The following is a 139,829-nucleotide window of genomic DNA, read 5'->3' as shown; positions in this document are numbered from 1 at the left end:
CGTCCCCAGAGTGGTACAACAAACAGTAGGAAAGTTGTAAACCATGATTTTCAATTTTCAGTTTAACTTGTTTTGTAGATAATATCCCAGCCAGAGACTCAGTACCTTGGAGCCCATACAAAGGACTTTTAAAACAAGAAAAAACATACAAAGTTTATAACTATTGAGAACATTGGTTTATTTTTCAATAGGAGGAATTCTATTAGACAATGGTGTTATGACTTCATAAGAGTATTCAAATTCTAACTTTGGACATGCTGATGCTGAATTTTTCAACTGATCTCCTGTTTTGGATCAAATAAAAACAACAGAGAGAATATCCTGAGGTTTGGGTTATTATTCAGTTTGGTATCTTAGACTTGATACCATTTCTGGTATTTGTACAGTAACGATCTGCACATCTCAGACAGCAAATACCTGGGAATTATCACTATAATCATAGAATTGTTATGGTTGGAAGAGACCTTTAAGATCATCAAGTCCCACTGTTAACCTAGCACTGCGAAGTTACTACTAAACCACGTCCCTAAGCACCATGTCTACAAGTCTTTTAAATACCTCCAGGGATGGTGATTCCACCACTTCCCTGGGCAGCCTGTTCCAATGTTTGATAACCCTTCTGGTGTAGAAATTTTCTGCAATATCCCATCTAAACCTTCCCTGGAGCAACTTGAAGCCATTTCCTTTTGTCCTATCACCTATTACTTGGGAAAAGAGACTAACTTCCACCTTGCTACACATCTCACAATAGTTGAATAAGTCAAATTGATTATTCCAGCATCTGTCAATATTCATGCTTTAAGGCTTTTACAGCAAGTAAATCTTGTGATGGAACTGCAATAATACCCATGTGAAACACTAAGGAAACATAGCCAGCACAGATTACACCAACTTCAGTAAGAAAAGCAAATGGAAAAGATTCAAATTATTGCTACTTGGTATCTGACTTTAAAGTGAAAAAGCTCATCAAGGAGCATGTATCCATCCACCTACACAGCTGCATGCAAGTGCCAAAAGCACAAATGGAAACAAAGACATTAAAGATGGAGCAGCATGAGCAATAATTTAACCACTTTCCATTCAGGCCCAGTCTACTGAACTTCACATCACACCCAGAAATCCAGAAATATGATTTAGTCATTATTTCTGTGTGAATCTTCAACCTCATCTTATTCAAAAAAAAAAAAAAGTCTCCCAACTTCCATAGTCGGGCATGGCAGAAGCTAAGGAAGTTAACCACTGAAAATTCTTGCTGTAGTCTTCTTTCATTACTGTTCATTACAGTACTTGGATGACATTACTTAACTGCTAGTATTTGAAAGTCAGTATGTTTTAAAAGATTATTGCATTCTCTGAAATATTTCTCATTGTAATTTTTCTGAGGTATGGAACTCTTCTCACAGTGTTGAAATCATTCCCACTTCCTCTGTAAGTCATAACAGACTTGAATCAGTAAGCCCAGTAATCAAAGGCTGGGGTGGGAAGTAGAAAAGGTGACTTATTCCAGAAGCATTAAAAATTTTATACCAGCAATAAGTGAAAATAACACAGTTTGAAAACAGAAAGGCAAAAATGCAGAAGTGAAAATTCATACAAGCCTCGAATAATTAATCTAATTTTAAGGCATGATGACAAGGGAAAAAATGTTGATATTTGGGCATGACTATGTTCCAAGATCTTTGTTTTAGGAAAGAGGAATGCTGAAGGCATAAGACTCCTCCCAAAGGCAGAGGGTAAAACTATTATACTACTCAAAGACAATTGCTCCTAGCAGCAGTTGGATTGACTGTCTCTCCAAAGACTTTCAAAAAATTCTCTTCAGCTAAAGCACAAGAGATGTGCATAAGTGTGAATAAAACATACACAGTTATTCTGGTATATAACAACCCAGTATCTGTATAATCATTCACACTACCATAAATAATACAAGCATCACTAAGGACAGAAAAATTGCAGTGTTTTGTTCAAAGAACTCCTGCTTTTCCCTTCGTACTGTCTTTCCTGCTTTATACTACCCTCATGGAACATATTCCAAGATTCCTGACCTTTTTTTGCTGTCTTGGTCCCTTTCTACTTTGACTGTCATTTGTTCCTCTTAAGGAACACAGATGACTTCTATTAATACTGTAGTGTATTTGATGCCTGTAAGACAATTGGTATAGCAGAAAAAAACAAATACATTGTACTCAGTTCAGAACACAATAGTTTAACTAACAGAATTCAAGATTTAACACTGCATGTGGTATATCTGTATCAAATTACTGGTACTAAGTTGAAGTCAGATTTTTTCAACATAATCAGCATTAAGAAACGGTAATGCCAAGACCACAGTTGTCCCAGGAAGTTGAAGGTGCTCGAATACCTCACAATTAGGCTGCTTGGGGTTTTTTTGTTTTGTATTTCTCTCTAAACAGCATGCTTAATTCTCTTCCTGCAGCAAGCAACTGTGACCTCATTTCCATGATAAGTACACATGGCAGCAATGCCAGCTTAATAAATTCTTATTTTCAACTCTTTCAGTAATAGGTTACTACAAGCTGTGACACAATGTAACCACCTTTAATCAACTATGCTTGTGACCAAGTATACCTAATACAAAAATAAACATTTATACAACTAAATCATAGTATTCTAGAAATCTTGTTCTCCTTTTGCAAGAAAAAAGTGGAAAGCATATGAAGAAAGTTCTGTTTAATCTTATTCAGTTTAGAACTGTTCTAACAGATGTTTTAGTATGTTCCCATATGAACCACCAAAACAAGAATGAGGGAAGTAATTCATAACTGAATTTCCAGGCAATGACAGAATAAATATTTTTCCAGTGGTACATTTCTGCAATACAATGATCCTTAAACCAAACAGAATCTGCATTAACATTTTCAGCCAGCATATTGTTTTATCTTAAAAAAAAAACAAAAACACAGCATATCCATTTTTAATGCAAGTATTATCACCAATAAGATTAACTGCTTACCATCCAGTAACTTAAACTAGAGACACAGTATTTGTTCACCCTATAAAGAAATCAGTCATGGGAAAGAACTTACCTAACCATTTCTTCTCTAGAAGGCATTATTGCATCGTTACTTTTCAGAGAAGCAGATCCTGACAACCTGCATAAGTGAAAAACAAAGCCCTTAGAAAGTTTACTAGTAAATTCCATTTACTAAACGGAATATAGCACCGTTCTTTTGCAGAATTTCAGACAATGAAATATACTCTTAAAAGCACTTTAGACATTAGGAACTATAAATTAAACTGACCTATGGTGTTTGAACATGAAGTCATCATCATTTTAATACTATTAAATTGATGTTTTAGCCTTGCTAAAACTTATCAGAAATTAATTATTAGTCAGAAGATAACTTCAGAGCAGTGGAAAAAGTTTTGTAGAACTTCACACGCAGCCAAATTCAAAAAGTAAAAAAAAAAAAAAAAAAAAACACCACCACAGTGTTACACACATCGTGAGCACAAAACTTGCAGGAGCCAAAAGTATAATGAAGTGGTTCAAAAAGAGAACTGGCTAATTTGTAAAGAATAGTTCCATCCAGAGCTTAATCAAAATGATAATCTAGATGCAACTTCTGATTACACCTCTTAAGTCCACACAACAATGCTCCCTTCCAAGAGAAGAATGATTATATTAATGCTTTGTTTCTTGTACTTCTCCTAAAAGTTTGTATAAAAGCATAAATAAAACACTAAAGAATTGCTATGGCAGTATTAATATGTTTTGTAAGGATACTGTACAGTAGGGAAATCACACAAGTTTCAGTTCATCTCCAAAACCAGAAATAATAACCTTTAATCACAAGTAGCGTTCAGAGTGTTTGTTTCCTTATGTTAAAAATGAAATAAAATACTCTGCATTCCATTCAATGGGATAATTAAGCCAATTACTTCCAAGCAGAAACTACTACCCCTTTGCTGGCCTATAATATATAAGTAGTATTGGAGAGGCTACCTTTCCCACATATGCAATAACAATGTGGTAACAAGACTCACTATTAATATTACAGTTTAAATAAATACATTCACCAATTAGACAAGTGTCCAAAACAAAACGCCAGATCAAAAAGCTTCTTCTACATAAGCCATCTATAGACCTGGTCAGACATTGCTACAAAAATACATTTACCGACCTGAAAGTATTCCATGAAGAGTACCAATTTTCACAAAACTATTCCTGGGACAGTTTTAGAACAAGAGAAAAGGGAAACAGGGACACAGGCAGAATATTGGGCAATAAACATGTGAAATAGAGGAGCCCAAATTTGTGTTTATCTTTTCCGAGCTGCAATTTTGAATTTAATATTCTTCTGTAAGAAAGTTGATTTTTTAATGCGTTCCTTATAAACCAGTTGCCACAAGATAGAGCTGTTATTCACCTACTCAGCACACCTCAATCAGTTCCACTTGCTTTCCCTCACTCAAAATATTGAGCTATTAGAAGGGAAAAGGGAGCAATGGGAAAAAAAAAGGGGGAAGAAAAGATACCCATTCAGGCTCTCAGGTACTGTCCAGTGACTAGCTAAAACCAGTCCAACAGATCACTACTGCCAAAAGGAGCAATTATGCTTTCCTCACCTCCCAAGTTCCTCCCCCGCCCCGCCACACACCGACCTTGTTCTTCAGTGAGCGAATTCATCACCAGCACCACACATACAAAAAAAAAAAGAAATTAAGAAAAAAGTCTGTCAGTTTAGCATGTTGAATCAAGTGATAAAGGAGTTTGACAACTATTAAAGCTGACCAAAGGAAGCAGTGGGGGAACCCAGATGGGAACAGGACTGCTTCCCCTTCAGTAATGGAAAGCTGTTAAGTTCAAACCAGCTCACCTCATGAAACTCTCGCTTATTAATTAATTACTTCTTCAGATAGCTGAAAGAAAATAACAAAAAGATAACCTACGGTTCATATCCCTGCTCCTTGTGGGAGTGAAAGATGAGGAGCTTCACAGGCTATTTATGTGAGAGCAAAGAGAACAAGAAGGGGAAGATGATAAAAAAATAATTGTAGCGACTAGTCTTTAGCAATCTAAATGAAGTTTAACTCACGTTCACAATTGTATTACATTATTTTTCTCATATTCAGTTCTTTATTGAGAACTTCAATAACAAGTAAAATACAAAACCTTACAGGTCACCAAGACAGTTCCTAAACAAGAAAGTCCATATTCAAAAAGCATAATTCCAATGTGCACATTGCTACATACTATCGTTATGTCAGCAATGAAAAAGGTCTTGTCAGAGAACAGCAAGGACCAGTAGCTCTGCAAGGGATAGGAAACCAGTAGTTAAACTTAATAAGAAGGCTGGCAAGGCACAGCCTCGCAAGCCTAAGTCCAAGCCAACAGTACCCAAGCAACACAGGACCAGGAACAATAGCTACCAGTCCAGGCCATCAGAAAAACCTACGGCAACACGACAGGTCCATAAGCAAGCCAGGATGTCAGCCCCAGACAAGGTCCATAGCTGCACTACAGCTTGCTCTGAAAACAGACACACCTACAACATATCTCAGACCATCACAGAGTAAAGGCCCAGGCCTGAGCTTAAATAGAACTCCTGGGCTCATGAGCAGAGGTGTGGCTGGAGGCCACAGGTGAGAGAGGGCAGTGTAATTAAGGCCTGTCAGCACATGCTGAGTCTTGACAGTTTTTAGGAACAAAAAGAAAGGAAACAAAAGGAAATAAAACCAAACCCACCAAAGTCTTTCTAACATAATTAACCACAGAGCTTCTCTTCCTAAAAGCAGATGGTTTCCCATGCTAACACAACTGGATTAATTGCTAATGCATTTATCTAATTCTGCTGTCTTTAAAGAAAATGGATTTCATATTTCATAAAAATACTTCAAATAAGGACAAAAGATTGTTTTCCTTACAGCATCAAACCCAAATATAAAAACTGATTATCAGGAGTCAAAGGCATACTGACTAGTGGACTAAGCAAAGCAAGTACTGAAAAAAATGACAACCTGAGTGCAGGTAATGCTATCTAGGGTAATACAGGTGTTTCATGTACAACTCATTCTTAATTACTTTAATTACCTTCTGATTCAGTACTTAGTCTTTGTGCTATCACTATATTAGAAATATTTGTCTGCAGATCAGACATCTCCTGGCAATAAAAATCATAAAATACATGACCTTATCTGAAATTTTCAAGTTAAAACTCAATGATATATAAAGTCCTGCTCTAAAACTGTCTAAATGAGAGTCTGACAAGAATACTCTTGTGAATGTGTGAAGAAGTGATATAGTTGTTCTGAACAAAGCAATATGATCTATCATAAAACTCAAAAAAAGGGGAAAAAAAAACCCAAACAAAAACAGAGGAAAGAAGAGAGAGAAAAAAGTATAATACATAACTGTGGCATGGAGGAAGGGAAGTCTAAAAAAAACTGCTAAAAATTTTCAAGACAAGTTCTGGTTGGGAAAACAGATCTGCTGAACAACTAGCTTCATACTCAAGTACTCAAAGTTTTGTTCCTGCTCAACCAGTTCTTCAAAGCAGGCATGGCAAGGATTCCTTTGGAGGAATTCCATGGGGAGAATCCTTGGATGGTTATGGATAGACTCCTGGAATGTAGGACTGTTTCCTATAAAGCACAGAGAGCATTCCTAGAAATTCTTTTTCTAGAAAGACCTTCTAGGAAGCATAGAAGGAATTCCTAGAAAGCACAGAGGGGATGTCTGGATGCACCTGAAAAATTTCTAGAAAGCATAGAGAACATTCTGGGTGATCAGGAAAATTCCTAGGATACACTCAGGAAATCCCTAGAAAGCAGAAGACAAAAGAGAACATTCCTAGAAAACATTGGCAGAAATCCCTATAAAGCAAGGAAGGAAAAATTCCAGAAAGTACCAGGAAAATTCCTATTAAGCCTAAGGACAATTCTTGAAAATTCTTTCAAAGCACAAGGGAAATTCCTAGAAATCACAGTGGGAACTCCTTGAAAGCATTTGGGAAAGTTCCTAGAAAGCACTGGGCAAATCCCTAGAAAGCTGCATGACAATTCTATATAAAGTATACACTAATACGTATAACTGATATGCGGGATTTTCTACGAAGGAATACAAAACATGGCCAGCAGGTCGAGGGAGGTCATCCTCCCCCTCTACTCTGCTGTGGTTAGGCCACATCTGGAGTACTGTGTCCAGTTCTGGGCTCCCCAGTTCAAGGAGGACAGGGAACTACTGGAGAGAGTCCAGCAAAGGGCTACAAAAATGATCAAAGGAATGACACACCTCTCTTATGAGGAAAGGCTGAGAGACCTGGGTCTGCTTAGCCTGGAGAAGAGAAGACTGAGAGGGGATCTCATCAATGCTTACCAGTATCTACAGGGCGGGTGTCAAGAGGATGGGGCCAGACTCTTCTCAGTGGTGCCTGGTGACAGGACAAGGGGCAACGGGCACAAACTGGAACACAGGAAATTCCATCTCAACATGAGGAGGAACTTCTTTACTTTGAGAGTGACAGAGCACTGGGACAGGCTGTCCAGAGAGGCTGTGGAGTCTCCGTCTCTGGAGATATTCAAAACCTGCCTGGGTTCCCGTCCAGCCTGCTCTAGGTGAGCCTGCTTTGGCAGGGGATTTGGACTAGATGCTCTCTGAAGGTCCCTTCCAACCCCTACCATTCTGTGATAAGCTTTCTGGCAGCAGGCAGAGATTTTCCACACTCTGAGAAATGCAAGGCCTAACCTCACACGCCTTGCCCATCCAAAATTAGTACTAACTGCAATGGGAACTCTTTCCATATAAATATACGAGACTAGATGTTCACTAGAAAATTAAGTAAACACATTGAGGGTGGCCCTCCCATAAAGACATGCAGACATACAAAAGCTCTTTCCACTCCTTTTCTAAGCACGTCTTTACAATTTATCCATGATGTTTCGTTATAGCGGAGTCTGGTGCTTGAAATGCTCAATATTTAGTATAAGTACAATATAGCATTTGTACTTAGTCACAGAATCTCCACAAATAGTAAAATCCTGCCCTAAAATATACACATGCCATCTACCCACTTTGAGCTATCTTTATTTGATTAATAGACTATTACAGCACATTTTCAAATCCATTTACAATTTAAAAAGATTATGTTAAAGATGCTGCTAATTTGGCATATTTAAATAAACATTTCAGCTCTGATACTAGGTGTAGTCAAACTTATCAAAAATATAATCAGCTTAGTATCTTCTTTACTTTGTATGCAGGGAATTATTGTAACAAGACACAGTTATTTTTATTTTGTGAGTTATAGTAATTGGGAATTTTGAATAATATTTCATTCTACCAAAAACTAATAGGCATATCGAAAAGAAATATTACTCTTTCTTTTTTAGAATATTATTAGAGTATTGTACATTCTCCTTAACAAGAAGTTAATCTGGCCCACTAAATATGAAAACAAAGAATAAAGGAATATTCCTCCCCAGAAATAAACAGCAACAAACCCAACATGAAAAAGCTGAACCAGTAATGAAGCTGAAAATTATCTGAACGCTCACTGTGCTGGTTTTTCAGTTTCATATTAGAAATGAAGTGAAGACAATGCTGGACAACATTTGATTTCTCCAAAAACTGATGACTCCTTCCTTCAAATTATCAGATTTGAAAAGAGAAATGCAGCCATTCTTGAAGATCAGCTGCCATCTAGTGAATGGTAAGAAAACTGTTTAAAACCTTATTTTGAATTTTTTGACAGTTTAAACTAGATTCTGGGGGGAATGCCTTTTTGCCATTTTGTCGTTGTTAATTTTGGGGTCTGTAAATTAATCAGGAGCATGGCTATTAAAAGCGATGCATCCCAAAGCACAACAAAGTTTTGTACTAAAATATATAAACAAGGTCTTGGTCCCACAGTTTGCTCCAAAAACCTGCGCACTTTCAAAAAGTCATTTTAGTGTTTTTTGGGCTCCACTTCATTATACCGAAAAGAACTGAACTATCAGTGTCTTAAAGTCAAATATTCAGTATCACAACAATATACTACAGTTAAAAATTGAAGAAGTTTAAATTAAAATTCACTGACTGAGATGTGCGCATTAAGCAACAATATCATAGTTTTTATATTGGACACTAAGCATGTTGTTAGATTTATTTATGTTTTACACTTAGTAGCAATTTATAGATAACTAGAATAAATCCAAAAATATTAGCAGTGTGCATCAATACTGTCAAATTAACCATTCTTATGTAAGACTACTGTGTTTCCTGAATTAGTACTTCATTTCTGTTTCATATTGTTGTGAAACAAAAAGTGTTCTGTTCATATTTCAGAAATTATTACTGATAAATACCTGCCAAGCAGGCTGGTGGCATTGTCTTGTATTTCCCCTAAACCATTGCCTGCAGTTCCACAATCAATGTGATGACACAAGCTGGAACTGCCAACAAAAGAGGTCACATCCCTCCCTCCTCTTCCGGCTACCCATTTCAAGCCATTCTTTGCACTGACACAGGCAATTGCATGGCCTTGCAATGCACAAAATCAAGATTTAGTGCCAGTTAACTAACTCACAAAAAAATATTTAAAAAAAGCACTACACCAAATAAGCTCATCATCTTTGCCATACTGATGCTTTTCTTATCAAAAGGAAGGACAGGAATTATATAATGAAGCTGATAAAGGGTGGAACCCTCTCTTTTACTGTCTAAACTAATCATGGAATCATGATAAACAAAAGGCAGGAAGGAAAAGAGACTGTTGCTGTGCTACTTATCCAATTACATTTACAAAAATCTGTCCAGGAGTAGACTAGCTTGCCACTGTCAATAATTTAAAAAATACTGAAATTGGAAATCAGCTTTACTAGTTGTCCTTCCCCGTGCTAAAAACAGTCACTTGCAACCAAATATCAGTAACACAGACATTTAATAAAACTTAACTTCAGCTGTGAAAATTTTAGGAAGTTATTTTCTTACAAAACAATGGGCCATAATAACAAATGTTATCAATAGATAATACCACACTTTCACTACAGACATGTTAAGAAGAGGCAAAAAAATGGCAAACATAGAGCTCTGCTCCTGAGTTTGCAAGTTCCCAGTAATGTTAACTTGTTTGGGTTTTTTTTAACTACATTTCAATGGTATTCAAAACAGTAACTCGGGCAGAATTCTTAAAAGAACATAATAAAAAATAAGAAAAAAAAATCTCTGTGTTTTCCTCTGTTATTCCATTGGGTTTTGTTGCCTAGCTGACCCGAACTTTGCCAATTCTGATTCTATTTCCTTCGTTCTCCCGACAAAAACCTATGTGAACATCTGTATTTTCGTCTGTCAGCTAAGACATTTCTAAGCAATAATCCAAGCCTTACACATAATATCTAACATTTTTTCTAGTTAGACACATACTTAGTGGCAAAGAAGTGTAATTCAAATGTACTATTTTCTTCAACTTATTTTGCACTCAATTACGCATAAAGAGATCAAGAACTTTTCCACCTGCTACAATTACACATATTGACAGTAACTGCATTCAGTAGGTCACTTGCTGCATAATTCAAGTCCATGACTTCAAAGAGACTTTAGATCAATACATACAACATTCAACAGTATTACAAAATTGTTTCACACTTTTCTGACATGTAAAAATACGGGTAATTTCCACTGTTGTACTATGACATCGGAAATACTGACAGAAAAGGTATACCTAACCAGATATTCTTGTTCTACTGAGTTGGGGGGAAATTTTATTTTCTTACCACTTAAAAATTACATGTGCATTTTTCTGTATCAAAGAAAATTTTAAATTGGAAAAATAGATGGGATTGCTGCAAAGCATGTCTTCCACGCATGTGGCATTAAAAAAATCAGCAAGAAGTCACTAAAGACAACAGAAGCCCAAATTAATAATTCTAACAACTATTATTTTGGAATTCTTTGTCACTCAAGATTAAATTTGCAGGTGTTTTCCTTCTCATAAGAAATCAGATTTTCCAGATTTTACAGTAAGTCTGTTACAAAGAACAACTATAGGAATATAAACCACAGAGCTCATTTAAAATGCACAATTTCCATACTTTTCTTCCCTAAGCACAACTTCTTAAAACCAAGCAGAATGTCTACCACTTACAGTTTGGAACTCTCTGAAACACAAATCTGCCATTTTAAACAGAGTATGTTTTTTGTTTAATCAAGTATGTACTGGAGGGCACTTGTGTTTATGAGAACCTTTGAGGGAAAGAAATAAAAAGAGAATGTGTTTATAAGATGTTGGCTTGTAAATACATTCTTCTTCTTGGAATGAAAGCTCCTTATAATCTTTTGTCTGTACATTCTCTGGACAGACATTAGTCTGTTCCACACTAAATACCTAATAAGTCTGTATATTCCATATAAGCATTTGCATACACATGCAGTACAAAAATGTGCTATGAAAAGAAACATTAAGTAGATATCCAGGAGAAAAGGAACAGAAAATAAACACTGAAAGGAGAAAATTTGATCATGAATTGAAAGGAAATAGAACATAGACCTTTTTGCACATAATTAGGCATAAAGAGAAGACTTGCTGTTTTTCACGCTGCTCAGCCCTACACCCTTCTTCTGAGTTCCCACTCACCACCTAAAATTAGCTGAAATGGCTCTGTTAACGCTGCCTGCTTTTGTTCGTATATGATGCTAAAATATTTTGCGTACAGCCCTTGGTTCAGTAGGGAATGTGATTAAGCAGGACACCAGCAAAAAGATTTCCTTATGCTTCCCCTCCAGAGGCCTTCAAAATACATGCTGGACAGGTCGTAGTTGTGCTGTAAGCCACCCTTTGTGTTTTCTGTGAACATAACTATGGCTGACTGGCGTTGTGTATTTGAGATCCCAATTCTTGCACATATGTGGTCTCAAATGAAGCCTGCATGTATTCAGTACATGTGTAACTTGGCTCGCATGAAGCCACCTGCAAGAATAAAATTATGTACATACTAAATTTCACAGATCATGATTTTATCTCGTAACCCACAATGCTGACAGATCTCCTGGAAGGTTTTTGTAAAAGGACTGCACAATTCATGGCATAACTTAAGGCGGCAGTGGATCAAAAGGTTATACAATTAATTTTCTTCAGTGCTGACTGAGCATGTCACAACAACATACTACTACAGGTTTACCAATTGTTGAAAAAAAATGTGTGTCCTAATTACTTGTATCAGCAGGTTGTCAACTCAATGCATGGCTCTCCACTTGCTTTTCTTAACCAGCACCTACACCTGACTCAACCCCAACCGCTGGTAAATAAGGTGCAACCCTGAGTCGAGGGAGGCACTGACAGGGGACACAGGAAAGCGCATGCCCAACTTTGAGGAAAATGTTTAAAAAGCGCCAACCTGACAAGCAGGAGGCAACATGAGGAAGGCCCACCAAAATCAGCTCTGTGGAAAAGGCGGCGAGTGATAATGACGAGGGGAATGTCAATACTTTCGTTTGTGGGAAGAGGTATAAGAAGCCAGGAGAGAGCTCACAACTGGGCAGCTTGACATTAGAAGGCAGCATTTACCTCACGCCCAGCGCTCCCTCACTGAGCTCCCCCATCCGCGCCTGAGGCGGCAGCGCGAGGGAAGGCGGGAACGCCCCCAGTGCGCGTGCTCCGCTGTGGCGCATGCGCGGGGCTGAGGCGCGGCGGCCCCTGTCAGCGCGGCCGCCTGCGGCGGGGGCTGGCGGGCCCCGGCGGAGCGGGGTGAGTAAAGAGCTGGACGGGTCCGCGCAGAGAAGGAGGGAACGCGATGGAGGCGGCAGCCTTGAAGGTGCTTCCCCTGGACCCGGGAGATGAAGGCACCCAGAGGTGCAGGGTGGGACCTGCCGCCCTCTCCCTCCTGGGAGCCAGGATCGGCGCCCCGCTGAGGGTCTCTCTGCCTAGCGGCTGCTGTCTCTGCACGGCCTGGCCCAGGCACGATTTGGCTGACGGGTACCTGCAGGTTGATCTGACCTGCAAAACGGCGGGTGTGACCGCAGGGGACCTGAGGGGCCTCACGCTGGGTGTCGGCCAGCTGAAACTTCTGGCGTGGCGCCAGTTAAAAAAGGCGGCTGTGAAAGTGGTCCTTAAGGGCTCCGCAGTGAAAAAGTCGACTCGCAGAGCAGTCTTGCAGGAGACGATCAGAGAACTGCTAAGAAATGTTTATGTTTCACTTCATTATGTTGTTACTGTTGCCCCAAATCTTGAAAATCCTGTGGTGTGCATTGAAATCCTGTCTGTGGACCCTGTGACAGATGAAGCCGGACTGATAACCCCCCAAACAAGCATAAAAATTAAGGAGGTGGTCACTTTTGAATGGTACAGGCATTTATCAGAAGACACTGCAAAAACTTCGATTGCGGGACTAGATGATGTGGCAAAGTCTTTGAAAGAAATGATTGATCTGCCTTTCCGCTTCCCAAAAACTTTCAAGAAGTTAGGGCTTTCTGTCCCTAATGGGGTGTTATTAATAGGGCCCCCGGGAGCAGGGAAAACTCTTATTGTAAAGGCAGTAGCCAAAGAAGTGGGTGCGTATCTGCTTTGCATCAGTGGCCCAGCTCTCTATGGTTCAAGACCAGGAGAAAGTGAAGAGAATTTGCGAAGAGTCTTTGAAAAGGGCAAAGAAATGTCATATGAAGGCCCAACCATTCTGTTTATTGATGAGGTTGACTCTTTATGCCCAAAGCGAGGAAGTTCGAACAATGCTCCTGAAGATCGTATTGTTGCTCAGTTGCTAACGCTACTGGATGGTGTAGATAGTGAGGGTAAGATGGTCATTATGGCAGCAACAAACAGGCCTGGTGCCTTAGACCCTGCACTGAGAAGACCTGGCAGATTTGACAGAGAGGTAAGCAAACCCTGTTATTCATATGTGCTTTTTTTTGCACGTTTGAGGTGCAGCAGGGGTCAGTTAATAAAGTAATTTACTTTTTTTATGTCTACCAGTCTTGTTTCATAGTGGGATTCTACAGGCTTGAGATGTCCTGTTTCTTTAGTTTGGGTAAGATAGGGAGCATGTTTCACTCAGGAAACTGAGAACTCCAAATACTTGAAAATGAACAAGGAGAGTATGCTTCTTTATGATAAAGACATGGACCTGTTCTAGAGGTTTTTTTTTTTTGCTTACAGGTGCTTAGCATTGCAGACATAGATTTTTTTTTTTTTTTCATTTAAACCCTAGACTGAACATTTATGCATTTCTCCTTAAAAGCTTATTGTGACAGAGAACTAGTAGCCTGTTGTGTCAAAAATTCTATTCAGATTCAGTAACAGGGGCTAGGTCTATTGTGGAAGACTTCTGCTAACCTAATGGTCAAAAGAAGAACAAACATATGCACTAATGCAGCACATAATGCTTTTGCTTACATTGTTTATTTTGCTGGCTAAATGTACTCCTGGGCCATCTCCAGGAGTGGGGGCATGCTTTCACAATTATAATTTTATTATTTTCCAGGACTTATAGATTGTTGAGATATATTCTATGGTGGTATTTTACGAGGGTTTTAATCATGTATGAATGTTTGTCTAATTGATTTTTTTTTTCTTTCGGATGAATCTAATTCAGTCCTTGTGATGCAAGGAAATTATTATTTTGATGTTATATCTTATGTTGAAATTACCTTAAAATAGGACTTGATGGACACTAGCTCACAGTGTCTTGTGAACAACTGTTTATACAATGTTCACTTGGAAAGTAAGTGTAAATGGAGGGTATTTTAAATAGTTGTCATTTGTATAGCTCTAGTAATGAGTTTCTTGTAAAATTCTTTAGTTGCAGTATAAGTACGTATAAATCTTCAGTAAGCAGTATAAAGTGGAGGCAAAGTTGCTTCCTAGGTGTATGAAATAAGAGGAATATAGCAAAATATCAATTTAAATTTTTTGTTTATTGTATTTGCTTTAGATTATTATTGGGACACCAACACTTACACAAAGAAGATCCATCCTGCAGTTGTTGACATCTAGTATGCCGATTTCTACAGATGTTGATTTGGTTAAACTGGCAGAAATGACAACTGGGTATGTTGGAGCTGACCTTACAGCACTCTGCAGAGAAGCTGCTATGCAGGCTGTGTTCCACAGCTCTTTGGTATGGTTGCAAATCAGTCAAGAAGAATGTTGTTAATATATGTACCAACCTTTCCCCATTAATACTCAGCTTACTTGAAAAGCTCAACAAATTGAATAACTCACAAATTAAAATACTGAAAAAATACCAAGTGTGTTATAAATGTAAATATACCGCTTCACTTGTCCTTTCAGTTCTCACCAAAAAAGGCTGTTCTCCCCTTTTTGGGTGAAAAGCTTTGCTGAAAGTTTTTATCCTCATCCCTAGCTTTTTAGGATTGCGCGAAGCAGAGATTTTAATCTTTTTTGGCAAACTAAACTAGAATGTCCACCAAAGCTCTCTCTTGAAGCTATCAGCAATTTAGAATTCTACTTCTTAATAATAACTGCAAATTAAAGTTTAGATTGACACATAAATATGTAACTGCTAGTGATAATAACTATTATCATTTGGGTTGTATGGCTAGATATAACATTGTTGTAGATTGTAGACACAAGGTAAACAACTTCCCAGTGTGCAGAAATTTAACGTCTTAGCAATTCTCTAATTCCATATCTATAATACCTGTTTCTTAATATTCTTTCTATCTAGTCTGACTTTTACAAGAATTGTAAAATACTGTTGCTATGGTTTTTTCATCTGGAATAACTGAGTGGAGATTTAAAGCCATATTTGCAAAATTTCCAGAGTCAGAGCATCTACAGAGAACAGTAGAACCCTCTGTCTTCACTCAGTGGTAGAAAGAAGAGAGCATCCTATTATTATACGTTCCATCTCCAGATACCTTACAAGTATTGAAAATAATAAGCAAAATAATTTGAGCCTGGTATCTCAGAAAGAAGTAGATGGACAAATGAAAATAATGAATAAGTAGATGACCTGTTTGCCTTGAGAACTGCATTCGCTTTGTAAAATACATCTTAGTTCTATTACTGCATCTGTAGTTTAATAGTGGCATTTTCTAGCCTATTTGAGATAATAAAGTGCCTTACTTTCTCCAGTATGTGGTGAAAATGTAAGTTGGAATATTTTTATTTGTATTTAAGAGATTCTAGGGTTTGATGTGTAGTAACCTTGAAACCAGCAACCATTTGATTCAGCAGATCACTGTGTAATGGAGCTATAATTTAGGGAAAAACATTATTTTTCTTTAAAACATTAATTTCTGTTAAAATTGGCTTTTCCTGTGTAAAAACTTGACATTAAAGAGAATATATTCTGCTTTGCATTGTATCTTTGTGTCTGCAGTGCTTAAGCTTGTTAGGGTGGGAATTTGCTTCTTTATTAGTTGTGTTTGGCCTTTTGTGAAGTGTTTTGCATACTAATGGGCCATTATAAGTTATTATGTAAAAGTATTGTTAATGTGCTTTATCTGTGTTTCTTCAGGATTCAACTGAAACAGCAATTGACATGGCAGATTTCCAAGAAGCTTTTAAAAAAATCCAACCATCCTCTTTTCGAAGTACAGTTGGACTAACAGAGTGTAAACCTGTCACTTGGGAGCAAATTGGTGGTCTTGAAGATGTGAAATTAAAGTTAAAACAGGTAACGTATAAAACAAATTTAGATAAGCAGCTAGTTTCTAATAACCATGTCCTCAGAGGTATTCTGTATGCTACATTATAGAAATGAATTCTCTTGCAAATTACCTGATTATAAATTGTATTTTAAACATTTTTTTTATATTACATTAAGTTATTACAATGTTTTTAAGTTAGAAATCTTCCAGTCACAAGGTATCACCACCAAGTGTAACATCATGGGAAAATAGGCATGTTTTTTAGTAGCTGAAAATCACTTAACTTGTAGCCAGATAATTTTTTTGATTCCTGAATTTGTAGCCAGAGATGGCTATTGTGTATCATCTTCCAAGGCTTGCCTTTTGTTCTGTTTGGGACAGAGAGGAAACTTTAAGAAGGGTGGCGTTATATGAAGGAAGACCAAATTAGTATTCTCTGATTTCAAATTAATGTTTGTACATTAATGTTGTAAATGTACAAATGTAAATTAATGTTTGTACAAGGAGAGTAATTAATGTGCACAGCAATTTTATTGATTACATATGAACTCTAGTTTCATTACTAAGAATTTCATCCCTTTTTTTTATGTATTGACAGTGTATTGAGTGGCCTATGAAATTTCCTCAGGCGTTTGCTAGGATGGGCCTGTCTCATCCAAAGGGAATTCTTCTCTACGGACCATCAGGGTGTGCCAAAACCACACTGGTGAAGGCTGTGGCCACAAGTTGTCACTGTTCCTTTCTCTCTGTAAGTGGCGCTGACCTTTTCTCACCTTATGTTGGAGATTCCGAGAAGATTTTATCTCAGGTACAGTCTGTAGCTTATTTTTGTAAGGTTGTTGTAAGGTCTATAGCTTATTTTTGCTTGGTTTTTGTAAAGCATTAGTTAGCCCTAAATTTTGTTAATGAAAAGATGATAGTTAAGGCTCTCATTTGATTATTAAATAGAAATGACTTACAGATTCACATTTATATCAACTGAGAATCTGGCCCTAAAATTATACCAGTTTTAAATTGTGAAAGTATTTATACCATTGTGTTTTCAGTTCATTTAAAAAAATTAAAAGAAGCAGAATTCACCTATAGTAAACATAAGCCAGAACAGCTCTTGTGAATCTGTATGAATGTATCTTTAAAGTTAAGTAAAATACAAAATACACGTAAATAAATGTTTTCACCTTACCTGATAGAATGTACATATTAATATTTTACTTTATTAATTAAAAAAAACCCCACAGGTTTTTCGCCAAGCAAGAGCAAATACTCCAGCAATAATATTCCTAGATGAGATTGATTCTATCTTGGGATCTCGGTCACACTGCAAAACTGGCCATGGTGTCTCAGAGCGGGTTCTTTCTGTTCTTCTCAATGAGCTGGATGGTATTGGGCTGAAAGTCACAGAAAGAAGAGGAAGCAAACTACAGCTTGAGGGTCGATGTCAAGAACAAAGTGATGAGGAAATAAAGGTATTTATGTTCCTTTTTCTATATAAAAATAATGATAAATGCTATCCAGTTGTTCAAAAAATTTTAGTTGATTGCATTCACAGTTTTTAAAATTAAAATCCTCAAGCTTAAAAATGTGAAAGATGCTGTTCTACTCTTTCACAATTTTTAGTTTTTAGAAAATACCATAGATAAGTTGCTAACTGTTCTTACATACACTGCTCCTCAATGAAACTTTGTTTGAACAAAAAACCCACGCAGGCTACTGAGCATTACTAGTTGGTGTTCATCTTCTGTCACAAAAATCTTCATGCATGACTTGACACTAAGGTAATTTTTTAGACTAATTATTCTGGTTTTACTATTATACAGGTTCCTTCCTCAACTTACTACTTATAAGCCTTTTCCCTACTTCATGTGCAGTGCTTTCTCATCCATGATTTATACAAAACCAGTACCATTATGATCAGTTACTTATCTAAACAAAAAGTTTGCAGCTGGACTTTTCAGTGAATTGTTCACAACACTTAATATCAAACTTTTCTGTATTTAAATTTCTGTCTTAATATTATGATACTTTCTGGGGGAACACTGAAGTAAACAGTTTCAGAATTGTAGGATACTGAATTTTTGCATATAAAAGGTCTTTGTTACAATCTGGCCAACAGAAAGTCCATATTTATCATCAAGGCAGATACAAACTGTATTTAGAATCACAGAATGGTTGGAGTTGGAAGGGACCTTAAAGATCACCTAGTTCCAACCCCCCCTGCCATGAGCAGGGACACCTCCCACTAGACCAGGCTGCTCAAGGCCTTATCCAGCCTGGCCTTGAACACCTCCAGGGGTGGGGCATCCACAGCTTCCCTAGGCAACCTGTGCCAGTGCCTCACTACTCTTACAGTAAAGAATTTCTTCCCGATGTCCAATCTAAATCTGCCCTCTTTCAGTTTAAAACTGTTACCCCGTGTCCTATCGCTACACTCTCTGATAAAGAGTCCCTCCTCATCTTTCCTGTAGGCCCCCTTTAGGTACTGGAAGGCTGCTATAAGGTCTCCCCAGAGCCTTCTCTTCTCCAGGCTGAACAACCCCAACTCTCTCAGCCTGTCCTCACAGCAGAGGTGCTCCAGCCTTCTGATCATTTCTTCCTTGTCATCTAACCTGGCCTGCAAGAAGGCATGTTTTGCCTCAAGAAAAATAAAATACTAATATTGAAAGGAAAATAACTACATGTAAAGATACGGCATCTTTTTGCCCTTCCCCTTTTCTCATTAGTAGTTAACTAATGTCTCTAGATAATATCTATCCTAACCGTGTTGCGCTATTTTTTTTTTTTATATCATCTGTTACTTAGCTAGAGTTTCAGGAAACTTTGAACAAAGATTTCATGGTAGTTGCTGCAACAAATAGACCGGATATGTTGGATGATGCCTTATTGCGTCCCGGAAGGATAGACAAGGTCATCTATATTCCACCTCCAGATCTGAAGGTGAGGTATTACAAATCCATACGAGGCTTTAAATGGCAAAATATTAATTGCCAGCATACTTTACTTTAAGAGCAAAGGGGGCATATTCCTATAATACATTTAACAATTCATGGGCGATTCACTGAAGATCAGTCACCAAACTCAGGGTACAATGGAGAAGTTTAAAAAGGAATAATTATATTTGTAATTTAAAGACCAGTAACATTTTAACTGGTGTATGTAGTTATAGTATTACATATAGAAAATAGACAATATCTGGAATAATTCTGTATTATTATTAAAATCAAGCTGCAGTTTAGGAAGTACCATGACAAGTTCACTGTCGTTGCTTCAAATCATTCTTGTACCCTGTTTCCAAGGGTAGTGTAGGTACTTGTCCTGAGCCTCCCCCCCAACAAATATTGAGCCAAGCAGGCCAAATATGGATTCTTTAGCCTAAAATACTGTGTTTTGATGAAGTAATGAGTAACTGTGAATAACAGACTTTAATAATGAGATAACTGTAAGAGTAAGTATAATCTCCATTAATAGCCTTTTATTCACTCTTCCACCAAAACTAACATAGTTTTGGTACTCTTTTGGATTTTCCTTAGTTCTAACTTCAGATTTTGTACTGCTTTGGAGAGGCATTAATTGTTGGTTGGTTTGGTTTTGTTTTCTTGTATAATATGCACCAACGTGCAGGGAAGGCTTTCCATTTTGAAAATCTGCACAGAAAAAATTCCATTAGATAGTGATGTGTCATTAGAAGATGTGGCAGTCCTAACAGACCTCTTCTCTGGAGCTGATATTGAAAATCTGTGCAAGGAGGTAAGAAATACTCATGGTTAGTCTGTGAACTGAACAGTAAATGAAACCTTTCAGTGAAAAAAGAGAGATAACTCACAGATGTTACTGAGCCATCTGTAGTACAGATTCTCTCACAGTTTGTAATGAAAATATAAAGAGAATGAGTAAAGTGGAAGAACTGAACAATGGTTGGTTCTTCAAATAAAAAAGCCAAATAAGAATAAAGGCTTTCTCTGATAATTTACTAGAAGTTAAGGAATTGTACTACCCTTTGTTTCACATGGCCCTTCCTAGTCCAAGCTCATATCTAGATGGGTTGCATTCCATGTACTGCAAGCAACTGCAGCATTTTTATCTGAAATTAGCATGTACTGTCAAGGCTAGAGAGGAAAAAAAATTGAGAAATCTGTAAGTATTTGACATAAGTTACACAAAAAGAGAGAAGACTAGGAAGGAAATACAAAAATATAAGTGATCAAGGGGATATTGTCTAATCCAGACAAAAAAGTGAATGAAAAACTTATAGTAATCTTATTTGATTACTGTATCTATTGCTAAATAACTATAAATTACACAATGCTGTTTTGAGATACTTTACCTAAAACTTGGTTTCATGTAAAATATTTTAGAATACTTACAATAACTTCTTTGCAACTTAAAACATAAGCACTTCAAGTTGTTTCTTTTCTTTCTTTTTCTTTTAAAGGCTGCTTTGTTGGCATTGCAAGAGAATGGACTTGAAGCAACTGTTGTAAAACACGAGCATTTTGTAAAATCATTGAGGACTGTAAAACCATCCTTAAACATAAAAGACTTGGAATTTTATGAAAAATTTAATAATCAAGAATTAGCCTCTTGAATCAAAAAGGAGTGATGTGGCATAGGTATTTTTAAATATATTACAAAGACTTTGCAATGGCTTACATCTTTTCCTGCTTTTTTTATACTGAACTTACTGTAGTTTTCAGTGTATATGAATACAGTAAAATTTCACTTATGAAAAATCTGTGACTTCAATAATGGAGAATAAATCAAAGTCCTGTTTGTTTTGGCTAGGCTTCCTCTGTCTGATGAAAGGAGTAATTGAGATACTTGGATAAAGCACTGTGGAACAGCTTAGCGTTACTGTAGATTTCCTAGTTTTCAGTACAAACACTAGCATAACAAGAATATTTAATTTAAATTGTGTTGTGAAGTCTCCAAAGGACAGTGAATATTTAAAAAAAAAAACAGAGAAGCTTTCAGAATGATAAATAGAAAGAAGCAAGTCCCATACTATGTAAAGTGTAAGGTGTTTTGTATGTGCGTATCTATAGGCTTGCTTTCTTACAAGCAGATTCCAAAATACAGTGGCAGTAAAAAGGTTGTCGGTGCTTAATACCTTGTTAAGTTTAGGAGTCTGGGTTTTTTGAAATAATTTTAGAGCAGTTACTACTTACTGTACAAACATTTGGATTGAGTAAGCAGATACTAAGCCTCTAATCAAACAATTCAAACTATAATAATTCCTTTAGAGATGGGAGTTTTGTTTTAACAGTTTCTGCAGAATTCTTTTCCCCACCCAACCATTCTTTGTCAATACATGTTTGTAAGTTGTCTTCTAAAATACACAGATATATCAAAGGAAATAATTAAGTGTGCATTTTAACTTACCAGGGTAGGACATTTTTAATTGTTTTCTCCTTTTCCCCATGAAAATGATTGCGAACTAAATACTCTACTGTTGAAGGTAGTTTCTTATTTCAGCTGAGGTTCTTAAGTTATAAACCCATTAACAAATTTATTTTTTTTTTCTCATAATGAGGACACTAGGGACTGTGTCACTGCAGCACAGTTTACCATGAGGTGGATCACAAAAGGAAGTTCTAAGGCAGTTAGCGACTGCGGAGGGCAAAGGGGAGTAGCAGAGGCTGCTTAGGAACCCTTAGGAAAGGGTTCAGGTGTAAATGACTGGCCTACAGCTTGGTGGCTCTGATCTCCATTTCCTAGGGAAGGACCATCCTGCTGCTTTATTGCTGGCAACAATTAGGCCAGTGCCACTGAATGTCCCAAACACCCAAATCTTTCTCAGCAGCAGTGCTGGAAGTACAAGTATGAAAACCTTCAAGGTAACTCTCCGTTTTGCTTTCCAGTGTTTGAGAGTACTGCTTTAGAATTCCCAGACCTGAAAGTCGTTAGAACAGCAAAATGCTGTCAGCTCCTTTCTTTCAAAGATGCTTCTACCTGACTTCTGTACTTGGTCCCTAGACGGACCAGCAGAGCTAATTGTGCCCTGTCCCCTCCTTGCTACAGTGAAGCCAGCAGAGGTGCAGCAAAGAAAACCTCTCCTTCCTCTTCCTGCTTTCTGGGGGGAGAAACAGATTTATGCTCCTCTAGCTGCCCCCATAGGAGTTTTTTTTGTAGACAGAGGTACTGGAAAGTGATAGGACCTGCATAACACAGTAGTACGGTGGGAACCCGGGCCAGGGTTAAACTTTTGGTGCAGTAAAAGGGGACAGAATGAAATCGGGCTCCTGTTCTGGTCACGGGGCACCTTGCTGGGCTCTGAGAAGAACCTGTGCCTTTGCCTAGACACGCTGCTCTTCAGGCACCTCCTGGAGAAAGGGACAAACAAGGAGACAAAGGAGAAAGGGAGAAGCAAGGTTTGCGTGAAGCAGTAACGGAGAGGGAAGGAGTGGCGGGAAGAGCACACGCCGCGTCCCTTGCGAGACCGGAGCTCCACCGAGCGCTCCTCCGCCTGCGCGCCGGGGGGCGCCCTTCCCCCGTCCCGTCCGGTGCCGCTGCCGTGAGCTGGGGCGCCGCCAGCGCTGGCGGGCGTTGCTGGGCGCATATAAGGCGGCGAGCACCCTCCGTCGGCGCTGGTGCCCTTCGGCAGCGCCGCCGGTCCGTCTCCGCTCGCCCAGGTAACGGAGCCGTCGCGCCCGCTTCCCCGGGATCGGCTCCCGCAGCCCGGGGTGGGGGGGTCCCCGCCCGGGGTACGGTAACAGCGAACCGTTTGTTCCAGGTCCGCAGCTGCAGCGAGGATGCGCACGAACTTCTTCCAGATACTAAAAGCAAAAAAAGAAGTAAGTTTGCCAGAGAGGTTGGTTCTGTGGTAAATAAGCCCCTTGGGCGAGGGGACGCCAGCTGGCTCAAGCAGGTGCCATTTAATTAACGAGCACCTTATAGAGGAAATCGTGGTAGCAAGGGGCGCGTGTAGCTTGAAATTTATGCATTGAAAGTGAGGTGGTGTGAGTACTAATATAGAGGTAATATGCCTTAATAGATAATCACACCTTAATGCCTTGTAACTCTTCCCCCTGTTCATGGCTCATAGCCGGAGCACCAGTTCTTCAACTCTTCTCCATTTTATGTCTTTCAGCTCATTCCCCTGGTTGGAGTACTGTCCTTTGCAGCAGTTGGGGCACTCTCTTTTTCCTTTTATTCCCTATTCAGCAAATCCGATGTCATGTAAGCAAAATACTTATTGCTTGGAGTTTACCCTAACCTCCTTTGTTCAATGGAAATATTTGACCATGAAGTTTTTCAACAACAAAAAAAAAATAAACCCGTGCGGGTGTTCCAGACTACTAGTAATGACTAAGGTATCTGCAGGTTGTAAATACTGAAGAAATTATTAATTTGGAGTGTAGTCCAAATTACTTCCTAACTTTTGATTTAATAGCTTATAATTTTTCTTTGCTTTAGGTGTTTTAGGTTTTAAATGTTCTTATGAAGAATTTCAAATCATCAAATAGGTAGACGACGTACAGATATGTTGTAACCAGGCTATTGACTTGTATATAAAGGGCAGCATTTGATAATGGCTTGGCTAATAATTGGACGTAAGTCCTATACTCTTTAAGCTTTTAGGAATTTTTATATTTACTTTAAAGTGATTGGAACAGACATTTTAGCTGTCATGAGTAAGAATACCCTTACTTTTTCTCTGTGTTTTTTATTTAGTTTTGATTTTTCAGCTTGTTTCCCTAGCAATAACGCATTATACTTGAACACTGTTGGCTGGTTTGGTGCTTTGGAAGCTGCAGATAAAGCAAGCCACCATTCATTCCTACACAGAGATTAAAACAGAAATGCCCAAACCTGTAAACTTGTGTTTCAGGGATCTACTTACATGAACAGTTCAACTGACAATAGACTGCTCACATAAGAAAAATGTACGTCACATCACACCCTAAAACAGAGTACCTGTTTTGTTTTATCTTCTCTTAAAGCATTAACAAGAGTGGAAATCCAGAACCATGGGAAACTGTCGATCCTTCCAAGCCTCAGAAGGTAATTTGTATAAATAATATAGTCAGTATAAATAGCATATATTTCTAGCGCAATGAATAACTTTATTTAAACATGTAAGCACTAGAAAAATATTAATGAGGAAAAAATGTAGAGGGTGACATACATCTCTTTAAAAATGGAACTAACTGCTTAATTCATTACTTTATGTAAAGTATCTTCCTTGTATTACTAAATGATAGGGACTCAGCTATTGCTTTCTAGGGCTGATCCTGAATTTATGGTTTACTTCTGGTTGGTGTTCCCTCATCCCCAACATCCATTTACTCAATTCTATTTATAACCATGGAAGTTTGGAGTATAGAGAAAATCCTGTTTACCCTTGCCTCGTTCCTGAATTACAAAATTAACTAGGAACGTTTTTGAGTACTGCAGCCTGAATGAAAAAAATCTTAGTTTAGTAGAGCATCGAGGATAAGGAAAAATAAAACGATTTGGCATTATTACTTATTTAATAGCCAAGTGATTTTGTTCAACAAATTATTAAATATGTCATCAGTTGCTATTTTTGCTTTCTTCTGAAAGGAACATGTAAAGTTACTAGAGATCCTTCTTTAGCAATAAGTTCATGTGTGATATGGGGAGGGGTGGGAGCGCAGTAAATGCTCACTGGGATTTTGCTAATTTTTTCATATTTTCCTTTGAATTTCTTCCAGCTATTAACAGTTCATCAGAAATGGAAACCTATAGAAGAGCTGGAAAATGTCAGAAAGCTTACGAAGTGACAAGTTTCTGTTGCCTCAAAAAGGTACCCTATGAATCTAGTGGAATCACTTCTGCACAAACTTGACTACTGAAATCAGTGTGCGGAAATGCTTCTGCTACATTTTTAGGGTCTCCCTACATTTTTTGGACTCTGGATGAGGAGTTTCATGTTGCCTTAGAAGTTGGCATACAACATCCACACAGTCCAAAAATCTGTCTCAAATGTTCCTTTTCAGTGGGCATTTGATGTCAAATGTTGAATATTCAGACAGTAATTATAAATGGAAAAAGGCTTCACACTTTTTATAGAAATTTTTTTCTCAAAATACATGAATTTTGTAATTTTATATATTTTTAATAAAATACATTTAAAATTTTTGCAACATTCCATGTAAATTTCATAAACGGAGACTACCCAAAAGCCCTTCTAAATTGCAATTCCTGGTCTGCTCCCTCTCTATACTGTATTTTGATGCTGTATACAGACCAAATAGTCATCATAGCCAGGAGATGTCTTTGTATGGCAAGCTATGTGGTCATAAAGTATACTTGCATACATTTTCTACCTTAGATGTGATGACAATTTAAGTCAAAACCAGTGTTCGACTGCTAATACTAAACTTAACACACGCGCTCACCTTAACCCACTGAGGAGTCCAATAGGTTATTTAAGGGTATATTTGAGACTGCAGGATTAGAACATAAGAATTAAGTATGGCTAAAAGGGAATTGAAAATGAGTTAATTTCTGTTGTATTTAAATACTGTTCATGTTTAAAATCAGAAAAATTTACTAGAATTATGAAACTTACATTATCCAAAACTAATTACATAAGGTTTCTTTCTTCTTTTTGTGCAAGGTAGTTCATATGCTTGCTCAAATGTACTGCACAGTTAACAATTTGTTTAAAACATTTCTAGATACATGCTGTTAGGGACATCTGCTTTAACAAAGAGAAAAAAACAGATGAAAATTAGGAATGACTCTATGAAGAGACAATTCCTCTTTAAGCATCTGTGTGTTTTCTTATGGATTGGCCAGGGAAAGAATGTAATGGGCAGACCCCTGGTAAATTAATGAGGCGATGTATGCATCCAGCGGTAGAACAGTCTTTTGTGGGTATTTTCTGCATGTGTCCCCTCCCAAGCAGTTTCACAATATATTATACAGCTTCTTTTAGAGTGGATGTTCAGAATGCGTATTACTTTCTGTAAGGAAGAAAGCAAAAGTGAAACAACTGCTAATTGGAAAAAGTCCCTGTAAGTGAGTAATAGTGAAGCACTTTAGGTTATTCTGCTGCAGCAAAGACAAAACTTAAGTTAATAAAGCTGTCTCGCAAATTTTAAGGTAGCTTGGCTCCAGAAGCTTTATGTTTTCTTCAGATTTATTGATGCTGAGAAAAAAAAAAAAAGTTAAAACGTTATTTTATCCCATATTTGTGTGCAGATGCAACGTAAATATTTGTTTATCAAGTAAGGATGACTCAGCAGCATTTATGTTTAAGAGCAAGAGCAACCACAAATCTTCAGGATATGTTCTTAGCTTTCATTTTAAGGAATGACATTACAAGATGATTCAATAGCATATAACCACATAAATCCAGTGCTCTGTGGAATACAAGTTTTAAGTATTTTAATAGCAAAGTATTTTAAAATATTTTCTGTAAGTTATTCTATATTTCTGTATTTTTACTGGACTGTATCAAACAAAACAAACAACAAAGTGCTGTGCTATGAGTTGATGTGTGAATTAAATGAGTTTGTTCTTCAGTAAATCGCTTGTATGGTCTGCAATACTATGACGAAGTATCTGTCAACATTAGGGAAATAAGTGTAAGTTATTCTTACATAATTTTTGTACTTAACTACTTTTCAGTGGTGTCTTCCAGTAGCCCATTAAGCAGTGTGGCTGCCATCAGTCACAAGTTGTTCCTTCTCTCATCCTGTGCTGAAGCATAATAGCAAAGGTAATTAATAGAAAGTTTTGCTTTGTTAGCTGATTATTTTTTTTTTAATACAGATTTATGGGGAGGGTAATCACATAATGTGAGAAATCAAAATATTTTTCTGCACTTCAAAAAGATTATGAGTATTGTTAACGTTCTTGGGACAATTGTGTGTGTTCTCAGACTGTCCCTGAAAATACTCTGTCTCCTGCACAGATGAGTTTTTTCTTGTAAGTAGAGCACACCAAGAGCAATTACTGTATCTCCCCCCTGCAACTACTCAACAAAAATCTATAAAGCAATATACAAATTATTTCCTTGTTCTGTCGTAACTCTGTTATCTGTAGTAAAAATTTAATTGGCTGAATTTTATGAGCTGACTTTTATGAGAACAATAAGACTTCCATGTCCTGTGTTATGCAAACCCATGACTTTTTATTCCATGGACAATTTAGAGGCTGTTGAAATAAATTTAATAATGTTCTTCCTTCTCTTCATTCTGTTCTCTCCATATTGTCTTCTCCATTCAGTTCTTGGTTTTGGGTTTGGAGTTTTTAAACAATCTTTATCTTCACTCACCCTGCCTAGTACTTTTCCATGGAACTGTATCACTTCCAACTTTCATATTAATTACAAAGTTTAATTAAAATGCTCACTGGCTTGTTAAATTTTCAAATATAGGTTAGAAATATGTTTTTAATGCCTCTAATCACCATTAGAAATGCACCGTTAGAATCTATGGTCATGTTTTTCTAACTGCAGGTGGGTGATAACTTAAGTAGTCTATTTGTAAATAGTTTTCTGGAAGAACAGAAGGTTGCTTTCTGCAGTATACATGCAATATTTAATTAATTACTAATTTTTGTTATTACAATAATACTTAAAGGCCTTAACCACAATACAAGATACCTTGACATCAAAGAGCTGTGTTGAGGTTTTTTTTGTTTGGCTTTCTTTGCATTTGATAGCAACGGTGTCAGCATTTCTCCGTCTGATGTCCCCTACCCCCTGCATTTCTCTACCACAAGATGCTATTAGTATAGTACTGTACTGTCTAGTTACTTCATTGGCGCGTGTGGTTTCTGTAGAAAATAGTAACTTAACAGAGCGGCCTGATGCAATCATTAAAGGAAATTGTTCATCCTGCGGTTGTCATCTGTCTCGCTCAGTGCAGAGGGTTGTTGTCCCTAGGACTAGCTGTAGAAAACAAGCAAGAGTAATGGGAGTGATTCACTGGATCTGACCAATATTTGGTGTTGGACATTTCCCAAAAAAGCTTTCAGATTAAACAAACATGGCCACGCTACTCAGCACAGGTTTAATTTGCTGCCTGAAGTCTTTGCTGTACAGCACATCCCTGCCGTATGGGGAGCACACAAGATAACGAGATCACCTGAAAGTGTAACTGAAATGGAAATAAAAAAGCGTTAGCGAGGAAGTGGACTCGTGGCACTGCAGTTGGACTGAGTAACTATTGACCTTCGGGTGCTGATGGGACTAGAGAGCGGGCAGATTGTTTGCTGAAAGCTATCTCCCATCATAAAACAGCCATTGCCGCTAATTGCACCCTTCAAAGGAAGTCCAAAGACTGTGCAGACACCCAGTCCAAAGAGCCGTTCCCTGTGGTGCCTCACCCCGATCAAAGATCACGCACCTTTATAGCACACTTTAGGAAGGCGGTACCAACCCTATTTATGCTGTACCTTGACCTGATGACCAAAGGATTTTGGTTTAATTAGCTTTTACTTTTAGATAACTTTGTTGCATGTATGTAACATGGGGATGTGGTGTCCTTCTGCAGGGCTGAGGGACATGCAGTCCCTCTGAGGGCCCCTCATACAACGAGAGCCCAGTGCCTGTGACAAATTAAGCCATTACGAGTGAAAAGTGTCCGCTGGGCCTCCGTGGCCATTACCCACTACCGCCTGTGGCTGTGAGGGAGCCCGACATGGCCGCCTTTCTTCCCCGCCATTGCTGTCTCCCTTGGCAGGCTCTCATGGGAGCAGGTGCCAGGCTGCCCACAGGGGCGAGGGGCCTTTCTTAGAATCAATTTCTTAGAATGGCTCGATTTGGAAGGGACTTTAAAGATCATCTTGTTCCACTGCTCCTGCCCTGGGCAGGGACACCTCCCCCTAGACCCGGCTGCTCAAAGCCCCATCCAACCTGGCCTTGAACACCTCCAGGGATGGGGCATCCACAGCTTCTCTGGGCAACTTGGGCCAGTGTCTCACCACCCTCACAGTAAAGAATTTCTTCTCAATATCTAATCTAAATCTAACCCCCTTCAGTTTAAAACCATTACCCCTCATCCTATTGCTACACTCACTGATCAAGAGCCCCTCCCCATATTTGCTGTAGGCCCCCTTCAGGTACTGAGGCGCCTCACCGCCATTTTCCCCCTGAGGAGCCCCGGGGAGGCCGCTCCCTCACGTCCGGGGGGGAGCCCCGCCGGCCATCACTGACAGATCACCTCTGGGGGCGCCTAAAGCCTGTGAGCCCTCAGCAGCGCTGATGATTGCAGCGGGGAGAAGGCAAAAAAGCAGGTAGAAGCAAAGCAAACCTCCCAGGCCAGGTTTTGTGTCAAGGTGCGATTTCCAGTTGTGTGGTTAGAGGAGCTGAGCTCCCTTTCTGTGGTGGTGTGCTGCCTAGGTATTCAACAGTGTGCAAGGTACAGGATTTGTGTGGCAAATGGGGGATTTGTAAGAAAACTGTAACTCAGGTGTTGGGGTATGGCAGAGCTTCAATTGCTGTGGAGCTGTGTTAGCAAGTGAGAGTCTTAGAAATAATTTGTCTGGACTGCAGGATATAGGCCATGTACTGTCTGATGCTGCCAGTCTAGAAAATTAATTTTAAAACCCGCTCATCTATTAGTAATGGGAGTGTGCACAAAGGTTTTGGGTTTTTCTTCCATTTAAGACTTCCAGGGTTTGGCCCGTCGCGCCGCGGAGGCGCTGGGGGCGGTGGCCATGGCCCACCCGCCCCAGCGGTGCTGCGCAGCAGGATTCTGCCCTTCTCCCCGGGGCTGGCAGGTGAGCGTCCCTCCTGTGTCACCCTCCCCCTCTGCTGCTCTCGGACAAGATTTCACCACGCGTGACACTCCCTAAAAAGTGCTCTGTATAAATAATTTAGCCTTCACAATGCAATATTTTTAAGATAAAGCTAGTCATCTTTGTGACCTTGTTTCTGTAAGGCTTGAAAAGTGCTTGTGCACAGCTGTTAAAATTCAGATAAATGCGCTTCCAGTTTTACCAGTTGTCAAGCAATGGAAAAACAGTCTCTTCAACTTGAAACATTTGATCTGGACTATACTAGACTCTGGTATTACTCACATTCTGTCTTTTACACCCTCTTCCCTGTTCTCTACTGATACTTCTTCCTTCTTTCCTTTTCTGACACATCTTTTCTTCTTGCTAAATCTCTTTCTGTCTTGCCCACCAAAATGAAGACATTAGAAAACCTTAAAATTTTCTTGGCCTAAGTTATTTCTACTGTTAATACTATTTATTAGTACACCTGGACCATGTTCTGGAAAGTTACACATGTAAAATGAGTAGATCAAAATATAATTGGACTGGTGTTTAAGCTCAGAAATTAAGCAAAAAAGGCCCTGCTTGTAACATTTGTCTTCCTTCTCCCTCTCCCCTGTTCTGCTTTGCTTTATGTACGCTGATGTTATTTTAATAAATGCACCATAGGGATGATTTTTTAAAAAAGAGGAGCCTTACTAATAACAGTAAGGATGCATAGTCTGTAAATTCTTCAAGCAAAAGTCTGTGGATTTTCAATATATGCATAAATAACAGTAAATTCTTAAGAATTGTCTTTCCATTTTGAAAAGAAAATTAAATAGAATTTCAAGGCATATACATAAGCATGCTTTGTCTTTCAATAGACTCACATAAAAACATTCCCAATTTTTCTTTAAATTTGTTAACATATTAACATTATGTTGGTCCATTCCACTGAAAGCTATTTTTTAAATTATGCTACTGCAGAAAAATAAAGGCCATGTATGTTAATACTATTATGGGAGACTGTCTGTTCCTTACCCACTTATATCAAAATATCTCTTGCTTTGAGTAAGGGCTGTTCTCTTACTCAAATTTGATTCATCTGGTTATTTCCTTACAAGAAAATGGCAAAATAACTAGTTCATCTTCTGTAACTCCAAACTTGAAGTGGTCTGGCAGTTTCTAATCCTAAGCACTGTGAATCATCAGGGTTCCTGTAGCCTTGCAGACCACGACAGTGGCTGTCCGGGCAACAGCTGTGAAGCAGCTTTTTTCATTTGTGTATTTTCTTTTTCTTTTTGAGTAAATTGGAAAACGTAACTTCTTTAAGTTCAAACTCAGTTAGCCCTCACTCAGCCAGACTTGCTGACTTCACTGACACCAAACGTTGCTGAAGCAGGCACAGGAGATTATTATCTTAAACTTGGGACTTTATCATCAGAGCTATTGATTTCTAAAGCAGAATTCCCTGCTGAAGCGAGTGGGAATTCTGCACAGACACTGTTGTAACCAGACGGTGGCAAACTGAAGATTTACAAACTCAGGAGGAAAAGCCAGTAGGATACAGCACCAAAAATAGGGCCAGAGTTCTGTAGCAATCCAGTCAGCATTGCCTAAAGGAACCTACATTAAACAAAGCAGTCACAAGGCAGAGCTGCCTACCATCCCACTTTATGGTGACAGCAGTTCTCTAGAACTCTTTGGTTCTCAAGCCACTTTCTATCATTTTACTCTTTTGTATGGTATTTGGCACGACACCAATCCCTTCTGGTAGACCAGCAGCGGACTGCTAGTGACTGTGAGCTCGAGTGCTTCATTGGCCTCTGGCAGTCCTTTCCTCTGCGGTGGATGCATGTTGTGAGGTGTAAGCGAGGGACACACACCTTATCACCCCGCTAGATTGTTGTGCGGATTGTTAACAGCAAAATGTTTGTGAAAAACTGGAGTTCTTCATCTTCCTGTTTCAGTATTGTAGAATACATGGATTTTTAATTGCCAAATTCATGTAAGGTCAACATGATGCAGTTTATTTCAACACAGTATTACATTGTGTGATATATAGAGGGCAAACGGGGGTAGTTGTGGATGCAAACAAATGAGCTGAGAAGTCAGAAAAGCCACACAAGTTTGAAAAACTTATTAAGTATAAGTAAATATTTTCAAGCTTTCAACTTTAGCAAAACCTTCTCATTCTTTATTTCCTGATGTGTGATTTCTTTAATTGAAATAAATGTATTTGCAGTAGGTAGGTAACTAATAAACACCATCCTTTACCAGACTTGATGCTGCTGCTGCATGAACAAGGAAGTAAATGCAGAAAATCCAGATTTGTTGTGATCCCTGGTAGTAACAGGAAAATCTTATCAGTTTGCCAAAGAAAAGCAAAGTCATCTACTTGTAATAAATCACTGATTCACTACATCAAAACAAAGGGAAAGCTGTGTTTCTATTAAAGCTGCTAAAAATGTTTCATTTAATGATGCATCTCCCTCCTGCTGTATGACTTCTTTTATAATTCAGTAAAGCCGGGATATTTTTTTAAATGACTGTTAGCATTATGCTGCCAATGCTGTTAGCATTATGCTGCCTTTCCTGTGTTTATTTTTCCTCTTGTGAAGTGCTTTGCGTGAAACATGCTGGGGTCAGAAAACAAAATTTGGCTTAAAGACTCTAGTATCCACCTTGCTCCCGAAAGCAGAAATACACAGCAAAATCCTAGTCATAATGACTTGCAGTTCTGTTCATTGTCTCATTGCCAAACTCTTAGCCGTAATTTTAATGTTACAATACCATGTCATACAAAGTAGATGTAAAGGAAAATTAGTCTGAAGTTATGGGAACGTTTTTATACTGATTTCAGGGAGGCACAGAATTAATATAACAAAACTTGTAGGGGTTGTGTTTTTTAAAAATTCTCTCTCAAGAGAAATAAAAACACTTAAGAAGTGGGCATGTCTTTGTTAAGTTTCTGTATGTGTAAAGTTCAAAGAGGAAGCTTTTGTAACATGCAAAACAGGGTGGCGTATGGAAGTTCCTGTTTAAGGTATGTGTTGGGTGTATCGCTTCTTGATAGGTGTAAAGGACAAAGGCATACACCCTCTGTGGGCGAGTGCTTTAAAGAAACAAAATTGCCACCGAAGTCATAGATGGATTCACTCAATAAAGAACCAAAGTATTTGACCTTCCTATGTGTTTTTAGAAATCCTCACAGTTGTCTGTTTGACTGTACCACAGATGTAACATTCCTCAATCAGAAATACTAAAGCACAAAGGTATTACTGTAGCTAGAGATGAGCATTTGTTGAAGCAATGTGTAATCCGAGTTACGAAAAAGAAAAGCTAAGAGAACTTCTTTACCTATTGGACTTTTTTCTTCTTCACTAAACAGATAAAAGAAAATATGGCAACCCAACCAAGAAGGAAGATGGGGGCAATGCTACAATCTTTTTTCTTTTTTTTTCCCTTGGCATCAGTAATGAATGTGTGTGGTATGGGCTAGATGGGTGAAACATACCTTGCTTAAGAGAAAAATGGTTGTAAAACCAGTCATCTGACATCCTAGTTGAACTGCACAACAGATCAACTAATGCTGCACTCTATAAACAAAATTGGTACTGACTTCATTTATGACCACCACAATTTGGTCCAAAAATATTAGTGTGCTCCATAGTTGGCTGCATGGTACTGCTATGGAGTTCAATGTTTTTCAGTTGCTACCTGCAGTACTCACGTGATCTGGCTTTATCTGTTTTCTTCCCTCCTTCCTCTTTTGTACACAAACACACCTTGTGTCATCAACAAAGTATGAACTCTTAAAAAACCCCAACAACAACAACAAAAAAGTCCCAGCAGTATAAAACCCCTTACTTAGCCATAGCAGTTGGTGGACCTATTAGTAGGATTTAGTTTTGTTGTTACTCCTGTTCTATGTGCTGCTTCTTTCTAGCTCTGACAGGTAAAATTAGGCACTACCTCTTCCTTCGGTCCTTCCTCCAGAGAAACTTCAGATGTAGTAAGTCTGAGGGTGGAAAAATAATATTCTGTTTTCATTGCTGCTTTACGAAGACAGTTAATAGATCTAATAAAGTGTGATATCCCGCATGGCTCTCCACAAAGTATCAAAACCATATCTTAATTTACAGCTTACATGGCCCTTCAACTTCTGATATGCAAAGAGTTACTTTCTTTTAAATTTTCTATGATATGACTTGACCTTTGCTCTGTGGCAAGTCCAAGCAGCTAGTTTGCCTGAAAACCATCATAATTTTTTCCATCTAGGTTATATTTAAAGCAAATATCTAAGCAGAAAGAAACCACCATGTGTAACTGGTTGGGTAATTTCCATTTCCAGTTGAAGGTGTGTGTCTTCTGCAGAAGCTTAGAAAATACAGAATTGCTTAATACCTTGAAGAAATGAAAGAAGACTTTACTGGAAGGAAGTTGTGGTTCCGAGTTCTTCAGCCTCTGTCATCTGCATTTTCTCTCTGTGAAGCCTGTTCAACCGGACCAAAAGACAACATTATACTAGCAATCGCAGCAGTGTAAACACAATGATATTCTACATTTATAATTGTATCTGCCTATTTTGAAGCAAAATTGCTTCCCTCAGTGTATGTTTTTGATTGAAAGTGTCATCAGATCCTTTATAAAAAAGCAGACAGTCAAGGATGTTTCAAATGGAAGTTTATGTTGTGCTGGAAACATGAATTCAGCACCCCAATGAGCAACACTTATTTTCATAGAACCAAAGGGCTTGCTTGACAACTTATATTGTTTACATTAATGAAAATATTTTGTTCTAATTGCATTTCAGATACCCATAGCCATAACTGATTTCCAGTCGTATAATTTTTTATTACATACTTGGAACTGGAGGGAGGCATTTCAGCGTTGTATTCCATGATATTTACTTAAAGGCATGATATGCCTTTAAGAAGTATCTTAAGTCCTTACCAGTAATTGATTAGCAAATCTGTGCTAGGTTTGTGCTTTTCCTTATTGCATCCATCATAAAATTAAATCCCCTGTGTTGTCCTTAGGAAAAAATTAAGACGGTGTTGGGTTTTTTACATTTACTAATAAGACATTTTAAAAATTTGCCACGAAATATATTGTTTTGACATATAGAAGTCTCAAGAGTACACAGCTCTCTTTATTAAAGCTGGGACTAGCGCACCACCTGCTGGTAAACTCGGGAAAGGCCTTGAAGGGTGGGGAGAGTATTTGTCCGTAGAGTTTTGTGTCAGGCTTGTTCTTACAGTGGGCTTGGGAAAAGGAACACATGAAATCTATAAAAAATCAATTGAGTGCTAAGTTCAAGTATGTAGCATCATCTTAACTATGAAACTGTTTGTTTATGATGTTTTTCTCAAAAGTTCTATTTGAATTTAAAAAGCCAGTTACTAGAATTAAATAGCTGGTTTTATATGTTTACATCTCATCAATTTATTTAGGGATTTGTTAGATAATTTCTCTGTGTGTTTTGGGAAAAGGAAATAGGAAGAGTGCTTGAGTGCTCTTAATGCATCTGAGACAAAAGCAAATTTTTTGTCTGATTGCCATCTGTCTGCTTTTATGTATTCATTGGCTGTATCAAAAATCCCTGTATATATCAGTACTGAGTTTAATGTGAAACACACTCTGGACAGACTGCATTAACTGGTTTCATGTACCTTCATGTACTGGCTAGTCATAATCCTGGAAAAACAACTTATCTTTTGACCAGGCATAGTAGTAAGGAAATCATAAAGCAGTCATTAAATCGATAAAACTATGCTTGTTTATGAAATGGCTTGTTTTTTCCCACAGCAATTGATGCCATAAAAGGTGTAAATACTTCATAACTGTAATAAAAGCAATTAAGGTATTTTAACTTGTACATTTATCAATGGCAGTTTTCAGATTGTGTGGTACTGGGAGAAAAAAGCAGAACACAATGGTGAAAAGGAAAATAGAGATAAAAAAGAAAAAATATTTATTTGGATATCATTATTTTACAGCCATAAACATAGAAGGCAGGTACACATGCATTCTAAGAGCAGATTGCTGTGGTAGCTGGATAGCAGTAAATGGAAAGGATCGGTATTTATTCTAGCAGCTTCCAAAGTTGTGTCAGGTATTTTGCAGAATGAAAGCGCATGTACGGTCCTTCCCAGAGCATTCAGCTGTGGAAAATGGAATGAGGAGAGTAGAACAGAAGGGGATTTGCCAGCACCAGTGCACAGAGAGTGTCGGTTAGTGCCCAGCATGATTTGTTACAAAGAGGGGGAGGATGGGGTGAAGCTGGAAAGGGGATTAGAGGTGGGGAAGGCATTTATTAGTTTGTTTATGTTTATATATATTTATATGTGATTGTTTTGGTCTGTTTATTTTTAATGTAGAAATACAATATAGAAGCTTTAAGATTGGGTTAGCAAGTTGGTGGGTAGATATTTTTCATTTAGAGATCAAAGAAGAAATGGACTTTGGGCAAGCATATATTTGAATAGAACCAGCCTTGCAAATCTTTTGGGGGTGTTTCCCACCCAGTGCAGCATGAGAAGCTCCTAGGGACCATGTAAGCAGCAAGTGCACAGGGTGCAAGCTGGACATCATTAGTGAAGCTGTGGAGTGTGTAGAGTATTACAAGAAAACAAAGTGAGAGAAGCAAAAAGCAGTGGCATAATGCAAAATGCTAATGAAAAAATGAAACATGACGTTTGAACTAGGTGTGCAAACTCCCAGAGCAACTGAATGGGCTTGGAGCAACCAGCAAGAAAAAAGACCTTGGCGATGCCATTTTGGATGGATAGAAGGAAATGAGCCGGGTATTTACAGTGGATTGTCCCCTCCCCTTGAGATCTCAAGGGAACTTCTCTGACAATGAACTAGCTTATTGGAGTCTAGGAAGCTACTGCAGTACATATGATGTCTAATTACCCAACCGCCTATCTTAATTTATGATATTCTTTTAGTATCTGTAGATAAATAATACTTAACAGCCCTGCTCTATGCAGCATCAGTGCAGGGGCCTTATGAGATTCTGCCAAAATACTTGTACAAAAGACTTGCTACTCATAAGTTGGTGGGTATCTTCTGGGTTTTTTGGTTTTATGTCAGAAAGCTGCTTCTAAATGCCAGCCTACTGCTTTTCTTAGTCATTCTGCCAATTAGGAGTGATTCTGCAAGGAATAGCAGGTGTGTACAGATTCAGGTATGATATTTTAAACAGTAATGCTGCTGGTATTGAAAGGACTAAATGTCAACACAATTTAAAAAAACAAAGCAAACAAAAAACCTCACAAAATTAAGCAAGGAAAACATTCAGAAATAAAATAGGTTTCTGTTAATTTTCTTCTTAGGATAAGAACTTTTCAGAATGTAAGAGTGGGATGTAAATCTTCGCAGTCTGCACGATATAAAACTGCTTTCTTGACTCATATGAGTAGGTTGTCATCAAAGCTGTATCCATGCTTCAGAAAAGGATGGGTGACAATCACAGATTAAGAAAGTAAAAATCTCTTCCCAACATGGACGGTTAGAGGTGGCAGATTTTTCACAGGATTTTAGCTGTGTTGCAGCTAAAAAGCAGGGAATGCAGGGACACTAGTTGTGGAAACTTGCTCGAATCTTATGAGTCTCTTGGTGAGAGAGAAATCCCATTAAGCGAATGCACTTTAATTTCAAGCAGAGGATTTTGTAGAAGGAAAAGGGTAGTACGTATAAATGAAATAATCTAGATGTGCTGGAGAGCTGCTTGGAAAGATATTAGACCTGATTCTTCTTTATAGTAAGGCCCCTTTCCTCTAAGCTGATACTGAAAATGACCTCGCAATGTCTGTAAAAATAACTTGTCTTCTTTTATAGGCACTTGCACTTCCTGACCACTGTTACTGTGTATTAGGTAATAAGTTCCTGGTAGTTTATTTGCAAATGAGTGCTATTTTCTGAATATTTCTCTATCCTTATAATTAAATGTACTAATTATTTCTACAGTTCTGATGTGCTCGTTTATTCCATTCCTAGGAATATTATAAGTGATAATATGCGTACTACTTTTGATGTTGATTAATAGCAGATTCAGAAGAATACTGGGTTCTTACATTAAACATAGCAGTGCCAGACAACCTGTGCCCTGAATAATTTAAAAAGAATAAAAAAGGAATTAGAGGTAAGCCACACAGATACAAATTTCCAAGTGAGCTTAGTTAGACCTTAAAACAGGGCATGTACACTTCAGTCTCCCTGCAGCAGATGCATTGATTCTTTTGTTCTTGATTCTCATTTCATCTTCTGTTGCTTTTTCTCTGAACTCCTTCCAGTCTACAGCCCTTGATAACAAGGGCCCCTCAAGGGTGAATGTAGGGTTTCAAGAATGTTTTGCCAGTTGTTTTATGGCTGCTCCTTCACCATACTTTGTCAGCTTGTATTTTCTAAAGTGCAATTATTGCACGGGAAATAACAAGACTTAAATTGTTTTGACTACAGAGGGAGACATAATTCATTCTATATATAGCATCTCCAAACTGAGTTAAGCTTGACTGTTCAGACAAAAGTGTTCAAAAAACAGCTGCTGTAAGAATCAAAGATGATTACAAGAGACAGCAATACAAATAAATATTTTATAAGACAACAATGTGAAGTTTAATAATTGATTTAATAAAACCCACAATAAAGCAACACATTTCTGCTTTTTTCTTCAATTAAACAAATGTGTAGTAAATTATTACAATAAAAAACTCCAAATACAATACATGTCTACTGTACTTCAACTTCTAATTACAGCAACTGTAAACCCCAATTTAATTAAAACCTATTTGAGTATTACTATGTGCAAAATACCTGTTGTTTGTTTGTGGTATTTTTTTTCCAGTAAGTCTGTAAGGATGGGATGCACATTTTTCATGAACTGTGATATGGCTTAATTAATGATAGTTTGTACTGAAGCATTAACTTCCCAGTTACAGTGCTACTTTGCCTCTGAGCTGCATGTGCTCCCATGCTGTAGGCAAGTGTTCCCACTTCTTGCCAGAGCAGATACAAACATAATCCAGTGTTATGTGCACTTTGTCCAAATTCATACTGCGCTGTCAGTGTTCACCTCTAAAAATTCATCATGTGACCCCCACCTCAAAAAAAGGGGACAAAGGAAGCCAAGATTGCAGGTAATAAATACCACCAATTGCAGGTATAAATCAGCCTGATGTTTATGTGAAACTCTAGCAAGTTTCAAAACAGACAATAGCTTAAGTATTCACAAATTAATATCACAATATCCATTACCGGGCAAAAATTTTCCTTTCTGATCCACACACAGAACTACTTTTGATGTCAGTGGAAGTTCTCCATAAAAATCAAAGTACAGAATAAGAAAATATACTTGAAGCCAAGTTCTTCTTGTCTTCTGAACTTTGCAGGTCATATTCTTGTTGCCCTTAGCTTCTTCAATGCAAATGACTTCGGAAGCAGGTGTAACTCTGAGCTCGGAGCGGTACGATAGCTTTGTGTCAGCTTGTATTAGCCTGTGTACATTCAAAGCACAGTGATTCCACTGTGAGGCTAAGCAGTTCCATTTTGTGGACTTTGGGGTTGAATAAATAGGCTTTTCAAATTGCCTGATCCCTCGCTATATAAGAAAAGGGCTTTCTACCTCTGTAGCTTGTTATGATATTGTTGTCCAACACAATATTATAATGTTGTCATCCAACACCATTAGGTTGCTGAGCTTGCTTGGATTTTGCTTTATCCATAAAGCTAAGTAGTGAGGGATTGCTACTGCAGTGGCATTCCTCGCAGGATACTGCCATACTGTGCTCAAACCAAAGATGAAAAGGTCAGAGATCTGTGACTGAGGGAATAGTACGTATCTAAAACTTCTGCTCCCCGCTTTCCTGTTAGAAGATGCATTATCTTGCATGTCTGTTGATAGTGTTTGAGAGTATCTCCGTGTCAAGCATAGTTTCTATCATTTGATTTTCCTTTTAAGACTAAACAATCATGGAAAAATGATCAATTACAGGACATTTATTTATAATTAGAATGCATGCTAGTCAACTGGCCTTTTAATGTGAATCAAAATGTTGGTTTAGACATTAAAGATTATTAATAATAAATTCATCTTACAAGTCAAAACTTTGTAAAATAAATAACCTGTTTCTAATGTATAAACCCTATTCTAAAATACATTAAAGATAACTCACTTAAAACACTTTGGGTCCAGTGTTGGGTCTCTAGTTAAATACCAGAAGTCTGGGCAAGGATCTTCCTGTCTGGATCACTGAATGCCCAGATTAAAGCTAACTTTCTGGTCTGGGTACAGTGAATTCTGTATTTTGCAGCATCTCCAAAGAGACAGTTTCCAAAAGAATCCAACTAGCGTTGTATGCATTATAGTTTAAGATCTGTATGAAAATTACTACTGCAAAAATACTGTATAGTGAATTCAGGGATCGTGACATATTATGGAACCCTGACGTGATCAGCATTAGAGACTTTAACTGAAATACTGAATACTTGATGCTCCATTTGGAGTGCAGGTACTTTGTGGTACGTAGTTATTAAAGGACAATATTGGACTGTAATTTGTGAGGTATCTGCAAAGTCACGTTGCAGTTTGTAAACAATAATCTGAAAACAGCTTTGTCTCAAAATCATAATAAATTGAATAAACTAGTACAAGGGAGAGAGTGAAATACATGTTCTGTAGGGCGACCACTGCACTTTTTGCAGCACCAGTTCTCCCTGCTGCATGTTACATGATACAAATCCACGTATTAATGGTTTCTATTTGATCATTTTCATTTTGCATTTATTGCTCTCAGTCTTTGACTACAAGATAAAGAATAAGGCAGCAGTTCCCAAAACATACGAAATTAGGCACTGGAACTCTGACAACTTGTGCAGGTTTTGCTCATTTCCTGCCTGTAACTCTGAAGCTGGACAGAGCACTTGTACATTCCAAACGTGTTCAGCAGCAATTGCCGGGCCTTGGACTGAACCTCCTCCCATTTAGATGAACTACCAGGAACTGGAAAATCAAGAAAATAATTAATAGAATTCACGCTGCAAGAAACCTGGACAATCCTGCTGTTCTCAAATTTATCATACAGAGTCACCGACTAGAATAATCTTTGTTCATGCTCATTAATTTATTAATTTAATATTGTTCTGTGGTCACTACGTACTCTCTATATATTATTTTACACTTTTAGGCCTGTATCCTCTAACTAGAATCACATCTTGATGGAACCGTGTGTGTTAGACACCATCCCTCACTGTCCCCCAAAAAATGAGCTTTCTTACTAAGAATTAATATTCATAGTACTCTTAGATGTCTAAATCAGCATGTGTTTTGGCAAAACATATTTATTTTTCATATGTCAGATTGTTCCACATTATAACTTCACCCTGTCTTTCCCTGATCAAAATAAGGGAATTTCTGAGGAGAAATTATTTTTATTTCCTACCCAAAGAATTGGTACTGGATATTTCAGTATGAATATATTTTCTTTGCACAATTTTCACTTACACTGCGTCCTTCTGGGCTAATGGGTTCTGTACTTCCCTGTACAAACTCATAGTTAGTAGAGTTTGGTTTGGTTTTTTTCCCCAGAATGCTATTTCCTGGTTCAACTTAAGTAACAATATGAAGAAGAGAAATTTGTGGTTTTTTCTACAGACTTAATCTAGAATTATGCTACACAGCAGCTTACCTAGTTGCAAGTGGACTATGGCACTTGTTTTTCCTGCAGTGAGAGACCAAACATTTAAATCTTCTATAGAATAAACATCTTCAATTTTCATCAAGTCTTCCTTAATGCGATCCACATTTAAATGCCTTGGAACTCCTGTGATACCAAACATGAGATAAAATTAATTCTGTCTTCTGCAAAGTCTGTGGCCTTTAAAATGTCATGACAGATGTCAATGTCAAGAGAGTTTATAATTTGTGCTGTTTGAGGTGATCAGTAACTTCCAAGTTATCAACAGAGAAGAATATGCAAATTGACATATTAAGTCCAGTACGGATACAGAAGTTGTTCAGGAGTTGCAGTGTTGACTCAAATGTAATTTGTCCTGTCCAGAATCCGCTCTCTGGCAATAGCCAGCATTAGCTCCTTTAGAGTGATGTATTTGTGTAGGCAACTTTACTGCAGCTTCTAACCCCTTGTAACTGCTTAGACCAGACTCTAAGGTCAGAACCTAAAAAAAAATAAAACTGCTAGAGCCTGTCCCCTTGCTTCTCTCTTCAAGTAACCCCTCTTGAACTCTCTTCAAGTAACTGGTATAATTTTCAAATGCTTATAGTAATCCATCTGCAGTGGTTAACACATATGACATCTGTCTCACTGCGTGGCATCTTTGCAAATTCCTTCTGGTCATAGTATTTTCAGCAGCTACAGCACCTCTATAGCTTCCCTGCTCCCCGCTTTAGCTGTACAAAGGGCAGAATCAAAATTTTAAATTACCAACATGGGCTCAAAATCTAGTACAAAAATACCGAATAAACTCTGTTTCTGAATAGTTTGGTTTCTATCATAGCTCCTTACTCCTTATCTTTCAGTTTTATGGAGTTTGATTATTATATACTATGAGGAGTTCAGCCACTTGATTCTCAAATTTCTTCAGAATTTTTGGATGACTCCTCTCTGAACCTGATGCCTTAATGTCTTTTAAATTATGTCAGTTCCAGTACCATTTCTTTTGAAAGTTCAGTGTCTAGGATTGTCTCATATTAAACAAAAATTTCCTTCCAGTGAAGACTAACAGAAAATTATTTAGCTGATAAGTAACTAGCTAACTGACTAGTATTATTTCTACAGCTTTCTTTTTCCCAGGAAATTTTGATATCTCACATCATGCTATCGATAGACTTCCATGCTGCCTTACAAATCTACATTAAAAGCTAGAATCTCATTGCTTGTATTAGATAATAATTTACATTTTTAATTTAGCATTTCTAGTATAATGATGAAACTTAAGTTAAAATGAATACTGAAAGCTGATACAGCTCCAAGGACCCTGATGTTGTAGCAGTAGTCTCCAACATAAATGCAAGTCCGTTCTCTGGAGATCCTGAATTTGAGTTGGAAAAATTCCCCAGCGTACATAAAGCCCACCTATCATCACACTTAATAACATCATTAATGCAAATATTTTTATGACAACTGGGATACCTATGCAAACAGCTTCATCTTAAAACATTTGGAATCGGATACACCATTAGTTTGTCTTATCTGTTTTCTTCAGCTAAATCTTAGCTATTGTCTTGAAGCTAATTGAGCTTTCTTAAGCAAATTTCACTATTTTTGCCTTGTCAGTGAACTTCCATTTTGTTGGATTCTTTTTTCCTCCTAAATGATAGCAAAAGCACTTGACATTGAATCACACAGAATCACAGAATGGTAGGGCTGGAAGGGACCTCTGGAGATCATCTAGTCCAACCCCCTGCCAGAGCAGGGTCACCCAGAGCAGGCTGCACAGGAACGCGTCCAGGCGGGTTTTGAATATCTCCAGAGACAGAGATTCCACCACCTCTCTGGGCAGCCTGTGCCAGTGCTCTGCCACCCTCAAAGTAAAGAAGTTCCTCCTCATGTTTAGGTGGAACTTCCTATGCTCAAGTTTGTGCCCATTACCTCTTGTCCTGTCCCCAGGCACCACTGAGAAGAGCCTGGCCCCACCCTCCTGACACCCACCCTTTAAGTATTTATAAGTGTTGATAAGATCCCCCCTCAGTCGTCTTTTCTCCAAGCTGAAGAGACCCAAATCCTTCAGCCTTTCTCCATAAGAGAGGTGTTCCAGTCCCCTAATCATCTTCGTAGCCCTTTGCTGTCCCCTCTCCAGCAGTTCCCTGTCCTTCTTGAACCGGGGAGCCCAGAACTGGACACAGTACCCCAGGTGCGGCCTCACCAAGGCAGAGTAGAGGGGGAGGATGACCTCCTTCGACCTGCTGGCCACACTCTTCTTGATGCACCCCAGGATGCCGTTGGCCTTCTTGGCCGCAAGGGCACATTGCTGGCTCATGGTCATCCTGTTGTCCACCGGGACTCCCAGGTCTCTTTCCACAGAGCTGCTCTCCAGCAGGTCAGCCCCCAACCTGTACTGGTGCATGGGGTTATTCCTCCCCAGGTGCAGCACCCTACACTTGCCCTTATTGAATTTCATAATGTTCCTCTCTGCCCAACTCTCCAGCCTGTCCAGGTCTCTCCGTATGGCAGCACAGCCTTCTGCTGTGTCAGCCACCCCCCCAGCTTTGTGTCACTATCAAACTTGCTGAGGGTGCACTCTGTCCCCTCATCCAGGTCACTGATGAATATGTTGAACAGGACTGGGCCTTGTAACATAATAAAAGTAAAGTCAATAATAGCTCACATGAGGCAGATAGGAAGGTGCAGCTAGAACCTAGGATTTTTTTCCCATCCCTGACGTTTTCACTTTCATATGGTAAAAGTACTAGATCAAGCATTAATAGTTGGCATGTTAGTTGTAATAATGCGAAGAATGTTGCTGGCATCTTTACCTCTAAGTCACCGCATGACAGAATATTCTTCAGCTTATGTTCAACTTTTTCTTTCCTTTTTTTTCCTTCTTCCTTTCCACATCACACTTTACTTGCAGCTTCCCCTATGCTAACAGTAGAAGCACGCAAGTAATACAACCGCACTTGTGGAAAAGGGGAAGAAAGGACAGGTGTGACGCACCTGTCCAGCGATTTGGCCTAACCTTGCTTCCTCCTTTTACATGCATTCACATTCACTTTAACTTTAGAAGTAATTAAAGTGATAGCGTAGAACTCAGTCTGGGCAAATGTTCACTTAGTTTAGCTGACAGCCACTACAGACACACAAGAAAGTTCTGTACGTTTCACTGCAGAGGTCCAAGACACCTAAAGACTGCTGCAACTTAGATGAGACATCAAGAACCAACAGACTAAAGCGGCAGCAGGATAAACAGGTCGCCAGACACAATCCACTTTGCTAGAGATGGTGATCATGACGTCAAACAAGCGCCAAAGCTCGCTGGTATTTGACATATAAAATACTGCAGACTGTGCACAGATCTTACCTTCCAGAATAATAACCCCTGTGTCACACAGAATTCGAACCGTTGTCAAAACCACCAGTATGGAGAATACATATGTACATATAGGATCAGCAATCTTGTATTCTGGCTGCAAGGGAAGTTTCAAAGTGTTAAAGAAGGTATGAAAATAAGCTCACTTACAAAAATGTGACTCAGAAAATGCAGTTACTTCTAGCTCCAACTTTCATGAATCTTTCTTTTCGTTTGAATAGTTACAAAATACATAATATAATCTTTGCTTATTTTGCATGAATGTATGAAGCTTATAATAGAATATCACAAAGTATTTTTAAATAACTTACAAAAACAAGTCCCTTTTTAATTTAATCATCAAAGTTAAACTTAAAAGAATTCCACCCTGGCTCAAAGACTAGCCATTCCTTACCTTAAAGCGTATGATATATGCAGCTACGAGCACACCAATACTTTGTACCAGGTCCCCGAGGGCATGTACAAATGCTGCTCTCACGGCAAGGCTGCTGTGACCGTGGCTACTGCTGTGGGCTGTGTTAGGAGAGTTCGACTGAGGTACGTGAGAATGAGGGTGGGAATGGGAGTGGGAGTGAAGGTGGCCAGATTGATTCAGCAAAAAACCCATTCTGAAAGTGAAAGAAGAAAAACACTCCAAGAAACAGGCTTTAGGGTTTGGTGGGTGGGGTTTTTTGTTGCTTTTTTTCTTTCCTTTTAAACCAAAGATTTGAAAAAGAAATACTCAGTATCATTTCTTGTCTAATTTATGAAAATTAAGAGGTCCAGTAAAATTAGATCCCATGAAATAGTTACGGGCCATGAATGAATTAGCAGCTTATTCAGAAATATATTTATGAGTGTTAATAGAGAGAAAGGGAGATCTTACATTAAGTTAACTGCAACACCAACGGCTGCTGTAATCAGCATGATATCGCCATTTATTTCATAGTCCATATGGATAGTCCTTTGAACAGCTTCATACAAGAGGAATGCCATAAGGATATAGACCAGCAATACACTAATGATGGCTGACAATACTTCTGCAAACAGAAAGGAAACAACATTACAAAAGTGAATCTCAGATCTATTTCTATTTCCAAATTAGAATGTGGATAAAGCCTTGATTATTTTAACTATTTTACATGTATTGTAACCATAATGCAAAACTAACAAGTTGTGCAGTAAATAAAACTCATGAAATAGGATAAAAAAAATGGAGTTTGTTCTAATCCACCCCTTCACACCTCCCTGTCAGTATATCCCTCAAATTATGTTTTCTCTGAGAACTTCTGCATGAGCAATGACTCTGGAGAAAAAAATATAAAAAGATTAAGGAACTGAACAGTACAAACTTGTCAGACATATTACACCTAAGCTTCTCGACATGTGCGTACATACATGTTATATATTGCAAATTTCAGATATGAAGGATTGCTTAATCTAAGTTTCTGTATTGCTGTAATATGCTGGTTTAACATTATCAAATGTTTACCAAATACTCATATTTCACAAAAGTAAGAGTGTTATGACCAATATTTTGGTGTAGGAATTTTATTTGATCAGCAGGGTCCTTCAAAAGGGCACGTACATCTAAATAAAGAGAAAATTATAAAGTTAATATAAACAACTAATATTTCATTGTTCCGCACCTTCCGCTGCCATTTACATCTGTGGAAAGTGGTGACAGCTCTCTACAAGGTTCTTGCTGTTCTGATGTGAGATAAATAGGCCTGAATATTTTATGGATCTGGCCCTTAAGTGCTGTCTGCCTCAGTACCCATTCATGAAATTGGGCTGGTAATAGCATGCATAAACCTGAGGAGGATGAGTCCACACTACAGTTTTAAGGTCCTACTATAAAGAATATACGTATTTCCAAATGGGTCACCAGATTCCTTTTAACATAAGCATACTTTTACCCTCTAGCTTCATATTCTGAAAATGATTGCCCTGTCGCAGCTGAAACTTTGGAAAAAAAAAAAAAAGGCAAGATACCTGACAGAGGAAACACTGGCCCAGTTAAAAGACTGTCTCAGTTATAAGCAAGTTAATACAGGGCTTTACAAAAAGCACTGGGAAAACCTTAATGCTAGCTCCATTGTGTTGCACATAAATCTGCAGCCATGCCTGAGTAATCTGTAATCATTATGCGTAATGCTCATTACTGTCACTCGCCAGATGGATCACTGGCATCTTAGCCTTTCTGTGTGAATTCAAAGATCAGAGTTGGAATTAATTTACTTGGAACTCTAATGGTTGTTCTTCCCTCTTGTTCCACACATGTTGCCCTGATTTATTCCCCAGTAAAGGCAAAATTCTGCTCTTAGCTGTACCATAGCTCTAAGAATACTGATCTGAGAATTGCCTCGCCTCACCTCTCCCTCTGCTTTGAATCTGTCAGTGTGTAGTACAACTTTGATTACTGCGGCTGTCATTTCCAACACAAAACTGCCTTAATTTTATTTATTGAATACTACAGTAAAAAACACGCAGCTATATCAGCATTTTAATATCGCCAAAAATCACTTGATCCATACACTGAATTTTTAACATCATCATAGGAGAAGAAACTCACACCAACGCATTCAGCTGTTCGGCAGTGTTCTCAATGCCTGGATAAGTACCAGCATTACCAGGCAGTAACAAGGCTCTGAAAGGCAACTGTCACAATCTCAGATAATTTCAGAGCAACATGAAAGTCCTGGAAATATCCATGCAAGCGGTAGTGTTCTTTACAAAGCAGGTAGATTATTCTGGGCAACGGCCTTTAAAAAGAATAATACATTGCTTAGAAAGTTTTCCAGAACGCTTTCTAAAAAATTTGTGAAGCCATGGCACATCAGCCTTTACCAGAGAAATAATGTATTATGGTTTTACAGTCTAAAACCATGTTTTCTACAACGGAAACCAGTGTTTTCCTCGCAGTTTCTTTCAAAGAGTCATTGTCATGTCAACATTGTGGATTTGTGCTGAGATCTTTCACTTCCTGTGAAATGAACTATGCACTGTCTCAGTGGACTGACTGATTCTGCCATTACTAACATTGTCTCTGCAGCAATGGAAAAATGCCAGGTTCCATATCTATGCTTAAATCTACTCAGTGCTTTGCTGAGAAGGAGGTACCTCCACTTGGTGGTGAAACAGAACTATTTTTGGCTTCAAGAATATAATCCTTTTTAGACACGACAGCAATTTCCATCATTTTCTCTTCATTTTTCTAACCCATTCCTGAATCTGTCAGCTTCCTTTTCACCACTGAAAATGGAATAAAACTGAAGATGGAGCATACAAATTATGTACTCAAAAGAGAATTCACATAAATGAAAACTAGTGCTAATTTCCTTCTGGAATTTGACTAGACAACTAATAGGTCTGTTGTCTTTACAATGCAATGTTTACGGGAATGAGTTTGAAAATTCATCATTCTGCAAACAAAAATGGTAATGAGCACCAGAAATGTTGTTCATTAGAATGTTTTCATGCTTACTATATATATCGATTATCTTAAAACTTAATGCAAAGCAGGTCAGTGATGAGATAGTTCTGGTATATATTCCCAGCTTTAAACAAATGCTCCACATTTTTGCTGTGACAGATGTTCAATCTGTACCCTATTTTTAACATTCTGTCATGTTTTAACATCTCTCTCATGAAATTCAAGCTATTGTTGAGCTCGTATTACTTGCTGACAAGCTTCATACATATAGGTTATTTGGAAAAACTTGTTACAGTGAGGATATACCCTAGAAGCAGCTTTGTTCCGTTGCCAGCATTCACTGATGTGTGAAACTGGGCCCTCAGGCCGCAGCGTTCAGACTGGGTGCCTAAAATCAGGCAAATAAATTTCACAAATGTGACTTTAAAAAGCTGTGTGTAGTAATTTTGAACCATCCCATCTTCTGTATTTGCAGAGTCCAGACGCAGGGCCTTTACCCGCTTCCCCTTCCTCATTGCAGACACAGAAACTCTTCCTCCCACCCTCAGGCTCTAGTCCTCCTCCTCCAGACAGAGTGGCACTGCTGCTGCTGCTGCTGCTGCTGCAGAATGGCTGAGGTAGAAAAGAACCCTTGGAGACTGTGTAGTCCTGCTGAAAGCAGGGTCAGCTACAGCAGACTGCTCAGGGCTGCGTCAAGTTGGGTTTTGTGGAGACTCCGCAACCTGTTCTAGTGTTTGACCACCTACTGGCACTGGGCAGCAGAAAAGAAGGAGTAATTGTTGCAGAACTGAGAAGCTGCTCTCTGTAGCTTCTCCCAGGAAGAAGATGGTGCCCAGGGAGAAGCTGGTGGGCGATACAGACTAATTCTTTGGGCTAGATGCAGACCGTAGATCCACCATTGGATCAGTCTGGCCAGTATTTTTCTTGGCAGTAAAATGGGAAAAATAAAAGATACAGCAAGTGAGGTGGCAGGAATCCTCAGGGATTTGTGTTTACAAAGTGCTATGGAGCCCTCAAATTAATTAATTGAAAAGTCAGTGAAAATTTACAGAACCGAGTAAGCTTTTAATGGCTAAATAAGTTTCTTTCAATCTTCTTAAGAGTAACCGCTGTTTTAAGCTAGGCCATGGCATCTTCAATGTATGTACTATTTGGTTTTAGAAAAGTTACTACGACATATGAACTACTCAAATTATTTTTAAATAGGGTTAAAGTATGTATGTCCAGCAAACATCCTTCTGGAGAGAATGAGCAAATGCGAGGGGCATACCTGCGAGGTCAGGTTTCAGTATTAGGGGAGCGCCTCTCGCAAAATTAAAACTTCTTGAAAGAAAAGTTTGTAATGGGAAATGCTGGCATTGTTAATGTTTTCTTGCTAAAGCCCCAAAGATCTTCGCTAGTGTACAGAGTTATGCATTCATGCGTTAGTGACTAACTGATGACAAATGACTAGGAGTGATGGAGTTGTTGAATTCTACTGCTGTTCTAGCAGCCAAAATAAGAATTGCAAGTAATGACTACATAAGACTTTGAAATTCCTTGAAAAATATATGCTGTAGAATGTATAGAGCAGAGGTAACAAACTGTGACACTAGAAATTATCTATTTCGTGAAAAATAAAGGTTGAAGCTTTTGGTGAAATGTATACAGGATATGCAGCTGTGTCTTACGAATTATTATATCCAGTTAGCAACCACATGAAAACACCCTTTATCATCATTACAATTCCAAACATGAAGTAATGAATCCTGGAAATACCCTTCCAAAGTTTAGTATATAATTCTGTTTATACTTCTTTTTACAGATGCCTAAAATGGGCAGAGGCTAAGTAACTTACTGTATCGCAAACCATGGGACATTTCGACCTCTGCTCTGTGTGGTTTGGGGAGTGCAAGATTTATGTGGCTTCTGGCAGGGCAGAGGTCTCTGATAATACGCTCTACGGAACTTTTTAGTTGTGGATTAAGATGTCATTTTTCACATTGAATAGGACTTTTCCAGTGTCGTAATTCTACTGAAGTCAACGGTACTTTGTAAATCCTGGCCACCGGCAATAATCTCTTGTGAACAACCACTGACTGACACAGACAGCTCCTGCACCGACAAGCTCCTCAGTGTGTCACACAGGCAGTAACAGTGGTACAGTGGTGAGCGACCAAAGAATATGTCCCTCTTTTGCTCAACAGCCTCAATTCCAAAGCACAAAGGTGCACAGGGGCCTGACCAGCAACAGCCCAGTAACTATGGATGGGCTGTGAAACACAGCTGCATATCCACCCTTGCTCTTCTGGAGACAGCTTCCCTCCTCTCAACCCTTTTTAAACTTTTCAGGCCATGGTTCATTTGTAGGAAGTCATATTTACATTGTTATCGTGTATCCAATTCCCCAACCTCCCTCTTTAAGATGGAAGATGAATCAAGCATCCAGAATTTAACTCTGAATCTGCTAAGTCCTAGTTCCACAGAGACGGAGAGACCCATCCTGCTCCCAGCGAGTGAAACTCTGCCATCAAACTTTGCTTTGCTTTTGGCTGAGGTTTAAAATTTAAAAACTTTTTTATTATTATTATCTATTCCCCTGTGGCAACACAACCTATGTAGTGGATCCACAATGGCCAGTGAAAGGACATTAGAGTCAGGGTGTTAAACACAAGGCAACTTTTAGGTTTGCTGCTACTTTCTTCCTAGTTACCTATTCTTCTAGAATTAGGTAATTTTTACAGTTGTTGTTTAAAATACTCTGTTAATAGCAAAAGTTGGTATCTACATACCTAAGCGATGAAATCCAAAAGTGAATCTCTTTGTGGGAGATTTTGCAGACAGCCAGAGAGCAAGCAGGGTCAAAATAATACCGCTAAGGTCAGTTAACATATGAAGTGCATCTGTCATAATTGCTAGACTGTTAGCAACATATCCACCTGAAAACAAAGTTGAAAAAGTCAGGACATATGACCTTAATGATTCTAGATAATATCCTCTTGGCATAGCTTACAGTTACGTGTTTTCAAAACAGTGCATTAAGTACATGAGAGCCCTTCTTATAATGACTAAATAGGAGTGTTTTGCCATGCTATAATTTAAAGCTACCAGAGTTACAAGTGCAGTGAAGTGTGCTTTCTATTAAGAGTAATATAGAAAGGATTCACCCCTGTTATTCTCACTGAGACTACTTGCATTTGCAGGATCAGGCCCAAAACAGTTTTGTATCTTTTCTATATATATTAATGCGTACATGTTTAATCAGCCGATCCTTTTATTAAACTACATCTGTTAAATATTTTGACATTATGGAACAGGGACAGAAATCAAATGACTCATTGGCAAGGAAATTTACCCTGCCCCATTTTTATTTTTATTACATTATCTTTTAACCTTCATTATTTTCTGTCCTAGCAAGGGTGTGTAAGTTCTTCCAATATATATTGCAGACAAGGACTTTTACTTGCACAGCGTTCTTCTTTGTTATTTATTACCATAATTTTTTCTCGTAATTATGAGCTGCATTGAGACAAATAACCTCAGATCAAAGGTTAATATCTTTGTTCCAACTCAGTTGCTAATGCTACTATCGGATGAGTGAGAGATTTAAACAATGCACCTCTCTCTTAACCATCCCTTATCCAAAGAGGAATCAAGGACATGCTGCGTTGTCTTCCATATACATGAAGGTAAGCTCATTTTCTCAGAAAAGATCACTTCTTTAGTGTCAGCTCAGCTATGATTTAGTTTCTCTTTTTACCTTGAGATTGTCATTCAGCCTGTAAATTCTACTGAGCAAAGCATGCAGCTGGCGTGCCATTTGGCAGGCTTGAGGCTCCAACTAACATTTCAAGTAAAGGTATTCTCATATACAATTAAAAATGTTGTAGTGAAGAGGCTGTCCATGAGGAAATAGCAAAGGGAAACTCACAACTCTGGTCATGAAGGGTGTGCGTACGTACACACCTGCAGACAGAGCTACACTCTCCTCCCCAGCCAAACACAAGCAGCACGGCTGATACTGTAGTATTGCTTGTACTGTGGGGAACTGCCAAATACACTACATTTCAACCAGCTCCTTTCCTCCATCCCCTCTTCTTCAGTTCTTCGTAAGTTTCTAAGTCAAATTCTTCTGAGGCTGAAATTTTCCAAAGACCATCACAGCTCAAAAATGCGGAGTTTCTAAGATTTAGCAGTTCAGCAGCTTTTTGAGTAAAATGAGTTATGCCTTTCCTTTCTGAATTAATTTGTGTTCTCACACAATTTAAAAAAATATGACTTAGAAATGTGCAACTTAGCCTCTTTTATAGTCAAGACAGAAGAAAAAATAATTTATATCTTAAATTCAGTAGTTTACATGTATGATCATTAAAGTACGTAGGTTAATTCATATGTATAAATTTTGAGAATCACTTCAGTCCAAAATAAGTCAATTCTATTTCAATTAGTCTCTCACTTTTAAATACTTTAAAAATAAAATGATAAAGAATGAATTCAGGTACTGAAGCTAATCATAAGGCAGCATGTGGATTAAGAAAACATAACTGAGATGTATTAACTGCTGAAATCAAAGGTTCTCTGTTTCCAAATGTATTGGTTCATTGCTTGGTTAAAGGCACTGCCTAAGGGCTGTTTAAACACTATTGGCAACTTGGAAAAAAAAAAGACATCTATAACCTTTACAAATAGTCAGCTTGATGGCTCACGACTGTTTTCAGTGACCCGTGAAGGACAGCAGTCCTCCTCATGGACGATCAATTAGGAATCTCTAAACATAGCTGAAAACATCAAAACCTTGTCAGAAAAGCTAACTAGGACTTGAAACATGTTTTTCATTTCTTGATGCAAAATGTTTCCCACAGAGGATAAGTTGTTATCTGACTTTTACGATGACTGTTCATCAAATTAAACAACACTGAGGTGGGCTGGCGTAATGAGCTTGGTCACACTTTGGAAAAAATATGCCAGTCAAGATTTCATAAAAAAGCTGCTGAAACAAGATTTCCTTCATCTTGGCATCAGCAACAGACAGCAGACAGATTTTTACTGAACAAATTAATTGTTTGATAAGGTCTTCTGCCTTTTTCTAAAAAACTCTAATCTGCCAAAGATCACAGAAAGAAGTCAGTTAAAATGCCCTATGTGATCAAACAATGTTTCCCAAACACCTGAGCTACAGATCAATTCAAAAAGTTCTAAAATTTGAAACCAACCAGACAGAATACAATACAGGGCTGGAGAGAAATAAATTAAACAGGTAGGGCTCTGACCCAGGACTTGAGAGCTCTATCTTTAATTACTCGTTCTGCTGCTTATTACTTGCCCTATGACAAGTCATTCAGGTCAAGATCCAGAGAAGTACGGAGATACCCAAGTCCTCTATTTATTCTCCGTGGAAGCTGGATGCCTGAATATTTTATGGATCTGGCCCTTAGTGCTGTCTGCCTTGGCGCCCAAATAATGCAACAGGGCTGGTAATAGAGTACACGAACCCAAGGAGGATGAGCCCACACTACAGCACCAACACGTGGCACAGACAAATCTGCCACCCAGAGCTGAGCTTGCAGAAGGCCTGGCTGTAAGGGAGAAACAACAGATGATGTGACAGTGATGAGAGAGTATTTTTACTCTCAGCACCTTTTCTTTCTAGACCTATCCCTCTACGAAGAGGTCTACAGCAGTGTGAACCAGATCCAAAGCCTGCAGCAGATACACTCCTACTGACTTCAGCATCAAGCTGCCAACAGCTCAGAAATATTCTTCAGTAAGGGGCCCTTCAGATGAACTAAATTCAGCATATAACACAACTCTGATATGAAGAAAAACAAACAAAATCACTCTCACGTTAAAGGATGACGACGTCTGAGATACACCACTATGTCGCCTATCAAACGTACCCGAGTGCATGCTGAACCAAAATCTCAACCAAAGTTTTTCAGAGAAAAAACGGAGCCAGGGGCAAATGGAAGCACTGAACCAGATCCCTGCAACAGGTTTGACGTGAAGTGCTGTATCTGTGATGAGCTGATGTACTGTGGCACTGCTGTTAATGACTAACACACACTGAGAGATGTTGAAGGACAAACCCACTTTTTTCCATTAACTCACGTTCCTGAAATACGGCCCCAAATAAAGCCGGTGCAGATGTAGTCAGTATTCTGGTCTCTGAAAAACAGGCTGTTTCTCCTAGGGTTTTTTTTTTTCCTATGTATGTGGGACAAAACGTATTATTTATACTCAAGCAATGATTTTGCTCCCTATCCATCCTGTAGAAGTTTCTGTCTTAAAGATACAATTCACTGGACAAGTGATACAAGAGCATGAGCTCACTTCACAGGAGCAAACATCAGATCTTCAGTCGTTACAGATGAAATCTGCCTAGGTGAGGAGGAGGATGTAGGTCCCGTGTTACTATACCTGAGGCATCTCTGTTCTTTACTTCCAGAAAGTTTTTGTGACTCTTTTTTTTCTTTTCTTCTGGTGAATTATGGCCAATAATTCATCTGATTAGCTCTGATTTAGACTTGCATGTTAAAATGAAGGCAATTTAAAAGCAATTAATTGTTATAGTTGCTAGAGAGACTTGGCTCAACATACACGTCAATGTACCAGCCCTGTGTAACACTCCCCGCTACTGCAAATCAGGGGAAAGCGGATGAGAGGGTTTGAGCATCCTTCGGGAGGCTGAGTCGCACCAAGTGGACACTTGCACTGAATGGCATGGGCATATCCAAAAGACAGATGGTGACAGGACACTGATATTGATACATGAACAGAGATTAAAAGATAAACACTATCCTTTGTAAAAATTATTAGGTAATGGCGAAGGCGTAACATTTAATAGCTCATCTATGCATCCAAGGGACATGCGAATTTAATTTTATTCCGAGCCTACGCTGCTATATAAAGCACAGTGGTTTTGTACAGACTGCTGTACAACGCACAGGTGCTCTTCAACCTGACCAGCAAACGACGGCACGTCTTTATGAGCGAGCAACAAAACCTGAACTTGAGCACCGGATTCATTCTTCTGACAACAATCACACATTTAGACAGGAACAAATTTCCAGGTAAAAACCCACCGTACTTCTGCCAAGTACAAACAATCAAAAACCACAAAGAATTTCATCAAGCTACTTGGTATTCTTACATGTTGTAATGGCAAGTGTTAGAATACTTATTTTAATTGACTTACTGATCCTAAGATTTATGTCTGGATGGAGTATACAATAGTCCAGAGTGCAGCAGGACATTGGGAAGTGGCCAAGAGAGTGGCTCTTCACCAGATCGATAGCTCAGGATTTGTCTTTTCAGTTGTAAATAACAGAGTGTAAACAAGGACAAATACAGCAATATTAGAGCTCTGTAATTATGGTAAATGTCACGCTTAGAAACTGTATTTCCCTCTTCTTCCCTTGTTGCAAACATAGCAAGATTTTATGGCAGTAATTAAAAAATACTGAGGATGAAATTGTTCATCTTCTTTTCTTTATGTCCGTAATAAAATGCCGCTTCTCCCTTACTAAAAACACGTAACAAACTTTTAAGAGCAACTTACAAGGAGAAATAAAAAGCCATTAGACGTACAAAGAAAAAAAAAGCGTATTTTATGCCATTCGGGGGGACTGATGAGATTGAGGTAAGGGAAGTTGCAAATTCCTCTTTTCTTGCTCCTCCTTACCACCCTCTGAACTTACGGCTAATCTCTCTGATCTCTCTGAACGACCGACGGTTTCTCTCAGTAAATACTTAAACCCAAGGCCGGAGCAGCGCAGGAGGCTGCGAGGCCGGCAAAAAACCAAATCCCCCCACTCACCGATGAGCTCCCCCGTCATGAAGAGGAGGTAGAGGAGGGCGGCCAGCGTCAACCGCTTCTTCACCCTCCTCTGCTTGCAGCGCTCCCGCCGGCGGCTGCAGCCGCTGCAGGGGTCGGCGCGGCCCCGGCCGCCGCGGGGGGCCGCGTCCCGCTCCAGCAGGGACTCGTCGTCGGAGGGGAGGCCCGGGGGCGCCCCGTTCACCGGCCTCTCCGGGGCCGCCTCCGAGGCGTCCTCCGACACCACCACTCGCAGCTTGTTAAAGCGGGGGTAGTCCTCGTCCCCCGCCTCGTCCGAGAAGTCAAAGGCACTGGAGTCGTTCAGGAACAGGGGGTCCTCGCTCCTCCGCAGCAGTGACTTGATGCTCGTCCAGAGGCCGTGCCCGGCCATAGCGGCGGCGGGCGGCTCTGCTGGCGCGGCTCGCCGTCCCGTCAGGGCATGTCCCCTACATCGGCCCGCACCGCGGCGCGGAGCTCCGCCGCCGAGCGCCCCGGCACCACCGAGCCACACCGCCGCCTCCCGGCACCGAGCTGCGCGGCGCCGCGGGCGCTGTCACACCCCGGGCCGCCCCGCCGCAGCCCGTCTCCCCGCTCACGCCGCGGCCGGGCAGGCGGCGCCGGGCGCAGGGCCGCCTCCCTGCCGGCGCAGGGCGAGCGCCGCCGCCGCCGCCATGCGCGTCACCTCCCTCAGCGCCGCGCTCCGGCCATCGCGGCGGGCGGGGACCGCGCCTCAGCCCAAGACCCCGGGCCAGCCCCGCAGAGGGCGGCGGCTGCCGGTATCCCCTGCGCGCCCGCCGGCCGCCGTGGCACTGCGCCTGCGCCGCCTGCACCCGAAGGCCGTAGGTTCGAGACCCGCTCCCGCCTCCCGGCTACCCCGTACACGGGCCCGTGCGCGGCCGCGGAGCTCGGCGGAGGCGGGGGGCGGCAGCGCCCGGCACTGCGGCAGCGGGCTGTCCCGACAGGCCGTTCCCGACCCTACGTGCCTGTGTGTTCGGTGGATAAACGTCGTGGTGAGGCAGAGACTTTTGACTGTAAAAGCCATAAAATCCAAGTATCATCTATGGATGGACAAGCAGCTGTTTTCATGTACGCTGGGAGCCTGAACTGCATAGTTCGTTTTTCCGGCTGCAAATTTTAAAAGTCACAAGTTTGCATTCTGTAGTATTTTTAGTTTCTCTCCCTGTCAAAGGCACGGTTCTTACACCGTTTCCATAACTCCCCTGAAGGCCATGTCCTGTTGTGGGAAGTCACACGCGGCTTTCTGAACATTCCTTAAAGGATGTAGGGAGAAACAGACCTCAGAGGCCCTGCTGTCCTGTAATTCCTTTCATAACCATGTTCTAACTTAAAAGGAATTAGAGTTTTGCCTTTATTAATTCTCTTGAGAGGTTTTTCTCCCTCCCCGCTGGTCTGATTACTAGAAATTTTCTTCTAATTTCCAGCCTACCGATGTTCAGGGCCAGTTTGTACCCATGGCCAAATTCTGTTACTGCGTCAGTCAGTTCCCTAAGTCATAAACATTTCTGGAAAAACACGCCTGCCTGCGGGAAAGTACATATCCTGTTTTTTGACCTGGCTGAAGGAAGTTACCAAGTAAAGACCGTAGAGTTGTGTTGAACGGCAAGATTTTGGAGAACGACACTCCCTTTCTGGTCACAGGCTGATAGCAGATTCTGGCACACAGCTCTTTCTTGGAACAGGCCCTGCAGGAGGGGAGTCGTGCGTGGTAAACTGGCCTTGTGTGGAGATTGCTTATTGTTGTTCTCCATAATGATGTCCAAAAATAAACAGTATTACGCTTTGTCTGAGCTCCCTTGCCACTTTACAATGTGGCCGTTGTCCTGAGCATGCAATCTCATGCTCTCCTTCCTCCGGTGGCTGAAGAGGTGCCAGCCCCAGCCCTTTCACCCACCTCGTCATTCCCCCAGCAGGGTTACCAGCAAAATTGTCTCCGGGCCATATGATGAACTGGGTCCCTGAAATGGGCCAGAATTATAAAAATACATGTTGGAGGGGGTTGGTATATATTTGTATGTGCAACGGAGAGTGTTTTAATGATCACAACTTGCACAGACATCCATATGACAACTGAGGGACAGCGAACAGTGTGGGAGTCAGGATGCGCAGTGGAGGCTGGGAACCTGTCAAGCCAGCCTTGCTGCCACGGGAAGCGCTCCCAGCCCTGTTCCACTTCAGACATTCTTCATGTTTGTGTTCTCTTCTCTGTGCGATTTCACTCGCTCTGTGCTTCACCAGTTTCACTGCTTGTACCAGCACAAGTGAACAAGGACACACAGGCGTGAACGACTAGGCAGGCAGGAGCCAACAAAACAACTGCTCGTTAAACTCTGTCTTAAAATGTCGGGCTTTACACTGGGGGATCAAGGAATAGGCCCACACTCCATTCTGCTGCCCCTCCTGCAGGGACAGAAACTTCTATCACTGAGGAAGGGTAGTAAGCTGGGGGGCCTTGACACCCTAAACCAGTGCACCCAGGTTTGCCAGCTTGCCTTTTACTGAATAGCTAAGACCAGAGTTTTCTGAAGCATTGTCAAGTCAAGAACCAAGTCACGCGTTGTCAAGATGAACCTCTGTTGAGCAGAGCCTTTTGTAACAGCCTGTTACACTCCATAGCTTTATTATGACAGACAAGTCTGTACGCTCGCTGTAGTCTTGTTTACTTAATAAGGACAGAGAGTCTTTAAGAAGTTACCTATTAATGTAGAATATTTCCTTTTCAGACTGTTATCCCTGAATTCATACAGCGCTTTCAAAGCTGATGGTTTAAAGCATACTATTTGCTATACAATACAAGCTAACATTCCATTTTTTCTCAGATTTCTAGGGTGGGGAGGAGAGGTGCTTTACTATATATGTCACTGCTTAAATCAGTTACAACAAAATCCAGAATGTGTAGGTGACAGTGTTGCATTAAAAGTTTCTGAACACAGCTGCCACAATATAAAATGAAAAGGAAACGCGGTTATTTGCTGTTACGGTGTCACATACCCAGGCATTTGTGTTGCCAGTAGTTTGAAATTTATCAGCTTTCCAGCGTACGAGCCTGCAGCCTTGCTTGGGAGCGTAAGACCTCAGCAAAAAAGCTAGATATTTTTGTAGAAACTTGGGACAAGCGTCTGGAGATAGAGAGTAAATGTTGAATTCCTGTAGGACAAGGGGCAGCACGTAAGCGCAGGGATACAACAGAGGACTGTAAGAGAACTGGAGAGAAAGAAAGGAAGCGTATGAGGATATTAAACGCAGATTCATGAACATTGCTACCCACAGATTTAGCCGTCAGCTAAAGAGTCTAGGTTCCTCACAGTCTCCCTTGGGTAGACTCTGTTGCTCCGTAGGGACTATAAATCTAATTCAGCTAATTGTATACAGATGTCCTCAGCGTGATTTTCTCTCTGATTAATTAAAGGCATTTCATTGTCTGGCTCCATGAGTTATGGAGTTTGTTGTTGCGTGGTATCCTATTTTTAGATAGCCATGGTAATGTTAGTACTGATTTTGTGCAACACCTTGAAATTAAATATTTAGACCAGCAGGTAACTGCTTTCTGTTGGTTTAATCAAATGTTTATGTTCCTTCTTATAGGGTTCACTTAACTTCCTTTTCAAACATCTTTTTCTCTTGGAAGAAAACCTTACCTTCATGGGGTAATGAACCTGGTAATGCACTTGGGAAATGGTTACGCAGAGGAAAAAGAACAAAAGAGGCTTTCTATCAATCTCCTTTTTGGAGCATTTGGGTTGATAAATAGTTAAATTTTAACTTGCCTAGAAAAACAGATACCAATTTTATATTCCAATCCTTAGTCTATTTCTGCAAGACGTGGGAGGGCCTGGAACAGGCAAAGCGGGAGCACAAATCTGAAACTCCCACATCTCGAGTGAGACTATTTCAGAGTGATTATCTCACTTGTTCTTAGCAGAAATTCCATCTGGAAGCTGAGAAGTCCTTCCCAGTGAAACCTGCCAAAAAAGTTTCCTTTTTTTTTTCCCCACTGAAAGAAACTTTAAGTAAAATTGCTCACCGGTTGCAATTGAGAATTTGATTCGAGTCTGTTCAAGCTAATGGACAAGTTCCTGTTGTCACAGTCTGGCTTCGGACCAGGCCTTTGATGCTTCTTTTTTAAAGCAAAAGCAGGAAAAGAAAGGAAAACAGGTTAAGGCTTTAATCTGATGACAAGAATAGTGACATAATTGTGATCAATAGTTAATTAGAATTCCCCCATGTCATGTGTATAACGTGAAGAAAAAAAAAAAAACTAATTTGCAACAATCTTGTCGTTAGAACTGTCCATTTTAATGATGCAGTGAAATGCCAAAGTTAAGACTCAATAGCCTTGGTGACTATTAATCAGGTATTCTTTATCGCAGCGCGGGGCGCACAGGGGATTGGTCCACCTAACGCGCACGCCGACTGATTTAGATGTGCAGCTTAAACACATACTCTGTATGCATATTCACTAGTTTTCCAAGACATGATTACTTATTCATTAACTCATTATTACAGGTTACTGCCCACTCCCGCATGCACACTAGAGTCTCCCGGTGGTCTTCAGAGACATCTGGTGGTCGTTTACTTCCTCCACTCCTCTTCATCGTGACCTTCTGGGTGAACTGCAGGCCTCTGCTCTACTTCCTTATCCTTGCTGGTGCATCAAAAGTGTTAGCTTTGACTAGTCTCTGCAGTCCTCAGTAACCCTGGGCCCCTCGTTTTGAGAGATAAGCTTCTACTACAAGGTTATGTTGTCCTAAAGCAGTCTTTCTTAAAAAATAGGAGATAAGTTCTGACATTTAGTACTACAACTGTTGCATCTGCTCTTTGTACGGCCTTAAAGCACCCAGTCTCCTAAATTAAGCTCCTCCTTCAATTAGTTTACAGCTTTAATACATCCAACCCTACTTCATTAAGGATGACAGCTCATCTCAAAAGCCCGGTTTTTGCCTGGGTGTGTTTCTGAACCGCGTGAGCGGGGCTCCTGAACGGATCTCAGTCTCGGAGGTTTGGGGGCTCACGGAGACGCTGCGTTCGGACACCCTCCGGGCGGCTCCCTCCCCAGGAGCGGCGGACGCTCCGCGGCGTTTCCGCACAGCAAACCGCGGACCTGCCGAACCCGGCACCCGCAGGTCGCCAGGGCGGCCCTCCCTGCCGTGACGTCAGCCGCCGCGCCCTCGGAAGCGGAACTCGCCCGACGGACAGCCCTTACCCCCCGTGACGTCATGCGCCGCCCACCGCTGACGGCTCCTCACGACACCGCCCGGCCGAGCGGCCGGGCCGCTGAACGTCACTCGCTACGTCATTTCTGCATCCGGAGCGGCAGCCCTTCTAGCCGGGTCCGCTCAGAGGGGCCTCTATGGTGAGAGGCCGGGGCGCGGAGTCGGTGGCGCCGTGCCGCCCCGCTCGGTGAGGGCGGCTGGAGCCCCGCCGCCCGGCCGGGCCCGGCCCTGCCCGAGGGGCCTCGCGGGGAGCGGCAGCCATGAGCGTCGCGGAGCGGCCTGAGGAGAAGGAGGAGGCGGCGGCCAGCCCCGGGCGGCCGCTGGGTACGTGAGGGGCGGCCGGGCTGGGCGGGAGGCGGGTGCGGGGAGGCCTGAGGAGGGAGCTGGGGCTGGGGCCGCCCCGCGCCCCGGTCAGAGCGCCGTGTCCCGGGCCGCTGGGAAACGGGGCCTCGGCTCCACCGCCCGCCCCCGCGGAGGGCCCCACGGACGGGTTCGCTCGGAAACGAAGCGCGTGCCGCCGTCGTCGCTTTCCCGTGTGCGGAGTGGCCTACAGGCGAAAGGGTTTTGTCTTCCAAGAGCTCTGCACGCAATAAATGTTCACAGCTTGCCATGACGAAATTCACTGTAACTGTTAACTAACTCTTGCAAACTTCTGGAGTTCAGCGTGTGGTGGCTTAACGAGGTCTTGGTGTGTTTTGAGTGACAGACTGTCATTTGGTAGGCCTAGATCTATTCTCTGACTTCGAAAGTAGAGGGTGGGGGTGTGTTAATGTTCAGGTATTCTTGGTGCATGCCAAGAACAGCTGATACTGCCCCTTTTTTTCCTCACTAGACTGAAGTACTTGGTTTGGGTTTTTATATTATATATCTTTGGAATGCTCTATTTCTCTCTTTCTATACTCCTGGTGTTCAGATAAAACTGTTCACCAGGAAGATCATGATGTAGGACTGGGAATAAAGGAGGGATAAAGACGGGGAGGAAAAAGGAAGCACAGTTTAGTTGATAAAGTACAAAGAATTATAACTTCGGTGTTGAAATGCTTTTAATTTTTAAACAGGAAAATATAGTTGCTCTGGGTGAAACTTGGAAGTGCGTGCTGACCTCTCACATTCAACCTTGCTGTTCTTTGGCATAGGTCCTAGTGATGCATCTCCAGATGAAGGAGTAGTAGAAGATCTGCCTTTAATAGATGAGAAAGCTGTGGAGCAGCTAACTGAAGGATTGATTTCTCATTATCTGCCTGATCTTCAGCGATCAAAATCAGCACTACAGGAACTTACGTAAGCAAATTGTTAAAACCCACTTCTTATATATGCATACTTTGTCACTTTTTTTCATTATAATGTTCTGGCTACCCTTAGCTGCAATATAGTTTATTGTAGCATTTCTGTGTTCTGACTGTAGCATCCTGAATAGTTAAGTGATTTGTGGGAGTACTGGGGGGCGTATAAGCTGCAGTGCAGCCTAACAGAACTTTGACTGAAGAATGTACAGTGCTAGAATGCTAAAACCCCCTAAGCCAGGTATAGCAGAAGATATGTAGACTTCTTAAATACTTGTTCGCTTTTGTAGTGGAAATTCTGCTGAAAGCTGGGTTTATGTTGCTTGCAGAGATGCAGTTCATATTCAGGGCAGCCTGTAGTCTGGTATATTGTTTGTTGTCCAGTCTCTCAACTGTGTTGCAGAATTAATTAAGGAGCTAAATGGGTAATAATTCTTTGTACATTGGCATCTCACCAATAACTGAGAATAGTTTATTTCAGATTGGATCTGCCATGGATGCAAAGATACTGGAAAGGGCTTTACAGAGATCCATCTCAGGTTTTGCAGGGTACATTGGTTTGGGTTTCACGATGCATGATGTGCTTATGATGCATCCTTATGATGCTGCTGCCAAGGACAGCCTGTGTCTGGGAAGACTTTAGCTGATTTGTGGGGGTTGGAAGATCCTTAATAAGCACCAAGAATCCATGCAAGTTCTATACAGAAATAGCTTAGTCTTGCAGCATGACACAGAGGCAACTGAGTGGAGAGTCAAGAGCTAATTGTTTTTCCCTTCATTCAACCTGAAGTGTTTACTCACTGCAACCTGCAGAGTGCCTGTTCAGGGTTTTTGGATATTCATCGTGGGTATCTTATCATGCTGTATGATGCCAGCTGAATTTGTGCGTGCTCAGCTGGGATTTTTCTAAAACCATTTACTCATGTCTTTGTTGAAATCGCCTAGCAATGCATAAAAGGAATCTGATATTGGGAAGGGTATATTTGTATTGTTTTGATCAAAAGTAGTATTTGTTTAAAGGGCTGGTTGAAAAGCACATGTGCTGCTTTATTGTCGTTTTATGCTTTTTTGTTTGTTTGTTTCAGACAGAACCAAGTAGTATTACTGGAAACATTAGAACAAGAAATTGCAAAATTCAAAGAGTGTAACTCCATTCTTGATATCAATGCTTTGGTAAGTACTATAAATGTGTTCTTAAATATCTACTAGTGTAGATTTTCTTGCTCAAGCATTAATAGCAACTTGCAGATTTTCCTTGTTCTTAATGACCTACAGGAAGAGAACCAACCAGTTCAGATATTCCAGACAAATTGTTGATGGAGAGGGTGCAGAATCAGCATATTTCCCTTAAATAGGAAGGGCACTGGGAAGAAAGAGCAGGCTCAGTCAGCCAGTGGTAGTAAGTTTAGTTGTTCAAAACCAGTAGCCGAAGCAAATGTATGCCACTTTTCGGTAAGACTGAGGCTCCAATGTGAGCTCTGTGCACCTCTCCAGACTAGCAGGAAGGGTCCATGAAACGCTGCTATATGGTGCCTAAAATGGTAATTTTTTTATTCTGTTTAATGAATCTTAATTCGGTAGGTTACTGGGTGTACCTGTTGAGATATGGTAGTTTTCTATATTAATACATGTAATATATAAATTTTATGTATATAACTTGAACATATTTAATCCATTGTCAAACTGTTCTGGGAATCACTATGTTTTTCATGGTGTTTTTGCTGTGCAACTTTATAAAACAACTATTCCTATGTGAGAGTCACTGCTTTACACTTTGGCTTTTTTTTTTTTAGTTTTCAGAAGCTAAACACTATCACAACAAGTTAGTGAATATTAGAAATGAAATGATGATGCTCCATGAGAAGACATCAAAGTTAAAAGTGAGTGGGATAAATATTTTTACTTTCCAACATAGAAATCAATAATACATAACTAAATATTTAACTCTTATTTTGAATGCGTGCTGAAAGTTCTGCTTAAGATATAATCTTCAATTCTTTTCTTAAATGGATCTTTTCAGTAGCGCCAAACCGCGTATGTTTTTTAAACTTTCACTTACTCCTACTTGTGCTCAAGCAATTTATGTATCTGAACTTGTACTGAATCTCAATGTCATCATCATGTTTAGGTGGTATAAGAATCATGCTTTGTTCTGTCATTTAATCCAGTCCATTCCAGCAAGTTCTTTGTTGTTTCAGTTTCTCTGCTTTTTTAATGAGAACCACATTGTCACAAATGTAAGAATTTCTCCTTCTATTCAATGTAATATGAAGTGGCATAAGTTCACTGACGTCATGCTGTGTAGGCAATCTCTGGTTACGTTCTGACAGGATTGGTCCTTTGGTATGTTCAACAAAAGGATTTTCTCCTGGAGGCAATAAATTGCACAGTACGCACCTTGTTTGGTATATACGAAGGACGACCTTTAGTGAGACTGAAAGGAATTGGTTTGTATTTTCCCTGTGCAGATCACAGACTTGCTGTTTCTGAACAGTAAGGTGGAAGTGGAAGGGAAGAAGAAAAAATCAGTAGTTTATACAACATTCAGTCATAAGCAGGGTGGATTGGAGAAGAGAATGTTAAGAGAACGGGAGGGATTTTGTTTGTAAGTCCAACTTAAATTCAGCTGTAAAACTTACAATCATTTTCTTGTCTTTTTCTGTTTAGAAAAGAGCACTTAAGCTGCAACAGAAGAGGCAGAAGGAAGAACTAGAACGAGAACAGCAACGTGAGAAGGAGCTTGAAAGAGAAAAGCAGTTAACAGCAAAACCTGCTAGGAGGACGTGAAAGCAGAGCGTGCAACGACTTGTCCAAATAATCGTTTCTGCATTCTCTGGAATTAAGGCAGATTTTGCCTCAACTGGGCTATAGCTGTTACTAGCAACAGTCTACTCTATGATATTATAAATTCCAGAATGGTAATAATAGGGTTGGTAACATTCAAATGTTTTCATTTCAGCCATTCAAGTTGCCTTCTTTTGTAATGCTATGCAGTTTGATATTATTATAATGTAAGTTAATTTTTTTTTATATATGTATATAGGAGAACTTGAGCATCACAGTTTTAAATAACTACCCATTTTTTTCATCTGTTCTTCTGGTGTTTAGAATTCTGAGAGATATTTGGTGACTGGTGTACATCTCTTTCAGACAAAATACAGAATACTAGTTAAAGCTCTGTTCTCATCCCTGGATTTCAGTGGCTGCCTATTTCACTGAAACTGCTTTGATTCAGGGAGTTGGGATTTCTTTTCGATGCCCTGGTTCATAAATACTGACTTTTAGTGCAGCCTTAGTTTGGTCCATCTCAAATGAACTGAAGAAGCTTCCAAGGCACTTGCCTGAAAGCTCACTTCATTGCAGCAGTCTCTCTCTCTTTTTTTTTTTTTTTTTTTTTTTTTTTTTTTTTGTCACAAAGTAACTTAAGAACTGCTTTAAAGTAACTGCTGAATAATTTCCCAGCTGAACTGGTTGGGGTGTGGGGAAGTGGAACACTAAAGATTCTCAGAACTGATGTGTGCACAATACAAAGATTAATGAATTTGTGCTTCCACAAACATTTGAGTCAAACCAGGGAACTGTTGCCTCTGAAGTGGTTCAACAGGAAGGCTGTGTTGTCTAAGCAGATTTCTGGGGGATTAGAAGTTGTAGTTTCTTCATTTTGTGTGACAAAATAAAACACAATCAAAAATAACCAATTTCCACTTCATGTGCAATTCAGTTACCTGTAGGAGAAACTACTGCATCTAGGTTTTTTCTTTAACAAGTAATTCTTTTGCACTCTGGGGCTACATATGAGACTTTTTGTTACGCTGTCCTCACCCAAATTGATGATCAACGGTGTATACTGATGTTAAATGTCGAATGGAGGTTGATATCCATTTCTTTGAATGTAATTACTTTCTTGCAGCGCTTGGTGTGGACTCCCATTCAAATGAATGTACATGTTGTCTAGACTGGTAAAAGAGCTTTAAAGTATTTGTTCCTACAGTCTAACAGACTAGTTATTTCATATCTGTATTGTTTTTTAAGCAGTAATGTAAGTGCTGTGTTTTGACGTAAGATGAAGATGATGTTTTCCATAAAATACGTGTGGTAAGGCATCAGAGGAGCACAGTCAATTTTACTTTTTCTTCCATTTTAGATGATTTACATAGTGTACACCTGTTCGGACTCTTCTGTATTATAACTTTCTGAACTTCTGATTCCCTGTTCTGAATATTTGTCATCTTTTTCTGTGAAAGAGGTACTCTAACGAGTAGTTATCCAACATGCAAAGTAAACTGGGATGATGTTTTGGGGCCAGGAGAACAAACTACTTGAAGCAGTGTGAAGAGACACTGAAATGGTGTTACTGAAGCAGTAATCGATTAAAGATGTCCACAGGTATTTTTCCTTTAAGTTGATTTGTGTCTGTTACTTGCCGGTGGATTGTTGACCTGTGCTGTGGTTTGTATGTATTTCTAAGAGAAATGTAAAGAATTTCCACAGTCCATTTTTTGGAGCAGAATGTACATAACTAAATACTGTTTAAATATTTTATTTTGTAATGTAACTTCAAAATTAGATTCTGGGAATTTAAGCAGTTCTTATTAAAGTATAACGTGAAACTAGATGCCTCAGTATCCAAATCAGGATTAAATTCCTGTGGTATTTCTTGATTTGCGTTCCCTCATCTAGAATCCAGTTTAGTGTTTCAAGTTGTGGTCCCTTTCTGAAGAACTATGGGTTTTTTTCCAAAGAACTGTGGGGGTATTTTTGTTTTGTTTCAGAAATCATGGCTACTTTTACTGAAAATACAGAATTTCAAGCGTAGAAAGTGATGCTTTTGCAATTGCATATTTTGGTGTTTCTTTGGAATAATTTCTGATCAAAGGAATAAAAGCTTGCAGTGCTTGCCTGAGGAATCACACACACATACATAAAAACGTAATTGATAACTTTTCCCATAAAATTGTAGTAAAGTCTGGTTTTTGTATGAATAAGGAACTAATTTTAGTAAATGACCTACCTGTAATAAAGAAGAAAGATTAAATCAACATATATGGGGGAAGTTTGGTCAGTTTACATAACTTTTTATTATTATTAATGAGCTTTTAAATTATATCAGTCAAAAATACAATTTGTTATCTCCATAGGATATTGTTCTTCTGAATGCTCCTCTTGTGTCTTAATGCGTAAAAAGTAAAAGCCGCATTGGATTAATTAAACGATACTGGCATCTAAACTTGTATGCTTGTATTAATGTGCACAATTAGAGTGAGTAATTCTCTTACTGCATACATTTAGTCTTGCTTGATTTTATAAAAAATGACTTATCAAGTAGATAAAGTGGTAGTGGTATACACTTTCTTATTGAGGTTTTATTCTGTCCACCTGAGGAGGCGCAGTTAGCTGTGACAGTTTTGAAACTGTTGTTTTATCTGTTTCTAAAAAGTCTTTTTTTTTTTTTTGTACTGTTTGTTTCATATTCAGTGTACTTACTTGTTTTTAAACTATCAAGTCATAGCAGCAGAAGTAAGACACTTAACTATGCAGTAGCTCTTTCAATTTTTATTTTGTAATATTCTACAAATTTAGGAATTACCATTGCTAACTAGGGAATCTTGGTTTCCCATGCTTTTATCATTGCTGCTGTTAATCTGGATATTTAATTTGGGTTCCCCCACCTATAGCTGTACAGCTTTATACGAGCCAATTTTTAATTTGGTGAAATCTGGCTTTTTCACCGATAGCGGTAACTTTGCCATGTTCGTAAGACAGGTATTTGTTTCTTCTTGGAAAATGGCTACAGAATGTTTTATCTGGTTTTATTCGATGTGCTGTGACCTAAGTGATAACAGCATAAATAATCATGTAAAGGTTGTTTCTGTAGCCATTCTGTTGAGATTCTAGCATCTGAGAGAGTTCTCTGGCTGATTTATTCGGAATTATGCTTCAGCAGACGCTTTCTGCCACCTACTGCTTGCTTTGCAACACTGCTGGCTGTTCTTTATTTTAATTCTCAGCTTGATGCTTTGACTCCTGCAAGGTGAAGTGTTAACTTTTTTAAAACCTCATTAAATCTAATTGGTTATTTGATCTTTGTTGGGTTAGTTGTGTGAATATAACTGCTGAAAACTTTGCAAGACTTGGGCTTAGTGATGTAAATCTGTAAGAATACAAATTATAGCAGCATAGATATTAATCTGGCTATTCATGCTAGGCAAAACAGACAGTATGCACTGAGTTTCCTAGTACGTGAAGGTAGCAAAGATTATTTGATTTATTTACTCATTTTTAAATCAAAGTGTAGCTTACGTTGAAATAAACAGTTGGTTTTGGCACAAATATCACTGTTTTCCAGTAATTTGAAACAAACTTGTACTTACTTGACTTTTCTCAGTCCTTGGCAAAGCGATTTGTAGAAAAACAGGCACCAAAACTGGACGGTCACATCCCCCCCACCACCCTTGTATGTCTTCAAATCAGTCCGTTGGGATACTAGCGCAGCCAAGAACTCTTATGATGTGACAAATTTAGCTTTCTCTAATATTCTCTATGTAGGTGATTGAACTAGAACTGCTGGGAAGAACAGCTCTGTTACTGGTACCTGACAGTGTCGCAACAGTGTTGGCGTGCAGAATTTTTACTGTTTTCCTCCAGGCAGTAGCTGTTGGCAACCACAGATCTGGGAGGTTATGATTAACTTCAGTCCATAATCTCAGTGTTGTTCCTGAAGTGTTATGTAGCTTTAAAGCACAGATGTTGGCCTTACCTAATAACTCAGTATTTCCTTCTTGGTTTTATTCCTATATAGCCATTTATCTCCATGATGTCAAGCCACAGGGTTTAAGAAAGGAAATAGCACACGCTGCTTGGCAAATGGAAAAGTTGCAACAAATGTCCTCAGCTTTGACAGACTTGCAACTTAATGAAGTAAATCATTTACAGCTTGATAAAGAATAACTTCAAAATTTGTACACGTTCAAATCTAAAGCAGTAATTTACAGAAGTAATTAATTTCGCACTGTCATTCACACTGATATGTAAGACAAAAGATAAGGCTGATGTATTTTATTTCATGTGTTGCAATGATAATACATGTGAGCACCGCTGTGAAAGCAAGACCGTCTGTACGTGCACCGGTCAGCAAAACACTATACAGGTAAACTAGCAATATAGTTTATTACCTTGATGAGCAAGACTTTTCTTCTGTCACCTGGGACTCATGTAAAGAGTAATATCCTCCTGTGTAAATACAGCCTGCAAGAGTAAAAATAGAACAGGTGATATGAACTCCTTGCCACCCCACTGCCTAAAAGCAATGTTCCGACCCTTCAGCGCTCAACTGAAGTTGCTAGTTTTCCAGTCTTTAAAACTGGGTAGAAGTCATGTCAGTAAACTATATGAGAATGTATTTCTTACTCTGTTTCGCTTCTGCTCTTTTTTACTTTTACTACTGCTTCTTTTTCGTTAGGCTTACGGATGCTATGATTTAGAGGTATGCCAGAAGAAGAATATCTCCAAGAAAAACTATCAAAGATGATGTGAGGAAATCACTGCTTTTCTTCTACATCACCCAGTGTTACCAGAATTCATCTGAGATTGTGCTCGCTATCAGGTAGGCGCTTTGCACGGAAGAATAATCCCCATCCCGGAGAACTTGCAGTCTAAGTGTAGACAGACGTGTAGATGCCCTGTGGAGGGGTCAGTATAACTAACAAGCCAGGAGGCGTGTGCTGTGGGCTTCCCAGGAAAGCCCAGTTGCTTGGTGAGCAGGGAGAGCTGCCCATCGCTCCTACAGGCCCCCTGGGGTGCCAGTGGCCCCGAGGAGGTGTGCAGCCAGGCAGAGTGTGCCTGGCCCTCGCACAGCAGCTTCTGCCCTCTCCCCCTGCCTGGGCTCTGCTGCTGCAGGAGGGTTAGGCAGCGCCGCCCGCAGCAGCAGGAGGGATCTGTGCTACCGGTGAGAGTTTTAAAGTTGCAGACCACCTCTGTAAGAAGACCATGGGGAAATGTGCATGGGAGCCTGAAGAAGATATTTTAATATTTTAATATTTAGAGACAGCCCTAAAAATATATGTTTAAAAAAAAAAGAAAAAAACAAACCAAACCTTTATTTTCTCATGGACAGAAATGAGGATCAATCTCTTAGAACAAAAACTGTGAGAAAAGGCTGTACTCTGACTATACCAGGCAGCTGGGACAAGGAAGTCAGGGAGCTCTCCGAAATTTAAAAAAATGGGGAATTTGGGTGTTTTAAAAGTTGTGACTGTAAACCGTGGGGTTTTTTTTCTCTTTACAGAAATTACTTGTTGATGTATTAACAAAGATGTCTAATCTTCACATCATATTTTTAAAGATAACAATTGTGTCTTCTCCCAGTACATTTTCTGTCCAGTAAAATCCAAGAAAGTGTAGGTGTTCAGCAGCTTTGAAAAATGAGCCTTTGCCTCTAGATGGGAATGCACTGTCATCAGAGGTCATTTATTTATTATTAATTGTTGATCTAGTAAGTGGTTTGGAGTTTTTTTATTCAAATTTAATCGTTTTGCTATTTTTCTGTCTATAGTAAAGGACCGCTAGATACCTAAACGTTATTAGGGTTGCTGCTTACAGGTAACCCGATACAGTTCAGATATGGCAGTGTCAGTGGTCACTGGGTCGCAGCTGCTGCAGCGGTGTGATTTTTGGTTTCAGTCAGCCTGGAGTGATATACGCTGCGTGGATCTAGGTGGGACTTCCAGGCTGCTGCCAGCCAAATGTGCTGCTGGGTTTAGATCAGGGTTTGGCAGGGATACAGGTTTAGGTTTGCAGTTAAAGTTTGTTTCAAAACTCACAGAAGCATGTGTATTAGGATTTTGTTTCCAGACACACTCAGAAGTGAGAAAAGGGAAGGCATCAGGCTAAAATTGGGAGGGAGGGTTTATTTATGTGCTTTCGTGTAGAATAATGTTGTGCAGATCTCCTGTGGAACTAGTATTAGACATGCCAAGCATGCAAGCAACAGCAAAAAAAAATTGTTTGTTTCAGAGGCCTTTTAACTTTGGGCTTTCCTACTTTTATTATGTTTACATGTTTTAGTCTGGTGTAGCTGGTTCCACATAGCTGTGGAAAGCATTACAGAAACCTTGCATACGTGTATGGAACTACTAAAATAGTGGGAAGTTCCTCTGAAAGGGTAACTTGTATTCTCTCACAATTAATGATATCTTTTGGCTAAACCTGCACCTTGGACTTATTTTGTGTATTTTTGTGAGAGCAGCCACTGGCTGGGAATGATAGTGTGGGTTTTTACAAGGAGGCAAAATGAGTCGTTCTAATTCTGGTGGTAAGCGCTGTGGCCTCATCTCCAACCCCCTCTGTACCTGGCAGGGAACGTCTCTGAGAACAGAGATGAATTGTCAGGCTTGACTTCATGGACTTCAGCTACAAGCTGAGAAAAGCAACTGAAGCTTTTTTTCTACACATAGAAGCTCAAAGTAACACAAAGTGCAAGACAAGTGGCACAAGCAAGCAGAGAGTTTTAGTCGGTTTGCCACTGTCTGGCCGTGGGGGGTGGCAGTGCACTTGTGCTGAATGAGTGACAGCTGTGGAGCTGCGACAGAGAAACTGTTCTTGTTCAGAAGCGCAGGGGAGGATTGCGATGCGTGTGCCTTTCACATGGGCACCCTGCAGAACGTCTCGTTCCCTTATGCTTCTCGGTTGCGTGCAGACAGTGGAACAGCCTTGTGGTATCTTCCCATTTTACTCCTCAGTGCCTTTTCCCCCAATTTTTATAGCTTTCCACAATCGGCTGGGCATCAGCTGAGCAGTTTTACCTGGACCAGGAGGGGAAGGAAATGGCCTGACACGTGGTTTGGATCTATTGGTTGCTTGATGCATGTGAGTTGTCATAAGTAGTTTTGTGTATGTTACTCTCGGCACTAATCTTTGCATGACTTTTTTTGGCTTGATAAAGATGACTTAGTGGATTAACAGCTGTTATTACCTCACACCGTCACCATGCCATAAATCAAAGGCCCTATAAAGTTTTAAGGGAAAACTCGCTAAGGCTTGGTGGAGCAGTGGGCTGCAGTTAGCTGGATAGAAACAAGAGCCTGGTACCCTGCTCTCTGCTTGTGCTTCAGCTGAAAGGATCCTCTTTCTCCGTGCATCCCGGTGAGTTACACCCTGATTAAACTGTAGGACTCCATTAGTTTGACTTATTTTTGTTTTGTAATATGTCGTGCATTTTTTTTAATGTGGTGGAGCCCCAGATTTAAGTCTGATTTTTTTGGGATGGCAAGCTGGAAGAGCAATAGGTTTGAAGGTGGAAGGACGTGTAGGGGGCGGGGGGGGAAAGATTAACACAACCCTGCAGCCAAAGCTGCTGCGATGTTGAAATCTGTTCAGCTTTCCCGGGTGCTCACGGCTCCCGTAACGGGTTTCAGGCCTTTCGATGGGGTCGGGTACCTGACTGAAAGTTACCGGCACAGGCTGCCCTCGCTGTGCTCGGCCCGGGCCTTCCTGCCCTCCCGGCCGGGCCCCGGCCTTTGCCCGCCGGCCGGGCGGCGCCGCGCTCCGCCCCGCCGGTCCCGCGGGCAGCGCCCGCCGCTTATCGCACACGGGGCGGCGGCGCGGTCCTTCCCCCCGCCCCCGCCTCCTCGGCTGTCGGCTCAACAGGCAGGCAAGTGCGGGCACCCCCGCGGCGGGGGCCGCCCCGGGGCGAGGGGGGAGGACGAGGACCAGCCCCGGCGAGCGGGGCCGAGGCGGCCGGGCGCCGTGTGAGGGAGCGGAGGCCCCGGGGTCGCCGCGGGGGGGGGTTAGCCCTGCCGTGAGGGAGCGGAGGTCCCGCGGTCGCCCCGGCCAGCGGCCCCGGGGCGGGCGGGCCGAAGAGGGAGACGGCCCCGGGGCCTCGGTCTCCGCGCCGGCAGCAGCGGCCTCGCCGAACGCGGCCGGGGGAGCCGCCCCCCTGCGGGGCTCCGCTGGTCCCGGGGATGGGCGGGGGGCACTGGGGGCCTTTGCGGCTCCCACAGCCATCGCTGTCGGGCAGCGCCGCGACCCCGGCAGCCGCGGGCGCCGTGCGGTGCCGCACCGCGGGCTGCAGCCGTGGGTACCGAAGGGCAGCGCCCGCCGGAGCGGGTCTGCCGCCCCGCGCTCCTCGGGGGGTCCCGCTCGGGCCACCGAGCTGCGCGCCTGGGTGGCCGTTCCCCTGTTGAGGGGCTGACGCGTACGGCACGAAGGCTTCGGCTCGGGGCGGAAAGCTGCTGCCCGCCATCCTGGCGCACGGGAGCGGCCGAGTGTTTGTGCACGGGGGAATGTTTGAACTGTTAATCCGTGGCCAACTGTTTAGAGGTTAGTTGCAACAATCTTGACTCTTGCTAGTACGACTCTTCTAATTTCTCTTGCACTGACTCCCTGCAATAGATTGTTCACAGACCGGCTCACTGAAGCAGTCAGTTTTGGGAGCTGAGCACAGGTTAGATACTCCAGTGAGGAAAAAACCCTGTAGTTCTGAGTGTCTCTGCATGAAGTGTCGTGCTTCAGTTAAATGTTTATTCTGGTCACTAGTTGTGTCTCTCAAGGCTTATTTACTGTGTAGGAATCTAGAGACCTGACAAGAAAATGGCTTGTAACGCTCGGGGTTCGCTGTGTCCCTTGGGTCTGAGGATACCTGTTCTGTGATACCTCCTCTGTGCAAGTAATACTGCAGAATTAGTCGTGACAAAGAGCCTTCCACGTCAGAGTAGTGAGCGGAGCTAATAAGTGCGTGTGAGATTGAATCTTGGTGCTTGTAATGAAGCACTTCTCTTGTGATTTGCCAGCACTGTATTTCTGACTTCTCATCTGTGTTTTTATTGCATAGAGGTTGATTTTATTTACTCGTGGCCATCAATACATGGAGAACTGTAGCCAAAGATAACTGCTACTCTTTGAGCTTGTTTATAGGCTGGGTGGTAGCTTATAGCAAAAAGTGTAATGAATGCAGTTAGGTGGATTTTAGCTGCTCTGGTTTGGGTTCTGCACAAAACTGGCTGTGTTCTTGCATAGAGATTGGAAGTGGGTAAAATACACAAAAATATTAAATTGTACTGCATTACCTAATAAACTTTTTCAGCAAGGTTCTTTAAAGAAAAGTTTAAAAAAAAAAGTTGCTAACCAATTAATTTCCTCTGTGATGCTTGTAGAAATGTCATTCATTTTTTTTTTTAAGAACAGCGTAATGAAGATCATTCGTTATGGTTTGGTTTCTCAATCTCTTAAAGGAATACAAGCCACTAACTCTGGAAAACAGTGTTTTTGATTTAATTTTTTTTTTAACTGAAAATTCACTATTTTTATGTTTGTACTATCTTAACCTGCTTAATAGCATTCAAACACTAAATAATACTGAGCTGTCCTGCTCAGTCTTAACTGTGATTTTTTTAAAGTGCATTTTCTTCAGTATTAAACTGACGTATTCTAAAAGCATGCAAATAAATAGCCTTACAGTAAAAGGGAAAAGAGACTTATGAACGGAGGTGCGACAGTCACTATCTTCAAGATACGTGTCTTTAATAAAAAAAAAAGCGGGGGGGGGAAGCTTTGAAATGCTGACTCTCCTGATAGAAATGACATTTTTTGAGAACTTACTGTGAGTCACATCGCCCCGATCTTTATGTGGTGCGAGGTGAGTTGTGCTGCAGTAGCGTTACACAAGCTGACGACGCTGTAACAAACCACTGTGTCTTGAAAGCGTTTGTAAAACAGACTTCCCTCTCCTGCTGACAGACCTAGCTTTAAACAGCTGAACTGTCTCGGGGTAAGCGGAGCCCTCAGTAAGGTGAAGTGTGTTGTAGGCTTCACTTTTCTAGGCAGTGCTCTGAGCCTTGTACACGGACCTTCATTAGCAATGGGATTTCGTGCTCTATAAGGCAAGTATCAACTCTCATGCTTTGTTGTGCACAGTTTGAAGGATGATGGGTTAAGTGTGCAGTGTGTTCAAATGGTCTTGTAAAATCCTAAGACTTCAGCTCAGTAAGCTAACTATAAATTTTCCCCTTTACCTTCATTTTGGTTCTGTAATTCCCCTATTCCTTTATCTCCGGTGTCCAAAGTAGAGGCTCGATGTGTTGTTGACTGACTCGATCGTACAGCTGCTGTCTAATGTGGGAGCTTAATATGAAGGATTTTGTGGTTCTTTTTAAAACAGCTGTCGACAAATGACACTTCAGATTGTTTGTTTCTGTATAGTCTGAAACAATTTAGGAGCAACATAACGCTGCCTTCTCAACAGTTAGACTGCTGTTAGTTAAGATGCATCTTGTGTGTGCTTATAAGCATGCTTACTTCAAAATCCCTTTGGTCAGAGAGGGTAATCATTCCTTAATTGGCATTACAAAAATGAAGTCTTGTTCTCTTGGTCCGGACGTGGGTGTGTCATCACCCAGCGGGCCACTGTGCCTGCGCTGTGTGTTTAATAAAACCCAAAGCAAAATCCTGCATTCGGGAGCTTCCGGAAGCAGGCTGGCCCTCTGAAAACCGTCTCGCAGACGGAAGTTGCAGAACTCCCTCTTCACAATTCATCTCTTTCTGGCTTGGAGAAGCAGGACACATCTCCAGCAGGTAACTTCTATTTCTAGGGTTAGAACAGCTTCCTCCCCTTGCTTGAGCACTTTGTCCACATCTTTAAATAACTGCCTGCACTAGATAAACAGCCTTCTAAAGTGAAACTAACTTATTCTACAGTTGTTTTTTTATTTTGAATGGGGAGGGGGAGTGGGAAGAATATGCCTGCATCTTGGAAACTTCCTGTGATAAAATTGTTTTTACAGGGGACACCTCTGAGATTTTCCCTCTCTGTCCCAAATTAATGGTACTGTAGGGGTTAATAGTGGGACTTCATAAAGAATTTGGGGTACACGGAGATGATGTATGTTAAGATAGCACATGAAGGTGCAGAATGAATTGCTCAGCCACATCTAGCATAGTGGAGAATTTTGAAGCTGATCTTAGAAGATTTTCTTTAAAATATTTCAGGTTTCTAGTTTAGTTTTCAGACTTCTGTCTGTAAGTACCATAAATGAGTTCTACCCTTTTTAAGTGAAAAAGCTGGAATTCTTGGTGGATCACTCAAGGAATTAAACAAAGGGGAGCGGGTACAAAACATGGGAAGGTCTTGTCAAAAGTTGCTTTTCAAGTTACAATGGTTACTCATTCTTTATTGGCAATGTGGCAATAAGGAACTGAATTAAAACGAGTTTATACCTGTTCTATTACTGAAAAGCCAAAAATCTCATATTTGGTGTGTGCAGCCAGTGGATTTAGAACAGGAAAAGTTCTCGTTCACTGTAGCAGAGGGAGGGAAATGTGGGTTAACCTTGACTGTGTTGTAGATAACGCAATTGCATATCCAGTGCTACAATTGTCAAGATATATCATGCTTTAGGGTTCTGGCTCTCACTTGTCAGGTGACAGGGTGCAGCTCTAGCAAGGGTAAGTACAGATTTCTGACCTTCGTTTCCAACTATTTTGCTGATGTAGAATCTAAGAGGTGACCATGGCTAGAGAACTAAGTATTTGGGGTATACTCAAAGATCCCAGATCTATGAAGATGTAAACTCTTGTTTCATTGAACTTTGTTTTCCTATCAAGCTTACGGCTCACTCCTCCTCCTGCAAAGACAGACTAATACACATACCCTTGCTCAAAGCTTACCCTGATGGCTTGCACCCCTGAGAGGCAGCGAGAAGGGATGCGCCTGATGTGTGCATATGCTGGTACATCATAACATTAAAATACAAATGTAACGCTGTGTTTCACTGACACGTTATAGTAAGTGGAATGACACTTGGTATGTTCACCCAACTGCCTTGTTCAATATTTCAGTGGTCCACAACACCCAGCAAATTCTTCTTCCTTTTTGCAGCACCCATCTCGTCAGGGTTGTAATGTTACAGCTGGAGTTGCAGCATGTGCATCGCCTGTGCTGTAGGACCAGATACACTTTCCCGCCATGATAACCAGAAAACGTTCTTATGCTTTGTTAGAATTCATTTGCTGGTATGAAATTTCAATTTCCTGGCAGAGGAAATTTTTTTCTTTCTTCCCCAAATTGATTACAATCCATTTGCAAATTAGCGGCTTAGCTGCAATAAAGGTTTAGTATTATAATTCTTGCCTTGAAGACTCATCTAGGCATATAAATAAATATAAAATCTACCTTCTGTAATTGTTACTGGTGCCTTTCCTTATCTTGTAGCTTCCCACTTATGAAAGATGTCAGCAATTGGAGTAGTGTCCTCCTGCTCCTGTCTCCGTCCCGGTGTATGGCTGCTGAAACCAGGAATGCAGCAGATGGGCTCCTTTGGCTTACATACAGCAGCCAAGTGTGCTGCCAAGGATTATTATGAAGTACTTGTGTTGGGTGGAGGTGCTGGTGGAATCACCATGAGTGCTCGGATGAAGAGGAAAGTGGGGGCAGGAAATGTGGCTGTTGTTGAGCCAAGTGAGGTAAGTCTTCCCTGGCTGTAAAGCACTGAAAAGAACAAGCTTTTCTTTTTTTTACATATGTGACCAAGTTGGTCCGATTCTCATCCCTCTGCAACCCTACACGTTCTTAACTGTGGAGAGGAAGCCAACTAACCATCTTTTATAAGGCTTTGAGTGAAATTGGTTACTCCATGATAGAGATGCATGCATCCCTCCAGCTTTGTCATGCAAAACTCTTGGTTTTCTATACAGCTTCTTTGTTAAGAATAATAACAATGTTAAGAGCACATTGCTTCCTATTTGGAGTGATTTGCTTTCATCTTAAAGTCCCTTTAAGCAGTTCTTAAATATCCATTTGAACATTTCTTTCAGACTCATTACTATCAGCCACTGTGGACCCTGGTTGGCGGTGGTGCAAAGCGGCTGGCGACTTCTGCCCGTCCCACAGGGAGCGTAATGCCTAAAGGTGTTGAGTGGATCAAATCTCGAGTAACTGCATTGGATCCAGATAAGAACTGCATCTGGCTGGAGAATGATATCAAGGTAACACTGTTAAAAAAAAAAACAAAAAAAAGTTAGTCTCTTATTCTGTGTCATGAGTTGTCTATCCACCTTCTGCAGATCCCCTTGCAACTGCCTATTGAGCAAGACCTTCCTCCAGCATCTAGGAGGCCAGGAAATTCCACTTAGTCTTATGAGAAGTACTTGATCCTAAAATCTGTTTCTAATAAAAATTGTTGTAGATAACTAGGTTAGAATAACATCAACTTAAAATATCATTTTCATAAGTCTGTTCCCGTTTATAGTGAGCTGAGCACAAAAGATAGACTATTTTGCTCCAAACACTTGGGTTTGTGTGTAGCAAAGGCTGTCTGTACAACTTGTAATACAGTTAGCATTTTAACTATAAATTATTCTTAGAGCTATTACTCTGTATTGAATAAAATTCATAGTAACAGATTTATATGGCTTTAAAATTAAAATATTTTTTATTTACATTGCTAATGCTCCCTATATCTCCTTCCCTTATGACTCTGTTGCTGTCAAATACCTTACATTTGCTTTGAGGTAATGTTTTGGGTTTTATCTAAAATACTTTTTTTTTTCCCCCCCCTTTACACAACAGATATCTTACAAGTATCTGATAATTGCCCTTGGGATAAGTCTGCATTACGAAAAGGTATTTGTTTTACAGTAATTATTTTTTTACTAGTTTTAATGGCATCAGGTACCCTTATGATTCACTAAAGTAAATGTCTTTTCAGTACGCTTTTTTATACTGCAAGATATTGAATGGTAATATGAATTAAAGAGCCAGGAGACAGCCTAATGACTTTATTCCTTCCACAGATCTCTATGTAATAACGCAAATTACCTTTGGGAAGGTCTTTTAAGACACCTTTGTTGCATCTCTATGGCAATATCAGCGGATGGGGCAGCAAGTTAAATGTAGAACTTAAAGGCAGTCTGTAACAATGAGTCTGACCGTAGTCCAAAGCATCTCTGATGTAAACGGAAGTGAGGAGCACACAGCAGTCAGTAAAATCTGCCTTGCCGAATTAATTTGACCCACGCTCACCTTTCTTAAAGGATGCCCTTCAGAGGGACCAGCTGAGTTACCGCGGTTGTGTTTAAGTAGGCCCTGGGGTCCTTCCCCTCTGTTAGGTTTCCTGTACGCTTTATATGGTGGGACTCAGAGGAAAACGTTAATGCCGTTGTATGGCACAAGAACGACCGTAGCGATATGTAGAAGGAGGAAAAGACAAAGGCAAGAGGTTCGAGTGATTGACTCTCGTGGTTTTAACCTGGCCTGAATATGATGTAGTACCTGATAATATATTTGAGTATCTCCTTGAAGAGCGCCCAAGGCATACGTAAAGCAAGAGCTAATCTTAGTTAACCGTAGTCACACCCGATAAATTCTGGTGATTAGGTCAGTGGAATGAGGAGTTGCATTGTGTTCAGCGACCCTCTCAGCCTTCGTATATATCTCTTCAGTACAACCTGATAAAACTAAATTAAGTAGTAGAAGCTATGTAATACAGTTAATCACTATTATTCTGTAGTGAATAAAATTCATAGTAACAGGTTTATATGGCTTTAAAATGAAAGCGGCCAGTTTAAAAAGAGGGATGGTTTCTCTTATTTGACTTCACCAACAGCATACTTCCTGGTGTAGACTGTAACATCCCGAACACATTGCAGTGCATCTAACGTGACTCCTTTTTCTCACACAATTTCTGCAATCCAATATTTTGAAGTTGGGACAACTCCCCTTCTCGCAAGCAGATGCTCAGGCTTAGGAGGAGGAGTAGGGAAATAATTATTAGAGACAGTCAAGTTAAAGTAACCCTAGGAAATAAGGTATCTGCAACTGACTACTGAAAAGCTTCATTCACCTTATAAATCTTCATAACGCCGCCTTCTTTTTTTCCTGGTTTTTATTTGCAGTGATATGGCAGTAACTTTATATATTCTTACTCTGAATTTCATGCAGTAGCCCACAAAAAATTTGGTCTGGGTCTGCATTGCACACCTATGCTATAGATGACACAGATCAGAGTCATTTCAGTAAATGCTACATCTGCTAAATCACCTACTAAATTCTAATGGAAATATCTGATTGCTAGGCTTATTTTCAAAAATGCCAACTAGCAAGTATGCGTGGGCTTTCTTTTTGTCAGAGGCTTCATAAATAGCTGTTTCTTAAGTCTGCACTTAATACTTGACAATGATGACAAAATTTTTGCCACCTCGACTCTAAACCTGAATTTCATTTCCTTAGATCAAAGGCTTGCCTGAGGGTTTTGATCACCCTAAAATCGGTTCCAATTATTCAGTTCACACGGTAGAGAAAACATGGAAGGCTTTACAAGATTTCAAGGAAGGAAATGCTATCTTCACTTTTCCAAATACTCCAGTGAAGTGTGCAGGGGCTCCTCAGAAGATCATGTATTTATCAGAGGCCTACTGGAGGAAAGTAAGTATTTTACTCTTTCTGCCAGTGCTGGCTTCCACACTTGGAAGGAAGGCTTGTTCTAAGGGGTTCATATTATCTTTAAAACAAATAAAAACCACACGAGAGGAATATGACTCAGGATTATTAAATAAGAGTGACTGACTTGCTTTTTCTATTATTAATGTGTAATAAATGAAGCTAACTGAATGGTACATAAATATTTAGCATATATTTAATGCTGGAGAAACTTGTAGAATTCAGAATCCATAAGGAAATAACTGATTCCCCTGTTTCTGGTGAGCTACAGGTACAACTGTTCTCAGCCTAATTTATAACTTCAAGTGGTGCAATAAAATAACGCTGTCTGGAATTAAGTAATTCTTGTTACTTTAAGTACTTAATAGCTGTTGCCATTTGTTTTCCTGCTAGTCTGAAAGGTGGCTATGCTTGCTCCTTGCGGCACGCCGTCTGGCCATCAGGAGGAGTCTTGGCCAGGCTGTTAAAGCAAGCTCAGTGGAAATGAAAGACAACTTCAAGTGGAAGTGTCTCAGGCTTCATATGTGGTTAAGTTTCATGAGCTATCTGCTGGGCGAGTATCTGAATAATGCATAGAACTGAAGGTGTCAGAAAGCTATATAACGCTAAGCTGCTACAAGTGCTTGACCTGCATACGGCAGTTCCTCAGCCAACTGCAGCCGCCTCTTCTCACTAGCAGTTTGGCGAGAGGGTATCTTCAGTACCTCACTCAGAAAGGGCAAAGATTATCTTGTCGAGCTTCTAACACGGTGTGAAGTAGCTGCATCTCAAGAATTCTAATGTTAATACTTCATTAATAATTGAAGTGCATTAATAGTTTTATCAGCTCCTCAGTAGTGCAGCACTGTTCTTCCGTCTCTGCTAGCTTGTCACAGTTTTTTTAATAGAAAAGGCTAATTTCATCTCTCTGTGCAGACAGGAAAACGTTCCAAAGCAAGCATAATGTTCAACACTTCACTTGGTGTCATTTTTGGCGTCAAGAAGTACGCTGATGCATTACTTGAAATAATCAAGGAGAGGAATATTGCTGTTAACTATAAGTGCAACCTTGTAGAAGTTCGAGCAGACAAGCAGGAGGCTGTGTTTGAAAACTTGGACAAACCCGGAGTGACTGAAGTTCATCAGGTCAGGAGCTTTCAGACCTCTAGTTTGGTCCCGTTTCTTTCCCTTCTGTACTGTAACATATCTGCTGCACTATAATAATGTGATGTCTGCTTTGTTGTATACTGCCGTTACCTCCTGAGAGTACCATCTATAACTTTAGCAGAAGACGAAAAAGTTTGAAACTATGGTGAAGAAAAAAATATTTCACAAACCATGCCTTGAGTCCTGTATGCCTTGTTAGTATAACTTGGGAACGTCTCAGATGTATGTGGAGGAAGGCAAATAGCTGTTATGCCAGTCTGAATGGAATTGCCTGAGAAGGTTCATATTAATGACAGGATGCACTTCAAATTTGAAAGCAAGTTTTCATTCTATATACTCGCATTTAAAAAAAGATAAAAACAAACCAAGAAAACCCTTCTCCACCCTGCTCTTACTGTTTTATGTCAACACAGGTATGATTTACTCTGATAAACTAGCCATTGAGTGCCTTTTCTTTCTGTCTAGTATGAAATGCTTCATGTCACACCGCCAATGGGGCCACCTGACGTGCTCATCAACAGTCCCGTCTCGGATCAAATTGGCTGGGTGGATGTAGATAAGGAAACTCTACAACATAAAAAGTATCCTAATGTGTTTGGTATTGGAGACTGCACCAACCTTCCAACATCAAAAACTGCTGCAGCTGTAGGTAAAGTTGCATGTGTGTGTGTGTGTTACGAAAAGCGTGGGACAGTAAGCTTTCTGTTTAGTTTGTTACTCCTGAGGTCTTGGCTTCTATTATTTCCAGCTTCCAAAAAGACCCAAGTCTCCAGGGCCAAATAATTAGCTACAGACCATGCCGATGCCATTAACCCACGGTTCTCTTGTTCCAGCTGCCTCACAGCTGAACTAATGCTGTTTCCTGTGTTCACGGAACAGCACAAAATGAGCGCACTACTCTTGCATTCCGTCATCATTCAGTGACAAAACTTTCTGCTCTATCTTAGAAGCTCATGCATATGTGTCAGCTAACTGATAAGTCACTATTGAAGAATCGCGTGTTCCATACTTGCAGACACAAGGTCCAATATAAAAACACTTTAGGCCTATGGTCTCACAACTGAAAAAAATGTGAATAAGAGGGTGGAAAAAAAAGAAAGGCTATACAGTATGTTATTGGTGTAACTTGAAGAATGGTGTAGTCAACTATTCCAGCAAATGGGTCTAGAATAATTCCCTTACAGCACTCAAAATGAAACAAAACTTCAGCGCGCCAGAGTCTTAGTGTTTGGGAAGACTGAGCAAGCATAATTTAGCATAGGAGAATGGGCATAGACTAAAAACATACAGCTCGAGTTTCATTAAGCTTTAGCAGGTTGGAAACAGTGAGGCCCAAGCATTATTCCAAAATATTTTTCTTTCTTATCTGGGACTGTGAACTTCCCAAACCGATTTGACATATGAGTTCAATTACAGCTGAATTGTCCAACAAAATGCCTGGCTACTACTATCTGCTCTAGTAATGGCAATAAGTGCTTCCTGTAACAAAGCCTTAATGTGCTTTTTTCTTCCTTATGTAGCTGCCCAATCTGGAGTGCTTGATAAAACTATTTCCCTGGTAATGAAGAACCAGTTGCCAACTAAAAAGGTACCTACAGCTCTTGTCTTAGGGAGAAGTTATCTTGAATGTTTTCTCGATTCTCGCGCAGGAAGTCTCGCAAGCAGCTGCCCCGTGTGAACCGAAAGGCAGGAAGGGCTTTGCATCAGCAGCTGGGGTGCTAAATGGCTAAACACTCTGTCGTAATAGTAACTTAGTTGCACAATTCATATTCTCGATACTGCTGTTAAAATTATTATCTATTTAATTCTTCGACTCCTGAGTTGAAAGGCTGATCAGTCTGGGTTCTTCACTAATGCGGGTGACTTATTTAGAGTAAAACCATTCACTGGAATAATCCCTACTCCAAGAAAACCCTTGCAACCTTTACACATCTCTACTACGTTAAACTTGCCTCCCCTGTCCAGAGCATGATCTTTTAAGGAGTTAAATTGAAAGTTTTGTACTATAGAAAACGTTAAGCCTATAACCATGTTCAGGTTTCTCTTTGAGACTTGGTTTTCATTTTACACATGGCTTCTGAATTAATATTCCTTGGGGTAATTACCTGAGTATCATCATCCATACTCCTGCAACCCTCTGGAAATTCTTACAACTACATTCAAGATGCTGTTTATATATTGTCTGTTAAAGCTCACACCAGCTCTCATCCTGATCTAATGGTCACCTATTCTGCTGGTTACAATAATAACCAGCAATTAATGACACAAAGCCCTATTGTTCTAGGTTAGTTCTAATTTAAGCAATGTTGTTAAGCAAATCTACATTTGAAATAAAATGGCTTAGTTTTATGATTATTAAACCATAATTGGCTTAGCAGCCTTCGAAACTCGCTGGTATTAATGCTATAAACGCAGAAACCTCCTAGTAACTTATTTTGAAATGCAAATGTTAACCACATTGCTTGCAATACCTCAGCATTTAGACTTCACTCAGATTAATGGAAAGGGGATATTCTTCATTGCAGTATGATGGATACACTTCCTGCCCGCTAGTAACAGGCTACAACAAGGTGATTCTAGCAGAATTTGACTACGACGCTCAGCCTTTGGAGACCTTTCCCATTGACCAGAGCAAGGAGAGAGTAACCATGTACCATATGAAAGCCGATATGATGCCTTTTCTCTACTGGAATATGCTACTGAAGTAAGTATTTCAATTCTGAGCAGGCACAAGTGCTGTGATCATTCAGAAAAAAGCCAGGTACAGATGCCTGTTCTGGCTCAGTTCCTCAGTAGAATAGAAGTAAATCAAGTGCATCCTTAGTCACAACTAAGACCTCAGCTTTCTGAGGACTATGGGCACTTTGCTAGTAACGGCTTTGTTCAAGCAGAATAGGCTTGAACTAGACATAAGGGCAGCCCTTGCCCAAAGCTGATTTTCCAAAACAACCCCCAACACTCACCTCTTAACAAGTATGGTATCTTATGGGAGGAAGACAAAAACAGTCCTCTCAAACCCTACTTTGATGGTACATACATAAAACTTGATGAAACAACGTTCTCCCTTTATAGGGGATACTGGGGAGGACCAGCTCCTGTCCGGAAGCTAATGCACCTGGGCTTGAAGTAACTGCTGGTTCTCAGTGTTGGTCAAATCCTTTTGAAGAAAAAGGACCGGTCTCTCACACTGGATCAATACCTATCCTCCCTCTTGGACAACCACGTGGTAGACTTTTTTTTTTTTTTAAATCAAGCTTTTGTCCTAAATTCACCCTTTCCCTCTACTAAGGATTGAGTCTTCGCTGCTTTTCTATGTAAACCAAGGCCTTAAACTACTTCCGTACATACACAGGAGTTTGAATGCAAGTGTGAACTTGCTTTAAGCTGCAGAACACTACTGAAAACTTCTACGGCAGTCAGTAATTTTAGAGCTGTTGTATACGTAAAGTTTTTTCCCCTCACTCTAAACTGAATTGTCTGCAGAGATCAATGCATGCACTGGATTTAAGAGAATAATTCAATGCTACTAAAATGGCCTGAAAATCTCCTATTGTTCTCTCATTTTTGAATAGCAAAACCTGCCCTAATTTCTTCATCAAGAAGCATGGATTATAGAAATTTATGCAGGTTAGGGGAAGGAAATATATGCACATACACCCCTAGGATAGTTGTGTCGCTTCACATCAGTTCCACTACAACATTTTACTCTCATAGGTTAACAACATAACAGTGAAAAGAATTGCCAATAGATTGGCAACCAGAAGACTGAGATCATCTGAGGCCACACGCTAGACTGAAACACAAATTAAGAGGACAGACAAGGGGGCAAGTGCTTTTTAATCATGACCATATATAACTCAGTTTCAAGGGAAGATTGAGCAAAGTCAAATTTAAGAGTTGAGTCTTCACAGAAGCTGGAACTTTAGTGGCAGTCAGGTAGACAGCGCAGAGCAAACAAGAATCATCTTCACCCACAAGAATCATCAACAGCAGCTTATTTCTAAAGAGAAACATATACATGAACACATTTCAAGTTATAGCTTCATGTTCTTCAGCACAGCCTTTAGAAGGGTTTCTTTTACGTTGCAATTATAAGCATGAACATGTACCTGCATGTTAAGTAATTCTTCGATCTTATTCTGGATCTGTCCATACACATCATTAAACAGCTCCTCCTTTGATTTTGTCCCATTCAAGTGCACTTAAAGTAGAAAGTAAAATAAGAGAGCTCTAATTGAATGTTTCTGTAAGCCTGCCAGATCCTAATTTAAAGGGCATGCACTTGACCAGTATTGGAGAAATCCACTCCATGCACCTGCTTCAACTCCTCTCATGCATCTAACCAGTATGTAGATCCCAGGTTTGAAACGCACTCTCATAAAGCAATCTTTCAAAAGTGCTTTTGTCATTAAAGACTCACCCACATCAACTCCGAGATCTTCCATTATCTTCCTGTGCTTTACATACATAGGCCAAACATGGCCATCAAACAATCCAGGTGGGTCCGGTACAGTGTAATTCCTTGAACTATAAATTAAGATATTGTTATTCAAGAGTAGCCTAATCACAGTTCAGGGAAGTGACAGATAGTTCATTCAGTTTCTCTACACACTAGCTGGAGCCTGTTGCCTCCAATATAGTTTCTGAGCTTATCAAAAGTCAGTCTTTAGCATAAGCTGCAAGCATAAAGATACTCCCAAAAAAGTTGGAATTTGATGTGTTGGTCTAAAGTACTCAAGATACAAAAAGGATTCCTAAGACTGACTGATCTTAACATTGATGAATAGCCTTCTCTTAAAGCTTTAGCAGAACTTTGGGTAAAAGAGCTGGCTGCTTATTCCTCTGAAACATAACTTTTTCAAGTTTAACATGTTTCATGTGTGTTAATAACAGTGTATATGTACAATAATACAGCTAAATATAAAACCCCAGGATAGTTCAAGACCTGGGAACCACGTTATTGGAAAAGCAGAGAGAAAGCCTCGTGAAAGATCTGCACTGAAACTGAGCGTTAGTCTCACATATGCAATAGTTTGGAGAAAGCTTTTGGGTTTGTTTGGTGAAGGAAGCTACAGTCTTTTAACACAGCAGCTACACTAGTGTTTAGGCTTTCTTATCTAAACGCTTTTAAGAGAAACAAAGCCTTGAATGGACTAAGATGTTATTGGGCTAGCAAGGGAACTTAAGAAGATAAGCTTACCTTCTTCTCCTTTTACACTCTTCATATGGAATGGAAAGAAAGTACCGATGGTGGAATACGTCAATCAATGGCCTGAAAGAGATACATGTTTGGTTACAGCTGGTCAGTTTGATTAATAGCAAGAAATGGAAAAGTAAAACTACATCTATTTCCTGTACTTAGAGCTATCTTCAGATTTGTGACACCTAAACTCAGCAGCAGTCAGTACCAGCTGCTAACTCTTTGTTTAGGACAGGTCTTTTTATTCCCTCGGAGCTTTGCCTGTCACGTAAAATCATGTAAAAGCCAAAATATATGAAGTCACATTTGATTACCTGTAGGTGTAAAGTAGAAAGCCTTCAACAATAAGAATGTGGACTGTTTCATCTCCTCCCTCCTTATCTTGTAAGATTTGGGCATCCAGTGTGTTGTTGATCCCATGAGAACGTTCGAACTTGACGGGGTTTTTTATCCAGGCATTTATGGTACTCATCATAGCTTCCATATCTAATGCACTAATCACTAAGACAAAACAGACAACTATCATTAAGCGGTAATTAAGTATCACCTAGTAAGAGAGTCAGTACAAAAATAATGCATATAAAAAGTCAAAATACTCAAAGTTTTTGAGTTACACTGTGATAACACTGTCACAAAGCCTTACCATCATACTGTTTAAACCCATCTTCAACTTCTATTTCATCTTGAGGCTGAAACAGTGATAAGAAAAAAAAACTGCTTGGTCAGGACAGCAACTGGAAGGCTCGATACCCACCTCAAAGCAAGATTCAAGATCCGAACCCTGAAGCTAGGAAGGGGAATCTTAACCCTCCACCAGGTTTCTTTGCATGCAGATAAAACGCAGTAGTAACGAGGCTAAGATAAAGCAGCCCGCTCCTCTATCTTCCCACCAACACAAGCACACCGCACAGCAGCGCTCCAAGAAAACGGAAAGTCACCGGGCCGTATTACAGCGTCGGCTGAGCCACCAGCAGCGCCGGCCAAGCGCTGCCGCGGACCTGCCCCGGCGGGTTCGGGGAAGGAGAGGAGCGGGAACGGCCCGGGCGGCGCCGGCGGCGGGCAGAGCGCCAGGGCGAGCGGGCGGAAGCAGGCGGGGGTCACCCCTCGCCTTCCCCCGCCCCGCAGAGGGCGGCCGGCGCCCGCCTCACCTTGAAGAAGTCATCCTGGTGCACCACGCTGCAGTTGGGCAGGGCCTGCATCAGCCGGCGGGTCAGGGTGGTTTTGCCGCCGTTGGTCACCCTGCAGCGAGGAGACACCGCCCGTCGGCGACCGCGGCGGGACACGTGCGCGCGCTGCCCGCTCCCCCGCGCTCGCGCCGCTGCGGCACGAGGAGGGCCGGGTGGGGGAAGGGAAGCGCGCCCAGGCCCAGCGCCCCCATCGCGCCCCGGCCTGGGCTGCTCACTCCCCCCGTCCCCGGGCCGCCCCGCCTTTCTCACCCGCCGATGCCGATGATGATGTTCATGGCGCCTCCAGCAGCCGCCCGGCCCGACTCCTACAGCCTGTTCCTGAGGGGCGGGGGGGGGGGATGGGGAGGGTTGGGGACCCGGCGTCTCCGGTACCGGCCGCCTACGTGCCTGAGCCGGGAGCCGGGGAAGGGGGGAAGAGAGGGGCTGGAGAAAGAGGAGAAGGTAGAAAGGGGAGAAACCCAACGTCAACTGCCGGGCAACGCCATGGTGGCCGCAGGAGGGAGCAGCAGCAGAGCTGGTCCGCGCCGCACCAGAGCGCTCCGCAAAGGGAGGTTGGTACCCGCTGCATGCGCCTTCCCCTCACGCTCCTGCGCGCCCATTGGCCAGCTGCCGCCGCCACCGCAGCCAATGGAGAGCGCGCGGCGCCGACTATTGGGTAGAACGCGTTCACTCACGTCCGATAGGGTGACAGCGCGGCTGCTCGGCGGTGCTCATTGGCTGTCGCCCTAGGGGGGCGGGCGGCTGCGCCCATGGCAGAAGCATGGCGCGCCTGGGGGAAAGTGGGGGCTGGCGGCGGGTGCGCTGCAGTGGGGCCGCGCGCTCCCTCAGGCCTTGCGGGACCGGGCGCGGCGGGGTCCCGGCACCGCCAGCAGCGACGGCTCGGCGGGGACCGGCTCGGTGCCGCCCAGCTCCCCCGCGGTGGCAGCGATCGCACTGAGGAAGGTCGGAGCAGGTGTCAGTTCCGCCGCTCCCTCCTCAGGCCGCGCTGCCCTTCCCGCCCCCGCCCCGGGGCTGTTGTGGCGGCTCCGGCGGCGGGACCCGCCTGGGGCGGGTGGCCCCGGCCGGGCTGCGCTCCTAGCGGTGTTAGCGGTAAGGCCGAGGCCACCGACGGGCCGTCCGGGTACGGCCTCTCCCGCTGCGTGTCAGTGAGGCAGCGGTGGCCGGCGCGGGAAGGGCCCGCCGGGAGTGCCGCCCGCCATGGCGGTTGCGCTGTGGCAGGGTGACCCCTGCAGTTCTCCGGAGCGAAATGCGCCTGCAGCTCTGCAAGCATCTTCTGCGCTCAAGGTCAACATCCGCCCTTAGGCCAGGAAATTAGGGAGTTTTAACGGACAGGTAGAAATATGATTGGGAGACTGGGTATGGAGGGTTTGTCTCCTGCAATCCCCGGTCTCAAGAGAAGGGTAGTTCCCTACTCCTGTAACTGGAGGGACACACGTTTCCTTGGCATTTGTGTTTGTCCCAGTTTGCCACTGCTTGGACTCACAAACCACAGAAAACCACAGGGACTCGAAACTCCGCTGCACCAAAGGGATGTCACCTCCTCTTGTTAAGGCTTTTTCCCTTCTATGAAGAAGGAAAACTTACAGTCACGGCTTTTTTTTTTTTTTTTTTTAAATCTAATCTGGGTTTATTCTTAGTAACATTAAATTCCATAATTTACAAGCTAGTAACTCAGCTCAACATGTTTACAATGCCAGTGGTTAGTGTATTGCCAACCATTTAGCTTGCTTCTCATCTTTTTGTGAGTTTTACTAATTTTACTCTGGTAAGACTCCAGGCAAATCTCAGTTGATTTCTCTAGCAGTTATTTTTAACTTCCAAACAGAACACATAATTTGGTCTATTGGCTTTTCCTCTTTTTGAGGGGGGATGAACAGTTAGTTAAAAATGCATTTTTTTCATTTTGTGACTAAGCTTATTTTCACTTTGAAACAGAGGAGCTGCCTTGGTGGTTTTTTGTTTGTTTTAATGTGTGTGCCTGCTTAGCTTTTAAAAGGAGAAGTTTCAAATCTCCTTAGAGACTGCACCCAGATTTCTTAGATTAACAATACCAACAGATTTAGATTAATGGAGGTCTCAGGTAAAACCCTATTCTCAGCTTTCTGTGGAGCTTCAGGATGGCACAAGGTCAATACATAATCATACTACATATACGTAATAGTGTTATTATGTAGTTTGAGGACTACATCTCAAACTAAATCTGCAATCTGTACATATACTAGTAAAATCAGGATGCTATTTCCAAGCTGTTAAACTCGCTCTACAGCATGATTTCAGCTGTTTGGCTCCAAGGTTCTTCCAAAGTCTTGATCATTTATAGTTTCTTACACTTCACCTTTCACCAATCAAGATGCACTCTTCAAGTTCTGTGTTCAAAACTACTTTTTTCATCTGCAAATACAATTTCCATTGTTTTCTACCGTACCTTGTTCTTCAAATATGTAAACGTACAACTGTTTCAGTATTTTGACATGATGTAAATATCAAATCAGCAAAGTAAGGATAACAAACAAATTGGAAGTGCAGTGGTTTTTAGGAAGGCAATTAGGCTGAAATACGCTTCTCCCATCAATTCAGTGCTGAGAGCTGGAATGAAAATGGCAACAACTAGATTTGGAAGTTACCACAACTGAACAACTCGGCTGGTGCAGGGTGATTGCAGCCTGCGTCTCATGTGATAATATACACAAACTTTACACTCATTGTCTTTCACTAACAGCTCAGAGTCAAGGATTTGTCACGATCAGACCTCAAGTCTAAAGGCCAATTGTGAAAAATAGATATGTTTAGTGGATGTTATTTAGCAAGATTACCGTGCATATTTCTTGTCTATGGAAAGGGAGAATTCTTTTGTTTTGATTCAGGCAAACATCTTCCACTTCATATAGAATTGATATTTTGTAAGTAAAGTACAAGAATATTTTGAATACTTACTAATACACAGCAACAGTAGAACAAATTGGATGTAATGTTCCTTACAGCGTATCTAAACATTTATAAAGCTCTCAGGCGCTTTAAGGCTACGGACTCTGGAACGGCTGAGCATCCTGCCCATCGCATTCAACATCTGTGTCTGCGTGTGCTAGCCATTTCCCTGGCCCTTTGTCTCTCTCTCCTCGATGATGCTGCTGCTATGGTGAAAAATAGAGAGAAAGAACAACAGGATATTGTCCAATCCTGGTCTGTGTGCCAACAGTGACAAAATGTTGTTTTCTCCTCAGTTTGGGGATTCTTGTTGGCTTTTATTAGTCCTTGGTGAGCCTGAATGCATTAAGATGTTTTTAAAATTCATCCAGTTAGTGTGGAAACCTTGAGTCTCTGGGAGGAAGGTGGTGTCCTGTGCTCTGGCGCAAACATCCCTGTCCTGGAGGATAATACTCTGACTCCTGCAGAGGAAAAGAAGAGTTCTGCTGTAAAAGACAACAGGAAGGCGTCCGACACTGCTGTGTGCCAGGAGGACACCTGCAGAGCTGCCGCAGGGGTGGAAGTGAGCCACAGGCTGTATGGATAGTGCTGAGAAAACTGCACAGCTCCACAAATCTGACGCCAAACTGGGGCGCTATTTTTGGGTTCCGTTCTGCTTTTCTGACACCTGTAGGTAAGCGTGAAGCGCACAGCAGACTTCTGCAGCGCCTTACAGAGCGAAGGAACCGTCACAGGATATGGGATCACAGTGAAGCATTCTTGCTTAGCAGTCAGGATTAATTATAACCCAGGAATATGAACTGTAAATGCGCTGGAGTTGCCAAGACAGGAGCTGGCTGCATGCCAGTGCTTGAATGAGGAGGTACCGTCCTGCGAGGACGCACTGGGAGCAGCAGGTAAGACCTGGGTATGCATGGAGCCCCACGGAGGTCGATGGCCAAGTGCTGGGGGATACGGCGGGAGGAGAGTAGGCGTTCAAACATTATTTTGGGATGGGGATGTTTCCCTGTCTAATTTGATGCTCGTTTCAGTCAGCCTGCTTTCAAAATAGGTTATCAGCATACAGTGATGCACTTTATGATTTTTAAGAAAATCTTAGCTTTGATGCAGTCTCCTTAACATGAAGTAAACACAAAAAATCCGCAACTAATTTGTAGGCAAAAGCTTTGGCTTCTGCATGTTATATTGTGTGGGACACTGTCCCTTCTTTGCTGCACCCAAACAAGGCATCAGTGGTGATAAAGACTGTTGTGAGAGGATGAAGTGAGGTGAAAAATGATAATTGAGCCAGATAATTAATTGTATTAAAACCACCCAGGATAAAATGGAATAATATATGGCACATTCTGCAGTAATGCATCATATAGGCCACCTAAAGCTAAGAGGCAAACTCAGCAAATGCTTTGATAGATAAATATCAGAAATTTAAAAAAATGTGTTTGAAGTGTGAGAAGTGATGAAGTGTAAGAAAACCACAAAGGTGAAAGAAATAGATGTGCTAATTACATAATTGTGGGACTACATAAGAAATGCCTGTGAAGGGGGAAGCTGAGGCTGTTTGGTTGTGAAGAGTTCAGCGAGGGTTCAGAAAGACTGAATTGATGAAGCTGTAACTTCCGTTAAGCTGTAAGCCTTGGAAAGGAGCCTTCTTTGTAAATTAATGTTATAATATTGTTTTAATGATCTGGGGTATGAAATAGTTGATATGAAGTCAGTAACTGCTAAAAAGTTGCTTTTTATTGTAGCTTCAGGGCACTTAGAAGTCTGAGTTTCCTGGTTGTGTATCCAGTTCAGGAGCATTGTGTTAATAGTTTTATACATTCTGGGAAGCTCTAGGCTCCGTCTGATGAACAGGTTCTGATGCTGGTATACAAAGCTCTTCTTTTTTCTCTTCTAAGGGCTTTTTGGAGTTTACTTTGAGCTTTTCTACGTCTAAGAAGAGTTATTGTATCAGGGGTAAGAAGGAAACTTTCTTTTGCACCAGTTTGTAAATGTTGAGCATTCAGTCTGTTGTACTTTAAAGATATTTTCTTTTGAAATACTAAATAGTTCATAAGTATTGGCTAGCTCTGCTTACAACCAGATCACAAACTCTTAAACAAGACCTGACTTAATTCTAGCATTGCATGTATTACACTTCTGTAAAGAAACCGGAGCTTATGCTACTGTCTGTCTGGGAGTAAACATGCAGAGTTCTTAACCCTGATTTCTGACACAAACGTTGATTTTAAATTGATGCTACTCTTCTATCCAGGTATGTTTTAAGAATGTTGTGGTCTTGTTTTAGTCTTCTGAAATGTCTCTTGCTCAATAACTGTTATAAGACTTTGATATACTTTAGTATAAATTTAAATAATAATCTCTTTGCAGGTGTACCTGTTGGATGCTTTCTGTGATCTTTACAAGTGAATCTACACAAGCAATTCCTTCCTAAACTCACTTTAGAAACTGCATTTTGGTCCTTGTACTGCTTTAACTCCTAGAGAAATAATTACACTTAACAAGACCTCATTACCTACTGAAAAACATAATGACTGAATTCCTGGTTTGTTTTAATTGGTGCAATGGTGAACAGCCCCAGCCGGTAGGTAGATGCACAACTGCCATCCTTTATCATATTTGAAATTTTTACTTTCAGTTATGTGGAAAACACTTTCATTGTCATGTTGTTTTATTTAGTTTGGGATTAGTAATGCAAAATGTAAAACCAGACCTGTTAAACTATGTTTAAACTATGTGCGTTTTGCCAGAAGCTTTGTCCATATGACTGTTTGCAGTTCTCAGGCCCTGACTTTCCAACACTAAAGTAAGTTTTTGCTAAAATTCAATTAGCAGTAATAAAAGTGACTTTGACATTCCGTTACTGCAAACAGTGTGAAACTTCAGCCAGGTTGCAATGAGGAGTCATTAGGGGTCACTACTGACTGTCTTTTAACTTAGCAGCCTGTTTCTCTCTGAAATCTGAGCATGTTTTCTGAATAGACCCCTAAGATATCCTTTTTCTTACAGAAGAGGCGTCGGAGACTGGACCGGAATATGATAGGAGAACCAATGAACTTTGTACACACTGCACATGTTGGGGCAAGAGAGATGAGTAGTGACTATTCATCGGTAAGTGTGCACCTCTTGGATAGGCAGAAGTCTCTACTCAGTAACCTGCAGAGAAGGTAGCCAATAAAATACTAGATAACTGTAAGAGAGAGAAAAATATGACTTTTCTTTTTTTTTGTTAATAGAATAGCATCAGAACAGAACTGTCCTTTGGCTTGTAAACATAAGATACTGTGGAAGATATATTCAGCAAGAAGTGGTCATTTCCCCAGTATATGTACATATGATGAGAACCTTTTTGGATAAGGATTCTGTGGATTCACTTGACACTAGGTCCAGATAACACATCACCCTGAAGTCAAAGCTGTGCCAGGGTGAAGGATGTAAGAATAAGTGGATTTTGGATAGCAAGACCCATCTCATGCACTGACTTAAAATAGTATTTAACAATCCTGTGTTTAGTTGTTATTTCTCTCTACTACTGTTGGGACCCAGCACTGTAGACGTATGTCTCACCTGCCTCTTCAAATTGATATGTTGAATAATTGCTCTGGCAACCAGACTTTCAGATGCATGTTCTAATAAACTTTTTTCCTAGGCTGTATCAATTCAGGAACACATGAAGTCTAAAGGCGGCTACACAAACGGCACTTCTGCGACTGTTGAGATATAGGAAACTGAGAGAAGGCTCAAGTCTGCTCTGTCTTATGAGGACCTTCTGGACTGTGCTTTCATATTCTCTAAAACCTCGTTATCATGGAGCAGAGAGAGTACCTGAATTATAAATAGGTCAGTCCAAGCTTTGGTGTTCTTAGCACAATAGCTTCTGAAGGAGTTATTGTAAGTTATCCTTAAAATGGTCTGTTGTGGTAGTGTTGTAGCAGCAACTGTAATTTGTCGCTGTGGATGACTTTCTAGCTGCATCCCAAAAACCTCACACAGGTGTCTTGTAGGATGGGATTGCAAGTCAGTATTAACTGTGTGGAGTTTTGGCCTCTGTCTTTTTCTCTCCTCAGGAAATGCAGAAGTTGATTTATTGGAAGATATCACATGTTTGCACTTCTTATGTGGGCTAAGCTGAATTGCTAAGTAGGATCTTATAGACTGTAATATAACTTTGTACCTGGTTTTGGTTTTGTTTTTTTAGATGGCTCACAACCTAATGCATAAATCTACTAAGCCATACTTTGGTGGGTTTTTTAAATGTCTCTTCATGGTGAACAAACTCTTAACGTAATACTGTTAGCTGAGTCTGCAGAACCCAGTGAAACTTCTGCTTTGCTGTGATAACGCTTTTGTAGCTAAAAATGGAGTTTTTTCAAACATACCCACTCTCAAATGAGGCTTAAAAAACCAGACACTTCTCTCAGTTACTGGGCTGCCTCCCTTCCATACATGCACTGGTCTGACTGACAGGTATTACTACAGCAGAGCTAATAAAACATACCAGTTAACTTCAAGTGGTGCTACAATATGCTCACAACTGTGTATTAATTTTGCATGACTACTATTGAATTTTAAATTTAAGATCACTCTGTTACCTATATGTAACTGCAACTACACAGGACTTCAAGGGATATCTCGCTTGTCTTTCTGGCCTCTTAATTTTGAGACTGGTTTGAAGTTGGTTTTTGGTTTGGTATGGTTTTTTTTTTATTGGATGAACTGAAGCTTTTTTTTGTGTATGGTTTAAGTGATACAGCCATGTGAAGAACAGAAACTTAAAGGATATTGTGAAAACTTGCAGGAGAATATTAAATGGCAACAGTGTCTTGCAGAGTTGAGCACTTCATAAATATTTAAATAAGTAGATATAAATATTTACCCATACCCAAAATGTGGTTGTTTTACCTAGTTCTTATTAACCTTTCTATTAAGTGATATGACAAAACAGCTGAAGTAGAGCTAGGTTTTTCTTTTACCCAATCACTGACAACTGTTCGCCAGCTCAAAATTCTGAATGGCTACCAGTGCAGAAACTTAAGAAATCTGCTTGCTGTCATGGGATTAACTAAACACAGGCATTTAAATTACTGCTATATCAGCACTAGTTATGCTGGAAGTCTGTGGGACGCTCTCCTTCTTGCTCTAGGCATAAGATCAGTTACGAGCTTTTTTTCCATTTAAAAAAAAAAAATTATCTGGCAAATCTCTTATTTTGTATGATTCTGTTTGTGGCTTGTGATACTTCTCAAATCTAGACTGCTGAATTGTTAGCCTGATTTTTATGAGTATGCTAGGGAACTTAAAAGATGAAAGGTAGCTCTGTGTTTCTGTATGCATTCAAAATTAAACCTCTCCCCACCATATTTCATCTGTAAGGGACAAAGAGGAAGAGAGAACGTTACTTTCTGTAACAGTCAACAGCTCATGGTAACATTCTGCAACCACATAAGAGAAACCTAATATCCATGTCTTGCTAGATCTTTACTCTTGAATTAGAATGCATGCTGAATTTTAATATATTTTAGAATTAGCATGAGTTAGCTGTACATTTAGCTTTAAGTCTTTCATATTTGTCTTCTAACTTCAGACTTATTCCAACAGACTATTTAAGTACAGAGTTCAAAGAAGCTAAATCCTGCATACTGTTGAGGAAGCATAAAATGGCCAAGTTGTTTTAAAGAATAGATTCTAATTCATCTGCTATTAAATTGAGTTCATACATTCATTGCTCCATACCTGCCCAGAAAAAGTAGCGGTAGGCATCTGTCATGAAGGAAATGGGTTGTATTTTGTTAACACTGTAAGAAAACAAATTGAACACAAATTAGTATTTCCTGAAGACCCGTTTGGTATGTTTAAGACTAGTGGTGTACACAGAAATAGAAATAAAGAAGTCAGTGATCATGTCAATTCTTCTCTCTAAAAATAATTCAACAGAGAATTTTGTTATTAAACCCTTATTTATAAAAAAAATCCTAGTTTTTATTACATAAACCAAGTAGCACTATCTGGTGTAAAACCAACCTATTTTCATCAGACTATATAGTATTACATAGGATCACATTAAAGTGTCACATCATTAAAAGGAAATGTTTTGCTATTTGTATTTTAAAAAACATTATCTTTAAAATCTAAACAAACAAAAAAGCATGCTTAGGTAGTTTTTTGTTGTCTATTTAGAAGCCTTATCTAGCTGTAATCTGTCATGTAACTGGGTATAAACCTATCCTGGTTATAATAAATCTGTTGAACTAGGCACTTGTGCTCTTTTCATATTGTGGAAAATCTTGGTATTTTCTCTGCGCTGAAAACCTGTTGGTCAAACGGGTGGATCAGCATGGCTTGAACTTTTATTGCACAAAATCAGATTTCTCCACTAGGGAGCACAATTTTACATCAAGTCTTTGCTGTCTGCAAGCTATTACTCTATTGCAGGGTTGGCTTGTTTATTTTGTGTGTTTTGAGCTTGACTGGAATAAAATACAGCAAATAAGACCAAAGGATCCAAATTTTTAATCTGTGTTGTAGGCTGTGAAGATCTTGTACTGACACAATGTGGCAATGAAACATTAGTGCTCTGACTTGATGGCATTTTATGATTTCTTTTTGTAGTCAGAAGTAAAATAACTTGCAAGCGGAGCAGAATCAAGTCGTCAGTTGTCTGGTAGAGTCTCAGCACTGTATCTGTTTGCTTCCTTAAAAAAAATAAAAAAAGTAGGGTTGGGGAAGTAACTATTATTTTAAATACTGTCTGTCTTATTCCTTGATGTCCCTGCTAGGCTTTACTGACTATCCCATAATGCTGCATAAAGCTGCAGTCAGTATATAGAAAAGGTATTTGGCTTTTTCACAACCTAGTATATCTCTTTACCTCCTGTAGAGCAGCTTTATAACACCTATGTGGTGGCATGCTATGTTCCAAGCTAGCCTGTCATATGGTAACTTGCAACTCAGGCACGTAGTGCTATCCATTTTTATGGTCTTGCCATATTGGACCATCAGGTGCTTCTGTAGCTTCCACTCCATAGAGACAAAAAATGTTTGAGAGATTAACAAATACCTTTAATCTTACTGTGCCAGCAAGAATAAGCACAATTTGACAATGCTAAATTCTGTGGAGGTATGTTTATTAAATTCATTATATGTTACTAAATACAGTAACACCAGTGGGGAAAAAAAGTCAAATCTGTCAGTGAAAGATGATCTCGTGGCTGTTCTTGATTGTGTTTGAATATACTTTGCTATCAGCACTGTGACACTGACATAAAAACCCAACAGCTGAAGATAAGAACAGTCGTGTCTGCCTTTTGTAATTGCTGTGGAGATAGATGAGATGAACTACAGGAAGAAAACAGTGCTGTGTTACAGTGGTGTCAAAAGGGTCTCTGGTGAGTGAGTTCCTGTAAGGCTTCCCGATACTTTGTGGTTCTGCACACTTGGTTAGTCAAGAGCCTCAAGCACTTGTTTAAAGCACTGTACTATGAAATCATTCAGATAAAGTTAGGCAGTCAGGGAATGGGAGGTAGAAGCTAGATATTCCTTCCTAGCGTTTGTATCTTCTCCAGAGAACAAACTCTTCAGTGGGACTGATTAGAAGGAATACTTGCAGTACTCTGCTTTACTAGGTTATGCTTTTAGTTTATGCCTCCTGAAGGTAGACTTGCAATTAAAAAAATCTGTAAGACAAGTGAATCACACGCTAAGGGTTAATGTCAAAGGTGTGGAGTCCTGAAACAAGAAAATTCTGGTTCATTAGATTGCAGATTGGTTTCAGGGCAGAAAACAGACTAACTGTAAATATAAATTTAAAAAAAAAAAAACAAACAACCAAGGCTGCTTAGAATAAATCTTTCTTATTTACTTATTTTTTTTAAAAGTGGAGACTTGCATTTTTAACTCCTTGCAATTGTAGTGCTGCTCTTACTATGTACCTTTCTGTTGTAATACAAGGGCTGGATCAACAGAGTTTAGACCCAAAGCAACAGTAAATGCTTGAAATTCAAAACTTCAGCTGCTTACCTCTACAGCTGAAGTCCCTGTGCGCTGAAGGAAATGCTCTAAGTGGTTGGGCTTGGGCTTCTGCAGACAAACTGCCCTTTCTTCATACACAGTAATTAGTCTGGCACACAAGGCCCAAGTTAGTTACATCAGTAGTTTTCCTGTTGATATTCATGTGGTTATAGTGTACATGTAAAAGGTTTCCTAGTCCTGTATAGAATAGGTCCTCTCTAGGAACAACTGCTGGACAGTTGTTCCCTCAAAAGAGCCTTAAGCTGCGGAGTTACTTAAATTTATCACCACATGCAGCTCTGAGCCAGTTTTGTACTTAGCTGTGTGAAAACATAAAGTCTCCTTGTTATTGCTTAATTCTTCATGCTCCAGGGAAGGTGGTCAGAGAGGCTAATGGGCTGATTGGGAATTTCAGAAAAATGAGATGTACAAGTGAGGCAAGTGTAGAAGTCACAGAGGGGCAATGTGGTAGACGTTTATGAGGAACGAGCAGGGAACAGAACATGTGCCTGTCAATGTTTGTTATCCGCAATGCACAGGACAGCTTTGCTGATACCAATTGTAAAATACTCGTAATGTGTGCATAATTGGTATATGGAGGAAATTGGGCACTTAAATGCATGACTAAGCTGGGACTTTGAGACACAGATTGCCAGCATAACTTTAATGGATGGTAGTATCCTCTTCCTGCAGTGGTTCACAAAGCTGTTTTTAGAAAGTATGGAGCCGCCCAGAAAGCTAGCTTCGGTTTCAGCAGTTGCGGAGTGATGGCAGGTATATGTTTGGAAGACAAGATGGTGCCTTTCTTTTTTGCTGGTGAGTGTGAGGTTGCAGATGCTCTAAATGCTGAGGCCTGCTGCACCCAATGCTACCTCCGTGGAACAAAAAACAAATAAAACTTAGAGTTAATACAAAATAGCTGTAGTAAAAAGGTATTTGCCTTCACCATGTTGCTAAAACTTCAGGGAAATGAACTAGATCCATCTGATATTGAGCTTCCAGGTGTTGGGAGAGTATGGATGGGTTGGAGCTGAAAGGTCATGAAGACTTCCTTGTGCCTGAGGAGGTTTGGGTGATGTTCTCCTGGACTCTCTGCAGGCTGAGGAGATCACCATGGCTACATCAGATTTCCACTAAGACCTTTGCTCCCAATGGTACGTAGAGGAAGGAAACATGAAAGAAAATAATGAAAGCACTTTGAGTAGGCAGGGACGTTACTCGTATGTGTTCTTGTGCCAAAAAAGCTCCCAACTTGACGTGCTTGGCACTGAACTAGGACTGCTGTCTTCACCTGGCAACTTCTAGATGAGCAAAATCATGTTATAACAAAAAACTGTGCCCTCTGAGGGAGAGCGGGGTGTCAAGGGCACCCATGGCATGGTATGCTTCCGACTCTGCCTTGCCTAAACCCAGCACTAACTGGCTTTTCTCCAGCATTGCAGTATGGCTGCTGAACACCTTGTGGTTGTCCCTTGTTCCATACATCCTGTTTCTGCGCATCCCATCAGCGTGACCAAAATCCTAAAATGTTACCCAAAAATGTACTTCAAAAGGGAACCTAGTTTTAATCCCATTTAGAAGACAGTAGTAACAGATGGACAAGAAGAACAACTTTGAGGTGTCTGTTGAGACCTCTACTCTAAATTACTCATGAAATCAAGGCCACAAAGCTGTATTGAAACTCCTTTACTCAGTGAACCTTTTTAATTATATTTTTGTATTATTAAAACAATGTAAATGGGAAGAATACTCTCTTTATAACAGATTTTAACTTTCTTCTGATATTTGCATATACATCCAAAGGGAACAAAATCAAGGTTAGTATTATTAAGGGCCCACCCTTATTCAGGGGCAAAAAAAAAAAGGTTGAATTATGTCTTTTACTATTTTAATATGTATGTCTTAATATATATGTATATATTTAGACCTTCATCTTAAGTAATGTGGAAGGAAATAATCCATTCTTTTAAACTGAAATTAGTATGATTGCTCTGGCTTACTGGAAGTTAAAAAAATTGACTTAAAATCTACATTTAAACTACTGAGAGAGAATTTGGTGTGCTTTTAAAGCTGACATTAGCTTGTACAAGTGGATGACTAACTAATTTCAGATTCTTCATCAAAGAGCTAGAAAAAGTGTTTGGATTTTCTTTTTTAATAGTGTATTTACATGCATATGATCTTGCTGGTGCTTAAGACAGACACGTACATTTTACATAACTTACCTGAGCTGAGTCTAAAGGTGAATGAAGACTATACTGATAATCAGTAATTAATCTCTTCACAGTGAGCTGTCTACAATTAAGGATTCGTAGAGCAGGCAAAACAATGGCAGTTGTTCTAGACAGAAGTCTATTTGTAAAAAAATTGATCTACTATATGTATGTAAGTTTGAAAGTCCAGTCTCAACATGTACTGAAGCTGCATATTAATGGTGAAAGTAATATGCTTTTAAATGCAGTTACCCATGTTTACCCTCGCAGTCTCTACCATCAGGAAATATTAAAACCTGACTCAATACCTTTGAGGGTGTGATACAAGCTCGAAAATAGAATTCGAAAGTAAGGCTTACAGTCCATCATTAATGCATGCTAATGTGACTTTCCTGCATAATGGCATATGAGGAAGGCTTTCACTAGTTTCTTTCAACTACTTTAAACATCCCCTTTGAAAATGCATTTGAATTGGCTGTTCTCTCCACTGCATAATGTCCAGTGAACTAGGGTATCTCTTGCTAGCAAGGACTGGTATTTACTGGTGTTCAGATAAGGCTGTTAGTACATGCAGAAAAGTTGCTAGACGTGTGTTTGTATTAATAAATAATTCTTAAATACCAGTCTTTCTGTTTTGGATCACTTTCTTGCCAGGAGATAGAGATCCCATCAGGCTGTTGCATGTGTCCTCCTGTTTGCCGTGTGTGTGTGTGTCTCACAGAGATGGCAGGTTTTGGTAACGATGTTCCCCATGTCACTTTGATCAAGAGGTTTCACAGTGTTATCTTGCTGTCTTGTTCCAGGCTCCAGCCAAAAAGCTGTGAAAATATGAAGCACTGAAAGAGACCGTTTATAGGGTGGGATAAAATTTTCTTTGGTTAAGCCACTTCCTTTTCCTTGTCACCTGCTCTATTCTGCCCTAATTACTCTACCACCCACTGAATTTCTTAGAAATATATTTACATTCAGTATCTGGGTCAATGTTCTCTCTTAGTTCTTAGAAATTAATACAACATATTAACAATTCCTTCATCCCTTTGAAGCTTGTTTATTGATTAATGAACCCCAAATCCTCTCCTTATGATTTTTTTTTGTATGACATAACTGTTTTGCAATCGTAGTCCTTTTAAAATTATGCAGTGTGTTCTCTTAAATATCTAATGCAGATAGCCACCTGTATAAATCTGCCTACCTAACAAGGCAACTATTTTCTGATTGTGGCGTTTTATGCAAAATTAACAGAATTAGACAATAATTCAAAGTTAAGCTAATAAAATAGCAAATTTAATTAGATATACAGGGAAAGGAACAGAAAAAGGAGATTGGTTGGAATAAATTTACTCAAAAGCCGAGAGGCTGATAAATATGAAAAAAACATAAAGTAGCACTTAATGCAATGGGAGAATCAGGAGAATGGCATTTGAAGGGAAAATGTTCTGGATGTCTTTCCTTGTGAGTCAAATAATTTGTGTTTAAAAGTGTGCGTGTATGGTGGAAAACAGGCAGGGGGATGGAAGCGATAATTTCGTGATCCCTTTAAACAGGATTTCAATATATGCATGTATACTATTATTCAAGCAGTTTCTTTTTTGTTATTTAGTTTCAGTTTTCACTTTCTAACTAATGTGCTCAAAGCCTACGTTAAACATCTCTGTTCCTTAACGCTTTGAAATGCTTCAGGAATGCCTGAGTTAAGTGACAGATTTTATTTGATGTTGATGTGGTTGGGAAAGGGATTTTTCCGAGTGTTGTTTCTCTTCTTTTCTCTGATGGAAATAATTATGGTGGTATAGAAAGGATGCAATTCTTGGTGTGGATTTTCTGTATTTTACACGGATTATGAGTAGAAGCTGTATTGTTCATTCCAAATAAAGAATTTCAGGTTTAAAACTGGAGGAAAAATTAAAAGAAAAGAAAAAAAAACCTTTTAGGCTTTTAAGTCATTCTTCAGGCTCTGAAGGTCTTTATAACCTAGTTTCTTCTGCCTGGGATTGGAAATAACATATATGAATAAAATCTAGTCATTCTCATAGTGCTGAAATCTGAGACTAGATCATCTGGTTTTAGTTTTGGTTACATATTGAAGCTAACGGTAAAAATTATGGACTACTTAAGTTGCCAATAAAGATTACCTAAGAAGGTTTTACTGATGTCCTGATCATGAGCTGCCCATGTCCTGAGCTAACGCTAGGGCTCCTCAGTGCAGCTATTTCTAACCTGCACAGTCCCACTGGACTGCGGGGAATGCGTTTAACCTAAGAGATGCTTACACGATGCCTTTAAACATGCATCGAGGCAGGGGAGATCAAACCAAACGTACACTTTGTGGGACAGCAATTTCCTTTAAATAAAAGGAAATTGTACTTCTAGTATTTCTCCTCGGTCCACTTTTTTTTTCAGCTGCAGACAGAATAAAAACTGCTGTGCTTTCCTGGGGAACGCAAGGAGCGGGATTAGTATTTGGTAGGGCAGGACACCCTGTGGAATCTGATCCTGTGAGCAGCTACGTGCTTCCAATTCAAATGAAACACTTCTTCCATGCCTGAAATACGCTGTCATGTACATACCCCTCTCTCTTTACAGATCACAGAATTTATAGATGTATTGAAATAATCTGCATTAATCTGTCATCCAGATCTTGTTAGATTCAGAAGTAGAGAGAGCAGTTGGCATAAAGTGTCGTGGTTACTCTGACAACAGCACCAAAATAGAAACATGCAGATGGACAATGTACTAGCTGTTTTTTTAAAATACCAATTCTGCATGGAATATGAATTATTAGCTGTGTCATGGTGTGCCATTATCTTTCACTGTTTAAATACAGTAAATTGTTAGATACGCTTCTGCAGTGTAGCAAGTCTACAAGATGCATAGGCCTGTTCTGTTGTCACTGGGGGACAGTTTGCTTGTTATCATCAAAATATCCGTATTGATCAAAACGCTACTTATTTACAGGTAGGTAAATGTTATGAAGATTTTTGCAGCAACAGAACAACTTACTGAAAATTTGCTATACTGTGGTGGGAACTGTTCCCTGTAGATATTTTTACATGGCTTTGTCCTTAAATTCACACAGAGGGAAAACCACACATGCAGGAACCTCCTTCTTCCGTGGTAATAACTAATAACCACTTAGTTTGTGAGCCACTCAAGCGGGTGGGTTACCCACTTTAGGCTTTGATTTACAAATGCTGGACTGCAGATGAGCTCTCATCCTCTTGCCTCTCTCTTCCCTCACACCTCTGCTGTCTTGACCACGGCCACATCCCCTCCTTTTTCTCATAATCTTTCCTATCTTTGCCTCTTCCCCGTGCCCGCTGGCCCCGAGGCAGCCCGGCCCTTTGGCATAACCAGTGCTTGAAAACCTCCAGGAAAGATGTTGCTCAACTTCCTCAGCTGGTAAATCACAGAGTTGCTTTGGTCTGTCTCCTTCCTGCAAATCATTGCTGGCTCTTCCAGCTGCTGCATCGCAGCCCTTGTTGTGCTTTCAAAGCATGGAAGACATCTCTGAATTTTTATATTTTTTTAAAATTTTTTTTTTAGTGCAAACAATTCAAGTTCCCTTCAAACTTTTGTTATAAGCCGGGCCTTGCTGTTTCTTGTACTTGTTGCTCGCCCTGCAGACAGACCGCGGCCCCCAGGGCCTGGTCACCCTGACAGACGGAGTGAGGTGAAATACTCCGATTTGGGGCAAACCCGACCGTTCCCTTTTATTTCTAACGGCTGTGGAGGGTTTCATGTCGCGTTGAGCACCTCAGACCCGCCGGCGGTGAAGCTGCCGGGTGGGGGCACGACAAGCTGACCGCCAGAAGGCACAGGGCAACAAGCAACGCGGGGGGGCCGCCGGGCAGCGCCGGCGGGAACACGCGTGGCCGGGGCCCTCCTCAGGGCAGACCCCTCGCACCCGGCCCGGGGACGCCCGGCAGCAGGAGGCGGCCCGGGGTGTTCGTCCCCCCCGCCGGCAGCACCGCCCCGGGCCGAGGGGGCCGCGCCGTGCCGCTGCCCGCGCCGGCAGCTCCTGCAGCAGCCGCCATCGTCCGCGGCGGACGGAAGAGGAAGTGGCGCCCCGCCGGCAGCCGGCGGCGGTGAAAGGCTCCGCGGGGGGAGCCCGAGCCCAGCCGAGGCCCTTCCCCGAGCGGGCGGCGGCGGAGGACGATGAGGGCCGCGGGGCTGCTGTGGGCCGCGCTATGGGGCCTGCTGCTCCCGACGGTAAGCGGCTGCGCTGCCCTCGCCGCGGGGGGCGCCGGGTGCGGGCTGGCGGCGGGGCCGCGGGTGGCGGCGGCGGCGGAGCCGGCCGAGGGGGTCCCTCTGTCCCTGGAACCCTTCCCTGAGGGACCCGGCCCCGTGTCTCCCGTTCCCGCCGGCCGGACCGGGCTGTGCCCCCGACGCCTCGGCGGCGACGCGGTTCCGGAGCGTGTCCCGGCGTCAGGCAGGGCCCCCGGCCCGCTCCCCTTCCCCGGGCGGCGCAGGCCCGGCCCGGCTCCTGTCACGCCTTGGCGGGTGTGGATAACAAACGTGCCGGGTGCCTGGGTAGATAAAGGCTGGTGCTGTTTTTGGAGGTATGTAAATTGGGATGCCGGGTTAGGTGGTGGCGTGTGTTTGTGTCCTGGTTTTCGGTTTGTTCACCTTCAGTGCCATGTTGGCTCCTGTGTGGGGCATCTTCTCCCTGCGCACAGGTGCGCGTCCCTGTGGGAACGCGGTAGCTCATCTTCTGCCCCATGGAGCAGTGGAAGGCACAGATCTCTGTGATCTTCAGCAGTGTTAAAGGCGTGTTTGTGTTAAATGCTGCCTCACTAAAACGTTTTGTTGTTGGGATTTTGTTTGTTGGCTCGTTTTTAACATAATTTTTACTTTGTTTTGGTAAGGCAGGGCACTTTCCCGTGTCAGGAGTGTGGATGCACTCAGCAGTAGGTGCACAGCGCAGTCCATCAGTGCCTTGAGAGCACCTTTGGGTGAAGCAGCTCGTGTCTCTGCGAAGCGTTCCCCCGCTGTTTGTGAGCCCCAGGTAGCTGTCATCGGCTGCGCTGGGGCTTTCTGAGAGTGGCTTTGCTCCTCACCCTAGTGGTCTGCTGCTGCTGACAAGGGAAGGAGCTTTTCCTGCCCTCCTGTAAGACTCCAGGCCCCGTGTCCTGCCTCCTCCTTTGCTCCACAAACGCGCTTGTAGCAGTGGTGAGCGTTAGACCTGGTCATTCAGCCTCAAGAACAGTGTCCTGAGACTAACAGCATGGGGAGCTGATGCTGGGGAAGGCAGTGGGTGTTTGGGGAAGGACCACTGCTGCTCTCTGAGCATGTTCCCCTGGGTCGCAATGTTCAGAGGGAGGGAAGAGGGGACAGTTTGTGTGTCACGGGGCCACTGGCAGAACTACAAAATGGTGCTTGTTCTGTTCATGCCTAATTTTTCCTTACCTTTTTACATTTCTGTGAGGTTTACGTTGTTACTTGCTACATACAAAATACCTTCTCCTGGTTCTGTACCTTTGAGTTTCTTGTACATCTTATCTATATGCTGTGACGGATGTTGTAAATATAGGCTTGGTTTTGTCTCTGTGTCCACTGGTTCATCTAACTTGCAGTATTCTACATGGTGGGTTTACCAGTGCACTCCAAAGCTCAACAGTCAGCCCAAGCTTATGTCCCTGCACTGACAGGGATGTGTTAGGAAAAATAAGGATTAAGAGACAGTATGAGATGTCTTCTTCTATATCAAAGATATTATACAGGAAAATTACACAAGAAAAGTTTAAAGGTGGTAAAGGAAGGAAATATGATGGGGGAGCCAGCTGACAGAAGTAGGAAGACATTTGTTTGAAGGTGGGGGGGTGTTGGGAATTGTCTGAACCTGGAGGGAAAGGAGATGCTGATGCCCCTTTAGGTGAGGAGAGTGGTCACGCCTCTGCGCCACGCGGGAGCGTTTTTATGGGGGAGCAGGTCAGCCGATGGACGCAGGTTAATCTGTTCAGGAGTGGTTTTGTGGACACACTCTTAGTCTTCTACTTAAAGTAACGGGATTGAAAATGTGCTCAATAAGAAATTTTTCCTTTGCGCCTATGCTGAGAGTAAGATTTGTTTTATACTGTTGGGCAGCACAGCTGACTGCAGGGCCATGCACCCAAACTAGTAGCCCTTGTCTGTTGTGAAAGAAGGATGCTGAAGCAATTGGAAAATAATAAAAGTTCAGCTGGATGCAACAGGATTTCAGTGGAGATGTTCCAAGTGAGGTGTAGTGTTTCTCTTCATTTTTAGCTTCTACATGCTGATGAATACATGAGGGTAAACGTCATGCTGTGGTCCTCCCTCCCCACATCTCGTGAGCACGAATTTTGGTTCCTGATTCATCCCCAGAGAAGGAAGCTTGCCAAACAAAACATGCATATCGAATAAGCGTGTAATCGCTCCTTCTAGGTAGACTTAACGCTTGTGTGGCATTAACGCTTGATTTCCGGGAGCCCAGAAAACACGTATTATTCTACTTCATGAAGCAGAAAGAGCTTTTAATGGATGGAAACATCTGGGGTTTGCACCTGTTGGAAGTCTTTATTGCTTTTAATTTGCCATTAGCTTACACTTTTAGGTGAGTGCACTTAAGAAGGAAGCTTGGTAATTTTTGTGCTGACCGTAAATTGTGGAACAACTTATTTTAGCTGACAGCTGAAGGACTGTTATATGTTAAACAGTTAATGTGCTCAGGCCCTTTGACACAGTTCTCCCAGCAGATGTTCACACGCTATGGCCAATATAATGGATTCCTCTGAAGAAGGTTTTTTGCTATTCAACCCAGGCAGACATAGACCTCTGAAACAATACTGTCACATGTTTTTCTTTTCTCTCTAGTTCTCACTTGCCGCAGAATACTGATACACTAGCCTGAGGAGAAATGCCTCTATAGCACGGCTAATGATTCGCATTTTTCATCGGACAAACATTTGGGCTTTCCCCCCTTACCCATGCCTGCTTCTAGCTTAATATCTCAGTGTTCTTTCAGGCAAACGTGACATTTACAACAGGATTTGGTTGTTGGTTTGTTTGGATTTTTTTAATCTATTGATACTTCCTGATACTGAGGTCAGTTTCTCTCTCTAGAAAAACAGTCAAAATGAGATCATCTCCCAGTTTTATTAAGGTGATTATTCTTTGAGATACAAATGACGCTTATTTGTTTTCACCGCTTTGCAGCTGTAGCAACATCTAATCCTTAGTCTGTTCATTTATCCACTTAGGTACCTGACCTTCGTTAGTATATTCACGTTTGGGGAGAAGTAGGTATCCCTAAAATTATCAGAAGTTTTAAAATTCGTATATATTAGTAAATAACACAAAACATATGAAGGACTCTGAAGAGTGATCTTATGAAACACCAGTATTTCCTCAACTACACAGATTCTTCTGAAAGTACATTAGTTGATCTCTTTGTGTTTAGAGTTATTTGATAAAAAATACTCTAGGAATTGCCATATAAACCTTCATTAGTAGGGGAAATTCTGGAGTCTGCAATGAGGGAAAGACTTCAATCCACTTTTCCATGTACTGTTTTAATTGCTTTCTGTGCAAAATTTTACACTTTTTGGAAAGCATAGGATACAGAATCTGAAATAATTTGCCTGGGTTTCTTGGTGGTATTCTACTTGGTGACATGAACTGTACATGTAACAGATACATTGTATTTACAGTGACTTGATTTTTACTATTTTTCCATCCTGCTTTCAAGCTACCCATCTCTCGTGGAATCAATCATTATGTAAAATAATTAGTTGAATAAATTCCTTTTCTCCGAACAGCTCTTTCTCTTCCTAACAGCTTTTTAGAGGAGTATCTGTATACTGATATTCTGAACTTTGTTTAATTTGGAACTCGCTGGTTTATTGCAGGTAGCTGCAGATGAGGGGATCCTGCACGCTTCTGGAAATGGTGTGCCTCCAGTAACAAAGGATTACTGCATAATTTACAATTCCAATTGGGTATCTCTTCCAAAGAGCCTGGACAATGCTGTAAGTACCTTAGAATCATACTGCCTAAGAAAACTAGAATGCAATATGAATTTGCGTCAGCTATAACTGGTCTTCAAAATTTTGAGTTAAATAGGTGCTACATTGAATGCTTACCTGTTTGGGTTGTGTGGTGTCCCTCTTCTATCCCGCCGCCCTCCCCTCTCCCAAATAAAATCTCTGTAGTGAGCGTTTCTGTACTTTAAAAAGTCAGCTTCTAAAGTTTACAAAGGTGATTCTCTCTTTGTGTTTAGAACTGGTTTTAAATATGTTTATATATTCAACTGATATTGTAAATTTTTTTTCTTCCAGTATTATCAGTATGTCCAAGTTTTAGATTTGGGAGTAAAACTTCCGTTTATTTGTTTACAAAAAATGATATAAACTTGTGAAACAGTTTTCTTACTTTGATTCATCAGTTTGATGTTCTCTTTAATCGTCTTGAATGCATCTGGTGGAATAGGAGATTATCTGGAATGTATCATCATGCCGTGTTTTCTGAGTGTGTGTCTCTGAGCCAAACTAGGGTGTGAGGCAGAAACAATTTTTTTTTTTTTTTCTTTAGGCATTCTTCTTATAAACAGGAAATATTTTGTGTTTGGAAGTACTCAAGTCAGTCTTCTCTCCCCTTCTGTCACTCATTAGCAGGTTAACTCAGTGTAAAACAGAGTAAAAACCTTTTGTCTGCCCCAAACATCTTTGCTGTGCTACTTTGTCCCCAGGGATGTTTTGACTAACTAAAGAAAACTGACAATAATTTAAAAATAATTGTCAATATGGAATTGAACTTTGAAATAAGGATAGAAATTTTTATTTATTTATTTTTTAATTCTTTTGTAGGAAGTAATATGTTATCAGGCTCACCAACTGTTTTTGAACAAGCATTGTACTTCAGAACTCTGGTTCTATTGTATCCGTCAGTGCTCTTTTGGCTTGTGAAGCCTGGAAATATCACAGAGCGTACACTGGATTCCCCAGAACTGCAAGCAGTTATTTTCCTATATAAGCAGTTTCTTATGTTTAAATTACAGCAACAACTGCCATGAAATTGCATTTGGAAACAGATATTTTGGCTATACTCTGCTCTCAGTGTCCCTCAGTATTGTAGGCTGCAGAAACTGCTGCTCTGATTTTATGTTCCTGAATTAATGATTCCTTTCTGTTATGCCTCTTTCTGGCAAACCTCAAATTAGGGAGCATAGTAATGTCTTCTAGATTAGTTCATAGCATCAAATTTCCTACTTTCATCACGTTCCTCGTCTCCCTCTTCACTGCAGACTTTCAGCGCTTTGGAAAACCTGACTTCTACGGTACTCTGCAATTCTTCTGAAGTTCCTTCTGGCTCAATGAAGGACAAAGCAGTTGTCGTGATGAGAGGAAACTGCACTTTTTTGGAGAAAGCAAGAATTGCACAAAGTTCAGGTGCTAAAATGCTGTTGATTGCCAGTAAACCTAGGCTGGTAAGTTACATCAGCCAGTTCTCTTCTGTAGTGAAAGAGCATCTCACCTATTTGGCCTGATGAGGGTTGTGCAGGGTTAGCTGAGAGAAACCCCAAAGCAGAGGACCCCGGCGATGTGTGGGATTCCAGCTTGAGCCTTTAACCTGCCCCACAGGGTGCTGCGCTGGCTCGACTGCTGGTCCTGAGACCGAGAGGGTCGTTCCAAGCTCTGTGCAACGCTGTCTCACAGCATCTAAAAGAATGTACAGCTCAATTGCATTTTTAATCTGTCCCTTTAGTCATGTTTCTGAATGCAAATGCTTGTCTTTATCCTTCCCTCATTTTAGTGTCCTCTGAACTCCCTGTAATCTTAGGTGATAGTGTTTTAGACAAGTGTGACAAAAATAAGCCAGGAAAATGTAATCCAAAATTGGAAATAAAAAAAGGCATTTTGAGATACCTTTACAGATAATTCTGTTGCTTTGTTGTTCTCTATTACAGCTGCAACATTTACAAATATTTTCAATTTATGAATGTATGTGATTCTCATCAAAAGATAATCTGTTTTAAAAGCATAGAGAATAAAAGCAGAGTTTTGATCATCCCTTGTGGTACTATAAAAGCACAAGAACTTTATGAATCCAGATGTGTTGGTAGTATCACCTGTTTTGATTTAAGTACATCTGTCTTCATTGACCTTTTGCAAAAAGTGATGAATAAGCACACACACACACCCAATACACTGAAATTTAAAGGATAATCTGCTTTTAGGGTTCTAACCTGCTTTGCAAGTAGGTTCAACAGGGTGATCACTGACACTTTCTCTTTTAGTCTCCTCTTTCAGATAACAAGACTGATTTTGAAGATGTGACTATTCCAGTTGCTCTTATAAGATATAGTGACATAGTAGATATGCAGCTGGTGAGTAATATAATTCCAGCATGTTCTGGTTTGTATAAACTTATGTTTTTGAACAAATAAATAAAATAATTTCAGGTCAGATATGGATGTCTACCTCATTTGAATGTGCATAGATACTGCTCACAGTCTCATAGAAGAAGATGGATATTAAGTCGTGGAAGTGCTAGTCTTCCTATTCAGGTTAATTTGAGAGAACGATTAATTAGAACACTAAGAATGGGAAACATAATACCTAACTGGAGGGAGGGTAATCTTAGAAGTCTTCCTGCTAAACGAGATTATCAGCCTTCCAGCAGATTTGTATACAATTGCAGATGCCTGATGTACGTCAAGAGCTATAGCCTGAGAGGGCTGTTCCTGCAGCACAGAAGCTAGAGCAGCTGAGCTTCTATCTGCTGGCGCGATATCTTTCAGGCAAGCAGTACCTTATCAGGTTGGATCTTGAGGGAAGGCGTGAGGGTGGTTTTGTCTTTGCCAGATGATGAGAGCTCTCTTTATATGGCGTGACAGCAGCTCTTACAGAGGAGTTTGGCAGTATAGTTTGAGTTTCTGCTGATGAGTTTGTGGTGAGATGCCAAGCCTGTCTCATTAAAATGTGGCAGCTGTGGTATCTCCTACGCTTTGTAAGCAGGGGAGTTTGTTTTGGGGGTGTTTGGAGTTTGTTTTCCTTGACAAGTAATATTAGGATACAGAATATGGCAGAGGGTTTTAAAGAAAACAGTCTCTTCTCTTCAGTGTGGCTTTTCCTGGTGTTATTTTGTTGTTGTTTTGTGTTTTATTTAGTGTTAAAACAGCTTTGCTAGGCAGGAGTTGCACTGCATGTGTTTTTCTGTGAATAGCAGAGGCTAGCACTAACCTGTCTAGTCTTAGCTGCTTGGATTGAATTTGCAAGCTCACTTCACCATTTCTGCTCTTAACCTTCAGAGCTGCCATGGGAGGTTGTCTTAGGTAAGTATGCAAACTGAAACCATGCCTAGATGTATAGGACTTTGGTTGTTTACTGTCTGTTCCCATTAAAGATTGGTTCTTGCCGAGCATTGACATGACTGAAGGTTTGTGATGACTGTCCCCAGTCTGACATAGTCTTGGTGAACACTGTGTTTTGGTTCGGGTTGTCCTCTGTCTTCAGGTTTGTTCCTTCAAGCAAGACAAGTGTTGTTTCCCCAGTTGAGTGGTCTTAAGATGCGCCCTACTAACATGAAAGGAAACTAGGCCAGAGTTAGATCCCTCATTTGTTCTGAATCTTCTCTGCACCTCTCTCTTGGCTGGTGTCATGTGGAATCACTTCTGTACAGCTGTAGTAATTCACCAGTGTAACTTTGCTAGTGGATTAGTGTGCCAGATGGTGTCTCACACTGCTGTTGAATCAAAGAATTTGGTTTTGTCTTATAATGAGACTGCCTTCATAAAACACAGCCCAGACTACGAGTGATCTTTACTAGTTCTGATGTAGTTTTGGTCAAAGTCTTCTGTCGTGTGACTGGCAGCTGTTGTTTTGAATGATATGTGCTGCTTAGAAGCTGGGAGCCATTGTACTCTTCCAGCAACGGTTCTATTTCTATTTTAACTCTTTTCAAGGCTTCCAACTTTCCCCTTTTATTTAGAAGAGAGAGACAGTACCAGTCTGAGGGTAGCTGGTTTGTCAAAGCATTCTTTCTACTTTTTCAGAAGACTTCATCTCTTAGCTTTCATGCAAGTCAGGCTTATTATGAGTCTTGACAGCAGTAGCAGAGTGTTATAAACCTCCTAGTTAGTGGCCCGCTGTCTTGCAGAGGAGTTACCTGATGCGATGTGTTTGATTCTGACGTTCTCTGTGCTGGAAGTTGAGACCTTGCAAGTTTCTAGTGAAGAGCAAAACAAATAGGAACAAAAGGAAACAATCACTCTAGATTCTAATCTGAATTATGCTTTATAAGATTTATGAAACTTAAAGGAAAAACTGGAATAAGACATGTTGGAATTGAATACTAAAAATGTATAAGCCTTTAGGTTTCTTGGGTTTTTTTGGAGCTTTTTTGTGTCTGTCTGTGTTTTGGTTTATTTTGTTTCTTTACATACAGGATGTTGTAATTTGAATAGGGTTTTTTTTGCCTTTGTCTAATGTTATGTTCCACTTCGTACAACTTCAATGTTTCACTAGAATTTAATTTTCTTTCTTGTTTTCTGAACTTCCATAACTTCAGGCAAAGGAATGATTCTGACTTCTTTAGCCTGCAGTAAGGTTAATAACCATAATTAGATAATTCAGATGCTGAGTTGAATGAGCTTTCTTCACATATGGCCAGTGTATTCCACTGCACTACGCGGCTTCCCATTCAGTCTCTTCACTGCCCGTTTGATCTTCCTATAGCCAAACGTGTCTGGCATGTTCATCCCCTCCTGCTTTTCTCCCACACGCAGCCTGTTAACAAATCCATTTTTCTGCTGCATCTCTAAAGTCTGTTTTCACTGCAGGATTGCTTTAGACACCTTAACTGACTTTGACTACAACAGCAACCTTTTCTTCCCTACCACCTCCCATTTCCTGTCAAATTATCATCCTTTCTTTGTTTCTTAAATCTCACCTTTCAGTCAAGTGGAAGCATCTTGGGTTTGCTTTCAAGATTTTTTGTACAATTCGGTACCAGTTACGTCTCTGCGCTCCCTACCATCTTCTTCAGTGCCCTTCAGATTATTGGTTTTTTACTTGGTTTTACATTTTTTAAGTAGTGTGAAACTGCTTTCTTTTCTTTTGAATCCATCTCAAATCACATTTGTGTAAAGCTGGTAGTACATAACTTTCTGCCACCTTGAGTTTTCACTGTGTCCTATGTGAAGCATCGTGCCCGCATCTGAACTGTGCGTTTAGTGGTGTCAAGAGCTAGAGGCAGACCTGCTGATATCTCAGTGGACCTGCGAGTTTGTATTTCAAGTTGATTGACTCGGATATACTTTTGTGCAGAGCAGATGTCTTTGATAGTACTTGGTATATTTGGGGGATGAAAAGCATTTGGGCTAGAGGCACAGTTTCTGAGAAGTGTTGAAAGAATGCAGAGAAGTACCATTTTGCCTTGTGGTCTGTTTCCACAGCGGTAGTAATAGGGTTATGTTCAAACCTGACCTTCCAGAAAGGCAGCATGGAAAGCATTGCTTCTTTGCAACGACTGAGGCAAATACATGGGATGTCTTGTGCAGTAAGGTGAAAACTTGTTCTCGGCATTGTGTGGAGCAGGAAATCATGATGTGCGTCTTGCTGGAAAATAAGCAATGTAATTTCTTTGTTGTCCTTATGAACCAACCTGTATGTTATTTTTCAGGCGCTTGGAAATGAAGTTAACGTGACTCTGTATTCGCCACCTTTGCCAGAGTTTGATTACAGTATGGTTGTCATCTTCCTAATTGCAGTGTTCACAGTGGCACTAGGAGGCTACTGGAGCGGAGTAGCAGAACTGTAAGTTTGTTAAACAGAACTGCTTAAATTACATGGACTACAAATTTTGTGAAGACTGTAACTATGATCAGTGAGAAATTATGTTCTTTTAGGTTGGTAGTTAAAAAATTAGAACATCTACGTGCAATTAGCTGCTTTGCCATGAAATGCTTGAGCACTGCGACCTTTGAAGAATCATGTAGGTCTCTGAGGAACCTTGAGTAGTAGATTGTAAAAGTCCCTGGGGGATAACACAGCTCTTGGGAGGAGGAATGAGTTAACTTTTTGACAAATTACCAAATACCCTATAACTAGCATCATAATACACCAATATCCATGATAGAAAGTAGGTATTTCAATCACACACTTAAAATCCAGTGATCCAAGAGGTACACACATAGTTGTATGTAGCGCCTGTGCTGGCAGGGATCTGTACAACTGCTCCATCCCAGCTGGCTGTGCAGCACCCTCTGGGACGTCTCTGCACCGCACTGCTGTCTCTGGGAGCCCTGGGGAACGCTGTTGGGTTGTGTCTGGGTGGCTCCAGACAGTTAAAAGTCCAACCAGGCTTATCTGCTTCAGCTCTGTGCGTTATCTGGTGGAGCGAGAGAGCCGGGGGCAATGGCAGCTCTAGGACTGGGCTGGGGCAAGGAGGCAGCAGCAGTCCCGGTGCAGGGAAGGGGCGGGAGTGGAAATGGGAAATGCAGGGACAAGAAGGGTGGTAAGGGTTTCTGCCCTGTGCTTGGGGGGTGTGCTGCTTTGCCTAGTGAAGTGAAGCACACTCGATGCACAAGAACTGTGTTTAGTCTGGGGTTTAACTGGATATAGCCGGCCTTTCAGGCATATTCTGCAGTATTTCTTGGATGTCTGCGGACACTGAATGGAGCACTGTGTGTTGCTACCTGGGGCTTCCCGTTCGCAGTGGCGTTCTAGTGCTTTGCTCCCCAGAACAACAGGGAGTGGATTGTATGTGATAACAGCAGGTACCTCTTTCCCACTAGTTATGCAAATCTAGTGATTTTAAAGAGATTAAAGAAGTAGAAGGAGGGGGGGTGTGCATGTTTCTTTTTTTTTTTGTAAAGGTTGGATCTGATTATGCATCTTTTTTACCCTGCAGTGCTATAGGGTGTGGCTGCACTGAATGCTAAAATAACAAAATGTGATGCTGTCTCCCATATTGAAAAATACCTAGATGTAATTATATTAAACTTGTTAAGGTGCACTTTCATAAATCTAGGGTGAGCTTTTTTTTTTTTTTTAAAAGCTGCTTATTCAAAGCATGTCCTCTGAGAAGGTGATTCATCTAACAAAGTGCCTTGCTCCTGTGGGTTTTTCTCTTTTGAAGGTAGCTCTTTCAGTGCTGAATTCAGCATTTTGTAGGTAGGTCCTGGGATTCGCCAGGAACATGCTATCTGATGGGCAAGTTGCACTAGCGTCTGTACTCAAGAGTAGTAGGGCTATCTGCTCAAAGAACAAACGCAACAATTTAAGTCTCCTTATTTTGCATGCTGAGGTATAAATATGGAGTATATATGCACAGAAATACTATTCCCAGTGAAAATCCTGAGTTACGCCCCCTTCTCTTTCACTTACTCTGTAATTATGAGGTGTAAGGGTAAAACAACTAGTACTTAGTTACCTTCATTCTGCTAACATGAATGAGGTTTGCAGACGCTTAATGTCTGTCATTGATGTTTTAAAACAGTGTGTAATACCCATGATTTTGATTTATCATAGTCATATTTATCAGATTGACAACATTTAGCCCGAGAAATTCTATAGTCAGAGGTGATGCACTAATAGCATTGAGTGCATGCATCCTGAAAAGGAGTTTAAGAGGTTTGATATTGGACTGTTTTTCCACACATGGATCAGGGTTTTGGTGGGGGGTACTCCTTAAAGTTGGCAATCACTACACAACCGGAAAGGAGGGCAGTTAAGAATCTTTTCCTTGTGATCTATGCTAGGTTAGAAGTTCCTTTCTCCATTAAGAGAGAAATTCAAACAATAAGCATACAATTTTTCTGTATCTGTAAGTCTAGTAATGGTATGAAGGATTAGACTGAAATGCTGTGACTCTAAATGCTTTATAACCCAGAATTCTGGTCATAGTAAAACCTTTTCCTAATCTGTCATCTGAGATAAATGTGTGTGTTGTTTTCTTAAAACAGTGAGAATTTGAAAGCAATAGCAAGTCCTGGGGAGAGAGAAACAAGACGGAAGAAGGAAGAAAACGTTACTTTCACCCCTGTAACAGTTATCTTGTTTGTTGTCATCTGTTGTGTCATGCTGGTCTTACTTTATTTCTTCTACAAATGGTTAGGTAAGAAACAATGGATAATCTCATTTGGCTTATTTTTCTGCATGATCTTATTAGGTGTCCAAGTCTGAAAAGCTAGATTTCTAAATTAAAATTAATGTAATTTTTTAAATCGTTCTCTCCAGGTATGAGTGGAGGGTTGAAAAGATGTAGTTGCTACTTAAAAAAGAGAGCAGCTTTATTCCACTCTTTTACAAAGGCTGCCTTGACAGTGCTTATTCTGAATGAGGAAATGTGGAGGAGAAGTGACTAGTAAAAAAAGTACATGATATGTGTTGATGTTCCTGGGAAGGTGGCAATGATAACTTAGTAGTATTTAGAGTGAAAGCTTTTGTTAGGTATTTGTACATTGACATTGAGTTTGTGGTTGCAGGGCCGTAATTAAAGTACCAGGTGAAATGGCATTACCATAATGGAATAAATTCAAGCATATTAGCAATAAGCTAAGTTCTTGAATTATGCAATTTCAGTAATATACCGTTTCCAAACTGTTGGTTGATTTTTCTTTTTTTCTGCCCTCAAATCCTGCAACTAGAATCATTAGGCAGGTCTTGGGGATGCTGAAAACTTTATGCGTAAGCAAACAAAGTGATTAAAGGGAAAATTTGAAGTGAGGAGTGTTACCAGAAATTGAGAAAGCTGGTAGCTGTAAGATAGCACTTTGGTTTTAGCCATAACCGAATAAAAGTATGCGAAAGCAGTAACAGGCAATGTATTTCTTAAAGGGAGGGAAAATAAAATAGAAGTTTTTCAATTCAAAAGTTTAAAAACTCAGGTCTTTGCTTGATGAGAACTCTTGTCACAGGACAGACACTCAGAATTCAGCACTTTCTGTAATGGGCTGACTGTAGTCTCCAATGGCTGTATCGAGCAGTGCTGTAACTGTGAACAGGTTATATCAAATGTACATCGTTGTGTTTGCGTCCCGTTTGCTCTTTTTTCTATTGTATTTTGTCACTGATTCCCATCTTCCGTTCTTTTTATTCAGTGTATGTTATAATATCAGTCTTCTGCTTGGCGTCTGCAATGAGTCTCTACAACTGTCTTGCGGCATTGATAGGAGAGATACCGTTTGGGCAGTGCAGGTATTGTACGCGTTTCAGTTCTTACAAATGTAAAGTTTCTTTTGGGTATTTTCTGGTTGCTGCTCAAGATAGTGTGAAATACAACAGTTTGACAAACTGTTTCCTGTATTCTTTAGTGTGTGAGATTGTTAAAAAAGAAATTACAAGCTCCTTTAATAGATATTAAAGGCATCCATAGCATAATCAGCAGTGTGTTACCAGTGTCCAGGTAGCCTCTTCTTGCTGCTCCCAGTTAAATATCCTGCAGCTATTAGTGAGTATGGGAATGCCCTTGTTTCTTCCCCTGTATTTTCACTTTAAAAAAACCCCTAACGTTTAATGCAACAAATGCGCTTTTGAGGAAAAGAACCAATGCTTATAAGCCCAGAAGCCTAGGACTATGCTTGCGTATTACTTAGTACAGGATATTAGCACCAGGTGATCCAGTAGCCCATCAAAGGCGGAGATCGGGTAGAAGAGCCAGCAGGTTTTGCGTAAGCTGCAGGACAGGCGTTACTTCTCTCAGTTAGTATCGGTTCAAGAACTGTCCCAGAAAATTGAGTAGGCAGTGGAAACGGATATGGGCTCACAATTTTGCAATATATAGTTATTCCATTTTTAATCTTGTATTATGAGTCCTAAAATTGATCTTCCCCACCACCCCCTCTTTCTGGAATTGCGACATGACTGTCCCTCACTGACATAGTTCTGTTGGCATAATTGTTACATGACAGAAATGGATTAAATAAATCAATCTGCTTGCCGCCTTCCCTGGATGTGGTCGCTAAAACTAGTATTCCCATCAAATCCCAGCTTGGCTTGCTCTCCATGGGCGTGTTGCTAACGCAGCCCAGAGAAGGACTGGCGCTGGACTTGCCAGAGTAATGCCACCTGCGTCCAGATGGAACAAACGGGCCCAGGAGAAGCACTCAGGATGAGACCATCTTCTCAGCTTAAGGACCCGCAATAGCACTGGCATGTGTTTTGGCTGTTGCAGGCTTTCTTTTTTAATTTAATTATTTTCTTTCAGGATTGCATGTTGCAACAAAAGCATTGAAGTGAGGCTTATTTTTCTTGCTGCATTCTGCATAGCAGCAGCTGTCGTCTGGGCAGTGTTTCGAAACGAAGATAGGTGAGTGATGCACTCGGACTTAAAAGAGTAATATGAATAATTGTCATTAATGAACTTCCCATCATATAACTAATCCTAGAGCATAGCATCCTTCTAAACTCCAGTGCTGATTTCAAAAAAGTCATGAAAGTATTTATGAAGCTTAACAAGCATGGGAATTATAGAGAACAAAGCTATACAAATGAACCGTGTGGTAATTTGAAGTTACAATACATTATGAAGACGAGGAAGAACTAGCTTGATTGCTAATGATTGCCACAGAAGAAAAAAAAGTGCAAGAATAGCATAGGGACCATAGGACCTCTGCTTCCTATGGTCCAGTGGAAGCACAGGGCCACAAATGCACAAATGTCCTAGTACGGCTCTAAGTAGCACCTTGAGGCAGATGTTAAGCAGGGCGTCCAGTCAAGTGAGCAGTCGTACGAGTGAACACCCAGGCCCTCTTCTGGCCTGTCTTCAACTCATTTTCTCTGTAGGTCTCTGAGGAAGAACAGTTACCTATTTATGATCAGAGGCTAGCGTAAACTGACCATCTCGAAACTAGTATTTCTGTGGGTTTGGTAGCAATGCTTCCTAAAAACTCATTTCTTGCTTTCCAATCCATTTTGCGATCTATTTCTAGCAAAATCTAAAATCCAGCAGCATCCTGAACAATGTGTAAAAATGTCTTCTTATTTCCAGGTGGGCTTGGATTTTGCAAGATATTTTGGGAGTTGCTTTCTGCCTAAACTTTATAAAAACACTGAAAATGCCCAACTTTAAGGTACTGTAAATTGCTTACCTTAAGAAAGTATTCTAATGCCATGAATCTGTAAGTTTAGTGTCAGCAAGTAGGTTTTCAAGACTCAAGAAATATATATTAAAAAAAAAATCTTTACCATTTTTAGTAACTATTAAAAAGAATCAATCCTGTTCTAAATGTTACGCTAGAATTAAAACATGGATGAGTGTGTTTGGGGGCGTTCTTCTTACTTTTTTTTTTTTTTTTTGGTAAGATGGTGGTACAGTAGTGGTACCAGAATCTAGCTACGCAGTCCTTGAAGACCTACCGTAATACTTTCTTCTTTTTTTACCAGTCCTGTGTGATACTTCTAGGCCTTCTCCTTCTATACGACGTGTTTTTTGTCTTCATAACACCATTTATCACAAAGGTACGTCTGTGAATTTATTTTTAAAATGAAACCAAAAATGTTGTCTGGTTGTTGGGGCAGTATTTTTGTCAAACAGATTAGTGTTTTCAGTATTCTTGATGCAGAAATGCTGACTTCCTTTTCTTTTTTTCCTTTTAAGCCAGCAATGGCCTAAATTTTCATCTTGTATGGCCGTAGAGCGTAGTGCTTCTCTATGCACCATAGATTTTGTTACATGACTAAGTTTTTGGCAATCGCATGGCCAGAAGTAAGCTGTCCCCAGTTGTGTGACAGCGTGATGATGAGAAATTACTGTCCTCCAGTTTTCTTCCTCCTTTTGCTTTTAACCCCCGTGTATTGGCACACGCTCTAGTGCTTTCTGCGGGGCTCGCTCGCAGTGCAGTATGAACCGCGTGCAAGCCTACCTGCTTTTATTTTGAAGCCGAAAGCTCATGGCAGAAAAAGCTGACACATTTTTTTTCTAAAATTCCAGCTGCATCTAGTGGATTTGTTGTCTGCTTCTTTTAAAAACAGACATTTTAGGCCAGGCTACATGTTTTTAATGTAAAACAATACTCTATAATACTGTATTGTATACAATTCTAGTGTGTTCTTTTGATATTCAGGATTTTTCCAATCCTGAATTGTAAGATGAGGTACAAGCAGGTTTTGTAAATGTAGTATGAATGTTTTGGTGTATTAAACCACTAACTTTTGAAAAATAACCTTAATTTCAGAATGGGGCAAGCATAATGGTTGAAGTTGCAGCTGGTCCTTTTGGAAACAGTGAGAAGGTATGAACAGTTGTTTCAATATGTGCAACTTAAAAATACTGACGCTGCGTAGCTAATTCATAGCGTGCTTTTCGGCATAACTTTCTCACAAAATATAGCCAGCTTCTGCGATTTTCTCTTAAGTATTAAATGCCTGTTGACTTGGGTTTGATCCTAGAATGATGGAAACTTGGTGGAAGTCCCTACTGAACGCTCAGCTCCCCATGAGAAAGTAAGGATTGTATTTCAGATACTGGATTTTTAAATGATTCCCTCTGAAAAGACTATTCTTTTGGGGAAAACCTGACTGTCCAAATTTTTCTTCAGGGCCTGGAAATCATTGATCAATACTCTGTAGTTAGGTTAATAATCCAGACTTGTTCTTCCCATTAGATGGTTAAATGTTGTTTTAACTTTTTTTTCGCTGTGTGCATATTATTTGTAAATCTGAAATTCCAGCCTACCTGTTACCTTAAGCTTTATTCACTCTCTGTGTTGGTTTCTGGTTTTTACTTCAGGTTCTACCTATTTTGAAGTTCTGCATTACAAAGAAAATAATTATATTAAAACTGTTTATCAATTTTTAAGCAAACAAACCAAAAAAAATCCAAACCACCAGGATGCTTTAGATTAGATTTATTGTGGGCTTCTGAAATACTGTTTTACAGTTACCTGTGGTTATTAGAGTGCCTAGACTTGAATACTCTGCATCGACACTGTGTGACATGCCATTTTCATTGTTGGGTTTTGGAGACATTATTGTCCCAGGTGAGCAAATGTTTTTGGCAATTGTAACTTACAATTAAATATTTGGGGTTTGATTCTCAGTTGACTTACATTAGAGTTTATTCTACGAATTAATTACTAAATCAAATGCAGCGGTTTGCCTTGATCTCTCAGTGCAGAATACAACAAAAGCCATAATATAAGAAAGCTTAGTATGTTGCAGAACACTGACACAGTGAAGGGGGTTTGCTTTTCTATCGCACTGTACGGTGTAAATACAAGTCCCACAGATAAATCCAGTTGTTAGTATTAATTAAATCTCATTGAAATCTCACAGAAAGCAAATATTCTCTGACTTCACAGTATTTTCGTATCCTAGACTACCCAATTAGAGGTGAGGTAACGGAAAATGTATTATCAAGTTTTACCATCTTTCTCAGAAGAGTTGAATTTTGCCATAGCTGGAATCTTGAGCAAATTACTGAAGCCAGGCACAAAGCACCATCTCGTGAACAGCGTGCGGGCAAAATTGCTGATGGTTAAGAGTCAGCATTAAAATCCTATTGAAGAAAAATATTAAAACTAGGTTGTTACTCTTCTGTATTAGAAAATTGAAAACGGCACAATGCAATTAGCTTGCTTCAAAAAACAACATGTTTTAATACCAAGCTCACTTGGCTTATATTTCCATTATGGTTTTGATTTTCAAGACTTACCGTAAGATTTCTTAAACTGATTCTTGGCTTTCCAGAAATAAATAGGAAGAAGATAACATACAGTAATGGGAAGTTTTATTATAAATTCTTTTTGGAGGATTGGGGAGGAAAAAAATCGTGGCTGACTATTTCATTAATCCTTTTTTTTTATTTTCCCCCCCTTCAAGGGCTTCTGGTTGCCTATTGTCGCAGATTTGATGTTCAAACAAGTTCATCTTCTGTATACTACATTTCCTGTACAATAGGTAAATCATGGGATATTTCAGCAATGCTAATCTTCATGCTAGCTTTTTTTAAATGGCAGAACTAGATAGTTTTCTTCAGGTAAAGGTTCAATGTTGTCAAGAATCTCTTTATAATCTCTTTTTAATGTGCCTGCCCACATTTAAGGTGAGTATTCTTTACTGTAGTCAGTTGCTTTTGGACAGCTTGCCAATACAGAGCAACCAATTGTCCCTCTTCTTCAATTACATTGACAAGGAAGATAATACTTTAAAAAAAAAAAAAAAAAAGTCAATTTGGTACTGAGTGACTTAATTTAAAAATTCACCTGTTCTTGACTGTGTATGTATAAATTTTTTATTTTTTTTTTTAATATAGCTTATGCCGTTGGTATGGTGCTGACTTTTGTTGTTTTGGCATTAATGAAGATGGGACAGCCTGCCCTTTTCTATCTTGTACCGTGTACACTCATTACTAGCTCACTTGTTGCTTGGAGGCGCAAAGAGATGAAGAAGTTTTGGAAAGGAAGCAATTACCAGGTAGGTTGGATGCCTTGAGTATTTTGTTGTTAATTCCTTTGAGTATATGCTTCTCTAAGTCCTTGGTAATATATCACCCACAACCCAATTTTTGCTAGTCTTCGTGTTATCTTCTGGAACTAATAAGGACAAATAGTCTACTCCTAGAAAATCTTAGTCTAGTAGTTGACACGGCAGAACAAAGCGTAAGGGAGATGAAAAAGCTGGTTCAGTACTCATGGGAAAAAGTCATTTGTTCTATTTTCTTTGAAATGTTTTTTCATGTTTTAACATTCCTCAACTATCTTGATGTGGTATAACATGAGTCACTGAACTAAACATGCAGATTCCAGCCTGCATTTGTTCTGTATTTAGAGACAGTTCAAAAAGTTGGTGATCAGCTAGAACTTCAGAAGCTTTCCGTGCATCGCTGGTGTCCTGCATTGTCAGGATTATACGGAGCATTCAGCAACAAAATAGCTGGCTGGTTATACAACTGTTTTCTACTGCAGCACATGCTGTGTGCACACTGCTGTGGGTATTCTGTGTTTCCCCTTTGGTTATCTCTAACACTACCCTGGAATTGCAGTCCTTAACCCACCCCCCCCAGCTCCCTGCCTGTGGACACGTGCACCCTCCCCCCGATTTGACTAGCTGTAGTAACCAAGTGTGCCAGTAGCCCTTGTGAGCTGGCATTTATCACAAGATAGACTGGTCTCGATGTTACTCTAAATTTAGAGACCTAAATTCCAATACTGTTTGAATTCAGAAACTGTCACCCGTATGTAGGTGGTGTTGAACTGGGCTTGGAGAATGGGCAGCCTCTTGCAGGGGGAGGTGGGTGATGTGAAGTTGATGGTGGAAACGAGCAGCTCCTGCTTTTTCAACTTCTGCATTGCAAGGTTTAGGTGACCCAACGGAAATCAGGTGGTGGTAATTCTTGTAAATGTAAAACTGCAGGCACGCAGCTCCTATAGAATTATCAGCTAAACCCTGCCTTTTGTTGATCTAACTAATGTTCTACACCTGCTTCAGCTGGAGGTTGGCTAGGTATGAAATTACTCAGGAGATCTTCAGCTTTAACTAGATACCCTGTCTTTTTGTCTACAAAACCAACTCTTCTCCTTTCATAGGTCCAGGGAGTAGAGATATTTCTCTGTAGCTCAGACTGCATTTGGCTTACCGCGCATTTGTGTATAAATTGGTGACTGTTTGCTATTCTAAAATAAGCAGTGTCACGTATATGAAGCCCAGTAACTCTGGGTCTCTTGGGGGGAAGCAGCTTTGAAATTTATTTTCTTCACTTGGGTTCTGAGTAAGATTGGCCCAAGTAAATCTGGCAACTCTCTTTAGCGACAAAAATTTCTTGTGCTTCTCATAGCAAAACTCATACTTGGAAGAATTATGTTGCCATAGTAGTTATTTCATGTCCTTTCAACTGGTTTCTTGAAGGATTAAAACTGCTCTGAACTTCAGCTTGTTTTGAGGTCAGATGACCTCATTTCTGGCACAATTTAAAATGTTGTTTTCCACCCCCACTCCACCACCCCTGAGTTAGACTTGTCTGTGACTGAACACCTCTGTGTAACTACTAACTCCTATTTTTCTATAACTTTCTGAAGAACATTTCTATATTAATTTTTTTTTTCCAGAGGGTGTGACTCAAGTTGCACTCTCAGGATGCTGCAGTGTTGCTCTTTCTCATGTGTTGTCCTCCCCACGTAAAGCTGCCCTTTGAACCGTCCTTAATGAATTTACAAACAAGCAAAACCCCACACAACCCCAGGGTTGAAATCTCCAACTTTCAGTGCTCATTCTGAGGAGGAAAAACACAGAAAGGTGACAGAAGACTATTTTTCCTATAACCATGGTGATTTGGCTTGGAGCAGAGCTGTCCCATTGACGAGGGTGACCAGGCTGCAGTAGAGGTTTGCTTTGTCCTCATGGGAGCAGAGAAACCTTGTGGACTTGTTAGAGCAAAGCATCCTGAGAAGAGGGGCACAAGAGCATGTACAGTGTATTGGGTGACTAAACTTCATGAATGCTGCTGTCTGTTTCTAGTCCATTAGTTAGCTTTTTTGAGGTTTGGGTTTTTCTGATTTTTATTTTTGTTGTGTATGATTTTAATAATGGAATGAATTTTATTTAGGTATCGGACTCCTCCAGGACGCCTTTGCTACAAGGTGTGATTATGGCCTTCTTTTAATGCAAATTTATTAATCATCTTATGGTTTCCTTTTTTCTTTTTTTTCCCCTCTGCTTCCTCTCTTCATTCTTTTTTGCATCTATCTTCTTTTTAATTTTTCTGAGTAATTCAATAGAAGAGGGTAGAAGTGAAGACAAGCTATAAATCTATTTTTATGCTTAGGGGTTTTTTTCCTTTGTTTAAAGGAATAAAGGAAAACTTAATATAAAGTACCAATGGAGCCATGATTCCTAAGCCTGAAGGCAGGCTTTAGATGCCTGTCTACTCGATAATTTCCCAAATCTCTATGAGTGTCTTCAAATATTTAGAATTGGTGTTAGTTCCCCTGCTGTTACCTATATGGAAGTCCTTCACCTAATTTTTCTGTGCCACTGCATTGACATGAAAACCTGCTTAGTGCTAAACAACAATTTTTTTTTGTCATCTGTTATCATGTTCAGCATTATAATTTGCCTTTAGTAATCATGTCTACAGTCCCTCTATCATCTTATTACTCAACAGTATACTTTATCCCGTACTGTCTGCAGTGCTTGAAGTGGGATAGGGAGTGGGGACTCAGACCAGCTTTTGTGGTCGTGCTGCTGCACAGCTGGTGGATGGCAGCGAGAAGGTTTAACCTCAGTAGGCTGTAGCTCATGACTGCTAACACTGATGTATTTATTTTAACTGTCCACTGTCTCAAGTACAGCATGGAGAGAGCAATGCAAGCTTTCAAATTCCAACTTGTTGCAGAATTTAAGCATTTAAATATAATCTTGAATTACAGTTGGCAGGCTAGAGTTATACATCTATTTATAAAGTGTAGCTTGTCTGCCCTGTACACTGAAGACAATTTGAGATGGTGAACTCTGCCCCGCTGTGTCTTAAATTCTGAACTAAAAAGTACTTTTCTCATTAGCTTCTTTCTTCTAATAAAGGGTAGTTTAACAATTTAAGTCTCATTAAAAAGCCTTAATAGTAAAGAAATTAGATACAAACCCAAGCAGAGGTTAGGAAGTGGGAAGGGTTGAGAGCAAATTAAAATCAGGTGGCCAGACTGTATTTTTATAACTTAACATTCTTCTGTGTGCGCTCAAGTTCTTGGATAGGATTGTTAAACTCAATTTTTCAGTTTCTACTTTGTACATATGGGAAATGCTTGACTCCCTAAGATAGCTCGGAGGTCCCATAATGCTTAGCTGAAAGCATTTCTGTTTCTGCACAATGATGCAGTCTTAAATTCTGGTTATGCTCTGTGTGGCTTTTTTTATTGAGTAGTCTTGAGCTCCAATGAGTTGCTGCACAGAAAAAAGATTTTATTTATTCACTGAAGCACAGGGATTTCTTGGGAGAGTAACATACCTACTTTCCTACCACCAAATGGGCAGTATTGCTGCTGTGAAGTGTCTAATAAAGGTTTTTCTAGGTTGTCTGGATTGCTTATGCTCCTTTTGTATGCCTGCATGATAAACTAATTTGATACTTATTTCCCAGTTATTGATTTAATTTAAAAATTCTATTTGGTTTTTGTATCAGTACAATCTATGGAATCATTTTAGTAACATAATGAAAAATCTAGTAGACTAATGCAACATTGAAGTCTTCTAAATAGAACAGTCTTGCAAGTTGAGTTTGTCCATTTGAAGTGGTTAGGAAGCTTTCTTATCTCTCTTTGAAATAATAAATTAAGAGATTTGTCATTGGCATGTTACACAGCATGCACCTGCTGTTTAGTACTGTAACTTTGTCACATTTTTAGATACCTGCAGATTAATCATAGCTGTAAGTTGTTAAGAATTATGCAAATGCAACATCATCAGAGTCAATCTTGCGGGCAAGCGTGTGCACAGCTGCTATGCACTCTTTTACAGGTAGGAGTTTGTATTGCCAGTTCTACTTCGGCTGTCTCTGTGGTTTCCTGGGGTTTGGTTGGTTTTTTTCAGTTTTTACTAGTTCACCATCCTAGGAGATAGCTTTGTAACTGAAATACATTTATGTTTAATCTATCTTGACGCACACCCACCCACTCTCCCACCCCCAAAAAACTGTCAGGAGTTCAGATGTGGGAGAAAAGCTTCTGAATCTCTTCCATTTTAAAAATGTTCTTGAGCTCTCCGCAATATACAGTCTGATTGCTTTGGCTCTTTCGAGGCTTGAAACAATAACTTTGTCCAGGATATTAGCACAGTACCTTCATCTTGCTGATGGCTGTCATAAAGATTCCTGCAGCTTGTGCTGAGGCTTTGAGGATGGGGTTGTCCTGAGAGAACCTACAACTGAGAAACACTTTGTGGAAAAAGCTGCTTAATGCAGTCTTATGCTTTTAGAAAGGCATATGTTGTCCCCAACTTCAAGTTGTGGGCTGTCCTTGTTTGCTGGCGTGATTAAAAATGGGGTGGATGGATTCTTATATTTATTTTTTTTTTAGCCTTGTAACATGTATATCAAAAAAGCCCAGTCACCCTTTATGCTTTAGTAGCCGTTTTAGTTTTTAAGTTAGCTTAAAAATCTGATATATCAAGCAGAGACTTTAAAATTTACATATAGGTGGTATTTCCAGCATAAGTACGTTTTGTGCCACTTACCTTGATCTAGGATTAAGAGAAGAATCTTTGACTTTGGGGTACACTGAATTGTTGCAAATAGTGTTAACTTTTCCTTCTGGAAGCATCTTGTCCATTTAATATGGAAACATTTTACAAAAATGCTTACCAAAACTACCTTCTCTATGCCAGCTGTTGGGTGATCCTCCCTAGGATGAAGGAAGATACATGGCATTACTTCATGTAGTCTGGTACTGCCTGTGGGTTTTTTGTTGTTATTTTTTCCTGGAAACAAATACTTCAATCCTCATTCAAAATGATGGTTTGACTTCTGTAATTGTAGGGAGTGTTTTGCTTTGGGTGACTTTTGATGTGGGGTTTTGGTCACAGTGCAGGGGAAAGTTCTAGATAAACCGAAGTGAATGTAAGATTCTGATTAGCACAGGAGCTTGGTATTCACTGCCGGACTGAGGTTGTGCTATTGCTCTAACTCAGTTCTTGGGTGTATTGGCAAGACTGCTGCCTGCCTTAATTCGTATTGTCTTAATTCTGACACATAAAGGGAGGATGTGAAACACCTTTTCTGGTTTTAGTCAGATTGATATTGTGGCCACTAGGCTCTCGTAAGCCTTACCCAAGTCCCAGTGACTTGTTTCTGCCTTGGAACTGTCATGCCAACTTACTGCACAGCATGTTGGTACATTGGGATTGGGAAACAGCTTGTTTAAGCAAACCTGCTTTTAATAAGGTATGTTTGTACAGCTTGCAATGAACCAATTCTGTTGGCATAAAAGAAGGTACAGCATAGAGGTGGGTCATGGCTAGGGAAGAAGAGAGAAGTTAATGGGCCAACTCTCTTTGCCCTATATATAGAATTATACCACGCTACAGTGCATGTGACACAACAGTGTTGGAGCCTGGCTTTGTCTTGCCAAGGTTCCCCAGAAGGCGCTAGTAAGACAAGAAAGCAATCGTGTCCTCAACACGTGGAAATCTGCCCAGCTCAGAACTCGCATGGTGAGCGGCTGTTTTACAGAAAGACAGGGAGCCTTTTTACTACTAGGCAGGATATGCCACTATGGAAGAACGTGTGTAGGGTTTTCTACCTTTTGATGCTGAACGCATTGTGCCCTTGTCCTAATAATCCTGCCACACTGGGCATATGAGCTCCTTGACACGGTCTGGTTTTCAGCATTAGTTACTACTTCTGTTATTTTCTCTCTCTGGTTGTCAGCTATCAAAACTGTCCAATCCTTGGCCTCTTGTTAATTATGCTTAATCCTGAAGCCCAATGGGTCTCAGTTTGTCATGCTAACAAATGTGTTTATTACCTCTGCAATTTATTCAATGCCTTGTCCCAGGAAGGAAACCAGAGCCTTCGTTGCCCTCTAGCAATGTAGCACTGGATAGGGAAACAGGCTGCTTTTTAGTCACAAGTACAACGTTGTCTTGTGTTATTCAGGTGACCTAATAGGTTACATTAACTGGAAAGTATAATCAGTCTATTTAATAATCTGGTTTAGATTCTCTTCTGTTGCAGGACTTTACAATTCCATTTCCTTTACCCTTTTAAAAATAAAAGGAAAATTTACAAAGAAGTGTTGCCAGTACAGTTAGTTTTTACTAACTGTAATATAGCTAGCCTTTACAGTCATGCAAAGAGAAAGTTAGTCTTTTCTATTCAAACTATTGCTTGCTACCTGTAAATGTTAGGCAGAATCCTAGGGTCTATTTCCAGTTCTGCAAACCATGTCTTTGGAAAATTTGCTTAACCCAATTAGGTTTTTTTGTTCTCTATATGTAATAATTGAGACACTTTAGACTCATAAATTTAACTTCCACTAGAGGACTTGGATCCTTGGCTGGAGAATGCTTTTGTAGTGGAAAGCATCAGCTCAGAGAGCTCTGATTGTTAGCTTGAGTACTTTCTGATCTATAGAGGACTTCCTATCTGTATGCTGCTAAAATGCACTCTAACACATGTTTAATTATATTTCTCTTAGCTAACAAATAGTTTGGACCAATGGGGGAAAAGCAGTATTTGTTTATAAAGAGCCGTCTCTCTCTCTTCTTTTTTTTTTCTTTTTACATTTAGATGATGGAACACCTGGATTATACAGGAAATGAAGAAAGCACAGCATCAGCCAGTGAACAGCCTGGAGGACAATAACATGTAGGATCCTGATTAAAAATAGTATTCAAATTTTCTACAAAGGAATTGCAGTAAATTTGGTGAAGTTTTACAATAGAGTATTTCCTACTCTGTGTAAAAGGATTTTTTTACTCCTGCACCTATATTTTTATAGAAAAATATTATTAATTACATAAAAGTAATCAAAATAGACTTGCATTTTTACAGCCAAATCATAGCTAGTAAAACCGTGCCTTATTTTGATTTAAAATAAAAGGATATTTTCTATGCAATTTTCCAAATGTGTTTCTATACAGTATATTTTTATAAGAGTTGCTTGCCCATATCAGTCTGATGCATTAAATGTTTTCTTGATTAAAACTAGTCAAGTGTCATTAAAAGAAAAAAAGGTACAGGACCTTCATAGGATTTCTTTCCAGATTTTGAATGCAAAGATTGATAGTAATGCAACTATAGCAACTAAAGAATGAAACTATAGTGCCACTACTACACAACTGAATAAACGGTGCATATGTTAGTCTATGTACATTGTAAGCCATAAAATAGATAGCAGGGCAAATTTAGCTTGGGGTTGTGAGCTTTCTTTTCCCCCCTCTGTAGTATCACTGGCTTATGCCTTAATTGTGAAAATTGTTAAGCTTTGATGCAAGTCTTTGGATTATATACATTGCCAACCATTTCTAAAAAAATAAAAGGGAGGAGGTACTTACACAGTGGTCCTGGAAACTTCAGTGTAGCTCCTGGAATAGTTGACAAACAAGATGGTGCAAAAGGCAAAAGGGTTTTTGCTCAAGAAGTGCTATTTGGGGGGGGTGGGGGGAAATGTTAACTCTGGCCTGGTTCTTCTCTGACCCATTGAGACTAGGTCTGTATTTGTGGTCTTCATTTGGCTGTGGATGAGTTCAAAGGGATGGGGGAAGACAGGACAGATTTTTTTAGCTTTTGCATCAACACCATACTTTTTTTTTTAAACTATATTTGAAATTCTTTGCAATTGATAGACAAAACAACAGGTTTGAATAGTGCTAGTAGTGCCTGTGTTAGTTAAGGCCAATGCATGTGTTTAACTTGTTTAATCTTAATTTGTTTTAGCTTTTAAAGACTTGGAAAAGGTGAAATAGTTTAAATCATTAGTTTGCATTTAGAAGAGTTTGAGTTTGTTTGACACTTTTTCTTTTTTTGGGAAACTGCAAATTGAGGGGGATTAGGCATAGAAAATTTGTATAGCTGTAATGCTAACACTTTACACCAAAGAAAGTGGAGAAGGCAACAACAGGAAACCAGTGAGTTCACTTAGTGCTAATGTCAGGTAGCTGTTAAAACATTTTTCCTATTCTTTAAATGAATGTCATTCCTATAGTCAGTACAAGTTCACGAAAACAACCAACTAAACACATGCTGGGCAATGGCAGTGCAGGCTTTCCTGCAGTGCCTCAAGTAAGTGCCTCGGTGTTCGTCTGAAGGTCACCTCCAGACATTTATAGTTTGGGGCATGTTGGCTCAGGAAAATTTACCAGATTAAATCTCGCTTAGCTAGATTTACTTTGGAAGTATGCTAATTAAGACAATTGTAAATCTATATTGGCAGTTAACAAAGGCTTACTGAAAATTCGCCACTTCATGTAATTTATATGAAGTTTAAACTTTTGTTCGCAAGAGTCAGGAGCGGGCAAACTTACAGCCCGAGTATCAGTTGTTGCCATTCACACAGATTGACCATGGTGCCAGTTGATACAGGTCAGATAACCACCTTGTTTGCAACTTCCCTAAGAAAACAAATTACAAACAGTTTTCATATTTTAGTGGTTGCCCCTCTTGACTATCTTGACCTAAACTTGAACTGACAGCCTCACAATACGTACCGTCTTCAATTTTTATTTCACTGGCACTTAATAATAAATTACAGCGTACCTCAGCATTCCAACAGCAGACTGAAAACTTGTCTTCTGATGTGTTGTCATGCTCTTTGACAAGACCAGTATCTGCCAAAGTTAAATGGTTATGTAGAAGCTTCTGAAAATTCCTGAAAGAGATAAAGAAGTCATAACTCATTCAAAGTCACGCACTACTCAAAGCCCTCAGAAGCTTCACAGGTCTATGTAATATGACTCCTTTTTCTCTTTGAAATCGTCTGCATGGAGGATTTACTAAATTTTCAGCTATAAATGATAATGGAATTAGTATAAATAAAGACGACCTTTGGCAATGTTAAGTGTATTCAGCAGCTGGCTGTGGGAACTGTCTTGTTCTGTGCCTAGTTACGCTCCATGCCTGATCATGCCTGAAGTTTCACACACATGTGCTGCAGTTTAATGGGATGTAAACTAACTTCTTTCTTTCAAATGCTTAGGTGCTTTGTTTACAAAAATTAAGAATGGAGTTTAAAATTTTATATAAATAGGTTAGTATTGACTACTGAAATGAGGGTGTTTTTTTAAGTTCAATAGAACTGATTGCAACACTTTTAGCAATTTTGAATGTTTTTAATATTAAATTTGGTTGGGCTAAACACTATATTAAAAGCCTTTTTAGTCATACTTTAATATAAAAATCTTACTGCCTTTTCATTGTATGTTTACTGACAAGAGCCCCCTTATGACTCTTAAGTTATCACTTTAAGAATGTTATTAATAAATGTTACTTGGGAAAAAAATAGTTGAGTAATTGCATTGTTCTGACTCATCTTTTTCTTACTGTGAACATTCATGGCAAAACAGTAAACACTTTGTAATACCAAGTAAATTAAACATTCATGATACACCCCCATCAAGATGTAGTTGTAGTTTTTATCCATCCTGCCTGATGTATCAAAGTTATGATTCTGTTTGTAAATACCTATGTGGTGGGTTTGGTGGATTGCTTCCCCCTCTCCCCTCCCCTTTTTTTTTCTTTTTTCCCCAGGTGTGAGGGGAGAGAACTGAAGTCTGTGACTTGAGCTTCTTGCAGAGCTGTTAGTCATTGTTCACCTGAAGGTGCTCAGCCTTAGACGTGAAGGGCAAGAAAAACCCAAGCTTTGGTCTTGAAACCCAGGCTGGGTTGGAAATGTTGGCAGTGGGGAAAAAAACAAAAAACCAAACGAAACCCAAACACAGAACCTGAATACACTTGATACGTGATCCTTGAGACATCCCTAGAACCCTCTATGTGTTTGCATTTAACATGTTTTTAAGTATTTTAGGCTGCTTCTGCTCATACACTGGAGATGCTGGTGGCATTGAGTCACAATAATTGAGTACTTAACTGGGAGAAAACTCTCCAAGATGCTCTTTGAATTTACTTACTTTAAAAAGTAGAGAAGTTAGGAAGAACAGCCACAGCTGCAGTCAGCAAAGTTGTTTTTCACTGTCTATTCCCCATGCATTCTGTTGTTAAGGCTGGTAAATTTGACACTTCAGCAAAACTGCAAATCTCAGAGGCTTCAGGATTGCAACAGGAGAGGCATTTTCTTCCAAGGAAGAGGGTTACCATTATTAGTTAACAAGTGCTTGCCTGTTTAGATCAGTCCAATCTTTACAATGCAGTTCCATTTAGACATAAGAAAACGCTTTTCACTTTTTCTTATGTGTGTGGTCAAACACTGGAGCAGTTTCCCAGAGAGGCTGTGGAGTCTCCATCCTTGGAGATACTCAAAATACAATGCCTGGCAGCCTGCTTCTGAGCAGGGGGTTAGACTAGCCAATCTGCAGAGGTGCATTCCAGCTCTACTGCTCTGATTATTAGGCATTTTTCTGCTCATTTTCCAGCTTGATTATCTGCAATATTTTTTTTTTCTTCATAGAAAAACTCAAATTTTATCACCACAAGTTTGATTGATCACTTCGAATAATTTACTTTCAGTAAACTGTTAGATTTAAGCACATTTTAAAATTGTCTTTAGATTTGTAATGCTTTCAGAAGCTAAAGCACTGCTTTATTTTCAAGTAGCCTATATAGTGCATTTTAGCATGTGAATGATTTATCTTTCTAATTTTTGAGGAAAGGAGGAGGAGAGCAACTCAGGCTGTTATCCCTTTTGTCAGAAGTGAGCGATCAAAGTTCACGGTTTTGTGCTCTTGAGAGAGGCTAATGATGGAGGCTCAGGTATCTCTGGAATCCCTCTTATTTATGAAGAATGTGCAAGATCCTGTTTCCCTGAACACAGAGGGCATCAAATAGCTGAGAATAGTTTTTTGGCTTGCAAAACCTTTTAACCAAGGAAGTGTTTAGATCAAAGAGCGCCCTTTCAGCTTTTTCCTAGGAGTGTGCTTACAGGTATTCCGCTGTCTGGTTTTTGGTTTCCTCTCCTTGCTTGTGCGCGTACTTGCCTCCTTTCTTTCCTCTATTCTATTTGGGGCAATACCAGCATGTTTTGACATGTCTTTACACATTACTTTGCCTTGGACAATAATATATGCCTCTGTTCCAGTATGGAGACCAGCGTTTATGAGGGGGTTAAATCTTTTAGAGTCTTATTTTAAATAAATGCAGCAGTCATACCCACCAGCTCAATCCACCACTAGCAGTAATTTAAAACAATAGCTTATCTTCTGCACATCCTTATCTGTGTTATGGGTCCCACTGATTTTCTGGAGTTGCATTAACGTTGGTGCAACAGCCTGGCTTAGATTTGCAAAACAAAAAAAGTAAAAGAAGTTTTTTAGTTTTATCAGAGGCTGAAATGTGCTCGTGCTGGCTCTCCCCATGTTTTGCAGGAAAGAGCAACTTCTGTATTGTACATGCTTGGGAATACAAGAAAATACAACAGGTATTGGTACATTTAAAAGTTCAACAATAACTCAGTTACTTTAATTTCGAGCTTTGTTGTGATGTGTCCTTATCAAAGCTACAAGAAAAATGGGATCCTTTTAATTAATAGTTCTTTCAAAAGGGTAACGGAGACTATGCTAGGAAATTGATCCACCCTAATGGATTTAAGGCAACTAACTGTAGAAAATTAGCAAACAGGTATTTCTCAGGTAGGCGAGTATTTCCCTGGTAGCTGATTTAAAAAATAATTTTTAAAAGTAAATTTACCTTATAGTAACAATGGAAAAAAGAGCAAGTACCTGTCCATTGGTACCTTTTTCTCTATGAAATTAAACAGCAAGCCTCTGCGGGGCAAAGGGACGCTTTCGTCAGGGTCACTGTCAAATAAGAATTCAAAGTTGGACAATTAAGACCAGTCCTGTATAGGCACACCGAAAATTTTACCTTTTGATTATGAGGTACCTATCCCTGGATTTAGAAAAAAAATTCAAGAAACAGAGCTCTATAAAGATACCTGTGACCTTGTCTCCGATTCCCCGGGCAGCAATGGGTTTGACCTGCTGCCCTGTTCTTACCAAGGAATTCATTTCAACTGTCATCCTACGCTGGCATTGCCATTGCCGCTTGCTGCTGCTGCCTGGCTGCACAACGAAGCTGCTTCTCTGCCTGCCGCAGCTTTCCCCGCTGGTTCAGGCAGCGCAGTCATAGAAGGAGATGCTGCACCGCTGCTGCTTGCACATGGAGCATCTCTATGCAAAGGCCACCACGCCGCCTGTCCACCATGCACCGGCTCAGCTGCTAACAAGCTGAAACTCAAAACAAGAACTGGTGAGCCCCAAGATTGGGAACAATTTTCACAGGGAAGCTTTAAAAATCCTATAAAAGTTACGGGGGGAGAAAGTTCAGATGAAGAAAACTGACATAAAGTCGTTTTAGTTATTTTTTAACGGCAGGCACTGATAAAATCTTGCAAAGGGTCACCGTTATGGTGCAAATGTCCCCATACAGTTCCTGGCAGCTACTGCTTTTACACACGTAAATGGAGAAGAGGCACACCCTTGGTAGTTTTGTGCAAGACTGTTGGTTAAGCTCTCAGAAACAGTTTTCTGAGCAGTAAGTAATGGATCATGTTCCCAAATACAGGATATACTTAGATTATGCTTTAGATGATGGGTTGGGCAATGTATCTTTTTTTGTATGCTTACAAAGCATGTCAAAGGCAAAATCGCGCGTTCAGAACTACTGTGTGCGCTCAACTTAATTAGCTCAGTAACTTGACTATCCCTCCCTATTAATATGGAATATCTTTAATGCAGATTTTAAAACTGGAAAGCCCACACTCTCATTTGCCTAATTAGGATGTGACAAGCCATACCGCAAAGCCTAGCCTGAGTTACTGGTTTTGCACTCTGAGCTCGGTGTGTTGGTCATTGGGCCCTTTGCGCGGCCATCAGAAAGCCACTCTGCAGTCCCCTTCCTGGTGGTGGTGGTACCAGAAAAACAGGGAAGCACTGAAAAACTGAGAAGCCCCATATAGCGTTCCCTGCATCTGCGCTGCAAAGTAAATGGCTGACTTTATAGAATGCTGTAGCCCTAAATTAACACTGAAATGTGGTGAAAACACGCTCGAACTGTTGTGATGGGTCTCGTTGTTAGAGGGGAGCTGAACTGCGCTGGGTGACCTTCGGGTGATACCAAATCAGGTCTTATGTCTAAAGGCATGCTACCTCTACGTCCCTTTTTTATAATTACTTCATACAGTAAGATGTCAATGCTATTTTGCCAATTTTAATACATGAGCAGTTCTGTTACTTTAATTTAAATACATACATTGCTTGTGAGACTGGAGTCTAAATCAGTTACAGGGGATAATTTATGACTGCTAAATATGCAAAATTAACTTTTTGTACATTAGTATTCTCCTGATATACCTTGAATTTACCCTAGATTTTATGACCTATTTCTTGAATGTACAGCTTGTTTCCTGTGAGGGAATACATCTTTTCAGCCACTAAAGCTAGCACATTGCTCAGACTAACTACTTTTTGAAGAACCCTGTTATAGTGCAAAAAGATTACTAAACCTCTGGGACCTCTTCAGAAGATGTGTAACTCTGGTGTGTACCGCAAACCAACAAAAGTAACTAAAATTTCTGAATGGTTTAAAAACTGCGGAGTTACATATTTTTTGAGTTTTATTTTCCTGGCTTCAATGGAAATGAGCCACCTCCTTTTAGGTTATATTTTCTAAACGTTGTGATTAACAGCAATAAGCTGTTTATACTTCATCCCATTTTGAAACAGCATATTTTGAATTACTGAAAAGTTGTGTGTTTGTAAAGTTATTTGGTGTATTATCCGAGAGGTATTGGGAAAAATATTTTCACAAAAATTCGGCAACTTCAGCACTAGAAAAACCCTTCAAAAATAATGGAGGGGACTTACAGGCCCCATTAACCTGTGTCATCATGCGCTTTTTTGCCTTACTTAGCAAATTTTAAATTTTCATTTTGAAAAAATAAGTATCTTCAGTGTTCAGGAGTAGCAGTCAGAATGTAAACTGGTGAGTTGCCACTTTAGCTATAGCTGGACAGCTGATGTACCTACATTATTTTCAGAAATGGAAAAAACTGTGGCCAAAAAAAAAAGGGTTTGGGAGAATTCACCCTTGTTAAAAGAATAAGAAAAGTGAATCAATAATACCTCTTTTCTGCCACAGACGACTTTGGTAAGGGACAAAAACGGTTTCTACACAGAATCTGTTTGACCTTGAGTAGGATATTAACTAGATCTCCTTATCAGTTGGCATGTGCATCTCATTTAACTGTATGAACTCCAGCATCTATTTTGAACTTTAAAAGAACAGGTGCAGAGTAAGAGAGCGTATCTCTGGTAAAACTTTGTATGGAGTCAAACAAACAAAAAAAAGTGAAAACCAGATTACTTTTACTTAATGGCAACTCATTTCATTTCTCATAGAGCGGAATGCTGTATTTTTTCTTCCTGTGAATGAGTCAGTATTTCATCTACATGAGGGTGAGCGAGCAATCCAACAGCCTCATCCTGGCTACTAGATATTGCAATACTGGGATAAGGGCTTCCTTAGAGAAGCCCTTCCTTATAATCCTTTAGCGCTTATTGCAGTGAGATCAAGTTACAGCTGGTTTAATATGATGTAAAACCTATTAAGGTTGACACCACAAAATTTTACTAGTTCTGGTGATGATTACATAACAAATAAACTCAAGATAAAGTGCCAGTGACGGACTGATCGTTTGGTATGAGATACAGGAACCACAGGGCAAAAGGAGTTTTGTTTAAACCAGTTCTATCCCAATTTAGGTAACAGAAGCTTGCTTCGGGTTAAAGGTCCTTAAATGCAGTGAAGTATAAAATAATGCTTCATTATTTCCTTCTAATTCACAGCTGACAGTTGTTGATTGGGAAGAAGGTATCAGAGGAATTCTGAGTTGACTATTGGTGTGGCTGGAAGGTAACACTATCCTACTGCTTAGCCCTCTCAGGCTGAGGTACAGTGATGAAAACAAGATTTAACATCTGAATGTACAAGAATTCACTCTTTTTGGATGACTAATGCTGCTTAGCTTAGGGTCAAATTACGTCATGTTCTGTGTGGCTGATCAACGTAATAAAAGCACAGAAGGTGACTTCCTTATGCCATGTGCCATCACTCCCAGGTCACGGGGATGTATCTCACTGTGGTGCTATGTCCTGCCCTTCCTTCACAG

At 40.4% G+C, this 139,829-nt stretch overlaps 8 protein-coding genes across 28 annotated transcripts; 6 read left to right on the top strand and 2 right to left on the bottom strand.

The window, feature by feature from the left end:
* Positions 1-12,611: 12,611 nt before the first annotated feature.
* SPATA5L1 (spermatogenesis associated 5 like 1) lies at positions 12,612-22,933 on the top strand. 3 transcript variants are annotated; one of them, XM_054213763.1, is made up of 9 exons: positions 12,612-13,809; positions 14,866-15,051; positions 16,417-16,575; positions 17,148-17,297; positions 17,788-18,015; positions 19,349-19,483; positions 20,168-20,293; positions 20,979-21,156; positions 22,844-22,933. In XM_054213763.1, exons 1-8 carry the CDS (start codon positions 12,733-12,735, stop codon positions 21,129-21,131), a joined length of 2,214 nt encoding a protein of 737 aa, XP_054069738.1. In that variant the 5' UTR covers positions 12,612-12,732; the 3' UTR covers positions 21,132-21,156; positions 22,844-22,933. The 3 variants fall into 3 exon arrangements, with proteins under 3 accessions (XP_054069738.1, XP_054069736.1, XP_054069737.1); XM_054213761.1 differs by having other exon boundaries at positions 17,148-17,357; XM_054213762.1 differs by lacking the exon at positions 22,844-22,933 and having other exon boundaries at positions 17,148-17,357; positions 20,979-21,316.
* Positions 22,934-23,078: 145 nt separating this feature from the next.
* Positions 23,079-28,136, top strand: C9H15orf48 (chromosome 9 C15orf48 homolog). 2 transcript variants are annotated; one of them, XM_054213801.1, is made up of 6 exons: positions 23,079-23,175; positions 23,277-23,337; positions 23,634-23,722; positions 24,487-24,547; positions 25,222-25,313; positions 27,146-28,136. In XM_054213801.1, the coding sequence occupies exons 2-5, from the start codon at positions 23,296-23,298 to the stop codon at positions 25,288-25,290; spliced, it is 261 nt and encodes an 86-aa protein (XP_054069776.1). In that variant the 5' UTR covers positions 23,079-23,175; positions 23,277-23,295; the 3' UTR covers positions 25,291-25,313; positions 27,146-28,136. The 2 variants fall into 2 exon arrangements, with proteins under 2 accessions (XP_054069776.1, XP_054069774.1); XM_054213799.1 differs by having other exon boundaries at positions 25,222-28,136.
* Positions 28,137-38,822: 10,686 nt separating this feature from the next.
* SLC30A4 (solute carrier family 30 member 4) lies at positions 38,823-57,297 on the bottom strand. 5 transcript variants are annotated; one of them, XM_054213785.1, is made up of 7 exons: positions 56,488-57,077; positions 51,464-51,610; positions 46,143-46,296; positions 45,672-45,885; positions 45,269-45,374; positions 41,917-42,051; positions 38,823-41,231 (listed from the first exon to the last, which is right to left on the bottom strand). In XM_054213785.1, exons 1-7 carry the CDS (start codon positions 56,873-56,875, stop codon positions 41,077-41,079), a joined length of 1,299 nt encoding a protein of 432 aa, XP_054069760.1. In that variant the 5' UTR covers positions 56,876-57,077; the 3' UTR covers positions 38,823-41,076. The 5 variants fall into 5 exon arrangements, 4 of the variants coding, with proteins under 4 accessions (XP_054069760.1, XP_054069761.1, XP_054069763.1 ...); XM_054213786.1 differs by lacking the exon at positions 51,464-51,610 and having other exon boundaries at positions 56,488-57,078; XR_008468365.1 differs by lacking the exons at positions 38,823-41,231; positions 41,917-42,051; positions 45,269-45,374; positions 45,672-45,885 and adding an exon at positions 47,832-48,021 and having other exon boundaries at positions 46,213-46,296; positions 56,488-57,296.
* A 4,611-nt stretch (positions 57,298-61,908) lies between these two features.
* Positions 61,909-67,613, top strand: BLOC1S6 (biogenesis of lysosomal organelles complex 1 subunit 6). Its single transcript, XM_054213798.1, has 5 exons — positions 61,909-62,039; positions 62,852-62,996; positions 64,084-64,171; positions 64,792-64,878; positions 65,666-67,613. Exons 1-5 carry the CDS (start codon positions 61,976-61,978, stop codon positions 65,783-65,785), a joined length of 504 nt encoding a protein of 167 aa, XP_054069773.1. The 5' UTR covers positions 61,909-61,975; the 3' UTR covers positions 65,786-67,613.
* Positions 67,614-67,764: 151 nt separating this feature from the next.
* On the top strand, positions 67,765-86,116 carry SQOR (sulfide quinone oxidoreductase). 8 transcript variants are annotated; one of them, XM_054213776.1, is made up of 10 exons: positions 67,765-70,601; positions 78,201-78,451; positions 78,803-78,973; positions 79,557-79,610; positions 81,216-81,410; positions 82,341-82,550; positions 83,037-83,220; positions 84,092-84,159; positions 85,097-85,275; positions 85,644-86,116. In XM_054213776.1, the coding sequence occupies exons 2-10, from the start codon at positions 78,218-78,220 to the stop codon at positions 85,699-85,701; spliced, it is 1,353 nt and encodes a 450-aa protein (XP_054069751.1). In that variant the 5' UTR covers positions 67,765-70,601; positions 78,201-78,217; the 3' UTR covers positions 85,702-86,116. The 8 variants fall into 8 exon arrangements, with proteins under 8 accessions (XP_054069751.1, XP_054069758.1, XP_054069759.1 ...); XM_054213777.1 differs by lacking the exon at positions 67,765-70,601 and adding an exon at positions 73,492-73,646; XM_054213781.1 differs by lacking the exon at positions 67,765-70,601 and adding an exon at positions 74,064-74,314.
* A 260-nt stretch (positions 86,117-86,376) lies between these two features.
* On the bottom strand, positions 86,377-89,516 carry LOC128914590 (nicotinamide riboside kinase 2-like). The gene is made up of 8 exons (XM_054213797.1): positions 89,208-89,516; positions 88,920-89,010; positions 88,415-88,460; positions 88,086-88,272; positions 87,772-87,843; positions 86,992-87,098; positions 86,681-86,772; positions 86,377-86,571 (listed from the first exon to the last, which is right to left on the bottom strand). The coding sequence occupies exons 1-8, from the start codon at positions 89,231-89,233 to the stop codon at positions 86,566-86,568; spliced, it is 627 nt and encodes a 208-aa protein (XP_054069772.1). The 5' UTR covers positions 89,234-89,516; the 3' UTR covers positions 86,377-86,565.
* Positions 89,517-91,381: 1,865 nt separating this feature from the next.
* On the top strand, positions 91,382-97,949 carry LOC128914594 (CDC42 small effector protein 2-B-like). Of its 2 annotated transcripts, none has more exons than XM_054213803.1 (4): positions 91,382-92,556; positions 94,254-94,467; positions 94,893-94,994; positions 95,533-97,949. In XM_054213803.1, the coding sequence occupies exons 2-4, from the start codon at positions 94,414-94,416 to the stop codon at positions 95,605-95,607; spliced, it is 231 nt and encodes a 76-aa protein (XP_054069778.1). In that variant the 5' UTR covers positions 91,382-92,556; positions 94,254-94,413; the 3' UTR covers positions 95,608-97,949. The 2 variants fall into 2 exon arrangements, with proteins under 2 accessions (XP_054069778.1, XP_054069777.1); XM_054213802.1 differs by lacking the exon at positions 91,382-92,556 and adding an exon at positions 93,751-93,839.
* Positions 97,950-105,970: 8,021 nt separating this feature from the next.
* SPPL2A (signal peptide peptidase like 2A) lies at positions 105,971-133,988 on the top strand. Of its 6 annotated transcripts, none has more exons than XM_054213771.1 (17): positions 105,972-106,312; positions 109,969-110,088; positions 111,363-111,545; positions 112,356-112,445; positions 115,742-115,875; positions 118,026-118,177; positions 119,163-119,259; positions 120,269-120,370; positions 121,052-121,133; positions 121,447-121,521; positions 122,238-122,294; positions 122,452-122,505; positions 122,942-123,041; positions 123,883-123,960; positions 124,316-124,476; positions 126,605-126,638; positions 131,279-133,988. In XM_054213771.1, the coding sequence occupies exons 1-17, from the start codon at positions 106,259-106,261 to the stop codon at positions 131,308-131,310; spliced, it is 1,605 nt and encodes a 534-aa protein (XP_054069746.1). In that variant the 5' UTR covers positions 105,972-106,258; the 3' UTR covers positions 131,311-133,988. The 6 variants fall into 6 exon arrangements, with proteins under 6 accessions (XP_054069748.1, XP_054069746.1, XP_054069747.1 ...); XM_054213775.1 differs by lacking the exon at positions 105,972-106,312 and adding an exon at positions 106,426-106,662 and having other exon boundaries at positions 126,605-126,640; XM_054213773.1 differs by lacking the exons at positions 126,605-126,638; positions 131,279-133,988 and adding an exon at positions 124,831-126,580 and having other exon boundaries at positions 105,971-106,312.
* Positions 133,989-139,829: the final 5,841 nt, after the last annotated feature.

Source organism: Rissa tridactyla, chromosome 9, assembly GCF_028500815.1.
Source record: "Rissa tridactyla isolate bRisTri1 chromosome 9, bRisTri1.patW.cur.20221130, whole genome shotgun sequence".
In the NCBI taxonomy this organism is placed as follows: Eukaryota; Metazoa; Chordata; class Aves; order Charadriiformes; family Laridae; genus Rissa; species Rissa tridactyla.
This window is presented reverse-complemented; position numbering and strand designations above follow the sequence as displayed.

What these genes read in the sequence shown, in the direction of transcription:
- SPATA5L1 (XM_054213761.1), top strand. Translation starts at nt 12,733, where the DNA reads ATGGAGGCGGCAGCCTTGAAGGTGCTTCCCCTGGACCCGGGAGATGAA. An exon ending in TGAAATTAAAGTTAAAACAG is followed by an intron (nt 16,576 to 17,147) that starts GTAACGTATAAA and finishes ATGTATTGACAG; the next exon opens with TGTATTGAGTGGCCTATGAA. An exon ending in CCGAGAAGATTTTATCTCAG is followed by an intron (nt 17,358 to 17,787) that starts GTACAGTCTGTA and finishes AAAACCCCACAG; the next exon opens with GTTTTTCGCCAAGCAAGAGC.
- C9H15orf48 (XM_054213801.1), top strand. Translation starts at nt 23,296, where the DNA reads ATGCGCACGAACTTCTTCCAGATACTAAAAGCAAAAAAAGAA. An exon ending in TACTAAAAGCAAAAAAAGAA is followed by an intron (nt 23,338 to 23,633) that starts GTAAGTTTGCCA and finishes TATGTCTTTCAG; the next exon opens with CTCATTCCCCTGGTTGGAGT. An exon ending in TTCAGCAAATCCGATGTCAT is followed by an intron (nt 23,723 to 24,486) that starts GTAAGCAAAATA and finishes CTTCTCTTAAAG; the next exon opens with CATTAACAAGAGTGGAAATC.
- SLC30A4 (XM_054213785.1), bottom strand. Translation starts at nt 56,875, where the DNA reads ATGGCCGGGCACGGCCTCTGGACGAGCATCAAGTCACTGCTGCGGAGG. An exon ending in CATGACGGGGGAGCTCATCG is followed by an intron (nt 51,611 to 56,487) that starts GTGAGTGGGGGG and finishes CTTTGTTTTCAG; the next exon opens with GTGGATATGTTGCTAACAGT. An exon ending in AGGGGTTATTATTCTGGAAG is followed by an intron (nt 42,052 to 45,268) that starts GTAAGATCTGTG and finishes TTGGTATCACAG; the next exon opens with GAGTTCCAAGGCATTTAAAT.
- BLOC1S6 (XM_054213798.1), top strand. Translation starts at nt 61,976, where the DNA reads ATGAGCGTCGCGGAGCGGCCTGAGGAGAAGGAGGAGGCGGCGGCCAGC. An exon ending in CAGCCCCGGGCGGCCGCTGG is followed by an intron (nt 62,040 to 62,851) that starts GTACGTGAGGGG and finishes TCTTTGGCATAG; the next exon opens with GTCCTAGTGATGCATCTCCA. An exon ending in AGAAGACATCAAAGTTAAAA is followed by an intron (nt 64,879 to 65,665) that starts GTGAGTGGGATA and finishes TTTTCTGTTTAG; the next exon opens with AAAAGAGCACTTAAGCTGCA.
- SQOR (XM_054213776.1), top strand. Translation starts at nt 78,218, where the DNA reads ATGTCAGCAATTGGAGTAGTGTCCTCCTGCTCCTGTCTCCGTCCCGGT. An exon ending in CAGAGGCCTACTGGAGGAAA is followed by an intron (nt 81,411 to 82,340) that starts GTAAGTATTTTA and finishes CTCTCTGTGCAG; the next exon opens with ACAGGAAAACGTTCCAAAGC. An exon ending in AAAAACTGCTGCAGCTGTAG is followed by an intron (nt 83,221 to 84,091) that starts GTAAAGTTGCAT and finishes TTCCTTATGTAG; the next exon opens with CTGCCCAATCTGGAGTGCTT.
- LOC128914590 (XM_054213797.1), bottom strand. Translation starts at nt 89,233, where the DNA reads ATGAACATCATCATCGGCATCGGCGG. An exon ending in GAGTGTAAAAGGAGAAGAAG is followed by an intron (nt 87,099 to 87,771) that starts GTAAGCTTATCT and finishes CTTAATTTATAG; the next exon opens with TTCAAGGAATTACACTGTAC. An exon ending in AGATCTCGGAGTTGATGTGG is followed by an intron (nt 86,773 to 86,991) that starts GTGAGTCTTTAA and finishes TTCTACTTTAAG; the next exon opens with TGCACTTGAATGGGACAAAA.
- LOC128914594 (XM_054213803.1), top strand. Translation starts at nt 94,414, where the DNA reads ATGACTGAATTCCTGGTTTGTTTTAATTGGTGCAATGGTGAACAGCCC. An exon ending in ATGGTGAACAGCCCCAGCCG is followed by an intron (nt 94,468 to 94,892) that starts GTAGGTAGATGC and finishes TTTTTCTTACAG; the next exon opens with AAGAGGCGTCGGAGACTGGA. An exon ending in TGAGTAGTGACTATTCATCG is followed by an intron (nt 94,995 to 95,532) that starts GTAAGTGTGCAC and finishes CTTTTTTCCTAG; the next exon opens with GCTGTATCAATTCAGGAACA.
- SPPL2A (XM_054213770.1), top strand. Translation starts at nt 106,259, where the DNA reads ATGAGGGCCGCGGGGCTGCTGTGGGCCGCGCTATGGGGCCTGCTGCTC. An exon ending in GGGGCCTGCTGCTCCCGACG is followed by an intron (nt 106,313 to 109,968) that starts GTAAGCGGCTGC and finishes GGTTTATTGCAG; the next exon opens with GTAGCTGCAGATGAGGGGAT. An exon ending in CTACATTTCCTGTACAATAG is followed by an intron (nt 123,961 to 124,315) that starts GTAAATCATGGG and finishes TTTTTAATATAG; the next exon opens with CTTATGCCGTTGGTATGGTG.